General features: G+C 43.4%; 1 protein-coding gene across 11 annotated transcripts; it reads right to left on the reverse strand.

The window, feature by feature from the left end:
* Positions 1-10,068: 10,068 nt before the first annotated feature.
* Positions 10,069-104,839, reverse strand: EXOC7 (exocyst complex component 7). 11 transcript variants are annotated; one of them, XM_073606153.1, is made up of 22 exons: positions 104,648-104,839; positions 102,300-102,365; positions 102,034-102,218; positions 89,033-89,138; positions 88,584-88,806; positions 83,650-83,817; positions 68,916-68,927; positions 66,795-66,887; positions 65,470-65,538; positions 63,517-63,662; positions 63,270-63,422; positions 60,355-60,453; positions 59,027-59,089; positions 58,769-58,835; positions 56,271-56,309; positions 34,563-34,628; positions 25,475-25,595; positions 25,302-25,397; positions 17,853-17,913; positions 17,723-17,764; positions 14,028-14,161; positions 10,069-10,299 (listed from the first exon to the last, which is right to left on the reverse strand). In XM_073606153.1, the coding sequence occupies exons 1-22, from the start codon at positions 104,705-104,707 to the stop codon at positions 10,194-10,196; spliced, it is 2,175 nt and encodes a 724-aa protein (XP_073462254.1). In that variant the 5' UTR covers positions 104,708-104,839; the 3' UTR covers positions 10,069-10,193. The 11 variants fall into 11 exon arrangements, with proteins under 11 accessions (XP_073462254.1, XP_073462255.1, XP_073462248.1 ...); XM_073606154.1 differs by lacking the exon at positions 68,916-68,927; XM_073606147.1 differs by lacking the exon at positions 66,795-66,887.
* Between the last annotated feature and the right edge of the window lie 39,340 nt (positions 104,840-144,179).

A 144,179-nucleotide genomic window follows, 5' to 3' on the forward strand; every position in this document is an offset into this window, starting at 1 on the left:
TCATATTGCCATCAAAACTGCCCCATCATATTGCCACCATCAAAACTGCCCCATCAGAATTGCCCTATCAAAACTGCCCCGTCATATTCCTCTATTATAAATCAGTACATGGTGTGTCTGTCCCCTCCCCCGGGCTCTGAAATCAGAGCTGAGATGCTCCAGCCACCTCCCCCCCTGTGTATAACAGAAGCTTTGGTAACCATGGCAACAAAACAAACACAGTACACTCTGATTAATGGCTAAAATTTCCTGAAATGACCTCTAAACAAAAAGCTTTTTCTCAAAAACTGTAAAAGATATCAAACTGAAAAGATATAGCCAGATAGCTGAATATTTTGTGAACATTTTAAAGTTTGTTTGGCGTCTGTAGGGGAAAGTATGAAGGAGCTGAAACTTTTGGGAGCGGAAGAAGATTTTAAGTTTCTGAAGCATGCTCCCATTGACTTCAATGTTAAAAAAGTGTTAAAAAGCTTAATATTTTAAAAAGTATAAATGGTAGAATAAGAGTTGAAAAAGAGCACACATCAGCTAAAAGAGACGAACATTTTAATAGTTGAATGGTTTTAATAGCTGAAAGTATGCAGAAGTTACGCAGAGCCAAAAAACGTACGGAATAAAATTATTAAAGATAAATAAAATCGAATAACAATAGTGGGACTCTCACTAAATATATATGTGAGATAACATTAAGTGGTCTTGCTATGCAAGAACACTTAACTAGAAAAGCTACAATTTCTGGGAAAATTGTGAAAAGTGTTCTTGCCTCTACAACTGGAGTGGGCAGAGTAACTGGGTGGAGTGCCTTGAGTAACTGTGAAAAGTGTTAAAAAGCTTAATATTTTAAAAAGTATAAATAGTAGTAAAAAAGTTGACGAAGTCCCATCATTAGCTGAAAGAGCTGAACATTTTTTTTCAAAAATTATGAATTGTTTTTTCAAAAATTATGAATTGTTTTTTCAAAAATGTTTTTTTTTTCAAAAATGTTTTTCTTTTCAAAAGTGATTTTTCTTTTTTTCAAAAATTTTATTTTTTTCTTTCAAAAATGATTTTTTTTTTTTCAAAAATGAATTATTTTATTTCTTTCAAAAATGATTTTTTTTTCAAAAATGAATTATTTTTTTCTTTCAAAAATGATTTTTTTTTTCAAAAGTGATTTTTCTTTTTTTCAAAAATTGTATTTTTTTCTTTCAAAAATGATTTTTTTTTTTTCAAAAATGAATTATTTTATTTCTTTCAAAAATGATTTTTTTTTCAAAAATGATTTTTTTTTCAAAAATGATTTTTTTTTCATAGGGCGGTCATAATGTTTTGGATGATCATGGGGTGGTCATAATGTTTTGGCTGATCATGGGGTTTTCAGCTTTTGTCACCTCCCACTCTAGTTTTGAACATTTCGCCATTCATTCCTATGGGACCAATTTTCCGCAAAAACTACGATATTTCGTGAAAAACTTGGCGAAACGTTCCACAAAGTAATAGCACACCAATCGTGAACAACCCGCACGTTTCGGTATATTTACTGTCTATGTAGTGTAAAAGCTGTGGGAGGAGTTAGGGTGGTATGATAATGGGGTTGTCAGCTTTTGTCACCTCCCACTCTAGTTTTGAACATTTCACCATTCATTCCTATGGGACCAATTTCACCGCAAAAACGACGATATTTCGTGAACCATTCGGCGAAAAGTTCCACAAAGTAATAGCACACCAATTAAGTGACATTGATTCCGGATTCACACTGGTATTTTTCAGCTTTTCACAAAGTAATAGCACACCAATTAAATTACAATTTTGCCGCAAAAACTACAATATTTTGTGAAAAATTCGGCGAAATGTTCCACAAAGTAATAGCACACCAATTGGGAACAATCCGCACATTTCGGTATATTACTTGTAGTGTAAACTGTGGGAGGGGTTAGGGTGGTAAATTTGGCTATAATAATAATAATAATATATATGTGAGAGAACATTAAGTCTTCATGCACACGGACGTTTTTACAGCTGCTTTTTTGAGCTTTTTTTGCAGCTTAAAAAGGCCTGTCTATGTTAGTCTATGGCTTCATGCCCACCTAGGCGTTTTTGAGCTGCAAGTGGCATAGGTGTTTTTAAGCTGTAAAAAAAACCCAGGACCAGTGGGTTCTGAGAGATGTTTTTCAGCTGTAAAAACACTCTAACGCTGAAAAACGCTCAAAAACGTCATTCACCAACGTTTAACGTTTTTGATCCATTGAAAAAAAAACGCTAAAAAACGCTAACGCGGAAAAACGCTCGAAAACGCTATTGCAAAAATGCTGAAAAAAGTTTTAAAAAATCACCGCAAAGATACTAGCGTTTTCATAACGTTATTTTAACAGCCTGTGTGCATGAGGGCTAAGTGGTCTTGCTATGCAAGAACACTTAACTAGAAAAGCTACAATTTCTGGGGAAATTGTGTGAAGTGTTGTTGCCTCCACCAGTAGTCTACAAGCATTATCAAGCCTAGCAGATGAAGGTATGACCACATGCATTTGGGGGGTCTCAGCATCTTGACGTAGAATGGAGGTGAAGGTGTGCTGTTTGATGATATAATCAGTGTTTACATTCACTGTTTCCTAGCAACGCTCATGTCCTGTTTATGCTTCACAACCACTGCTCAATACACAATACACAGGATCATGATAGCTGTAATAACTGTGCAGTACTTCAAACGGTCGTATTTTAAAAGCTATAAATCCTACAGCGAAGATCTTTATATTGTGAGAATCACAAGACCCAGACCTAGATTTTGATGCATAGTATGCCTCTATATATTAAATATTAAAATATTAAAAATGAAGGCACGGTCGCAGTTTAGATATTGCCCTTCAAATTTGAAGGGGCTAGAGTGTAGTTTCAATGAATGTCAATGGACGGCGTGAGATGCAAACAAATGGTCATATTATGAAAACTATCAGGACTATGGCTTAGCCGTGGACATGTTTAGTGGCAGCAGGGATAGCTGAACGTTTTGATATAAGATTTGTGTAGGTGGGCTTGAAAATGAGGGAGTGGTGGCAGTTTAGAAATCATGTCCTGATTTTTCAGCTTTTGTCACCTCCCACTCTAGTTTTGAACATTTCCCCATTCATTCCTATGGGACCAATTTCGCCGCAAAAACGACGATATTTCGTGAACCATTCGGCGAAACGCTCCACAAAGTAATAGCACACCAATCGGCAACAATCCACACGTTTCGTTATATTACTTGTCTATGTAGTGTAAAAACTGTGGGAGGAGTTAGGGTGGTAAATTTGGCTATAATAATAATATATATGTGAGATAACAGTAAGTGGTCTTGCTATGCAAGAACACTTAATAATATATATGTGAGATAACAGTAAGTGGTCTTGCTATGCAAGAACACTTAATAATATATATGTGAGATAACAGTAAGTGGTCTTGCTATGCAAGAACACTTAATTAGAAAATGCATTTCCTGGGGAAAATGCGTGGGAATGCTGAATAGCTGAATTGCTAAAACGGCCGCCATCAATACTGCCCCATCATACTGCCATCAAAACTGCCCCATCAGAATTGCCCCATCAAAACTGCCGCATCAGAATTGCCCCATCAAAATTGCCAAATTGCCCCATCATATTGCCACCATCAGAACTGCCCCATCAGAATTGCCCCATCATATTGCCACCATCAAAATTGCCCCATCATATTGCCGCCATCAAAATTGTCCCCATCAAAACTGCCCCATCATATTGCCACCAACAAAACTGCCCAATCATATTGCCACCATCAAAACTGCCCCATCAAAATTGTCCCATCAGAACTGCCCCATCATATTGCCACCATCAAAACTGCCCCATCAGAATTGCCCCATCATATTGCCACCATCAAAACTGCCCCATCATATTGCCACCATCATATTGCTACCATCAAAACTGCCCCCATCAAAACTGCCCCATCAGAATTGCCCCATCAAAACTGCCCCATCATATTTCTCTATTATAAATCAGTACATGGTGTGTTTGACCCCTTCCCCGGGCTCTGTAATCAGAGCTGAGATGTTCCAGCCACCTCCCCCCTGTGTATAACAGAAGCTTTGGTAACCATGGCAACACAGTACACTCTGATTAATGGCTAAAATTTCCTGAAATGACCACTAACACAAACAGCTTTTTCACAAAAACTGTAAAAGATATCAATCTGAAAAGATATAGCCAGATAGCTGAATATTTTCTGAACATTTTAAAGTTTGTTTGGCGTCTGTAGGTGAAAGTATGAAGGAGCTGAAACTTTTGGGAGCGGACGAAGATTTTAAGGATTTCAAGCATGCTCCCATTGACTTCAATGTTAAAAAAAAAGTGTTAAAAAGCTTAATATTTTAAAGAGTATAAATAGTAGAAAAAAAGTTGAAAAAGGTCCCATGGTCCCATCATCAGCTGAAAGAGACGAACATTTTAATAGTTGAATGGTTTTAATAGCTGAAAGTATGCAGAAGTTACGCAGAGCCAAAAAACGTACGGAATAAAATAAAAAAAAAACTAGAAAATGCATTTCCTGGGGAAAATGCGTGGGAATGCTGAATAGCTGAATTGCTAAAACGGCCCCCAGCAAAACTGCCCCCATCATATTGCCATCAAAACTGCCCCATAAAAATTGTCCCCATCAAAACTGCCCCATCATATTGTCACCATCAAAACTGCCCCATCAGAATTGCCTCATCAAAACTGCCCCATCAGATTGCCCCCATCAGACTTGCCCTATCAAAACTGCCCCATCATTATGCCACCATCAAAACTTCCCCATCAAAACTGCCCCATAATATTCCTCTATTATAAATCAGTACATGGTGTGCCTGTCCCCTCCCCCGGGCTCTGTAATCAGAGCAGAGATGCTCCAGCCACCTCCCCCTTGTGTATAACAGAAGCTTTGGTAACCATAGCAACAAAAGCAACACAGTACACTCTGATTAATGGCTAAAATTTCCTGAAATGACCTCTAAACAAAAAGCTTTTTCACAAAAACTGTAAAAGATATCAAACTGAAAAGATATAGCCAGATAGCCGAATATTTTGTGAACATTTTAAAATTTGTTTGGCATCTGTAGGTGAAAGTATGAAGGAGCTAAAACTTTTGGGAGCGGAAGAAGATTTTAAGGATCTGAAGCATGCTCCCATTGACTTCAATGTTAAAAAAAAGTGATAAAAAGCTTAATATTTTAAAAAGTGTAAATGGTAGAAAAAAAGTTGAAAAAGTCCCATCATCAGCTGAAAGAGATGAACATTTTAATAGTTGAATGGTTTTAATAGCTAAAAGTATGCAGAAGTTACACAGAGCCAAAAAACATACGGAATAATAAACTAGAAAATGCATTTCCTGGGGAAAATGCGTGGGAATGCTGAATAGCTGAATTGCTAAAATGGCCCCCATCAAAACTGCCCCATCATATTGCCACCATCAAAACTGCCACCATCATATTGCCATCAACACTGCCCCATCAAAATTGTCCCCCTCAAAACTGCCCCATCAAAATTGTCCCCATCAAAACTGCCCCATCATATTGTCACCATCAAAACTGCCCCATCATATTGCCACCATTAAAACTGCCCCATAAGAATTGTCCCATCAAAACTGCCCCATCATATTGCCACCATCAAAACTGCTACCATCATATTGCCACCTTTAAAACTGCTCCATTAAAATTGTCCCCATCAAAACTGCCCCATCATATTGCCACCATCAAAACTGCCCCATCAGAATTGCCCCATCAAAACTGCCCCATCATATTGCCACCATCAAAACTGCCCCATCAGAATTTCCCCATCAGAATTGCCCCGTCAAAACTTCCCCATCAGAATTGCCCCGTCAAAACTGCCCCATCAGAATTGCCCTATCAAAATTGCCCCATCATATTGCCACCATCAAAACTGCCCCATCATATTGCCACCATCAAAACTGCCCCATCAGAATTGCCCCATCAGAATTGCCCCATCAAAACTTCCCCATCAGAATTGCCCCGTCAAAACTTCCCCATCAAAACTGCCCCATCATATTGCCACCATCAAAACTGCCCCATCAGAATTGCCCCGTCAAAACTGCCCCATCAGAATTGCCCCGTCAAAACTGCCCCATCAGAATTGCCCCGTCAAAACTGCCCCATCAGAATTGCCCCGTCAAAACTGCCCCATCAGAATTGCCCCGTCAAAACTGCCCCATCAGAATTGCCCCGTCAAAACTGCCCCATCAGAATTGCCCTATCAAAACTGCCCCATCATATTGCCACCATCAAAACTGCCACATCAGAATTGTCCCATCAAAACAACTCCATCATATTGCCACCATCAAAACTGTCCCATCATAATTGCCCCATCAAATTCCTCTATTATAAATCAGCACATGGTGTGTCTGTCTCTTCCCCTGGGCTCTGTAATCAGAGCTGAGATGCTCCAGCCACCTCCCCCCCTGTATATAACAGAAGCTTTGGTAACCATGGCAACAAAAGCAACACAGTACACTCTGATTAATGGCTAAAATTTCCTGAAATGACCTCTAAACAAAAAGCTTTTTCACAAAAACTGTAAAAGATATCAAACTGAAAAGATATAGCCAGGTAGGTGAATACTTTGTGAACATTTTAAAGTTTGTTTGGCATCTGTAGGTGAAAGTATGAAGGAGCTGAAACTTTTGGGAGCGGAAGAAGATTTTAAGGATCTGAAGCATGCTCCCATTGACTTCAATGTTAAAAAAAAAGTGATAAAAAGCTTAATATTTTAAAAAGTATAAATGGTAGAAAAAAAGTTGAAAAAGTCCCATCATCAGCTGAAAGATACAAACATTTTAATAGTTGAATGGTTTTAATAGCTAAAAGTATGCAGAAGTTACGCAGAGCCAAAAAACGTACGGAATAATAAATAAAGAAATAAAAATAAATAAAATCGAATAACAATAGTGGGACTGCTAAAGCATTCCCACTAATAAATAATAAAAATAAATAAAATCGAATAACAATAGTGGGACTGCTAAAGCATTCTCACTAATAAAGAAATAATAAAAACTAGAAAATGCATTTCCTGGGGAAAATGCGTGGGAATGCTGAATAGCTGAATTGCTAAAACGGCCGCCATGAAAACTGCCCCTTCATGCTGCCATCAAAACTGCCCCATCAGAATTGCCCCATCAAAATTGTCCCCATCAAAACTGCCCCATCATATTGCCACCATCAAAACTGCCCCATCATATTGCCACCATCAAAACTGCCACATCATAATTGCCCCATCAAAACTGCCCCATCATATTCCTCTATTATAAATCTGTGTCTGTCCCCTCCCCCGGGCTCTGTAATCAGAGCTGAGATGTTCCAGCCACCTCCCCCCCATGTGTAAAACAGAAGCTTTGGTAACCATGGCAACAAAAGCAACACAGTACACTGATTAATGGCTAAAATTTCCTGAAATGACCTCTAAACAAAAAGCTTTTTCACAAAAACTGTAAAAGATATCAAACTGAAAAGATATAGCCAGATAGCTGAATACTTTGTGAACATTTTAAAGTTTGTTTGGCGTCTGTAGGTAAAAGTATGAAGGAGCTGAAACTTTTGGGAGCGGAAGAAGAATTTAAGGATCTGAAGCATGCTCTCATTGCCCCATCAAAACTGCCCCTTCATATTGACACCATCAAAACTGCCCCATCAGAATTGCCCCATCAAAACTGCACCATTAGAATTGCCCCATCAAAACTGCCTCCATCATATTGCCATCAAAACTGCCCCATCAGAATTGCCCCATCAAAATTGTCCCCATCAAAACTGCCCCATCATATTGCCACCATCAAAACTGCCCCATCATATTGCCAACATCAAAACTGCCCCATCATATTGCCAACATCAAAACTGCCCCATCAGAATTGTCCCATCAAAACTGCCCCATCATATTGCCACCATCAAAACTGCCCCATCATATTGCCACCATCAAAACTGCCCCATCATTTTCCTCTATTACAAATCAGTACATGGTGTGTCTGTCCCCTCCCCGGGGCTCTGTAATCAGAGCTGAGATGCTCCAGTCACCTTCCCCCCTGTGTATAACAGAAGCTTTGGTAACCATGGCAACAAATGCAACACAGTACACTCTGATTAATGGCTAAAATTTCCTGAAATTACCTCTAAACAAAAAGCTTTTTCACAAAAACTGTAAAAGATATCAAACTGAAAAGATATAGCCAGATAGCTGAATATTTTGTGAACATTTTAAAGTTTGTTTGGCGTCTGTAGGTGAAAGTATGAAGGAGCTGAAACTTTTGGGAGCGGAAGAAGATTTTAAAGGAACTGAAGCATGCTCCCATTGACTTCAATGTTAAAAAAAAGTGATAAAAAGCTTAATATTTTAAAAAGTATAAATGGTAGAAAAAAAGTTGAAAAAGTCCCATCATCAGCTGAAAGAGATGGACATTTTAATAGTTGAATGGTTTTAATAGCTAAAAGTATGCAGAAGTTACGCAGAGCCAAAAAACATACGGAATAATAAAAATAAACTAGAAAATGCATTTCCTGGGGAAAATGCGTGGGAATGCTGAATAGCTGAATTACTAAAATGGCCCCCATCAAAACTGCCCCCATCATACTGCCATCAAAACTGCCCCATCAGAATTGCCCCATCAAAATTGTCCCCATCAAAACTGCCCCATCATATTGCCGCCATCAGAATTGCCCCATCAAAACTGCCACATCAGAATTGCACCATGAAAACTTCCCCATCAGAATTGCCACCATGAAAACTGCCCCATCATATTGCCACCATGAAAACTGTCCCATCATATTGCCACCATGAAAACTGTCCCATCATATTGCCACCATGAAAACTGCCCCATCATATTGCCACCATGAAAACTGCCCCCATCATATTGCCATCAAAACTGCCCCCATCATATTGCCATCAAAACTGCCCCATCAGAATTGCCCCATCAAAATTGTCCCCATCAAAACTGCCCCATCATATTGCCACCATCAAAACTGCCTCATCAGAATTGCCCCATCAAAACTGCCCCATCATATTGCCACCATCAAAACTGCCCCATCAAAACTGCCCCATCATATTCCTCTATTATAAATCAGTACATGGGGTGTCTGTCCCCTCCCCCGGGCTCTGTAATCAGAGCTGAGATGCTCCAGCCACTTCCCCCCCTGTGTATAACAGAAGCTTTGGTAACCATGGCAACAAAAGCAACACAGTACATTCTGATTAATGGCTAAAATTTCCTGAAATTACCTCTAAACAAAAAGCTTTTTCACAAAAACTGTAAAAGATATCAAACTGAAAAGATATAGCCAGATAGCTGAATATTTTGTGAACATTTTAAAGTTTGTTTGGCGTCTGTAGGTGAAAGTATGAAGGAGCTGAAACTTTTGGGAGCGGAAGAAGATTTTAAGGATTTCAAGCATGCTCCCATTGACTTCAATGTTAAAAAAAAGTGTTAAAAAGCTTAATATTTTAAAAAGTATAAATAGTAGAAAAAAGTTGAAAAAGTCCCATCATCAGCTGAAAGAGACAAACATTTTAATAGTTGAATGGTTTTAATAGCTGAAAGTATGCAGAAGTTACGCAGAGCCAAAAAACGTACGGAATAAAAATAAATAACATCGAATAACAATAGTGGGACTGCTAAAACATTCCCACTAATAAAATCGAATAACAATAGCAGTCCCACTAATAATAAAGAAATAAAAAATAAAATCGAATAACAATAGTGGGACTGCTAAACCATTCCCACTAATAAATAAAATCGAATAACAATAGTGGGACTGCTAAAGCAGTCCCACTAATTAAAATTAAAAATAAATAAAATCGAATAACAATAGTGGGACTGCTAAAGCAGACTGATAAAGCATTCCCACTAATAAAATCGAATAATAGTGGGACTGCTAAAGCATTCCCACTAATAACAATAGTGGGACTGCTAAAGCATTCCCACTAATAATATATATGTGAGATAACAGTAAGTGGTCTTGCTATGCAAGAACACTTAATTACAATAGGGACACACATGCAGACCACACTACTCCACAACTAAAACCAAGTCCAGTTATCTTTTATTAGGGCAAGTTTTTATATATATATATATATATATATATATATATATATATATATATATATATATATATGTATATGTACAGTCATGTGACATTCGTGTATAACTATATACATCGTCTTCAATAGGAACAGAGTCCTTTATGCTGAAGTGTCAAAGAGCCTTTCGATCATCTCACCAACATGTTCCACTGAATATTTGATATATTTATCTGGGTTCTTAGTAAAGCTGACACCTGTTCCATATCTGCAGGAAAAAAAAAGTGAAAAAAGTATTAAGAGATTTTAGCTTCTAGGCGTGTAGGGAAGACTGATAATACTGTATAAAAAACGATAACTGATATTACGCTGAAAGGAATGGATGGATGGCACTGAAACCCTGAATATTTATTATTATCATACAATAGTGTGAAGATGTATTGGGATATAGTTCATACACAGGTGTATTCTAATGTAAAATCAAAGACTACAAACAGACTGACCAATTATCTTGGTCATCAATGAAATTAAGTTTTCAGCATTGCATACAATAACCTTGACATGTGAGTATAGGTGGAAACATTAAAAAGCTGGCAATTCATGGATCAAAAATTAGTTCGGTTCAGCAGAAATTGGCCAAATTTCGATCCATGTATGCCCGTTCCTGTTCATGAGAAAATGATCTATCAATGGATTTTTCATGAATGGGATTGTTGGTATAATATTTTCACTCAATCAGCTCTGATCAGTATATTTTGATGGAGGGGTTAGCAATGACACAGCAAGGAGGATTTCCCCATCCACCTCAAATGTGTGGATTGGGAAATTAGTTACGTTTTTTCCAGCTGAAAAAAAAAAAACTGTAATGCACCGCCAGCTTTAGAAGTTCCCAGATCTTCTAGCTTGAAAAACAATTGCTGAATCTCCTGTTGTAGGAGATGAAAGCTCTAACCAAATATAAGCAGTATAATAATGATGGTTCTTGTGGGAGATGCCGTATAGCAATGGAAAGAGCAGCACAAACAAAAATTACCAAATCTTGTATGGATTAAAGGGAACAAGTTCAAAACTGTGAGCAAATGCTTAAAGAGGAATTCCAGGTATGGATATTTGGTCAAGCCTGGATCAATGTAACTATGTATAAACCATACTTGTGTGATCAGTCTAGAAGCTGAATAATCACTGAAAGTGGTTGTAAAGGCGCAAGGTCTTTTACCTTCATGGAGATTCTACGCATGAAGGTAAAAAACCTCTTGTGTGCAGCAGTCCCCCCAGCCTCCCCTAATGCTACCTGAGCCCCCTCTCGATCCAGCCACTGGGCCAATCAGGAGACAGAGGGGGCCGGGCTGCGCCACAGCTCCGTGTGTGAATGAACACACAGATCCACTGATCGGGAGCGGGCCTGCGCGGTGCCTCCATTGCAAGCTGTATGCTGTGGGGGCACCCGGCCGGAGGGAGGAGTTAGGAGTGCCGCAGAGGGACCTGTGAAGAGGAGTATCTGGGCTGCTCTGTCCAAAATCACTGCACAGTGCAGGTAGGTATAACAGGTTTGTTATTAAAAACAAAAAAAATAATAATTACTTTACAATCACTTTAAAGGGTAATTCATTTACTGCATTAAGGTAAAAAAAAAAAAACTTTCACCAGTTGTTCTCCCCCATCCCCCTCAAATACTTATCGGAGTTCCCTCTCAATCCAGTGCTGTGTCCGCCTGTAGCAGTGCTGGTCTGTCTTCTTGCCGTCAGCCAAATCCGTTGGGGAGGGGGCATGTCTATGGACACACACAGCCCAGCTAAGAAGCATGCCCGCACTTGTGCCCCAATAGCACAGGGGTTGCTATAAAGGCACTCAGAATAGTGGAGGCGCAAACAGCGCCAGCAGGGGACTCCAGATGAATAGGTAAGGGGCTGCTCTGTGCAATGCCCTTTCACAGAGTAGGCAAGAATATACCTCTATTTTATTTTAGGGAAAAAAATAGAAGCCTTTAATATTACTTTAATTAGACACCGCTACTCCAGTGATCTCCACTTGCTTCTGGGTCTCGTGCTGAGGGGCTTGTTTTATGCATTATAAATGCTGTGCATTTTCTTAATGAATGCAGCACGTTCCCCGACTGGAAAAGGTGAGGTGGTGATGTCACGCTCTCTTCTTCTTCCAATCAGAGAAAGCATTGCATTCATTCAGTAAAAGCAATCTCTGAATGCCACCTGTGCTCAGAGGCCAACCTCCTATATTTACCATGCATCAGGCCAGCCGCTCAGCACAGAACCCAGAAGTAATAGTATATACATAATTACATAGGTCAAAGCTTGACCAATGTAACCATGTATAAAAAAATGTATACCTGGAATTCAGATTTAAGACAGTGGAGGAATCTGCAAAGGCAGACACAGTAAATGAGTATGAGTAAATCTATTATGGCATGAAGTAAATACGACTGCCCTATATACAAATTATAATGTGGAGATGGGCTTTAACATATTCTTTAAAGTTTTTCTAAATTCATGATGTGGTGGCTGCATTAGATTTCTTTTATAAGGCTTGTATCTGATGATTGTGTCAGCAACACGCTTCCTGTGCTAGAGTGACAATGCATACTCACTGTTCTGCATCTATGAAGAAGCAGCATTGTCACCCTAGGAGCTCTGGGAACAGTGTTATTCATAAGAGTGCAGCACAGGTAAAGCACACAGGAAGTTATGAACTCACTGGACTTCTGGCAGGATTAACAGGCATTTGTTTGACTTACCCAAAAGATATAACAAAATGCTTTCAATGGTATACTTAACTTTAAGACAGATTGGGGACATTTATTTTACAGCAAGCTGTAAACCTTTATCTAACATTTTTTTGAAAGTTGTAGATTTATTTTTAGGCATCATTTCACATGAGCGTACTAACAGCATACACCTGTGTGAGGGCCATGTTTGCATGCAGGGGGATGCTCGTGTTCTGTGCATCCCCGTGCAGGCAGTCCCAATCATGTCAATTGGGACGCAGTGGCTGCCCGGACACATCCATGCCAGTGCGAGTCCCCAAACTCACACTGTTTGTTTTTGAGATTGTGTATCCACACAGCTGTCAAATTGGGAGCAGTGCTTGTGTCCTTACAACTGCTACGTCCTGACTGACATCAATGGGAGTGTCTGCACAGGGATGCATGGAACACCTGTGAATCCCTGTGTGGGCAAACATGGGCCAATTCTGACATTTCTCACGTTAAAATCATCTGTTTTTTTTGGCTAGAAAATTATTTAAAATTCCCCAAACATATTTTTTGAAAGGAGATCCTGGAAAATAAAATGGTGGTTGTTGCAGCTTTTTTTTATTTATGCCGCACGATATTTGAGCAGCCATTTTAAAAAGCAAATTTTGCCTAGACTCTATGCCTCTACCCTTTTTAGAGCTCACATCCCCACCAAACATGCAGATGGCACAGAGGGCCCACTGTCCAGTTTGCCTGTGACAGAAGTAATATCATTCAAACACCTTCTGTTTTAAATAAGCACAGAAATATTTTACAATAGTGTATCATATGGCCTTCTGGTGACTCCATGTCTCATCACAATATCCTTGCTCTCTATTTTTCTTCATTTTGTCTACTTCACAGAAATCTTGGTTACATATCTTGCATTCACAAGTTTGAAACAGCTGAATGCAAGTTGGTTTGGTGGCTCTATATATCCTTGGTCTAGATGCACAGTTGGTCACTGTCACTGGGGATTAATTAGAAAATTTCAACCCATTCCTAAAGGAGGAATAAGCTCATTGCCTTTTGTATTTGTGAAGTGAAAGATTAAATTAATTTTGTTGCTGTTTTATAAATGGTTAAATAAAAGGGGAGATTCCAGTGTTAGAAATTCAAACATGTTTATAAACTGAGTATCATAGATACTGTGTGTTAAAGATATACAAAAAATAAGCCATACAAATATAAAAAACAACAAAAAATGAAAACAAGTTAATCAAAAGGCCCATTATAAGCACCTAACTCACTTGTGTAGGAAGGCCCCATACACTTCCTGCACGATGGTCTTCTGAGCCTGGCGTATCCGTTCACGCTGTCTCTTGTCTGGAATAGCCCAAGACTTTTGGATCTTGCAGATCTCCTCCAGACCTTCATTAAACCCCTTAAAGATTTTAAGAGAAAAAAAATAAAGCCACATACTGCTGAAATAGATCCTTTAACGTAAAGGAACTCTGTTATGAGAGATTATGGAGGTTGTCATTGATGAACTCTCTTTTGGAGAATGCTAGTTCCCTGAAGCCAAAGCATCAGCATGACAGCCAATGTTGTCTGCGCAGCTGACCTAGAACAGGTAGCAATAAGGAGCTCTGACACTTTTCTGACACTCATTTACAGCATGCTTATTCCAGGTATCAAAATTACTTAAAGCATACCTTCACCCTTTTTTACCATTCTTACTCTAATGTTAATTACCTCCCTTTCCTTTAACAAAATGGATAGTTTTTTTTTTTAAACCCTTCCACCCACTTCTGCCTTTTTTGCCTAGATAAAAATAATGCAGTAGGTACCACCCGCTGACGCCTGGGATATCAGCATCAAATATTCCATGAGTCTTTGGGCATTTTTGTTTATCATAACTTGTTAACAAAGGGTTCCCGCTCTGAGTGTGCACAGGTGTGAGCTTGCTGCGCCTATAGTATAGTATAGTAGGCGAGATTGAAAAAAGACACGAGTCCAACCTATGTGTGTGATTTTATGTCAGTATTACATCTACTAGGACCCCCAGGTCCTTTTCCATCCTAGATTCCCCCAGAGGATCTCCCCCTAGTGAGTAGATTACATTCATATTTTTGCCACCCAAATGCATTATTTTACATTTTTCCACATTAAACCTCATTTGCCATGTAGTTGCCCACCCCATTAATTTGTTCAGATCTTCTTGCAAGGTTTCCACATCCTGCAGAGAAGTTATTGCCCTGCTTAGCTTAGTATAGTCCGCAAATAGAGATTGAACTGTTTATCCCATTCTCCAGGTCGTTTATGAATAAATAAAATAGGATTGGTCCCAGGACAGAACCCTGGGGGACCCCACTTTCCGCCCCGAACCATTCCGAGTACTCCCCATTTATTATTACCCTCTGAACTTGCCCCTGTAGCCAGTTTTCAATCCATGTACTCACCCTATGGTCCATGCCAACGGACCTTATTTTGTACAGTAAACGTTTATGGGGAACTGTATCAAATGCTATTGCAAAATCCAGATACACCACGTCTACGTCTTCCTTTATCCAGATGATAGCTCACCTCCTCATAGAAGGTTATTAGATTGGTTTGGCATGAACGATTCTTCATCAATCCATGCTGATTACTGCTAATGATACAGTTGTCATTGGTAAAATCTTGTATATAGTCCCTTATCATTCCCTCCAAGAGCTTGCATACTATTGAGGTTAGGCTAACTGGTCTGTAATTCCCAGGGATGTATCTTGGTCCTTTTGTAAATATTGGTGCTACATTGGCTTTTCTCCAATCAGCTGGTACGTACCATTCCAGTCAGTAGACTGTTTTTAAAAATTAGGAACAATGGTCTGGCAATTACGTGACCGAGTTCCTCAAGGATCCTTGGGTGCAAGCCAATCTGGTCCCAGTGACTTAATAATGTTAGGTTTTTCAAGTCTATTTCTAATTCTGTCCCGTAAGCCATGAGGGTGCTTCCTGTGACGTGTCATGAGGATAAACATTACAATTTTGGTTACTGAAGCCCCCCAATTACCTTGTGAAGACTGAGGAGAAGAATAAATTCAATACCTTCGCCATCCCTCCATCCTTAGTAACCAGATTCCCTTCATCATTCTTTATGGGACAATAAGATCTGACCTCCCTTTCTTACTATTTATGTACTTAAAGAATTTCTTTGGACTTTTCTTACTCTCCTCCGCTATGTGGCTTTCGTATTCTATCTTAGCCACCGTGATTGCACCCTTACATTTCTTGTTGTATTCTTTGTAAAGTTGGAATGCTGGCGATGATCCCTCAGTCTTGTATTTTTTGAAGGCCTTCTTCCTTTGCTTTTATATGCTTTTTTTACCTTGAAGTTAAGCCACCCAGGACTTTTATTAGCTCTTTTAAATGGATTTCCCATGAGAATTAGCCAGTGCATTCCAATATTTAATATGCTCTTAAAGCTTACAGATTTCTCCTCTGTGTTCTTTGTTCCTAAGATTTTTTTTCCCAATTTGTAACTTCTAGCAAGGCTCGTAGTTTAGGGAAGTTGGCCCTTTTGAAATTCAGTGTCTTTGTATTCCCCTTATGTTTCCTATTAGTTTGATTTATACTGAAACTAATTGATCTGTGATCGCGGTTTCCTAAATTTCCCCGTATTTCCACATCTGTGATCAGGTCTGTATTGTTGGTAATCAGTAAGTCTGGTAATGCTTTGTTTCTAGTTGGTGCATTTACCATCTGACCCATGAAATTGTCCTGCAAGACATTTTGGAACTGGCGAGCCTTAGATAAATGCGCAGTTCCTTTCCCTTAGCCATGAGTACCAAGCCAGGAGCTCCAGGAACTTGATGGGAGCTGGCTTCAGTTGCCCTTAATACAAATGGCTGCTGCCATACAAGGGGTGAGTGATCACAACATGAGGGACAGAAAAATAATAAAGGTGCAAGTGCAGAATTGATAGCATAGGTTAAACTACCATTAGACAGCGATAGTAAAGAAAGTGCCTTAATTGTAAATTTGGCTCTCGGGGTAAAGTTCCTGTTTAAGTCAGACAAGGCAAGGAATATGGGACTTTCAGAAGGCAGCCCCATACTTCGCTCAGGACAGGACCACTTTAAAATCCAACTGAAATCACATAAACAAATATTCAGATAGATATTGTCAAGACAGATTCAAATAAAAAGAATTAAAGTGATTCTAAAGAATCACTAAAGAAATGTTTTAAAGCGGACCTTCAGTCATTTTTTCATCTTTCTATTTATCAAATCTTCTGCCCTTGTTTTAACTTTGGATAGTAAAACATTTTTTTTCTGCCAGTAAATACCTTATACAGCCCACTTCCTCTTTCTTGTCTGGTAATAAGCATATGCTTATAACATCATGCACAGCTCTCTCTCTAACTCTCGTGAGAGTTTGTCAGGAAGGGGGGGGGGATCATAAAAGGGCCAATGAGACCTGCAGAGCTGGAGGTGTGCCTCTGTGTGTGTGTGTAAATCCAGGAAGTGAACAGGCAGCAGCTTCAGCTGCCCACAGTTAAAATGGTTGCAGCCAGACTCAGTGAAAGGAGATTTCTGCAGCATATTTGTCAAGTACAGAGAATCACAGTATATATAAAATAATATGCAAAGTGGTTGGAGGGAAGCCTCAGAATGGCAAAGATGTTTTTATTACAAATTATGTGAGCAGACTGCAGTTCCTCTTTAATGCATTCCATGTATTAAGGTAAAAAACCTTCCACTAAATCTTCCTCTCACCCTCACCATTGGCTCCTACTGCTGTGAGGAGGAAGCCAGGGGTGGGTCTGAGCTGCGCTGTGTGTGTTACCAGATGCACACAGCCCACCACAGGAAGCAGCAAGAAAAGGGGAAGGGACCCCAGAAGAGGAGGTTCGGGGACACTCTATGCAATGGTATTGCAGCAGGCAAGTATAACATGGACAGTATAACATGTTTGTTATGTAAAAAAAAATATATAAGCCTTTACAACTGCTTTAATTTACCTTAAAACGTTCTTTTATGATCTGCCGCTCCTTGTCTTTTAGCTACAATAGGTAAGAAAGTAGAGTAATACTTTCAGAATTTTACAGGTACAAAGAATCAAATGAGATGCATCTTTTGGTAAGCAGTCACCTTGGTTCCCTGAAGTGCTGGCATGTTCTTGTCACTGACATAGTCAATTACTTTTAACCAACTAAAAAGAAGGAAAAAATTAACACGTTAGTACTGGCCAAAACAGCTGGGCCAAATTTACATTACAATCAGTCACCATATTGGGAGATGCACTACATGGCCAAAAGTAAGTGAACACCTCCAAACTACTGAGTTCAGTTATTCGTAGTATAGGGTACTCTTAATGCTACAGCATGCATTTTCTACAATTGTGCACTTTTAATCTTCTGACAACAGTTTAGGGTAGGCCCTTTTGTCTTCCAGCATAAATGTGCCCTTTTGCAGAAAGCCAGCTTCGTAAAGACATGTTCACTTACAGTTTATATACCACTCCAAACCCTCCATGTCACAGGTGCAGGTGCCTCCAGGATCCATTACTTGCCTCTAGACTCAGTAGCACATGTACTTCAGGCTAAATATAGGATTTTTATAACAGCTTACCTGTAAAATCCTTTTCTTGGAGTACATCACGGGACACAGAGCCATAGTAGTTACTATGTGGGTTATAGGCCACCTTCAGATGATGGACACTGGCACACCCTAAGACAGGAAGTCCACTCCCTATATAACCCCTCCCACTACTGGGAGTACCTCAGTTTTGTAGCAAAGCAATATAGGTGTATTAAAAGAGGGGAGGGACCCCTGTGTCCCGTGATGTACTCCATGAAATGGATATTACATGTAAGCTGTTATAAAAATCCTATTTTCTTTATCGTACATCACAGGACACAGAGCCATAGTAGTTACTATGTGGGATGTCCCAGAGCAATGCCAACTGAGGGGAGGGAGACACAACAAAAGTAGGGCACCATGAGATCAGAGGACTTATACTGCTGCCTGCAGCACACTACGCCCAAAGGAAATATCCTTACGCCTTCTTACATCCACCTGATAGAATCTGGTAACTGTATGGACTGAAGACCAAGCTGCGGCCTTGCAGATTTGAGCCTTGTAAGATAGGTGATGCACTGCCCACGAAGCACTAACAGCCCTAATGGAGTGCGCTTTTATTTGAGAGGGTGGATTTTCCTCTTCAAACCATAAGCTTGAACAATTACTTGCCGAATCCATTTAGAAATGGTAGATTTCGATGCTGCCTGTCTTTTAGGACCTTCAGGCAACACAAACAAAACATCCATTTTTCAAATCTGAGCAGTCGCCTTCAAGTAGACTTTGACTGCTCTCACCACATCCAGAGAACGTAGTGACTTCTCTCCCGTATAACAGGGTTCTGGAAAAAACGAAGGTAAAACAATATCCTGGTTTAGATGAAAACCTGATACTACCTTCGGTAGAAAGTTAGGATGAGGACGCAATACCGCCTTATCCTTCTGAATAATTTAATATGGCTCTTTACAAGAAAGAGCAGCCAACTCTGATACCCTTCTTGCAGAAGATACGGCTATCAGAAAAATGAGTTTCCTTGTCAAAAGGACCAAGGGAATATGCCGTATCGGCTCAAAAGGCTGTTTTTGTAATGCCAACAGAACTAAATGCAAGTCCCAAGGGTTCAGGGGTGACCGAACTGGAGGATTAAGCCGCGTTACTCCCTGAATAAAGCTACGGACCAAAGAATGCGAAGCAAGTGGTCGTTGAAATAATACCGATAAGGCCGAGACCTGGCCTTTGATAGTAACCCCATCTGCAGAAAGTCAAGGATTCTACCTATGACATACTTCCTGGGGTGCCAACCCCTGGATTCACACCAGGAGACATATGCGCTCCAGAATCATAATATATGATTCTGGAGGCCGGCTTCCTTGCATTAATCAAGGTAGATACCACTGAACCTGAAAGCCCACGCTTCTTCAGAATATGGGTCTCCATAGCCAAACTATTAAATTTAGCGTTTGTAAGGTAGGATGGAATACCGGACCCCGAGAGAGAAGGTCTAGAGGTGGTGGTAGGGTCCATGGGTCCCCTACCGCCATCCTTATGCTCTCTGCATACCAGGATCTTCTGGGCCACGCTGGGGTCACAAGAATCACCGACTTCCCTTCCTGCTTGATCCTGCGCAGAAGTCGTGGAAGCAGCAGAATAGGAGGGAATGCATAAATCAGCGTGAACTGATTCCACGGGAACACCAAGGCATCTGTTCTGCACGCTAGCAGATCCCTTGTTCTTGACACAAAGTTATCAATCTTTTTGTTGAACCTGGACGCAAACAGACCCACGTCTGGGATGCCCCATCTTCGGCATATTGTCAGGAAGATATCGGGGTGAAGGGACCATTCTCTTGGGAACAACTGCTGGCGACTCAAGCAGTCTGCCTGCCAATTTTCTATTTCTGGAATGAAGTGGCCAATAGGCAAGGTACATTGTTTTCTGCCCAAGCTAGTATGCGATTCACCTCTCTCTGGGCCACATGACTTCTCGTGCCCCCTCGGTGATTAATACAGGCCACTGCTGTGGTATTGTCAGATTTGATCTTGACAGGACAATTCTGTAACCTGAATGCCCAGGCCCACAGGGCCAAGCGCGCTGAATGAATCTCTAGAATGTTGATGGGTAAGGTCATTTCTGATCTGCACCATTTCCCTTGGACAGTCGCCTCTTCCAGGACTGCTCCCCAACCTGAAAGGCTGGCATCTGTTGTTACCACCTTCCAGGTAACTGGTAGGAAGGATTTTCCCTTATGCAGATTCTTGGTTATCAACCACCAACTGAGACCCTTGGAGACAGACACATTGGGAAATCTAGAGCTTGGACCTTCCTGTTCCAAGCAGATAGGATACTGTTTTCCAGCAGCCTCGAATGAAACTGAGCATAAGGAACGGCCTCGAATGAAGCCACCATCTTTCCCAACAACCTCATGCAAAGTCGAATAGAAGGATTCCTCTTTGCCTTGATCACCTGAATCAGTTCCTTTATGGCACTGATCTTTGCCTGGGGCAAGAATACCTTTTTCTGGGCTGTATCTATGATCTAAGACCCAAGTATTCTAATCTCCCCGATGGTTTTAAGGAGGATTTCTCTAGGTTGAGAACCCAACCTAAGTATTCCAGGTAGTTGACTGTGGTGATCCTACTTTGGTCTAAGCGGGCTACCAACTGGTCTATCAAGAGCAGATCGCCTAGGTAAGCTATAATGGTTATACCCTAGGCCCTTAATCTGGCTAAGAGGGGCCAAGACCTTTGTAAACACTTGAGGTGCAGTAGCTAGACCGAAAGGCAGAGCTACAAACTAAAAATGAAGATTTTCTATCTCGAAACGTAGATATTTCTGGCGAGTGGGGAAAATAGGCACATGGAGGTATGCATCCTTGATGTCGATTGACGCCAGAAGTTCTCCCCCTTGTAGGATGGAGACTACTGATCGGATTGACTCCATGCGAAAAGAGCGGATTCAAAAACCGGTTTAGATCTTTAAATCTAGAATGGGTCTGACATCCTCATTTGGTTTTGGTACCGTGAAAAGGTTTGAATAAAACCCCAATCCCTGCTCTTCCATGGGGACCATGGAGATCACTTTTTGAGACAAAAGATGGTCCAGTGCTTGAAAGAGAGACTTTTTTCCCTGGATCCCTGGGAACGTTTGATCTGAGAAAACGAGGAGATGGGAACTTTCGGAACTCAAGTTTGTACCCTAGAGTTATTGAGGAAGTCACCCATCTGTCTCGACACTCTTCCTGCCAGACCCTTAAGAACTGCAGAAGTCTTCCCCCACTTGAGCGAGCAGGGGCGCCCCTTCATAAGGAGGCTTTAGTATTTTGTCTCGTAGGTTTCCTCCCCCAGGACTTCTTTTGTCCCTGGGGTTGACCCTGAGGTTTACCTTTTAAACTTGATGGCGGAGGCCGTCGTGACTGCCTGGAGGCAGACGCCCCTGGCACTGGAGAAGGAGCTTGTTTAAATGAAATACATTTACTCCTCTTTCTAACTGGCAAAAGCATACTTTTTCCACTAGAAATTTTTTGGATGTATTTATCCAAATCATCCCCGAACAACCGTTCACCGTGAAAAGGAAAACTAGCCAGGAGCTTTTTGCATGGCGCTTCGGCTGACCAATTTTTTCAGCCATAAGATTCTATGCATATGTACCAGCCCAAGCATAAGGCGTGAGGCCTGGAGAACAGAAGCTCTCATAGTGCTTTTGCATAAAGTCCCTGGTAGCTCGGCTAAATCCTAGGCCTGCTGATCAGGAATAACCTTGAGCACCTGTTTAAACTGGTCTCTCAAGGATTGACATACACCAATTGCTGCCAGCGCAGGTTGAGTCACTGAACCTGCCAGAGAAGAAGTGTATTTTAATAGGAATTCCAACTTCTTATCCATTGGATCCCTAAGCATTTGAGCATTGTCTACCGGACAAGTCAAACTTTTATTCACAGAGGATGTAGCAGCGTCAATTGCTGGTATCTCCCACTTCTTAGTGAATTTTTCCTCCATAGGATAAAGTTTTGAAAACTTTTTAGGAGAAAAAAAAATGCTTATCTGGGTGATCCCACTCAGAATACATAAGCTTTTCCAACAATGAATGGACAGGAAAGGTATACACAGTGTGAGGAGGCTTTAGTGAACCCAAACAAGAAGTGGGCTTATCAACCGGCTCAGTTAAGGATAGCATAAATGTGGAATGGACCATCTCAGTAAGAGATTGCACCATCAATCTTTCAGATTGTGAAGCTGAAGGAGGTCCTTCCGCATTTGACCACTCAGAAGAGGAGTCATCAGCCCCTTCACGGTCCCCTGAGAGAAATTAGTCTAGCCCGATGCACAAATGCAGAGGTACTACTAGAAGAATTTGCACCCACTGCTTGAGCAAATAGTCCAGCAACTGCCACTGCTATTAGCGCTCAGCCTGGTGTTTTAGTAAATGTGCCAAGGGAATGCCTGTGTCACCACTTACATGCCCCCTTTTTGCTCGTGTCCCCCCGACAGCTTGCAGTCAGCAAAATGGAGCTTTTTAAGTGTACTCCTGCGCTGCGCCCTCACGCCGCGCTAAGCCACGCCCCCTCCGTATTTCCACCGCAACCCCCCTCCTCCTCTTTTCAAAAAAGGCGTTTTTCACGCACGGACGCGGGCCTCTGATCCGACGGGATTGGCCTGTGTGGGTGTGTGTGTGTGTGTGTGTGTGTGTGTGTGGGGGGGGTAGCGAGGAGGAGAGCTGACAAAACCGCCGTGCAGAGGTGGTGGGGAACGGAGCGGCATCCGCCGATTGTTCTGGCTCCCCCCTCAATCCAGGGAGAAGGGGGGAGAGCTTCTGCCTAGGTGGGGGGTGTCTTTGGAAAAAAATCCCCCCCCCAACATCTTACTGGAGGCATGGGACTGCTAGCCGAAGGGAAGTCTGCCATTTCTGCTGAGACAGGGTGATCGGAGGAAAGCATGACAAGGTATGTGCTCTACACAGCCCCCAGTGGTGACTTTTAGGCATGACAACATTTACTTTTAAAGGAGACAATTCATAAGAGAATTTAAAATTCCTTTGAAATCTCGACTTACCTTTCCCGCCGCAGGGATTCTGTGGTAAAACCAATCAGACCCAATCTTCACCCTTCATGGTGGGCTCCGTTAAAAAATCTTCAGGAATAGGCGCTCCTGGCAACCCGCTAATTCCTGATCCAGGGAGGGACAATTCTTATGATGTGAACTACTAATATATCCAGAATGACCCCTCCCTGGGTCCCCTCCCACCTTGATTCCTATTTACACTTTTCTCCTATGATTTATATACTTGTCATTTTGTTAACCTGTGACACTGGTATTACTGTAATCTTGCTCTGGAAAAATTTCCGTTTTATACTTTTTGAATGATTGTACTCATTTTGTACTGTCAATTGTTTGACGTTAACTCTTTGTTGTATTTCCTTTGAAATCCTTAAATAAAAATCCAATTTAAAAAAAAAAAAATCTTCAGGAACCGGGGCCCCTTTTTATCGGGGGAGCCGCACTCCTGGACCCGTAAAGCACCCCGCCAGGAAACCTTTATGGCTGAAAAAACCAAAGTACTGGATCCCGGGGTCCAGCTCTCTAAAAAGAGAAGCGTTATGGGCTAAACCCTAAACCTCGTTTCTTCCTTCACGAGGCCCGGGTACCATTCAATTCGGCCTAAAAAGACACTTTGAATGGATCCGGTCGCATAGCTTGCCCCAGCAAGGAATATACCAGTGGAGCTCAGCATAGCACATCTTTACTCGTGACCAACACCTAAGACACTGTCGAAAAAACTGAAGTACTCCCAGTAGTGGGAGGGGTTATATAGTACTCCCTGTCTTAGGGTATGCCGGTGTCCATCACCTGAAGGTGGCCTATAACCCACATAGTAACTATTATGGCTCTGTGTCCCATGATGCACGATAAAGAAAACAACTTTACTGCTAAAGTTCCAATGTTCCAGCATGAACACAGTTACTCCAAATCCGATGCGTTTCACCCCTTAGTGGAGCTTAATGAGAAAGCTCTATGAATAAACTGCACTAGGGGGGAAACACATCAGTGGAAGGAGTGGGTTGGAGTGTCATGCTGTTCATGCTGCAACTTGAACAATAAAGTTTTTAGTCTTAAGGTGAACAGGGTGTGTCCTTGCATGCGCTACATGTCCACAAAGATATGGTTTGAGGAGTTTAGTCTGGCCTGTACAGAGAACTGACCTCAACCCTACTAAACACTTCTGTTATGAATTGGAATGCTGACTGCGAGCTAGGCCTTCTCACTCAAGATCTGTACCTGACCTTAAATGTTGTTTAGGTTAAAATGAGGACCCAAATTCCAACATGCACAGTCCAACCCCTCCCTTACTTAGTACACCCTTAACCAATATATTTCAGGTAACAAAACACACTTCGCATACCCTGGATATTATTAAAGCCTGCGTCAATGGGCTTTGATGAGTAAATGCAACATGTCTTAGACATCAAACCAATATATTTCTGAGATCATCTCAGAAGAGTTCACTGCAGGTGACTGGACCTGCTTTAAGCTGCTTTTGCATTCCCATAGACTTGCAATGGGGGAGAAGCAGTTCTTAAGTGAACATAAATATGCCCACTGACATAGGCCCTTATTTTGATCTGAGACATGTTGGTGCTGGAAGAGTGCAGGCATGCACCCCTCCTTCTCCATTACAGTATAGATATCTTATACACTTGGGTGATCTGAGCTATCCTATTATATGCTGTTATTTTAGGCCGTCAAAATGGATTTATTTATGAATTTATACTTTAGAGTTAATAAAATAATTATATTTTAGAATTGATGAATATTGTACTTATTTAATGGTCAGAATATTAATTAGGAACATCTGCTATGGTTGCTATTTGTTTTGCTTATACATGCAGCATTGGGTTGGCTAGGCTCCAGGATTTTTGTGCCCTGAGAATCATTTATTGCATTTCTCTTTTTCCACTGTGGAAATGATCTGTTTAAAGAATGGTTTATAGAGTGGGACTGTATTATTGGATCTGTGATAAACAACCTTCTTTGGTATGTCTGGATCTGCTGTTCTATGTGTTCACGGTACAAACTGTCAGGGTTCTTCTGAGTCACAGACACCAACTGCATGAGCTCCGACCTAGAAAACAGAGACATGAAAGCGTCAACCTGCAGACAGAATATTCTCAGTTTTCACAGCTATAGTCATTCCCTTACTTCTCCAGAGACTTGAGGATGTAGTTATAGTTGTTGTGCAGGAAGATGGCTCCCAGGGCCAGATCCTCGTACATCTTGGATTTAGACAGTAGTTTGAGCTGAAGGTTTCCTAGGACTTTACCTGAGAGCAAAAATGCCAAGGGTACAACACAAATTTAGCAGTCACTAATATCATGTATGGAGCACTGTATGAGCTGATCATCGTAGGAGCGCCAATTTCAAATCTACAGGTCACAGGACAGCCTTCTTAGCTTGCTGCACAATGCCAGAAAATGTAGAAGGAATTAACATGAACCTTTGCTTTGCCTATGGCAGGACAAATCAGCAGGTTCACTTTAATGCAGACCTCCCCAGCAGCTTATACAGCATTTACCTTACTTAAAACAGAACTAAAGCCTCTGATCCTTTACAGGCAAGGAAGTTGCCTCTGTCCTGCAGTTGCAGTGTGATCATTTATCACACCTGTCATTTGATGGCTTGACAGTTCGGCTAAGAGCACATACAACTGGGACAGTTATCATTCACGGCATGCCTTGAATGTAACGGTTTTGAGAAACAGTTAAATTGATGGGTTTGGTTCAGTTTTAAATCAGAAATTAAAAATAAATATAAAAAAACTGCAAACAGGTAGGTTTATTATTGCAGAAGAAACATGCACGATCTCTTCTGCAATAAAATACACTTACCTGGCTGTTTGCAATCCTCTGTTGAATGTACACTGAATTGTGCATGCGTGGAAGTGATGTCATCCTGCGCTGATTAATTGCAACAGTCAGAGACCAGCACCCGGAAGAACCCAGGGAGAAGATGCTGGAACCAATGAGTGAGCTCACAGGCGCTGGACCATTGGAACTTGGGCAAGTAAACAATTATGTGCCTTTAGCACCAAGTTTTCAAGGTGTTCCTTGAACCAAGGAAAAGACCTTTGAAAGATATCGGTTACTGTAGTCATAAATTACACAGGGCTATAAACCTTGCATGTGACAGCACTGATTGGTACATGCGTTTGCCATTTTCCTCGTGGCTCTTAACTGTCAAATGGAGTTAGTTATGTGCTCCTTCATAACTGGAAGCCTGGGGTGTTTTCCTAAGCCCCCAACACTAAATAGAGCTGCAGAGGTGCAAAGAAAATAGGATTTTTCCTACAGCTTACCTGTAAAATTATTTTCTTGGAGTACATCACGGGACACAGAGCAGCCATTACTATCTGGGTTATACGCCACCTACTGGTGAATGGACACTGGCAGATCAAACATGAAGTCCTTCCCTATATAATTCCTCCTACACAGGAAGTAACTCAGTTTTGTAGAAAGCAATAAACCTCCCAGACAAGAGGGGAGGGACCTCTGTGTCTCGGGATGTACTCCAAGAAAAGGATTTTACAGGTAAACTGTAGAAAACATCCTATTTTCTTTATCGTACATCACGGGACACAGAGCAGCCATTACTATCTGGAATGTCCCAAAACAATGCCCTTGAGAGGAGGGAGACACCATTGCAGAAACTGCCACTATTACTCTTTGTAATACGCTGAGGCCAAAGGCAGTATCCTCCATTTTCTTGACATCCACCTGGTAAAAACCCTGTGGATGTAAAAACCAAAGACCAAACAGTGGTCTTGCACACCTGGGCCACTGACAACTGATGACGGATGGCCCAAAATACTCCCCCACACCTGGTAGAGAATCTCTCCCCAGAAAAAGAAAATGGAATTTTGCTCTTTAAACCATAGGCATCATTGATAAACTGGCAGATCCACTTCTAAATAGTCAACCTGGATGCCGCCTGCCCTTCCTGGGCTCTTCTGGCAGCACAAACCAGGATTCCTGATCTGTGCCGACAACTCAAGTAGATCCTGAGTGCCTGAACTACCTCTAGAGTATGTAGCGATCTTTCTCCTGCTGACTGTGGATTAGGAGAAAAATAAAAAAGGCAAGACACTGTCCTGATTCAAGTGAAAACTAGAAAACACTCTAGGCAATAAAGATGGATGAGGTTGCAACCTCACCCTATCCTGATGCGAGACCAAGAACGGCTCCTTGCATGAAAGAGCCGCCAGCTCTGACACTCTACTTAGTAAAGTGATAGCAACCAAGGAAGCCATCTTCCTAGATAAAGGACTAACAGAGTCTCCCAACTGGTTAAAAAAAATTGCCTCTGCAAAGACAGTCAAGAGCCAATTCCAGTCCCAAGTACACAAGAGTGGCTTGACATGCGGGACTATCTACGTTACAGGCTGTATAAAGTATGCACCAAGGAGTGAGAAACAATAGCCTCTGGAAAAAATGGATAGGGAAGAACTCTAACCCTTAACGGTACTTAAGGCCAATCTCCTTTCCCCTACTGATTGGAGAAAGAAAAGAAAATTTCCCACCCACATATTTCTGTGGGTGCCACTTCCTGGCTTCCCCCCAGGCAAAAAATATTTCCAAGTCCTGTAACTGAAGTTCCCTGAAGCTGGCTTCCAGGGCTCAACAGTGCTAAGATACAGGACTCAAGACTATTAAGTCCCGCTGGACTGGGAGTGACCAAAGCGACCCCCACAAATCTCGCTATGTCAGTGTACCAAGCCCTCTTGGGCTAATTTGGCTAACACTATTATCAGTGTTACCTCCTCCCGGATTCTTTGCAAAAGATGTGGGAGAAGTCGAAACAGAGGGAAAGCATCAAATAAGGGAGAACTGGACCCTTAGGTGTTACCAGTGCATCTGCCCCTATTGCCGGTGGGACTTTTGTCCCGGACACAACCTGTTCCCACTTTTTGTAGAACTTGGAATCTAGTAGATCCACCTGCAGAGTTCCCCCGTCATTATTCTATACCTGGAATATGTACTAGTGAGAGAGACAGCACTTGTAATGTGGTTCACATTCCTGAGCCGCATGACTGGTGCTGCCCTGATGCTAGACATATATGCCTCTGCAGAGGCATTTCCGGATTAAACTTACAACTGGTTTGTCCCCACATCCAGAGCAAGGCATACTAGCCCAAAGTTCCAAGATATTGATGGGCAATATTTTCTCCTGTGGAGACCAAGTCCACTGAACTATAGCCCGCTTCAAACCAACTGGAGAAGCTGGCATCAGTGGTTATTATCTTCCCAATCCCTTCCCTAGATTTTGAACCATCAACCACCAATTTCAGCTCTGCAATACCCCGGGAACAGAGCCCTCCAGCAATCCAATGCCTGGATCTTTATGTTCCAGACAGAGAATGATCCTCTACAAAAGACGTGGAGTAGGACTACATAGGGAAAGTGCCTTGACCTAGATACAACTTCCTCCTGCAGAAATGTATCAAAGGAAAATCTGGAACAGACTGCTTCCTGAACAAAGATTATTGAGGTATACTGAGACTGGCACCCCCGGGGTTTTCAGAAAGTCCAGCACTGGGGCTGGGAGCTTTGTGAACCCTCGGAGCTGTGGCCAGCCTGAAGAGCAGTCTCACAAAAATAAAAAAAGCCGACTTTGCACTGCAAATGCAAAAACCCTTGATGAGCCTGGAAAAAAGCGACACATGAAGATATACGTCAATGATGACTATGTACCCCAAAATCTACCTTAACACTAAATGGACAGAGCCTAAAAACAGATGGATGTCCAGCGGCTTAAGATCTAAGCCAGACCTTATGTCCCCATTTGGTTTTGGGACTGCTACCGGTAGAGTTTTTTTTTTTTTTTTTTTAGAAAGTTTTATTTTGAAAAAAAACAAGTACAGAAATCTCAAATATCATGTGAACATGAACAGGTGTTGGCATAACAATACTATAGTATAGAAGCAAATATTGACAGAGCAACAAAAGCCTTTTCGTGCTGTCGCAGGGACTTTTAGTTTCTTAAACTCTACATGGCGGTTCAACTTGTTTTGTTAGGCTCTGTCTGGTAATAGGACCTGTATAGTGTTTAACTATCCTTCTGGTTCTCAGGCTGTCTGCCCAAAGACGAGAACTGTTAGAGGTGGTTAGGAAAGTTACTTTTGGGCTCGGTTAGTAGGGGTTGTAAGTGTCCATGAGGACTGGTATGTTGTGTCTCAGATCCGACCGAGGATCTAATTGAGTTTGGTAGGGGAATAAGTGAGGTGAGATGTAGTTACAAAGAGAATCTGTATGTGATCTAGTTGAGATTTTCACTGTTGAGATGGGGGGGATAATAAGTAGGGAGGGAGAGGAAGGGGAGGTGACAGCGGGATGGATGGACGAAAGCAAAGCGGGGGGGCGGGGGGGCAGGGAGAGAGAGGAGAAGGGGGAGAGAGGGAGAAGAAAAAAAAAAAAAAAGGGGGAGTGGTTCCGTCTCTGACTCCTCTTCCCAGGTCACGGAGGAGAGTAGGGGTTTCCGTTTCTACTTACCAAGTAAGTTTAGGGGGTCAAGGGGTAATCAGGAGTGTGTATTATAATTTGTGCATTGTTTTAGATGTGGTCCCCCCGCCCCATTCTCTGTTTCCAATGTTGTCCTCTCCTCTCCCTTCTCAGTCCCTCACTTGTGTATGGGATTAAATTAGATTGTCAAGATACTCCCTGTTACTTTATGGTAGTGGTTTGAGAGCTCTGGAGTATGCAGGTGTTGTCTGGAAATGCATCCAGCATGCCCATTTTGTACTGAATTTCGAGGGTGTGTCTTGCGAGATGTGAATTAGCTCTTCCATCTCAGCAGTTTTACGTATTCTGTGGAACCATTCTTTGGTTGTGGGTACTTAGGAGGAGCCCCAGTGTATTGGGATACATTGCCGTGCAGCATTGATCATATGCACTGTCAGGGATTTGTGGTATGCGCTATGTGATCGGGGGAGTGATGAAGGAAAAACTGGGCTGGGGCTAAGTCTAGTTGATAAGAGGTTACTTGGGAGGTGATTCAACATACCTCTTTCCAGAAAGTTTGTAATGGGGTGCAAGACCACCAGATGTGTAAAAAGAGTTTCTTTGTCTTTGTGGCATCTCCAGCATTTATCTAGTGTGGAAGGGTAGAGTCTGTTTAGCAGAGCTGGTGTGCGGTACCATCTAGATTGAATCTTGTAGCCGTTTTCTTGTGTGCTAACGTTCAGTGAGCCTTTATGAATGTTTAAAAAAATGCGTTCCCATTGTTCATCCGTGAGTGAAAAGGATAGGTCTTCTTCCCAGCGCGTACAAGCGTTGCTTGTGTTGGGGCGTAAGTTCTCAAAGAGAAGGTTGTCTGTGTAGGCTATTAGGTGCCGCTGGGGGGAGTTTTGGATACAAAGTTTTTCAAAAGGTGTTAGTTGTCTCGAGCACTGTAGATCTTTGTCTAATGACTTGAGAAAATGGGAAATCATTAGATATATCCAGGGTGGGATGGGCGGTCTATTCATTTGGTCAGCTAAATTAGAGGTCGAAAGGAGTTTCCCTGTGTTAAAGAATTGGTGTGGTCGGGTTTGATTCTGTGACCAGTTGTCTGCGAGGAAGTGGTGGGACATTCCGGGAGGTAAGTCAGGATTTAGTTTAACTGAAGTTAGTGGTCCTGGTATGGAGGATATATCTGTGTAGGTGCACAGTTTTCTGAAGCTTTTTTTTTTTTTTTTTTTTTTTAATAATAAGCCCTTACCTTTGCTCCACAAGTCAAATGCAAGGTAAAAGACTGATGACTCTGTGGCAGACCCTGAAGGCCCAAAGAGGCTTACCTAATCTACCAAGCTTCTGCCGGCTAAAGATGGAGCAAAACCCCTTCAGAGACTGCCCCAAGATCTTCTGGCCTGAGATACTCTCAAAACACAGCAGCCCCAGATGCCTCCCTCACACAGGTGGGGAAAAGCTCACTGCATCTGGTATTCCCGGGCAGTCTCCCATCCATATACTAACCCGGCTTGATCCTGCTTAGGCTTAGATCAACAGATCAGGCATTATCAAGGTGATGTGGCCGCAGTCTAGCTGACAAAAAATGAATGCGTCAGGAAACACTGCAATGCCAAACAGCACAGTAGCTCAGATTCACCTGACACTACTGTCCATCGGGAGATGTGGACGCCGCCAGATCACTGAACCTGAGAGTGGTGCACCTGCCTCCCCCAGCTGCCTCTCTTTTCTGGAACCATTTAACTGGTATAACAGGTAAATAACGTAGCAACTATATTAGCCAACCTAATACACAGTCCCCCAAGGATGCAGGTCCAAAACAATGTTGGTTTACCGCTATGCAACCCGTTACATATGCAAGTATGCAGGTACCCAGGTACCGCGTTATGTAGGTACCTAGGTATGCAAACATGCAGGTATACAGGTATTCTTGCCATTCATACATTTATGTATGAAGTTCAAGGCAAATAAGCACATATGTATGTTTCCCAAGGCAAATAAGCACATATGTGTGTATTCCTAGGTAAATAAGCACATACATATGTATCCCTATGCAAATAAGCACACATGTAAGTAGTCCTAGGCAAATAAGCACATATGTATACAGTTTAATGTAATTAAGCACATATGTATGCAGTACAAAATGAAAACATGCTAGCCTGTGTTTAGGCAATATCCATTTATGGAAGCATGCGTTTACGGAAGCATGTATGTTCTTATGCAAACATGCATTTAGGCAAAACACGAAAGTGTGCGTCTATGCAAACACGCATTTATGCAATACGTGCCCATGGAAACATGCATTTACGCAATAAGCAAGCATGCGTTTATGAAACATATTTATGCAACATATATTACGCAAACGTGTCTATGCAAACATGCATCTATGCAACACGTATCTATGTCCATGTATAGGTGCGTTTACAAACATGTAGCTATGCAAATATGCGTTTATGCAAACATGCATCCACATAAACACATATCTATGCAACATGCATATACATTTATGCATACACATCTACACAACACGTGCCTATGAAAACCTGCATCTACGCAACACGCTTCCACACAGTCTAGGACAGCCTTGGGGGGCTGCATGCGGGAGACACTCGATTGTCGGGCACACAGGGGCCACGGGGCGGGCAGGCTGGGGCCATCTGCAAACATTTGCCTATGCAAGCTTGTGTTATTCAAGGAAGCGTCTATGCAAATATGTGCCTATGCAAGTAAGCATTATGAATCATGTATACTATGCTGCACCTGCTCAACTGCACCTGGGCTCATACTAGTCAGGATTAGCCAAGTTCATAGGCATCAAATGCAGCCTCTATGCTGCTTTAACTAAAACTAAAGCGGGATTCCGGCCAGCTAAAAAAACTGTTTAAAGTCAGCAGCTACAAACACTGTAGCTGCTGACTTTAAATAAGTAGACTTACCTGTCCTGGGTGCCCGCGATGTCGGCCGCCCGAGGCCGACCCGTCCCTCGGCTCTCGGGTCCCGGCACCGCCATTCTAGGTAAGGGAAACAGGCAGTGGAGCCTTGCGGCTTTACAGCCAGTTTACTACTGCGATCTGTGAATGGCCCCGTGGTGTTCTGGGAACACACACAGTTCCCAGAAGACAACGGGCCGCTCACCGAGGAGCAGAACACGCTGCGGAATAGGAAGAGGAAGATTAGGAAGACTGCCTAGCAACAAGGGTTTAGGTAAGTATAAAAAAAACATTTTTTTCCCAAATGTTTTTTTTTTTTTATTTTTTTTAGGATTTTTGGTGGAATTTTTTTTCAGGGTGGCCCTCCACTTAAGCTCCTGCAGACCAAATGCATGCTATTCTGGAGCCACAACTACTTAAAGTACACCGATTGTATCTATGGAACATCTATGCAAAACATGTTTATTCAAACATTCATTTAGGCAACAAGTTTGCAAGCATGTATACTATACTGCACCTGTCCAACTGCACTTGGCCCCATGCTAGTTTTGGGAGGATTAACCAAGCACATATGCATCCCATGTAGCCTTTTTTCTGCTTCAGAGCAGCCTAAAAATAAGCTCCTGCAGACCAGATGCACATTATTCTGGAGACACAACACCTTACAGTGCATTGATACCTGTATAGGGGTGTATCGACTTACAGTTGTACAGGCCCCCCACCGGATTAAGCAGCAAGTATGCACTATATAATCATGACTTATCTGGCCCACAGTCATAAAAAGACCTGGATCCCTCTAATCTAGGGTCCACTCCTCTGGACCTGTATAGCACACTGCAAGAAAGCACCTTGGTCAGAACACTGCACAGGGTTCCATTACGTAGGGTCCAGCACCGTAAGGCTGCATTACAGGCAAACCTAGAGGAATCTTTTCTCCTTCCCATGAGGCTCGGGTACCATCCATTTTGGCTGACAGCTTTGTTCAAATGTATCCGATTGAAGGCCATGATTCTTAATAGAACTGTCCAGCCCTTCAAGTATGCTCTAAGAGCACATGTATCCCATCAGTGACCACCACCTTACAGACACTGGCAAAAAAACAGAGGTACTTACTGTGTAGGAGGGGTTATATATGGAAGGTCTTCTTGTTTGATTGATCTGCCAGTCTCCATTCACCAGTAGGTGGCGTATAACCCAGATAGTAATGGCTGCTCTGTGTCCCGTGATGTACGATAAAGAAAGCGTCAGTATATGCTACTGGGTAGGGGTGGGGTTAAAACATACATACTCTACATTACTCTGAAGATTTGCATTAAGAGCCATGGGAAAAATGGCAAATGCATGTACTGTCACTTGGCATAGAGTAGATGACATTCAGATTTACTAAGTAATGTGACTTGGGGTTTATATACATAGGCTGAAGAAGCAAGTGAATGAGGTACATTTTCACAGGATTTTATGGGTTTTTTGTATTACTTTGACTTGCTCCTGAGCTGCTCATGGTTAATTTACAAGTCATGCATAACCATGACACTACCTGCCTGGAGTTTGCATGTTCTCCCTGTGCCTGCATGGGTTTCCTCCGGGTACTCCGGTTTCCTCCCACACTCCAAAGAAATGCTGGTAGGTTAATTGGATCCTGTCTAAATTAGCCCTAGTATATGAATGTGAGTTAGGGACCTGTAAGCTCCTTGAGGGTAGGGACCGATGTGAATGTACAATGTATATGTAAAGCGCTGCGTAAATTGACGGCGCTATATAAAGTACCTTAAATAATAATAACAATAATAATAATAATAATGAGGACCAACAAGAAACCCACAGAGCATGTCTGATGAGCAGGACAGGCTGAATACTCACAGATATAAGTACTGAGGAGACGTCGGCTAAATTCAGTGCTGTAGCTGCTGGCAGTGGAACTACTCTCTGAAAAACATACAGCAGACAGAGTATATAATGGCAATATTTGATTGGCTCCTAATTGTGTGTGCAATATATTCAGTATGGAGAAAACTATGGTAACCAAACAAATTCCGCCCCTCTTGGGTTCCCACCACTGCGCTTATAGAACAATTAATGTGATGAAGCTGCCACTTTAAACAAAAATCTGAGAAATAGTATATTAATTTGCAATAGTGTCAAAGAAAACTAATATAAGCGGCGCTATAGTGACACTTCAAATGTGATGCAGTGAATGTCTGTTTGCACAGACTTACAACATAAAAAATTGCAATAATATCACATCAATCACCCTGTGCCAATAGTGAAAAAGACTATATATATATATATATATATATATATATATATATATATATATATATATATATATATATATATATATATATATATAATATATGTGCAAAAGACAAAGTCCATGAAACTTGATGAGAACGTCGATTCTGTGCAGGATTCCTTAAATAATCCACTACCCCCAGATGTCAGTGATCCCTCTCCAGTCACATGAAACACTCACCAACTAGATATGCCTCACACTCTCGTGTTCGGCAGACAAGCGTGATAAACCTCCCAGGAAGGTTTAATCGAATATTCCAAATTCCATCCGTGTTATTACACGATCATTCCACATGTAAATAAAAAATTGCACTAATAGTGTGATAACGTAAAAATAAATGTAATAACCACTGTGTACTTCAATCATTGCACTCACATGAATCTCTTAAAAAAAACGAGCAGTAAAACCACAGCAATGTCACATCAAAACTTCCAGTGTGTGCCCTAAACCAGTGCAATATGGTCACGGTGGACCCGAGGTGTGCTTATGAATTCTCACCACCACTCGTACACAGTGGTTATTAAATTTATTTTTACGTTATCACACTATTAGTGCAATTTTTTATTTACATGTGGAATGATCGTGTAATAACACGGATGGAATTTGGAATATTCGTTTAAACCTTCCTGGGAGGTTTATCACGCTTGTCTGCCGAGCACGAGAGTGTGAGGCATATCTAGTTGGTAAGTGTTTCATCTGACGGGAGAGGAATCACTGACACCTGGGGTGGTGGATTATTTAAGGAATCCTGCACAGAATCAACGTTCTCATCAAGTTTCATGGACATTGTCTTTTGCACATAAATATATATAAGCTTTTCTTTTTCACTATTGGCACAGGGTGATTTATGTGATATTATTGCAATTTTTTATGTTGTAAGTCTGTGCAAACAGACATTCACTGCATCACATTTGAAGTGTCACTATGGCGCCGCTTATATGAATATCTTCAGTATACCAACAACTCTAAAGGAAGAAATTACACTGTTTTGTTTCTGTAATCCAATCATAGAAAAGTTCACCATATACCGCATTCATTCACAAGGTTCTTTATTTTAATTAAGAATGAAGGTAAAAGGTTAACAGATTCATACGTTTGTGCTTATGCATGGCATATGTACAAATGTATAGAAATACTCTACATAATATACTGCCAATATTTGTCTTGATAGCCAACTTATGCAACAAATGGAATAACAGTAACAATAAATTATGTACACCAAATTGATGGGTGAGAAAAACAGTCACCTTAGACACAAGGGGACGTTTGTGCAGGTCTGATGTATAGCATCCCCTCAATAAAGATGCTGTACAGCATTAGAGAGGATCAGAAAACTGGGTTCATTGTGGGAAGTAACATTACAAAATCTAAGAATTGAGGAGGGGGGCGGAAAGGGTGTGGATGGATGTACCCCTGACTACAGATCTTGAACTTGTTTGTCTTATCAAAAGTATTAAATAATGGCAGATAAAATATGCAAGGCATACCTAACCGGCCTATAAAAGCCTTATTTATCTTTTTGGTAAAGGGCCTATTCACATTCTGTGCGGTGACCTGCAGTTTTCTGCAATGGATAAATGTAGGTCACCATGAGGGCACACAGAAAACAAGTTCCCTATGTTCTCTATTCACACCACAATACTGTTATTCTCAAGTTTGCATTTTACCGCACATAATGGCATTGCAAGTCACTGCACAGCAGCACTAAGCTGCTTTTTTTTGATAATGCTATTTGTCTGGCTATTATGCTGACCCAAAGGCCTCAATTTCTTAGTCACTGACTCGAAACAAGTATGCAGATCCAGAGTTCTAACTTTCTTCGGGTTACACTAGCTGCGTGCTTGTTCTGGCTCAAAAGGTACTAAGGCTACAGCAGACAATGGAACATTTAGAATGAGGACAGCAATGGCAATAGCCACACTTACAAAATAAAGTAGGTATAGAGGTTCTCTTAAGAGCAGGGCTTTTTTTTCCCCTCAGAGAATAGATATAGTAACTCAACCATGCCCCAAACTTTCCCCCAGATAGGGGGGCAGGATAGTGTGCCACAGCAAATAGTGGGTGTGGCCAAATTGCACTAAGAGTAGGAGGGTCTTAAAGTGACATTAAATACCACTAATGTATTTTGTACAGAGTGCAGGGTTTAGTAATGCACTATGTACAGAGTTCAGGAGTGCATTACGTAGAAAGTGCTAGGTTTAGGAGTGCACTATGCACAAAGTGCAGAATTCAGAAGTGCACTACATACAGAGTGCTAAGTTCAGGAGTGTGTTATATACAGAGTGCAAAGTTCAGGAGTGCACTATTTACAGAGTGCAGGGTTCGGGAGTGCGCTAGGTACAGAGTGCAATACAGAGTGCAGAGTTCAGGAGTGCACATGTACACAGTGAAAGGTTCAGGACTGTGTTACGTACAGAGTGCAGGTTTCAGGAGTGAAGAAGTGTACAGAGTGCAGAGTTCAGAAGTGAAGCAGTGTGCAGAGTCAAGGGGTGTGAAGTGTACAGAGGGCAGAGTTCAGGAGTGCGCTATATACAGAATACAGGAGTGCACGTGCACAGAGTGCAGGGTTCTGGACTGCGCTACCTACAGAGTGCAGGGTTCAGGAGTGCACTACATACAGAGTGCAGGGTTCAGGAGTGCACTACATACAGAGTGCAGGGTTCAGGAGTGCGCTACATATAGAGTGCGGGATTCAGGAGTGCGCTACATAGAGCGTGCAGGGTTCATGAGTGCGCTACAGAGTGCAGGGTTCAGGAGTGCGCTACAGAGTGCAGGGTTCAGGAGTGCGCTACAGAGTGCAGGGTTCAGGAGTGCGCTACAGAGTGCAGGGTTCAGGAGTGCGCTACAGAGTGCAGGGTTCAGGAGTGCGCTACAGAGTGCAGGGTTCAGGAGTGCGCTACAGAGTGCAGGGTTCAGGAGTGCGCTACAGAGTGCAGGGTTCAGGAGTGCGCTACATACAGAGTGCAGGGTTCAGGAGTGCGCTACATACAGAGTGCAGGGTTCAGGAGTGCGCTACATACAGAGTGCAGGGTTCAGGAGTGCGCTACATACAGAGTGCAGGGTTCAGGAGTGCGCTACAGAGTGCAGGGTTCAGGAGTGCGCTACAGAGTGCAGGGTTCAGGAGTGCGCTACAGAGTGCAGGGTTCAGGAGTGCGCTACGTACAGAGTGCAGGGTTCAGGAGTGCGCTACGTACAGAGTGCAGGGTTCAGGAGTGCGCTACATACAGAGTGCAGGGTTCAGGAGTGCGCTACATACAGAGTGCAGGGTTCAGGAGTGCGCTACATACAGAGTGCAGGGTTCAGGAGTGCGCTACATACAGAGTGCAGGGTTCAGGAGTGCGCTACATACAGAGTGCAGGGTTCAGAAGTACACTACAGATTACAGGGTTCAGAAGTACGCTACATACAGAGGAGTGTAGGGTACAGAAGTACGCTACATACAGAATGCAGGGTTCAGGAGTGCTCTACATACAGAGTGCAGAGATCAGGGGTGTACCATGGATAGAGTGCAGAGTTAAGGACTGCATAGCTCATTGGCGACATAAAACCAAAAAGGACACCCTGTTTCCTCCCCAAATCACCACCCTTGACAGGACTGACCCTTCATCCCCCCTCCCAGTATAAATCCTCTTCCCGTCAGAACACCTCCCAATCCCCATGGCCCCCATAGCAAGCAGCTTGCTATGAGAGACACTCAGCAGGGGATGGGAGCCAGGAGCACCAGCGAGGGACCCAAGAAGAGGAGGATCGGGACTGCTCTGTGCAAAACCATTGCACAGAGCAGGCAAGTATAACATTTTTTTTTTTTTTAATTTAGCATAACAAAACAACGAACATTTAGTTTTGTGTTAAGCCACATTTGCCACATAGCGTCCCAATTAAACAGTGCATTGAGGTTTGCTTGTACGTTGGAGACATCCTGTATAGACATTATTCTACTGCAAAGTTTGGTGTTATTATACACATGACTTCCAGGTTCTTTGCAACTAGGGAGATGAGCGAACAAAGGATCTTCCACCCAGAAAAAACCCACCATGTGGGTTCTGAGCCTAGGAAGGGTTGAGGGGGGGGGACACAATTCCAGGGGTCAGAGAAAGCAACCAGCCAGCTTTAGAGTGAGAGGAAAAATGTTGCTGTGTCGGTTTCAGTGGGATGGAAAAAATGGAAGCCTTTTTAGTGTCCAGCGTTGCAGTTGACCATATGCTAGGTGTACAAAGGAGATCAGCTTAGCATGCGACAAGCGACATTATACAAATAAACTTTTGGGGTACCTGTCTGTTCTAAGCAAAAAGGGATCATCTGAACTATATTTTTTTTTGTTACATCATATACAAAGTATATAAGTGAAGTTTTGAACAAGTATTCTCTATAGTAATCTGGAAGAAGCCAAGAAACTTATGAAACACATCAATATTTTAAAGGGAATACTAAATGTAGTATTTGGAGTAATGTAATGGTCCTTAAAAATTACTATATTTAAAAATTGTTAATATTTGCTTAAAATTTTCTGTAATATTAAAAGAAAATAATTTGTTTTTGTATAAACCAATCTGCTTGTGTAAAAGCGAAATGTATTCAAAAGAAGGAAGCGCTTAAGGGCGCGCAACATGTAGAGTTTTCGTCACTATGTCTCTACCCCCAACCAGCTGCTCCTTCCATTTGATATCATCTCATTTTGAATCATTATTGATCAATCTGTTCCACTGTGGTAATAGTTGGTTGTTTTAGGTGGTGTAGCATTGTTTAGACCAGTGGTTCTCAACCTTTCTAGTGCCATGACCCCTTGATAAAATTTCCCAAGTTGTGGGGACCCCTAATGCCCCGTACACATGGTCAGAGTTTCCTACGGAAAATGTTTGATGGGACCTTGTTGTCGGAAATTCTGACCGTGTGTAGGCTCCATTGGACATTTTCCATAGGAATTTCCGTCACACAAAATTTGAGATCTGGATCTCAAATTTTCCGTCAACAAAATCCGTCGCCGGAAATTCCGATCCTGTGTAGACAATTCCGACGCTATTGAACTTTTTCTCGGCTCGTCGTACGTGTTGTATGTCACCGCGTCCTTGATGTTCGGAATTTCAGACAAGATATGTGTGACCGTGTGTATGCAAGACAAGTTTGAGCCAACATCCATCGGAAAAAAAAACATGGATTTTGTTGTCGGAAAATCCTATCGTGTGTACAGGGAATAACAACAGTAAAATTATTTTTGTAGCGTGGGTTGTCAGCACCCAAGACAAGACAAGTAATTTGCGCCTCTAACCCACGGACATTTAGCACTCCCTTTCACTCGTACAGTATTAAAACCCCTTATGGTACATTTTAGGATGTACCACTCTTTCTCTTTATTCTCCTTTCTTTCCCTTTTATCTCTCTCTATCCTATTTTCTTGTTTTTTCCCCCCACCGCTCTCTCTAGCTCTCTTTCTTGTTCTTTCTCTTATTCTTTCTTCTCAATTTTTCTTTGTTCCTCCCCCTCTTTTCCTCTCCCTTCCATGTATTCTCTATTTTTATTTCTTCTCTTACTCCTGGGGGGGTCAGTGGCAGTGCTGGGGGGAGTTCTGATCAGCCAACTTAGGTGCTCTTGATCAAGGTCATCTGCTGATCTGAGAACTGTAGTGGGGACTTTTATTTGCAACTATAATCACAGGAAGTGTTACTCACTGTGTCTCCGACTTTTTTGTTTTTCGTAGCAGTGACACATATGTCGAAATCTCCTCCAGCCCCTCCCACTTCACATTCCTCCCCAGTCAGCTGACCTCTCTGCCCCCCAATCATGGCGTGAACTGAATGGGTGGCTGCGAAGAGGCTGAGTGGGTGGCCACAAGCTCCAAGCTCCTGCTGGGCAGCCACAAAAAAGCTGAGAGAGCAGTGTGGACTTCAGTAACATCCCAGGATTCGGTGACCCCTGGCAAATCATCTTTTGACCCCCGAGGGGGTCCCGACCCCCAGTTTGAGAACCACTGGTTTAGACTAAACACCATGTTTTGTTTTAACATGTCATGTCAATAATGTGAATTTTAAAGATTAATAAAAGTTCATTTTGTATTTCAACACTACAGATGTGCCTCTAAAGTCCATGTTTCCTTCTTTTGAATACATTTTGCAATATATTTAGGATGTGGGCACACTCATACCTATCTGTATCCACAACGCCATCTTGTGGTGATACATTTAAATTTAAATTTTGCTTGTGTAAAAGACCATTCTTGGGTGCGATAAAGTCCCTTTTTCTCCCCCCCCCCCCACCCCCTGAGAGTTATAACATGTTTAGGGATGATAGCAACTGAATTGAAATACTGACCTGGCTGCATTTACACAGCCTCTATCACCCTCTGAAAAACAATTTACAGTGTATCACCATTTGTAGGATAGTAGAGCTGCAGCTGCAAGCCTTCAGGAGGCTATACACCTCTTGAACATTCCTTTTTTTTTTTTTTTTAATGGGAATTTGGTATTGAAAATCCAATACACAATCACAATCCAAACAACTGGTGGAACAGTCCCATAAACGTCAATAGGCGGTTGACAGATGATATCGCAAACCGTAAGGTTAAATTTGCCATGGCTTCAAAACAAAGCCTCTTATGTGTACTAAGAATGGCAGGAGTTAGATGGGCAGTAAAATCACAAATAAACTACCTGTTTTTACCCCTCTTTGCCATGCATGTTAAATGGCCCTAAAGCAGTAATACATTGCCCATTATTAACATCCACTGGTTATGCCAAGTGTGCCAAGACACTTAACAAGACTTCAACCATTGCCAGGAAAAACTGCAATTATTCTTATTCTGTAAAGGTATTTGGGGAAACTCGTGGAAAGCCTACAGAAATATGAAAGTGAGCAATCAGTAAATATTTTATGGAAATTACACTTAAGTCGGTCATAGATGGATCAAAATTTGGCTGGTTCACCAGGGACCAGCCAATTTTCCGGTGGGCCATACTGGTTCAACAGAAGTCGTTCTAATAATCAACTTCTGTTGAACATGAATATTGAAACATTTTCTCAATCAGTGGCTACATCGGAGTCCAGCAGAGAAGTCCTGCTGTTAGAATACAAAGGCACATTGGTGAGGGTTCCTCCATCCACTTTGCTTGGGTGGATGAGGGAATCCATTTGTTTCTTTTAATGAGTCCGCTTGGCTGATCGATAGAAAAAGAGTCATCTATGGAGAGCTTAAAGCAGAACTTTACCCATAACAACGACCGTATGCAGAACTTTCACCAATATAAACATATCTTTTATATAAAAAAAAAAAAAACAAAAAAAAAAAACAAAAAAAAACAAAATACACACTTTAATGGATTTAAATGGCCACGCGCCTTAACCAAAATAAAACCATATCCTTTTTTATATATATATACCATAAACTTTCACACTTAAATATTTAGCCATACATAACATAATTAACTCAGCCTTAACAGCTCGAGTTAATATAAAAGATGTTTAAATATATACAGAACTGTCCCCTTTCACCTGAAAGGGACAAAACCACATAATAAGGACCGCGACATGAGAGGGAGGGGTGGGATGCTCCTTCTTTCTTGATCCACCGCCAAATGTAGCTCCTACACACTTGTAATTCTTTATATAATGGTTAGCTCGTGCCACCCTAGCATATGACCTGCTTTTAAACCAATAAAATTGATTTATTTTTAAAACTACCACTACTTTAACTGCTATATTTATTATTGGTCTGCAACGGTCCCATAGTTGGGCGGAGCAAATGTCTTTGCCCCTCCCTTTCCCTTCCACATTAATAATTATGCTACCAAAATTAGCGTGTGCTGTAAATTTCCTCTTTTCTTCCTGCTGGAGGCTGCCGTTTTGCTGAAGCCCAGAGCCCCTTGAACAGCAGTAAATCATAAAGTGGAACTAAACCCATGGATTTAATGGTTTCAATAAACTCACATTCCTGGAATGCCAGGATTGCTAGTGATCACATCTGCTTGTCTTCTCAACTAAACTGTCAAACCATCATATGGCTGGTGTCAGAACTGATCACATGTGCAGCACCATGGCAGTTGCAGATCAAACAAAAGCAGTTTCCTTGACTGTAAAGTTGCATTCACACATGATCGCGGGTGGCAGAGGCGGCTCTAGGCTTTGAGAGGCCTTAGGCAAAACTTGGACACGAGGCCCCACTCACACCCATAATGGGAAAAATACTAAAAATGAACTGGGGTATGGGTAAGGCAATCATTGGGAGTTCAGGAGTGGGGCTAACAATTTAGGTGTGCTGTAACCTGTAGTGTTCAGATCTACAGCTCACGGAACATTGGCATGATCAGCGAGCTGTGATATAAAAACATTTTAAAAAATAGCATTAAAAGGGGTTGTAAACCCTTGTTTTAAAAAAAAAAAAAAAACAACAAACATATACTTACCTCCACTGTGCAGTTCGTTTTTGAACAAATATCCTTTTCTGGGGTCCCCCAATGGCGTTCGCGGCTCCTCCCCACATTGGGAAACCACCTAGGAGAAGTGCTCTCCCTGGGGGTTACCTTGTGGGCACGCTCCCTTTTCCAGCATTTGCATCCATAGACACAGAATTCCGGACTCAGCCCCGCCCCCCGCATCATTGGATTTGATTGACAGCAGCAGAAGCCAATGGCGGGGCTGCTATCAATCTTTCCAGTCAAGAGCCCAGAATCCCCGGCCAGAGAGGTAGAGCGTGTCTCCGGCGTGGGGACGAACGGGCTCAGGTGAGTAAAATGGGGGGCTGCTGAGTGACAGAATTTTTTTTTACACTAATGCATAGGATGCACTAAGGTGAAAAAAGATGAGGGTTTACAACCCCTTTAAATAATAGAAACAAATCTTAGAGCTTACCTATATTATGTGAAACTTGTGCTTTTTTTTTCCCACAGAAGCTCAGTTCTGGGTTTAACTTGAGCTAACCAGTGTACAGGAGGGGACAGCAGGGTAGAGCACAGGAGGTCAGGAGACAATACGGGGGGGGGGGGGGCAGCAAGGGACATTATGGGGCACACAGCAGAACATTGGGCACATCATGGGGCACACAGCAGAACATGGGGCACACAGCAGAACATTGGGCACATCATGGGGCACACAGCAGAACATGGGGCACACAGCAGAACATTGGGCACATCATGGGGCACACAGCAGAACATGGGGCACACAGCAGAACATTGGGCACATTATGGGGCACACAGAACATGGGGCACACAGCAGCACATTGGGCACATCATGGGGCACACAGCAGAACATGGGGCATGTCATGGGGCACACAGCAGAATATTGGGCACATCATGGGGCACACAGCAGAACATGGGGCACACAGCAGAACATGGGGCACATCATGGGGCACACAGCAGGGCATAGGACACACAGCAGGGCATGGGACACATCACAGGGCACACAGAAAAACATGAGTTACATCATGGGGCTCACAGCAGAACATGGGGCACTTTAAGGGGCTCACGTCTGGGCATGGGGCAAGCAGCATAACATGGGTACACAGCAAGGCTTATCAGAAGGCACACAGCAGGGCATGGGGCACACAGCAGGGTACAGGGCACACAGCACAGCGTGGTACAGGGCACACAGTAGGGTACAGGGCACAGCAGGGTACATGGTACAGCAGGGTACAGGACACATAAGGGTACAGGGCACAGTAGAGTGCATGGTACAGGGCACAGCAGGGTACTGGGCACATCAGGATACAGGACACAGGGTATGGGGCACAGCAGGGCATGGGCACAGGGTATGGGGCACAGCAGGGCACAGGGTACGGGCACAGCAGGGAATGGGGCACATCAGGGAATGGGGCACAGGGTATGGGGCACAGCAGCGTGCAGGGTATTGGTCACATCAGGGTATGGGTCACAGCAGGGCACATCAGGGTAGGGGCACAGGGTATGTGGCACTGGGCACAGCAGAGCACATCAGGGTACTGGGCACAGGGTATGGGGCACATTAGGGTACTGGAAATGGCAGGGTACAGGGCACATCAGGGTACTGGGCACAGGGTATGGGGCACATCAGGGTACTGGACATGGCAGGGCACAGGGCACATCAGGGTACTGGGCATAGGGTATGGTGTACGTCAGAATACTGGGCACAGCAGGGTACACTTTCCTTTCAGTTTCCTTTAAATGCAGAGTAGCGCGGGAAGCGGCTGTATTATAATAAGTCCTTACTGTCCTCTCTCATGACGCGCTGCTCCCAGGCGGCCCCTCCCCTCCTCTCCTCGTATGCTTGTGACATCACCTGGAATGGACAAGAGGAGAGGAGGGGAGGGGCCGCCAGGGAGCAGCATGACATGAGAGAGGACAGTAAGGACTTATTACAGCCGCTTCCTGCGCTACTCTGCATGTCGGCCGATACTCGATCTGCCCGTCAGCTGCCTGTGATTGATGGGTAGATCGCCGCAGAGCTGGTGACTTTGCGGCATAGCAGACTGGGAAACCACCACTGTTAAACACTGCAATAGGCAAATTAGGTGGCTGTGAGGCCCCTGTGAGGGCGAGGCCTTAGGCGACCGCCTAACTTGCCTAATTATAGAGCCGCCTCTGGCGGGTGGAATCGCCGCAATTCTGCCCCGAGATTTCAAACTGGCTGTAAATCATGGGACGTGTTTACGATGCCATTACTTCTAATGGCACTCCAATCGTGCCGCAATTTTGCCAAGATTGTCGCTCAGTAAAGCGTGCTGCAAACACAATGCGTGAAGCTTGTCGCTCAAAAAGGAACACTTCTTTTGGGCGACAGCATCGCGTGTTGCGATTTGCCATTAGAAGTAATGGCATTGCAAACGCGTCCCATGTTTTGCAGCCAATTAAAATCCGATTTGCGTCCCGCATTTTTGCAGTATTCACACATGATCCACCTGCGATCATGTGTAAATGCAGCCTAAAGGATAGGAGAGTTTAATTCCACTAAGGCTGTCAGCAGATCGGTCTCTACAAATTCGGCAGTGCCAAAAAAAAAAAGAGAGCAACTGAGCATGTTCAGAGCAGGATGAGACAGTGTATTACTGGATTTTAAATTGTATAGGCACTTATTTTTAATGTTTTACATAGCTATACCTGCAAAAGGGGCCAGCCTGAAGTGATCTAGCAGGACAAAGTGGAACTTTGGTCAGAAAATTAAGTAAATATAAATGTAGAGACAACAGGAGGATGCAAACCCAGGGCAGAGTGCACAAGCCTTTGTTTAATAAGTGTAGGAGGTAAAAAAAAAAATGGTCATTGCACACAACCTTATTAAACAAAAGCCTCAATGGCATAATTAATAAAACTATCATATAAGATACAAGTACTCCTCAAATAGAAAAAATAACCGGATACATATAGAATGGGTTTATTTTATACACATTATGATAAATGTCAGGAGGTTGTCTGGCATTCATTATCCCCATCTATAAAACATGCCAAGTATAACAATAAAATAATTTATAGAGCGTCCTGTCCTATGTAGTGTAAGAGCGTCACCAATAATTGTCAAAGCTGTTCCTATGACAACTACACTGACGTCTTTTTCTAACAGCTGTCAAGGTTCTATTCTTGGTAGATTTGAAGACACACCTCAAATGTTGTTTCTCACCTCCGGTGAAATAAATGTTAAAAAAGAAACAAATGGTGGAAAGCTGGCAACTTGCAGATTTCTCTTTAATCTCCTAAACCCAGAAAATTGCAGCAAAAACTGAGTTATAAATAGAAGTGTTCTACTACGCAAGGTGCAGCACTGCCCTTTAGTGTCTATGTTGTGCATTTACAGCCGCAGGTCCAGTCTAAGCCAGAAGAATATAAACATTCATATACGGAAGCCTTCAACGTTTTCTATCACATTGCATGATTTACAGTGCTTTGAAAAAGTAATCATACCCCTTGAAATGTTCCACATTTTGTCATGTTACAACCAAAAAATTGGGATTTTATGTGATAGACCAAAACAAAGTGGCACATAATTGTGAAGTGGAAGGAAAATGATAAATGGTTTTCAATTTTTTTTACAAATAAATATCTGAAAAGTGTGGCGTACATTTGTATGTAGCCCCCTTTACTCTGATACCCCTAACTAAAATCTAATGGAACCAATTGCCTTCAGAAGTCACCTAATTAGTAAATAGAGTCCACCTGTGTGTAATGTAATCTCAGTATAAATACAGCTGTTCTGTGAAGCCCTCAGAGGTTTGTTAGAGAACCTTAGTGAACAAACAGCATCATGAAGGCCAAGGAACACACCGGATAGGTCAGGGATAAAGTTCTAGAGAAGTTTAAAGCAGGGCTAGGTTATAAAAAAATATCCCAAGCTTTGAAGATCTCACAGAGCACTGTTTAATCCATCATCCGAAAATCGAAAGAGTATGGCACAACTGCAAACCTACCAAGACATGGCCGCCCACCTAAACTGACAGGCCATCAAGGAGAGCATTAATCAGAGAAGCAGCCAAGAGGCCCATGGTAACAAGAGGAGTTGCAGAGATCCACAGCTCTGGTAGAAGAATCTGTCCACAGGACAACTATTAGCCGTGCACTCCACAAATCTGGCCTCTATGTAAGAGTGGCAGGAAGAAAGCCATTGTTGAAAGAAAGCCATAAGAAGTCCTGTTCGCGAGAAGCCATGTGGGGGTCATAGCAAACACAAAGAAGAAGGTGCTCTGGTCATATGAGACCAAAATTTAACTTTTTGGCCTAAAAGCAAATCGCTAAAGAATGCAAAAGACTTGAGACTGGGGGGGGGGGGGTTCACCTTCCAGCACGACAATGACCCTAAACATACAGCCAGAGCTACAATGGAATGGTTTAGATCAATGCATATTCATGTGTTCGAATGGTCCAGTCAAAGTCCAGACCTTAATCTACTTGAGAATCTGTTGCAAGACTTGAAAAATTACTGTTCACAGACGCTCTCCATCCAATCTGACAGAGCTTGAGCTATTTTGCAAAGAAGAATGGGCAAAAATTTTACTCTCTAGATATGCAATGCTGGTAGAGACATCCCCAAAAAGACTTTCAGCGGTAATTGCAGTGAAAGGAGGTTCTATAAAGTATTGACTCAGGGGGGCTGAATACAAATGCACGCCACACTTTTCACATAGTAAAAAATTCTGAAAACCATTTATCATTTTCCTTCCACTTCACAATTATGTGCCACTTTGTGTTGGTCTATCACATAAAATCCCAACAAAATACATTTAGGCCCCTTTCACACGGGCGAATAGAAGAAGTTATCTACCGCACCTAAACTCAGACAATGCTTTCCTATGGCCCCATTCACACACAGCATTTAGCGACGGTTTACATGGGGTTTTGTGCGGTTAGAAAAAATAAATTTGACTGCGTCCAGGTCCGATTTATCGCAGCTATCTGTACATATCCGCAGGTAATTGCAGTGTACTATTTCACTTGCGGATAGCAGCGACAACAAGGAAAGAAAAGCAGGAAGCAAATCAGAAATGGCAAGAATGTTCCACCGCAGCTAAACACAACTGCAGCTGCATGTAATCGCAATGTACAACTGCAAGTGATCGCTGTGCCATGCTTTTAAAAGTGGAGGACAGCCGCCCCTGTGAAAGGGGCCTTAAGTTTTTGGTTGTAACATGACAAAATGTGGAAAATTTCAAGGGGTATAAATACTTTTTCAAGGCACTGTACCTCCTCCCCATGTTACACAACTAAATACTAAACATCTTTTGCGATGCTTAAGTACCTTTTTTGCAGGACCCAGACTCATATTTTCATCTTTCTCATGAGAAAGATGTCCCACCCAAAGCTTTCTGGGATATTGATGTCACACATCCCAGGAAGCTTTGGGGCAATCAATCTCTACTGTATTGTGCATGCGCTGGGTGAACTGCACTGAGCATGCACCACAGCCTGCCATCAGGGAGCCGACTGCAAAAAACCTAGAAGAAACAGCCAGCCCCCTAGCTAATGTGATATGAGAAGATGGTGGCGCACTACCTGGAGTGCTGAATCGGAGAGGCAGCCCACAGGGCAGGCCACACTGGATTTGCTGAAAAAAAGGTGAAAATATGGGTCGAATTTCGAAAGAATTTTCTTTAGAAAATCTTATCTAAGAATTTTCGTTCGGCTTTCGCACCATTAGTGGGCTGCAGCAACAGCTGATTTTCGTGCAGCAATCAAATTTGAGTAATCGGACATGTTGGAAATTTTTTGAAAAACGAATGATTTTCCAATCAATGATGGGAGAATCGTGCGAGAAAATAGGAGTTTTATAACAGCTTACCTGTAAAATCCTTTTCTTTTGAAGTACATCACGGGACACAGAGCCATAGTAATTACTATGTGGGTTATAGTCCACCTTCAGGTGCTGGACACTGGCACACGCTAAACAGGAAGTTGCCTCCCTATATAACCCCTCCCATACCAGGAGCATCTCAGTTTTGTAGCAAAGCAATACACGTGTATACTAGAAAGAGGGGCGGGACCCTCTGTGTCCCGTGAGGTACTTCAAAAGAAAAGGATTTTTACAGGTAAGCTGTTATAAAAATCCTATTTTCTTTAATCGTACATCACGGGACACAGAGCCATAGTAATTACTATGTGGGATGTCCCAGAGCAATGCCAACTGAGGGGAGGGAGACACAACCAAAGTAGGGCACCATGAGATCAGAGGACTTATACTGCTGCCTGCAGTACACTGCGCCCAAAGGCGACATCCTCATGTCTTCTTACATCCACCAGATAGAATCTGGTAAATGTATGGACTGAAGACCAAGTTGCAGCCTTGCAGATTTGAGCCATGGAGGCTTGGTGATGCACTGCCCATGAAGCACTAACAGACCTAGAGGAGTGCGTTTTGATTTGAGAGGGTAGAAACTACCTCTTTAAACCATAAGCTAGAAAGATTACTTGTCGAATCCATTTAGAATAGTAGATTTCCATGCTGCCTGTCCTCTTTTAGGACCTTCAGGCAATACGAACAAAACATCTGTTTTCCGAATCTGAGCAGTCGTCTTGAAGTAGACTGCTCTCACCACATCAAGAGAATGTAGTGATTTTTCTTCCATAGAACAGGGTTCTGTAAAAAATGAAGATAGAATAATATCCTGGTTTAGATAAAAACGTGATACTACCTTCGGTAAAAAGTTGAGGACACCATACTACCTTATCCCTGTGAACAATAATAATATGGCTCGTTACAAGAAAAAGCAGCCAATTCTAATACCCTTCTTGCAGCAGATGTGGTTACCAGAAAAAATAGTTTCCTTGTCAAAAAAGGACCAAGAGAATATGTTGTATCGGTCCAAAAAAAGGCTGTTTTGTAATGCTGCCAAAAACTAAATTCAAGTCCCAAGAGTTCAGGGGTGACCTAACCGGGGATTAAGCCGTGTTACCCCCTGAATAAAGTTAGGAACCAAAGAAAGCAAAGCAGTTGGTCGTTGAAATAATACCGATAAGGCCGAGACCTGTCCTTAGAAAGCACTCAAGGCCAGCTTTATTTCTTACCCTATCTGCAGAAAGTCAAGGATTCTACCTTTGACCTATTTCCTGGGGTGCAATACCTGGTTTCACAACAGGAGATATATGCTTCCCAGACTCCATAATATATAAATTATGGAGGCCGGCTCCCTTGCATTAATCAAGATAGAAACCACTGAACTTGACAGCACACGTTTCTTCAGAGTGTGGGTCTCAATAGCCAAACCGTTAAATTCAGCATTTGTAAAGTAGGATGGAATACCGGACCTTGCGAAAGAAGGTCTGGCTGTGGCGGTAGGGCCCATGGGTCCCCTACTGTCATCTTTACGATCCCTGCATACCAAGATTTCCTGGGCCCCGCTGGAGGCCACAGGAATCACAGTCTTCCCTTATTGCTTGATCCTGCGAAGAAGTCGTGGACGCAGGCAGAATAGGAGGGAATGCATAAATCAGTGAGAACCAATTCCACAGGAATAGCAAGGCATCTGTTCAACATGCTAGCGGATCCTTTCTTTTTGACACAAAGTTGTTGATTTCTTTGTTGAACCTGGACTTAACAGATCTACTGTATGTCTGGGATCCCCCCATCTTTGACATATTGACAGGAAGATATTGGGGTGAAGGAACCATTTTCCCGTGAACTGCTGGCGACTCAAGTAGTCCGCCTGCCAATTTTCTAATCCTAGAATGAAGCCCGCCGATAGGCAAAGTACATTGTTTTCTGCCCAAGATAGGATAATAATTTCTGATCTGGGCCACTTCCGTGGTAACTGAAGGAAGTATTTTCCCCTTTGCAGATTTTTGGATACTAACCATAAACTGAAGCTCCGCCGTACCCAGCCTACAGTACCTGGTATTTCCAGGTGGTCCATCCGGGTGCTAACCAGGCCCAATCCTGCTTAGCCTCCAAGATCAGAAGAGATCGGGCGCTTTCAGGGTTATGTGGCCGTAGGCTTTGGAGTCAGACACATTGGGAATCTAGAGCTTGAACCCTTTGTTCCAAGCCGATAGGATAATGTTTTGCAGCAGTCTCGAATGAAACTGAGCATAAGGAACGGCCTCGAATGAAGCCACTATCTTTCCCAACAACCTCATGCAAAGTTGAATAGAAAAATTCATCTTGCTTCGAACACCTAAATCAGTTCCTTTATGGCGCTGATCTTTGCCTGGGGCAAGAATACCCTTTTCTGGGTGTACCTATGATCAGACCCAAGTATCTTAGCCCTTTTCATGGTTTTAAAGAGGATTTCTCCTAGGCTGAGAAACTGACCTAGATATTCCAGGTAGTTGAATGTGGTGACCATACTTTGGTCTAAGCGGGCTACCAACTGGACTATCAAGAATAGATCGTCCAGATAAACCATAATCGTTATACCTTGGGCCCTTAATCTGGCTAGAAGAGGGGCCAGAAGCTTTGTAAACTCTGAAGGTGCAGTAGCTAGACCGGAAAGCAGAGCTACACACTGAAAATGAAGATTTTCCACCTTGAAAAGTAGATATTACTATCTACATAGGCATATAGGCATATGAAGGTATGCATCTTTGAAGTCGACTGACGCCAGAAGTTCTCCTCCTTGTAGGATGGAGATAACTGATTGGATTGACTCTATGCGAAAAAAAGAGTGGTTATATTCAGGAATTGAATTTAGATTTTTGAGATCCAGAATGTCCATTTGGATTTAACCAAACCCCAACCTCTGCTCTTACATGGGGGCCACCATGATCACTTTTTGCCAAAAGATGGTCCAATGCTTGAGAGAAAGACTTCTTTTTCTCTGGATCCTTAGGAAGGTTTGATCTGAGAAAACGAGGAGACGGGTACTCTTGGAACTTCAGTTTGTACCTTGGAGCTATTGAGGAAGTTCCCCATTCGTCTTGACACTCTTCCTGCCAGATCCTTGAGAACTGCAGAAGAATTCCCACTATTGAGCGAGCAAGGGCGCCTCCTCAAAAGGAGGCTTCAGTATCTTGTAGGTTTCCTCCCCCAAGACCTCTTTTGTCCCTGGGGTTAACCCTGAGGATTACCTTTTGAACCTGACAGCGCATGCCGTCGTGACTGCCTGAAAGCTGATGCCCCTGGCACAGAAGGAGCTTTAAAAACGAAAATACATTTACTCCTTTTCTTAAATGGCAAAAGGGGTACTTTTTCCACTAGAATTTCTTGGATGTATTATCCAAAACACTGCAAAAGGGAGACTAGCCAGGAGCTTCTGCATGGTGCTTAGCAAAAGGCGCAAGGCCTGAAGGACAGAATCTCTCAAAGAAACTATTGCAAACATAAAACTGCCAATTCCTGGGCCTGCTGAGCACGATAACCTTGAACACCTGTTTAAACTTGTCTCTCGACAAATAAGCAATTACTGTCAGCGCAGGCTGAGACACTCAATCTGCCAGAGAAAAAAGCGTTTTTTTTGTTGTTGTTTTTTTTGTTTTTTTTTAATAGGAATTCCAACTTTTTATCCGTTGGACCCCTAAGCATTTGAGCATTGTCTGCCGGACAAGTCAAACTCTTTTTCACAGAGGATATAACAGCGTTAATTGCTAGTATACCCTACTTAGTGCATTTCCTCCACCATAGGATAAAGTGTGAAAACTTTTTAGGAGGGAAAATAATGCTTATCTGGGTGATCCTCTCAGATACAAAAAAGCTTTTCCAACAATGAATGGACAGAAAAAGGCATGCACAGCTTGAGGAGGCTTTAGCGAACCCAAACACTTAGTTAAGGGTACATAAATATGGAGCAGACCATTCAGCAAGAAATTTTACCATCAATCTTAAGATTGAAACAGCCGATTCTCCTGCATTTGACACCTCAGAAGAGGAGTCATCAGCCTCACCACGGTCCCCTGAGGGAAGTTGTCTTCTCCCGCCCCTAGTTCCTCAGTTTGATGGTCCTGGGCAATGGAAGAGAACCTACTGCATTTTGACTCATACTGGGATGCAATTAAAGTCGCTAAACTTTTTTTTTTTAAAAAACCTATCATGGCTGAGGAAAAAAAGATCTTTTTAGTAAAATAAACAGGGGCTGCAGTGTTGAAAACAGTTGCAAACATTTCATGGCCCCTATGTTCACTCTGACCAGCCACCCCCTCTCAGGGGAGGATGCCATTTGTAGAAATGAGTAGGCTTTCCAGAGCTTGAGGGAGACCCTTTTAGCTCCTTTTTTGGGGGTGTCTCAACCCCTCCTTCTGACCTTAGACTGATGCACAAAGCAGAGGTACTACCAGAAGAAATCGCATCCACTGCTTGAGCAATAGTCAGCCACTGCCACTGCTATTATTGCCCAACCTGATGCAAATAGTAAATGTGTCAAATTGGTTGGGCATTAACAGCAGTAGCAGTGAGAGTGAAGGGCATTGTGCACACTGGGTGTTTGCTTTTCTCCTCTGAACTCCAAATTGTCTGCCAGGAATGAAGCACGTAGCTTCTTTTGGTTGTTAAAACGACACTCAAAGGCAATCATGAGAAATATGCAAGTGGCCATTGTTGACCTCCTTCTGAAGATGCTAGCTTCCCTGACTGTTATGGTGACCTGGCTCAAACAATCTAAGTAAGTTATAACAAAAAAAATTATACATAATCAGAAAAGTCAGAGTTAAAGTGGAAGTCCATTCTAAAACTAAAATCCCATTATCTATAGCCACCTACTTTCTAATACTAACCTATCTAGCCCTGAAAAGAAAAAAAATCAGTAATCATACCTTTTCTGCAGGCGATTCGACTCGATCTCCAGCAGCTCTGATTCACGCTGAGCTGTCAGCCGCGGCTTCGCTATGTGGGCGGGTGCAGAGGACACTTCTGTCAATGGAAGCCCTATAGTAACTCTATCGGTGACATCACTTCCCATTCATTTCACAGCCATTGTCGGCCATGTCCTCTGCAGAGCTTCGGCCCGCTGGAGATGGGGTCAGATCGCCTGCAGAAAAGGTACGTATACAGATTTTTTCTTTTCAGGGCTAGATAGGTTAGTGTTAGAATGTTGATGGCTATAGATGCAGGGATTTTAGTTTTAGCCTGGACTTACACTTTAAGTCAGACGTTCTTCTCTAGAAACTTTTTTTCTGAGTTAGAGACTCAAAGTATTAAATCAACAGGATTGGCATAAGAATCAGGCAACTAGTATTGATAGAATGAGATACCAGTGGTTCCACAAGAATCTTGATTCAAGACATCAAGTAAAAACATCATGAAAACAGAACACTAGCAATGAAATTAGTTATAATTTTCTTAGCAGAGTTGAAGAAAAGGTGTCCAACCTCCTGGGACACTAGCAAAAAACTGAGACATGTTGGGTAGAGGAGGAGTCATTTGGGGGCTGGTTTACAACTTTTTTTCTTTCCCAGTGTGCCAACCTCCTGTCGGCAGCAGTACAGCAATATAATTCAACAATTTCTGAATTCCTGTGTCCCTCAATGTTTTTTTTTTAAGTTTTGGATAAAGTAGAGAAGGTTAAAAACACCAGCCAGGTTTGTTTGTTTTTTTGCTATCATGTATCATTAAGGAAATTTGCCTATACTTCTTGTCCCAGAGATGCAAAAGGAAGTTCCCCTCTTGGATAGCTGACCCTCACCTCCTGTTCTGGGGACAAAGCTAAAACTTTTAAACAAAGGTTACCGGTACAAAGAGAGGGGTATAGCTCCCCACTGTTATAGACACAGACAAAGATACAAAAACTGACAAATTTAACCCTTCTCTACTTTACCCAAAGCTAAAAAAAAAAAAAAAAAAAGTTTGGGCTACAGATGAACTTTAATGTATATAGTACTGATGCACTTTACTTTACAGTGATTCATAGAGAACACTTACACTAGTCCCTATCTAGTAAAATGTACTCTCTCTACGACATACTGTACACTAAAGACATACAAATAGGAGCCTATAGAAAAGAAGACTTGCAGATCAAAGATGTTCAAAATTCTAAAAAAAAAAATGTCTTTAATTTTTCTGAAACACCCACAGGACCCTTAGGCATTCTTCTGCCTACATTGGGGAAGATTTACTAAAACTGGTGCAGCTGTGCATCGTAAGCAATCATATTCTAGGTTTTATCGTCAAAGCTTAAATAAACAAGCTGAAGTTAGAAGTGGATTGGTTACTATGCACAGCGTCACCAGATTCTGGGTGCACCAGTTTTAGCAAATCTCCACCATTGTCTCTCTACACAGGCTCTCCCCTTGAGCTACTGCTCAGCTCTAACCAGGGGTGGAGGTGCAGTTTTGGATCTTCGCCTGGTCACTAAATGACCTTGTCCTGGCACTCTGTCACACCTTTCTTAGTCTTCTATTGCATATACTACCCACGCTTCTTTGGCATTGTTTGTAATATCCCCAACCTTGTCTGTTTCTAGAACAGGCACAGGCTACTTTGTGCAATGATGGATGTTATAGTATTGGGAGACGAACCAGTCAATGCACTTCACATCTTCGGTCTCCAAACCAACATATGCAGATGTGGTCAAGAAGAGGGAATATTTAGTGCTGCACATTCCTAAAAAACTGTCTTGAATTAATTAAAGCACAGTTTATTTTACCAATGACATGGAAAAGTGGAAAGCTGCATTCGGAAAATGTGTACATGATATAAAAGCAATTGTAACTGAAACCACAGAAGGTTGTATTTATTCCTAGAAAGTAAGTATATTGTGCTCATTTGAAGCCATACTTCATGGGTGAAGTTATGAAAAATAAAGACACTGGTTTAAAAGCAGAGAAGCTGGTTTTAAAAAATGGAAATGATATTTTATGCTGATGAAAGTTACTTGACTTTGTGATGATGAGATTGGAGTATCATGCTGTAACTAAACACACATTGAAAACTATGATAAGGGGAACACCTAGAAGTATTACGCTGCTTACCTCTGGGATCAATAGGAATATTGTAAGTGTCCCCAAGAACTATTGGCAGTGTAAGAGAGCAAGAAAAGAAAGAGGAGCAGGAGGGAGACAAAGGGCCAAAACAACAAGAGGAGGAACAGAATATCAGTTTACTTCAGTTAAAGAAGAATATTAAAGATACAAAGCAAAAATTACAAAAATAGATAAAGTCAGTAGACTTTAAAAGGGAAGTGAGTGGAGGAAAGCACAAGAAATGTAGTAGAAAGTGATTACAAAAAAAAAAAAAAAAAAAAAAAAAGAAGAACAAAACAGAAATGAAGATAAGACAGAACAGACACTGATAATAAAGTTTAAGAGCTGCCACAGATAGGCAGATGCCTCCTTTAAGAATATAAGATGTGAGGACCTCTGCCTATTCCCTGTAGTAGTGCTGGGACATACTGCCCTCTCTCCTGTGACACACTCAACAGGCTGAAGTGCAATACAGGCAGCACAGAGATTACCCAGAAAAATGGGGAATCACTGTTCCTGATCAAAAACGCTTCTAACACCTGGATGAAACTGCTTTCTTCTGGCCCGTGTGGTAGTTCTAATAGACCTATCTTCATTTGAGCGTTAAAGGTGTACCTGTGCCCAGACTATGAACACTAAAGTATTTACAGACTCCAAACAAGTAATAAATGCACTTGGACGGGCCCCTTTCATCTCTGTAACTACAGACATTTGGAGGAATTTGTCTTCAACGTTTACAACAGAGGCACGGAAATCGAAGCTTGTTTTCTATTACTTTTCTGTTCTACCTGTATCAGATGGTCCCCTGAGAGCTGGCCATGCTATCTGTATTTAAGATGCCTCTTTCCCCTTGCAGGGCCCTTCTGAGCCATCTAGAAGTTCATGCTTCCAGCTCTCACCTTCAGACGCTGAATGCTTCCATGAAAAGATAGCCAGGCAGCAAGCCACTCTCCTGTTTCCTGTTCCTCCTGCACTGTTCCTTAAGAATAGTCCATAATAGATGCTCAGAACATGTCCCCCTGCTCAGAAGTTCAGAGAAGTGGCATTCTGAGATCTAGAGCCGGAAGCAGTGTGCAGTTAGCTCAGAAAGTGTTTGTACAGGTGTATTCTAAGCTATCTATGTACACAGAAATGTTTAATAGGGTGCCATAAGTGTAATAATTAAAAAATCTGAGAATTTAGTACTATTTTAACATCTTTAGTCTCGGTACAGATGCACTTGACCCATGCTTTCCATTGTAAGTATGTACTATAATACTTGACCCATGCCATGTTCAGAAAGGCTGTCAAGTATAATGTTCAGGCACCAAGAGGTGCCAACATTAACTGCACAAGCTTCTAAACCCTGCTGTTACACCTGAATGCTAGGCTGTTTTGAACTTCAGCACTCCTTGATAGTGTCAAAGCTTGCCTTGCTCCTTCCCTCTCTCACACATTCCAGTTGGCCTATCACTTTGACAGGCTGCCTTACTGGCACAAAAGGAATATGCAATGCCTCTACTTTATACTTTTAAATATATCAATTTATTTTCCTGTATTACACCAGTGTATCTGGACATAAAAAAAAGACGTTAAAGAGGGATACAAAAAAGTAATAAAAGAATAAAACAGTAATGGACAATTTAAAGCAATTTATGCACCTATATCGGAGGCTGGCACTATGGGTTCAAAGCTTAATGCAGATTTAAAATTTAGACTTAAAGTGCATGTCTATCATGCACACCTCCCCATGTTTTATTCCTTTAAAAATGTTGCAATTATAGAAAAATACCTGGGGAACCTGCCAGAAATCTAGTAAGCTGCCAAGTTTATGCAGCAGTCTAAAATGCTGCAGAGAAATCCCAAGCAGTGTTGTCAGCCGTGCTTGTATTTTATCTGCTGGACTACAGAACTCCACCTATCCCCCACCTCTCTCTGTCCCTCTCCACATGCATACATTGACATCTTACCTAGCAAAACAATGCTGCTGTCTTGACTCCTATGAGCCTGCCCACACACTGTGTGTAGGAATATAGCTCTTGGGAGATGTAGTTCGGGGGGGGGGGGGGGGGGGGGGCATGTCCACATAAATAGGAACGGACCTTGGGCACCCTACTAATCCATTCTATCAGCAGCAGCCCCTGCTAGAATTATACAAGCTAGGAGATGGCATTATACAGAGTAATAAAAGTCATTTCTTGCTACAGGAACAACATAAAAAGACAAAAATATAGCTGAATATACTTTAGAAAGTGAAAAAGAGAGGTATTGGGGTAAGTTTGAGTTATGCCTATACAAATTTTTTTAAATGGTGCATACCACCACAAGACAGAGTAAAATATAACTGTAGTACCAGGTTTAAATTATAATTAATTACATTAAAAATGTGACAAGAAAACAGATAACGCACAAAAGAAGACATCTGTATGGGGAATGGTCTTGCACCAAAACGGACATCCATGTGTGGAATTGCTATTGCTAGTGGAATTTTGGAAGTTGCATAAATAAAGGATAGTAGAAGAGATTACCTTGTGAGGCCAGCATGGCTCCTGCTGTCTCCTGAAACTCAAGCAACTGTTGTAGGAAAAGGATGGCCTGTGTGAGAAACACAATTGCTGGATCATTACAGTTTTAAAATAGCACAATTAAACATGCCAATGGAAAGCAAAAAGCAGCCAGCCCATCATTTACATGAAAAAAATAAATAAAATAAGCATAGTTGTACAAGAGCACACAGCATCATTAACTGGCAAAAATATCTATTGCAAATCATAGAGGATACTTACATTACTGGTCAATTCATGCACTGTTCCATCTTTGGACATGCTATTCTCCTTATCAGGATCGTTCTGTGGGCAGAAAATTAGGCTTTAAGCCACTTGTACCTCCAAGACCACATCATACCGTACTGGTGACCCCACAATAGGGATGACACTTTTCCGCGGAAGGGAGTTTAACAAGACACATGGCCACTCATTAAAATTAGAAGAAAAGAGGTTTAACCTTAATCTATGCAGAGGGTTCTTTACTGTAAGAACGGCAAGGATGTGGAATTCCCTTCCACAGGCGGTGGTCTCAGCGGGGAGCATTGATAGTTTGAAAAAACGATTAAATAAGCACCTGAACGACCACAACATACAGAGATATACAATGTAATACTGACATATAATCACACACATAGGTACGACTTGTGTCTTTTTTCAACTTCACCTACTATGTAACTACGGTATGTACTATAATCTCTTGGTAGTGCTGCTTTCCAGGCTGACATTAGTTGTGTGAACATACAGCCTGATCTAAACATTAGATGTGTACTTGCAGACTACTGCTATGGAGCCCACAGGTTAAAGTTCCTCCAGTGGTCTCCAATCCCTTTTTTTTTTTTTTTTAAACTGTGCTGAACTCTTTTACTGTCATTGTCTAATACACTGATAGCACAGCTGCAGGAGCAGCGAGGGAGGGTAATCAATAGAAACTTCACATCAGGTCAAGGACTAAATACATATTTATATACAGGATGTCCTAGTCCACTTTTACCCTAAATATTAAAGAGGTTTTTCACTTTCATCTAAAAAGTGACCAGTCATTGAGCAGACATTTTGCTGGTTACTAGCGAATGCCTCCACCAACCATTCACCTGTTTGCAATGAGCCACTCAGCAGTTCAAAGCTGCTTGCATTTCTTTCCAGTGCAATGTATTCTGACCTCAAATGCCTTCACCTGGTATGTTAGTCAGCAGAAAGGGAAATGCACACAATTTGTTTACTTACAGCTAGAATGTGAAATACCTCTTTAAAATATTATGCCTCATGCACACTGGGTGTTTAGCCCCCATGCATGAGGCTCTGGTATTTAGCTGCGACTGGAAGGCACAGGCGCACTGTTCAGCCCCACTGCCAGCAGTCCAATCTGACAGTTGCTGTGACTGGTTGAGGCTGGATGGTGTGCCTGTGCCCTCCAGCTGCAGCTAAACACCAAAGCCAAATGCAACTGGGCTAAACGGCCAGTGTGCAAGAAGTCTTAGCAGTCTTAACTGGTGGTCTGCAGGTAATAATCTGATAGGTGTATCTTGAATCAAGAGTTTTTACTCACATGGAACCATACCCAATCTTACCTTAATACTGTCCGCAAAATCTTCCAGAGCTTTGGCTCCTGTTGTCTCTATAGAGTTTATAAGATTTGGAAGTTTGTTCTTGGTGCTAGCAGCAGTACCCTAAACGGTAAAAATAAACATGAATAATATTTAAAATGTATGTTTAGGAATCATAAGTAAATAGCGGTTTATAGTATTATTTACAGTGGGGACGGAAAGTATCAGACCCCCTTAAATTTTTCACTCTTTACTATATTGCAGCCATTTGCTAAAATCATTTAAGATAATTTTTTTCCTCATTAATGTACACACAGCACCCCATATTGACAGAAAAACACAGAATTGTTGACATTTTTGCAGATTTATTAAAAAAGAAAAACTGAAATATCACATGGTCCTAAGTATTCAGACCCTTTGCTGTGACACTCATATATTTAACTCAGGTGCTGTCCATTTTTCTTCTGATCATCCTTGAGATGGTTCTACACCGTCATTTGAGTCCAGCTGTGTTTGATTATACTGATTGGACTTGATTAGGAAAGCCACACACCTGTTTATTTAAGACCTTACAGCTCACAGTGCATGTCAGAGCAAATGAGAATCATGAGGTCAAAGGAACTGCCTGAAGAACTCAGAGACAGAATTGTGGCAAGACACAGATCTGGCCAAGGTTACAAAAAAATTTCTGCTGCACTTAAGGTTCCTAAGAGCACAGTGGCCTCCATAATGCTTAAATGGAAGATGTTTGGGACGACCAGAACCCTTCCTAGAGCTAGCCGCCTGGCCAAACTGAGCTGTCGGGAGAGAAGAGCCTTGGTGAGAGAGGTAAAGAAGAACCCAAAGATCACTGTGGCTGAGCCCCATAGATGCAGTCGGGAGATGGGAGAAAGTTCTAGAAAGTCAACCATCACTGCAGCCCTGCACCAGTCGGGGCTTTATGGCAGAGTGGCCCGACGGAAGCCTCTGCTCAGTGCAAGACGCATGAAAGCCCGCATGGAGTTTGCTAAAAAACACCTGAAGGACTCCAAGATGGTGAGAAATAAGATTCTTTGGTCTGATGAGACCAAGATAGAACTTTTTGGCTTAAATTCTAAGCGGTATGTGTGGAGAAAACCAGGCACTGCTCATCATCTGTCCAATACAGTCCCAACAGTGAAGCATGGTGGTGGCAGCATCATGCTGTGGGGGTGTTTTTGAGCTGAAGGGACAGGACGACTGGTTGCAATCGAGGGAAAGATGAATGCGGCCAAGTACAGGGATATCCTGGATGAAAACCTTCTCCAGAGTGCTCAGGACCTCAGACTGGGCCAAAGGTTCACCTTCCAACAAGACAATGACCCTAAGCACACAGCTAAAATAACGAAGGAGTGGCTTCATAACAACTCTGTGACTGTTCTTGAATAACCCAGCCAGAGCCCTGACTTAAACCCAATTGAGCATCTCTGGAGAGACCTAAAAATGGCTGTCCATCAACATTTACCATCCAACCTGACAGAACTGGAGAGGATCTGCAAGGAGGAATGGCAGAGGATCCCCACTTGTTGCATCTTTCCCAAAAAGACTCATGGCTGTATTAGATCAAAAGGGTGCTTCTAATAAATACTGAGCAAAGGATCTGAATACTTTCGACCATGTGATATTTCAGTTTTTCTTTTTAATAAATCTGCAAAAATGTCAACAATTCTGTGTTTTTCTGTCAATATGGGTTGCTGTGTGTACATTAATGGGGAAAAAAATTGAACTTAAATGATTTTAGCAAATGGCTGCAATATAACAATAAGTGAAAAATTTAAAGGGGTCTGAATACTTTCCATCCCCACTGTATGTACATTCATTTTGAATTCTAAATCACATTAAAGCCCAAATGAAATCATAGAAATAGTCATTCGGACATTGCACTAACAACCTCTACATTATTTTACTTCCACTTTCCTCTTACAGTGGTAGGACAGGGTGTCCAAATGTGACTGTGCAGTCCAACAGGCAGTGAGCACCAAAGTTAGACCCAGTGCACACAGCAATCAGTACTCAGTAAACCTGGCTGTAAACAGGTAGTTTCCCCCCCACCCCCGGACATAGTATTTTGACAGTGGTTCCTAGCGTTGTCGGAATACACTGATCAGTGGCTGAAAGCAATCGACTTCTGTTAAGCAGGGACAGCCACACACTGATCGAAATTTGGCTGGTCCCTGCTGAATCAGCAAGATTTTGATCCATCAATGGCCACCTTTCATATCTGATCAGACACAGGCCCCCTTTTCTGCAACAGGATTCTGTGTGGAGAAACTTGTAATGAGGGGTGTAATTGTTACTTCTGTTTTTTATTGTTGTATTGCTGGGGACATTCACCCTGTATTTTTGTCCCATCCCATTGGACAGAATGTCATAGGAAATATATAATTTTACCAATTTACAACAGGACAGGTGATGAGGAGAAATCTTACCATAGGGACATCTGCTACAATAACAACTATTTTAGAAAGATTGGAAAGATTTGCTCTCATGTTCTGTTGTATCTTCAGGACAGGAAATAGTGTAAATTATCCCCAGTGGGCCACAGATGTTTTTTATTTTGGTTTATAATCCTCAGTTTTTATGCCATCCATTTCCCATTTGGAAGATTTCCCTTCATATTCACAACAGTAAATGAGAGGAAATTCCTCCAAAGTTCCTCGTCAACAAAACTAGTGTCCCCATTGGAAGATTTCCCTTCTGTTTCTGTTCTGGTGACACCTCAAAATGTTTGATTTTCTTTCATTTTCACACTCGGTGACATAGATCACTGGGACAAATATAGTGAATCTTCCTATTGGGGACATAGGTGACAATAAAAACCTGACAGGTGTTCTAATCCCTCTCCACGCCATCTAAAAAGTTTTGGCTTTAGTTCTACTTTAATACTACAGGCCCATATGTTCAAAAGAGCATGACCGCACCTGCAGAACCTTGTCGAACTCGGGCTTGAGAAGTTTCAGGTGCCTTAATATGGGGAAGATGCTCAAAACAGAAGTGAAGTCATGCCTAGAGTTGGCTTTCTTTGCAGCTAAGACAATGTTTTCTCCCTCGAGCATGAGGTTATCCAGGGTCTCCTGATAGAAAATAAAAGTAGAATCAATTATATTCTATCCGTAAGATGAACAGAACTGAAATGCTGTTAGTCGTCATTCTACAGTATTAACCAACCTGGATGAGAGAATCAAAAGTCTTCTTTTGATGATGTTCAGGGATGATGTCCATAAGTAGTTGATATTCGCACTGTGCAAGTCGCACAAAAGCACTGATACAGTACACGTAAGTATCAATCTCAAGATCAAGTACATCTTCCTTCCCTAGAACAACAAGAAATGATATCTCACAGAAAAGGTTACATTATGAGCATCTACTCCCTAGATCTGCCCTTCTTAACCAGGGTTTCATGAAACCCTTTGGTTCCTCCAGAAGTAGCTAGGGGCTTCTTGAGCAATTAGGAGTGACTGCTTCCCAGTTAAAGAGGAGCTCCAGTCTCCTGTGAAAAAAAATTTAAGTCAGCAGCTACAAAAACTGTAGCTGCTGACTTTAAGAAAAAAAAAAAAAAAAAAAAACACACACACTCACCTGTCCCATTATCCAGCGGTGTACTCACCACAGCCTGGTTTCATTGGTCTCTTCTTTTCTTGGCTCCGGCATCTTAACTATGGGCACCCAGCTGTGACAACTTAAGGCTTCATAGCCGGGTGCCTACTGCGCATGCACGAGCGGCGCTATGCATCGCGAATGGTCAAGCAGTCTTCTGGGATCTGTCATGTGCCCCGGAAGACTGCAGAGGGGGAGGGAGGGAGGAGAACTTCCGATCACCTAGGTTGGAGCGGAAGTTGGAGTGGGTACCTGTCAAAATCGGGTACCTGCTCCCACCCTCCTCCCCAAAAGCTCAATTTCACAAACAGGAGTGGGGAATGAGTCCTTAAAGTGAGCTTATTCTTTTAGGTGGAGCTCCGCTGCAAGTAACCAATGACAAAAATGATCTTTTTAGCTATCTGTAAAAAGGAAATCTTCATAATGACCAAAAATATAAGGATAATAAGAATATTCTTCCTGGTGACCATCACTCTAAAGTACACAGAGTTGTAGCTATAGCAATATTAACATGGGGTTCCCTGAGACTGGAAATGCTATTTAAAAGATTCCACCATGTAAAAAGTTGAGAAAGGATGCCCTAGATCAGGGATATGCAATTAGTAGACCTCCAGCTGTTGCAGAACTACAAGTCCCATGAGGCATAGCAAGACTCTGACAGCCACAAGCATGACACCCAGAGGCAGAGGCATGATGGGACTTGTAGACTAGATGATATCCACAAAGTAACATGGCGGGGCATCATGGTGGCAATGGAGTTGGCACTTTTGTGTGGAGATACTAAGGTTCTGGATTTAATTTCCACCATAAATTCTGTAGTCAGGTGGAGCATCACGATGGCAAGGGGGTTAGGACTCTTGTCTCACAGTTCTGGGTTCTAGATTTCACTTTTACTAAAAACACCATCTGTGTTCACAGGTTCCTAATTTGTGTGTGTTAAATACTCTAGGATCAGTGGTTCTCAACCATCGGGCCATGACCCACTGCAGGACTGCAGCCTCCCTCGTTTCAGGCCTCAGGAACCAGAGAAAAATTTAAGCAGATTAAACTTAAATTTGATATCTGCATCAAGTCTATCTTTTAATGTGTTGTTTATATCCTTCTCCCATTTGGTAACATAAGAGAGGGTATTCCTGAAGAAAAAAGTTGAGGGAGGAATTATTATTAAAGAAAATAACCCCAGAGGAATGCAGACTCCCAAAGCACACACCTACTTTGCCCGTCATCTGTCAAATGCCTGAGCCTCTAACTTTCCACAAGGATTCTGGCACTGATAGGCAAAGGGTGGGCTTAATGACAGGTGAAGGTAGAACTTAACCTTGAACTGGAAATATGCCAGGCCCTCTTGTACAGACTGAGCCTGGAATCCTAGCCTGGAATCCTAGGGCAGACAGGTAGTAGCAGTTAGCACTTCAGCAGTTTTCAGTCCAGGTCAGGTTCACTTTAAGAAGACCCAACTGATAGAGTACATTGTAGTGTGCTCATTTACAAGATATCCCCACAATCTGATGAACTAGAACTCACCTAAAGGTGTCCCGTGTTTTTCTCCCATTGTCTCTCCATGGTGCCTGCTACGTGAATCTTGTTCATGACCTGATCAGTGTGGAGGGTAGGTATACTGTTATCCAATAAACTACACAGAGGCCTGGGCCACGCAGAGTAGCAATCCGGTGTCCAAAGAAAAAGGAGAGACGTGGCATGGGAGTAATAAAGGTCCCTTCACAGATAGTTACAGAGTACAATGCAGGCTATAGTCTTCCGTATGACCTTCCTATTGTTTTTATATACGGCTTTTTATGTTATTTTTCACACTGTCTAAGACATATGTCATACTATTAAAGCTGAACTCCTGGCAAATAAATAAATGTCAGAAATGCATCGCTCTGCTGAACAGGACAGCCAGGCTTGTGACCTTACTTTTTTCCTCACTCCGTTAAACAGTAAAGCTGGGTTACCTCCCTGTCCCTAGGCTGTGAATCGACAGTGAGTGACATTAAGCATCAGCATTATCATTCTGTCCCATTCCTCCTGTCAACATATTTCTGGTCAGGACATTTGCATGCTGCACACTGACTGTCCCCTGGTGCTGTCCCTCCCTCTCTGAATTCTGCTGTAGGGCATTACAAGAGGTGGATAGCAAGTCAAATTTACGTACTGATAATTGCTACATTTGAAAATACGATAAAAATGATATTCTTATTCTCCAAAAACAACCCATACAAATCCACTTCTTAATGGACCTGTATTATATATTTTTCATGAAAACATTTCTTACTGTATTTTTCTGCCTCCTTATAATGTCCTTTGTGTGCTTCTGAATCTCTCATTTTCTATCCCACTTCCATTTGTTTGGAGTAAGCAGTACAGGTTAGTTGCAGTCATATGCACTGCTCTATGCACACTAAAAATCCCATAATTCCTAGTCAATTTCGAGAGCGAGGAAGGGGGGGGGGGCTGTTGTTGTCTTATGTTCCTACATACGGTGGGAATACAGTAGAGAAAAAAAATTCATTTGTAGTTTTGAAAGGGGGCTGAGAAAAATTGAAGAAACTTTTTTAGTTAAGATTACTTACTGGAAATATTTTTACAACCAGAGTTTAATATCACTGTAACAAATACATGACTCCAGTGTTTGGTGTTTTTATACATTTGTCAGGAGTTCAGCTTTAAATCTAACTGAATTTTATTGAGCATCTTTCTTGCAAATAGAAGTGCAACTTCCTGCTTGCCAATTAACATTTTCAGAAGAGTGTAGCCTGCTTTTAAAGTCCCGCCACAAGATTCTGACCTCAGATTCAGCAAGTCACATCCCTGAAACCCCAATCAGCAATAAAGAGTTGAGCAATTACCTTCAAGGACTCCAAGATTGGCCCCTCCCTTTTTCCCATCAAGCCCGTGCTGTGAGTACTGTTTGAGAAGATTCTGAGCTTTGCGGATAGTTCCTGTCACCAAAAAGGAGAGCGAAAAAAAAAGAAGAGGGCAAGGGAAGGAAAAATATCTTGGAGAATGAGCAGGAAGACACCAAACACCAAAATGCAGGTCACCAGGTAAGTGCAGAGAAGACTGACTAACACTGTGTATTAAGGATTCCTTAGAAAAGTATTAGATAAGCATTTGAATGCCACCACGCCACAAAGAATGCTGACAAACCATCTGCAAGAATATGTTGGCATGAAAAAATAAAAACTGTGATTAACCAACTTCACAATATATAGCAAGCGTTCATATTGGAACAACAGATAATCCAGAATTGGGGACAATGTCTGTAAAAAAACTATGGTATGCACCAATGGATTACCACCGCTCCACAGTCCTGTGGACTGTACGTGTAAACTATAGCACATACAAAATTTCATTTTTATCTATTTCCAGCCAGTAGGTGGTAAAGTAGGCTTTTTTTTTTTTACAAGTTTTTAGGCATATTTTTAGCTGCTCTGTTGAAAAAAAAAAGCTGCTTACAGATCTTGAAGTCTATCTCTACCTAATTTTTTTTTAGGTTAAGATAGTTGGATAGAATAGAGAAAGATTAGGCCTTCTGTCAGATTTTACAGTTGTCTGAGGCTCTGCTGGAGATTTTCTTTCACTTTCTATTTAATAAAAAGGCTGTCCCCATGACAAAGTGAGGGGAACTCGAACAGTAACCCAATAGGTAGGTTAATGCTAGAACCTCTGTCAGCTTTTTATAGTTGCCCGTTTCCCTTGTGGCGATTTTATCTCACTTCCTCTCTGGTAGAGGTTGTCCCCAAAACAGAAAGTGAGAAAAATCCCACATAGCAATAAAACCTTACAGGTGTTTTAGCCTTTCCCCATTCTACCCAAAAGGAACTCAGCGTTATGTCTGCACTGTGTGTGTGTGTGTGTGTGTGTGTGTGTGTGTGTGTGTGTGTGTGTGTGTGTGTGTGTGTATATTTTTTTGACTTACAGAATAGTAAGTAACAAAGATGTGCATTATGGTTTCTCATGAATCCTTATTTTATCTATAAATAATAATTTTTTGCTTAATTGCACACCAACAAGTGATCCACTGCAGATTGGATTTCAGAGTGTGCTGCGGTAAGCCTATCCATAATATATAGGTATGGGGCGTGTGGGACCCAAAAATGTAAGCCCTTAGGATTCTACAGTAAAACAACAGATCCCTCATCACAGAACAACTAAAAACTTCTAGCCAGTCCCAGAAACGGTTACATACCTGAATTAATGGTATGCTTGTTAGATTGACAAGATCAAACCAGATATCTGGAGGTTCCAATATTTTGACTTGCATGTCATCTTAAAAAATTATATTGTAAATTACATTTTTAGTACGTTTATTAAATTAACAGTTTAAAATTTTCACTTGGCAGCCAAGTACAGCTGTTTCATGGGCATCTTGGAGGGTGACAGCATACTTTGTACACAGAATACACCCGAAAAGTTATTTCGATTGACAGAGGAGACCCAGGCCAACCACCTGCTAGGGTAGGGAAGAAAGAGAGAAGTTAGTCTCCCACCCACTAGCCTGGACACGCGGAGAGGCCTTAACTCTGGAAGGCTGCAGGCTGACAAAACAAGGATTATCAGGTTACGTGAATTTTTATTAAATAGCACAGTAAAGTACACCAAACAATGACATGTAAGAATATAAAAAGCATTTCTGTAGTCAGTGAGCAACAAGACACGCTGTTGGGCCCTTATGGGGCACATATTCTGCATCCAAACAAGTCAGTATGCTGTGATACTTAGCCTGTGTGGGAAATAGGTGCTAATACTTCACAACGCCTGATGCATTGCTAATATTAATATTCAGGTTAAAGAACAGATACGAAAGCAGCAATACTCAGTTTACTTAGACAAGGAAGCTGGCTTAAAGCAGCATTACACGTCTCTAGCGTGTTACAATAGACTGTGCACAGCTTCAAACATATGTGATGCATGTTTAGGGTTAATGCCAGCGCTGCTTTTAAGAAAGAAATTACTTTTTTGTTTACCTGGTATGAAGACTGCATGTCATCAGGATATACAAAAGAGGAAACAGCAAAATCAATATCTCCTGGACAATGGAACACAAAGTTCTTCCTAAATATATTGCTATGCTGGAAGTGTGGCCACTGAACATAGGGAAGTACTGCTATTATGACAGCCAATCCAAAATTAGAATGCATCAAACTACTTTAATGTGGCTGTTACAGCAAAAGCTTTGTACTAATTTAATTTAACCATAGTATGGGGAAAAGGAAAACTGCTTCTGCCTAAGCAAATCAACTAAACTTCAAACACTTACCGTAATGTACTTTTTTAAAATAACTCATATTTATTTGATTGTAATAAAAAGCCAAATACAGCTTCCTAATAACTAATAACTACCTAAAACTTTCTGGAGATACAAACATAGGTCATCAGTAACACTGCCAAATGGTAAACTAAAATGTGAAACTTTTATCGGGACATATACCTTAGGGCCAAAAGTTTGTGGACGCCTGACCATAACACCTATATAAGATTGTCGGGCATCGTGTTCCAAAACGATGCGCAATATTATGGATCTGACCCACGTTTACTGCTAGAACAGCCTCTGCTCTGGGTAAAATTTCCACAAGACTTTGGAGTGTCTGTGAAAATTTTTTAATAGGTACTGATTTTGGGAGAGAAGATCTGGCTTGCAATCAGCATTTCAGTTCATTCCAATGGTGTGAAAGAAAGATGAAAGTTGAGGTCAGGACCCTTAAAATTCTTCAAACCATATGTTGATAGAGATTTTATATATATATATATATATATATATATATATATATATATATATATATATATATATACACATACATACATACACACACACACACACATACATACACACAAGTGCACTTGGAAGTGCAGTCATTGTAGATCTGAGGGGAAGATCTGAAATAAGGGGAAGCTCTGCTGATTTTGTCATCCAATCATGTACAAGCAAAAAGTAGGATTTTTTAAAACAGCTTACCTGTAAAATCCTTTTCTTTCGAAGGACATCACGGGACACAGAGCCACAGTAATTACTGATGGGTTATATAGGTATCCCTGGTGATTGGACACTGGCACACCCTATCAGGAAGTTCAACCCCCTATATAATCCCTCCCCCTTGCAGGGATACCTCAGTTTTGTAGCCAAGCAATATAGTGTATTAGAAGAGGGGCGGGACCTCTGTGTCCCGTGATGTCCTTCGAAAGAAAAGGATTTTACAGGTAAGCTGTTTTAAAAAATCCTATTTTCTTTCTTGAACATCACGGGACACAGAGCCACAGTAATTACTGATGGGATGTCCCAGAGCAATGCTATCTGAGGGGGGGGAACCACGACCAAGTAGGGTGCAATCAGACCTGAGGACCCTGTACCGCTGCCTGCAGCACACTACGCCCAAAGGCGATATCCTCATGCCTTCTCAAATCCACCTGATAGAATCTGGTGAATGTATGAACTGAAGACCAGGTTGCGGCCTTGCAGATTTGAGCCATAGAGGCCCGGTGATGCACTGCCCAAGAAGCACCAATAGCCCTTGTGGAATGTGCCCTGATCTGAAACGGAGGAATCTTCTGTTTCAAACCGTAAGCTTGAATGATCAACTGTGGAATCCATTTAGAAATGGTAGCTTTTGACGCTGCCTGTCCTCTATTGGGACCCTCTGGCAGCACAAACAAAACATCCGTCTTGCGGATCTGAGTAGTTGCCCCTAGATAGGCCTTAACTGCTCTTACTACATCCAACGAATGTAGAGAACTCTCTTCCGGAGAACAGGGATCTGGAAAGAAGGAAGGTAGAACAATGTCTTGGTTTAAATGAAAATCAGAAACCACCTTCGGTAAAAAACTAGGATGAGGGCGTAGTACCACTCTATCCTTGTGTATAATCAAATAAGGCTCCTTACAGGAAAGAGCTGCTAATTCTGATACTCTTCTAGCAGAAGAGATGGCCACCAGAAAAATTAATTTCCTTGTCAACAAGACCAAAGGAATCTGACTTATTGGTTCAAAAGGCTGTTTCTGTAACACAGCCAGGACCAAATTCAAGTCCCAGGGGTTTAGGGGCGCTTTAACCGGAGGATTAAGACGCATCACCCCCTGCATAAAGTTTCGGACCAAAGAATGCGAAGCAAGTGGCCGCTGAAATAATACTGATAAAGCAGAAACCTGGCCCTTGATGGTACTCAAGGCCAGCTTCATCTCTAATCCCATCTGTAGAAAATCAAGGATTCTACCTATGACATATTTCCTGGGATGCCAACCTCTGGATTCACACCAGGTTATATAAGCCTTCCAGACTCTATGATAAATCATCCTGGAAGCTGGCTTCCTTGCATTAATCAAGGTAGATATGACAGGACCTGAGAGCCCACGACTCTTCAGAACGTGGGTCTCAATAGCCAAACCGTCAAATTTAGCGTTTGTAAGGCAGGATGGAACACTGGACCTTGAGATAACAGGTCTGGGCGTACCGGTAGGGTCCACGGGGAACCCACCGTCATCCTTACTATTTCTGCATACCAAGTCCTTCTGGGCCAAGCGGGGGCCACCAGAAGTACCGACTTCCTTTCCTGCCTGATCCTGCGAAGGAGTCGTGGTAGTAGCAGAATAGGCGGGAATGCGTAAATCAGTGAGAACCGATGCCACAGAATCACCAACGCATCCGTCCCGCATGCAAGAGGATCTTTTGTCCTTGCCATAAATCTGTCTATCTTTTTGTTGAATCGGGATGCAAAGAGATCTACATCTGGAACCCCCCATCTTTGGCATATGGCCCAAAAGACGTCGGGATGCAGAGACCATTCCCCTGGAAGTAACTGCTGGCGACTTAGATAGTCCGCCTGCCAATTCTCTATTCCCGGGATGAAAACTGCCGATATGCATGGCACATGCATCTCTGCCCAGACTAAGATCTGGTTCACCTCTTTTTGAGCAGCTCGGCTCCGGGTGCCTCCCTGATGATTGACATAAGCCACTGCTGTGGCATTGTCGGACTGGATCCTGACCGGACAACCCTGTAGCCTGATAGTCCAGGCTTTTAGAGCTAGATGTATCGCCCGGATCTCCAGAATGTTGATGGGTAAGGTCCTCTCTGTCTTGGACCATACCCCTTGGACCGCAGCCTGTTCCAGAACTGCTCCCCAACCTGACAGACTGGCATCTGTTGTTACCACCGTCCAGGTAACCGGTAGAAAGGATTTCCCCTTCTGCAGGTTTTCGGGTATGAGCCACCAATTGAGGCTCTGACGCACCGCATGCGACAGGTGCATCGGAAAGTCTAATGCCTGGTAGTAGCAGAATAGGCGGGAATGCGTAAATCAGTGAGAACCGATGCCACAGAATCACCAACGCATCCGTCCCGCATGCAAGAGGATCTTTTGTCCTTGCCACAAATCTGTCTATCTTTTTGTTGAATCGGGATGCAAAGAGATCTACATCTGGAACCCCCCATCTTTGGCATATGGCCCAAAAGACGTCGGGATGCAGAGACCATTCCCATGAGCCACCAATTGAGGCTCTGACGCACCGCATGCGACAGGTGCATCGGAAAGTCTAATGCCTGAACCTTCTTGTTCCAGGTCGACAGAATACTGTGTTGCAGCATTCTTGAGTGAAACTGAGCATAGGGAACTGCTTCGAATGAAGACACCATCTTCCCTAGTAGCCTCATACAAAGGCGGACTGAGGGACCCTTCTTGGTCCTTACTGTCAGAATCAGCTCTCTCAAAGCAGTGATCTTTGCCTGGGGTAGAAATATTTTCTCCTGGCTTGTATCTATAATCAGACCTAAATACTCCAGTCTTCTTACTGGTTTTAGGAAAGACTTTTCTAAGTTGAGGATCCAACCCAGGTGTTCTAGATACCTGACCGTGGTCCTCAAGTTTCCATTCAAAGAGGCTACCGACCGGTCTATCAAGAGCAGGTCGTCTAGGTATGCTATGACAGCTATACCCTGAGCCCTTAATCTGGCCAGAGGAGGAGCCAAGATCTTTGTGAACACTCGAGGTGCAGTGGCTATCCCGAAAGGCAGAGCCACAAACTGGAAATGGCGCCCTCCTACCTCGAAGCGCAGAAACTTCTGATGAGCAGGAAAAATGGGCACATGCAGATATGCATCTCTGATGTCTATTGATGCCAGAAATTCTCCTCCCTACAGGGTGGGAACTACTGTTCGAATTGATTCCATGCGGAAGGATCCTTAGGAATCAGTTCAGATCCCTTAAGTCCAAAATGGGCCTGACATCCCCATTTGGCTTTTGGACCGTAAAAAGGTTGGAATAGAAGCCCAATCCCTGGTCCTTTGCGGGAACTATCATAATGACCTCCTGCGACAAAAGTCGCTCTAACGCTAGAAGGAGCGACTGCTTCTTCTCTGGGTCTCTGGGAACATTTGATCTGAGGAACCGAGGAGAAGGGAATTCCTGAAACTCCAGCTTGTACCCTAAGGTTACCGTGGAGACTACCCATCTGTCCTGGAAGTCCTCGTGCCAGAGCTCTGAGAACTGTCGCAGTCTTCCCCCCACTCGAGTGAGCGGGGGCGCCCCCTCATGCAGAGGTCTTAGTGTTTTGCCTAGTAGGCTTCTTTCCCCAGGACTTCTTTTGTCCCTGGGGTTGACTCTTGTCTCTGGACCCCGATGGAGGCGGCCGTCGAGACTGCCTGGAGGCTGAAGCCCCCGGCGCTGGGGAAAGAGTCCGTTTGAAAGAGGGACGCTTACTCTTCTTCTTGACAGGTAAGAGAGTGCTTTTCCCACAAGAGATTCTCTTGATATAGTTATCCAAGTCCTCTCCAAACAACCTTGCACCACGAAATGGAAACCCAGCCAGTAGCTTCTTACATGGTGCTTCGGCTGACCAATTTTTCAACCATAGGATTCTACGTATATGCACCAACCCCAGTGAAAGACGGGAGGTTTGCACGATAGAATCTCTAATGGCGTCAACCACAAAGCATAAGGCCGCTGGAAGGTTAGCAAACCCCTGGGCCTGCTGTTCAGGTAATACTTTGATGACCTGCTTAACATGGTCTCTTAAGTATTGACAGACTCCAATCGCTGCTACTGCAGGTTGGGCCACTGATCCTGCTAAGGAGAAAACATCCTTCAATAGGGATTCCATCCTTTTATCTACAGGATCCCTGAGCATCTGAGCATTGTCTACAGGACAAGTCAGGCTATTATTTACGGAGGAAATGGCGGCATCAATAGCCGGTATTCCCCACATTTTAATAAACTTTTCTTCCATCGGATAAAGTGTTGAAAACTTTCTCGGCGGAAAAAAACGTTTGTCTGGGTGATCCCACTCAGAATAAATAAGCTTTTCAAGTAAAGTATGAACAGGAAAAGCATGTGCTGCTTGGAAAGGTTTCAGTGACCCCAAAGCAGAAGAGGATTCTTTAGCAGTTTCAGGTATGGGCAACTTAAATGTGGAGCGGACCAATCCAGTGAGGATCTGCACTAAGACTTTCTCCTCTTGGGAAGACGCAGAGGGTCCCTCTCCACCTGAATCCTCCGAAGAGGAATCATCCATCCCATCCCGATCCTCTGAAAGGGATTCATCTCCTTTATCCCAGAGCTCCTCTGTCTGAGGGTCTTGGGGAACAGAGGAAAGCCTAGTGCGTTTTCTTCCACTGAGTGAAGACGTAATCACGGCCATTAATCTTTCCTCTAGACCATTAATGGTTGAGGAAAAAACCTCTTGTGTAATATATACAGGGGCTGAAGTGCCAGAAGCAGGTGTAGCCCCTGACCCCGATGGCCCTCCCTGGCTAGCCGTCCCTGGCCCATCTTTAGGGGGGGAGGATGCTGCCGACAGGGGGCCCTCAGAACCTGAACGAGATCCCCTAGTGTCTCTGGTTCCTGGGGTGCTTGAACCTCTTCTACCCATAGTGCAAAGCAACAAGGTGTGAGGTATACAAATGAACACTGCCCACTGAGCGATGTAGTCTGGCTAAAAGCCTTGCTACCCAATGCTCAGTCTGGTGTTACTTCAGTAAATGCTGCCTAGGAGAATGCCTGTGTCCCACCTTACATGCGACCGTCAGCTCTGTGTCTCTCAGAAGGCTGTGTGCACCTGTACAGAGTGCCTCTAATAGCCTGCAGCTGGCCTGAGTGGGAGTCTAAGCACCTGTGCTGACGTCCCGCCCCCTCCTCTACCGCCCCCCCCCCCCTCGAGTTTTGAAAAAAACGAGCGCTTCCCGCGCTGCCGACTCTCCTGTCATGCTTCCGGAGAAAGGCTGGGGATGGGGGGGGGGGGGGGGAGGCTGGTAACAAGATCTGCCTGAACGGCTATCTTGAGAGATGGTGGCCATTAGGCCGCAGAGCCCGGGTGGTATAACCACTTTCTAGACCCCTGTGGCCACTCTCTAGCCTGGGGGGGAACATTCAAACATGAGAAATCCCCCTTTCCACCTTACCTGTTTGCAGCCTGCTTGATACGCTGGGACATAAACAGCGATTACAACACCTGAGACAGAGTCAGCATGTGTAGGTTTGTGCTCTTGGCAGCCCCCGGTGGTCACAATAGGCATAGCATGCATTTACCTTAAAGGAGAAAAGCCACTAGAACTCAAAAATTCTGTGGAATCTCCTCTTACCTTATCCAGCCGCAGGGTGCTGTTTACACAGACCCAATCTTCACCTCTCACGGTGGGCTCCGTTTGAAAAAACCGTCAGAGACTGGGGCCCCCCATCAGTAGGGGGATCCAACAGTTCTGGGACCGTAAAGCACCTCGCCAGAAATTAGGAAGTTTAAAGCCATTTTCTGATCTGCGGGGTCCAGCTCTCTAAAAAGAGAAGCATTACAGGTAAAACCTCGTTTCTTCGGACACGAGGCCCGGGTACCATTCAATTCGGCCATGAAAAGACACTTTGAATGGATTCGGTTCGCCTGGCTTGCCCCAGTATAGGATATCAGGATATTCCCTTTGGAGCTCAGCACAGGACATCTTTACACGTCCATCACCTAAGACACTGGCGTAAAAACTGAGGTATCCCTGCAAGGGGGAGGGATTATATAGGGGGTTGAACTTCCTGATAGGGTGTGCCAGTGTCCAATCACCAGTGATACCTATATAACCCATCAGTAATTACTGTGGCTCTGTGTCCTGTGATGTTCGAGAAAGAAATGCTGTTTTTTAATTTCCTTGCATGTTTCCCTCAGATCTGCAGTGACTGCACTTCCAAGTGCACTTGTAGTGCAAAGTGGATTTGCCTTTAGTAAATCAACCCCATAGAGTCCATTTAGTTCAACCAATAAACGTGGGGAAAAAAAAAAAATATACAATCCTTTTCTTTTACCATTTTCTTCCTTTCTTTTACCATATATCCTATATACACAATCCTATACCTACAGTTGATCAAGAGGAAGGAAAATAAACCCAGCAAAGCATGATCCAATTACCTTCAGCAGGGGAAAAAATTCTTGCAGTTCCCCCGAGAGGCAAATCGGATATTCCCAGAATCAACTTTTTTTTATAAAACTCTTTTTATTGAAAGAGGTACAGGACAATGACAGTTATAAAATGCGCTCAACATGAGCGAACAAAACAGTGCGGTACATCTTACAGTGCAAAAATGTCAATGTCTTTACAAGTACACTGCATTTCTCAGCATATTGATCTCGATACACATGTTATAGAAAACACCATAGAAACACTAAAGTACAATAGCCATTTCTCAAGTCTTTTATTGATATAGTTACGTGTCGGTTACAGTAAGGGCAGAAGAACACCAAGCATCCCACACTTTATTATACTTAGTTGGGCAACCCCTGTGTTCAAATATGAGTTTTTCATAGGGTAATACCCGATTCACCAACCAAAGCCATGTATGTATGTACGGAGGTGTGAGCTGGACCCATTAAAGTGGTACAGCTTTACGGGCCATAAATAAATGTCTCCAGTAGCATGGTCCTAATATGTCTTGGCCATTGCTCCTCATCGAGGACCCCCCAGCAGACACACCAGTGGGGAAATTCGTGCGCGGACAGGTGCACCTAGTGCAGGCAGGTATACTGTGCATTGCGTGCAGTCTGCCTGGGGTCAGGTATGTTTGATGTAGCATATAAAAGGTGGATATATTTATTGTTGACTGCGGGAGATACAGATAGATGGGCAGAGCATGCCTCCTCCCAATCCTCATGAGACAAATCGGGGGACAAGTTGTTGCCACTTGATGCGCACCTCCAGTGGAGCCCCACTAGTCGTGGCAGAGAGCAATAGTAGATACAGAATTGAGATAAGTCCCCTGGGGCCCTGAGATCGAAGCACTCCTATCAGTGGGTATTCAGAGAAGTCAGTGTCACGATTACAAAATTGAGTATGTAGCACATGTCGAAGTTGTAAATACCTATGAAAGGTAGATTGGGGCAATTCATATTTCCTTTGCAATCCCTCAAAAGAAGCCAATACATTTCCATCATAAATGTTGTCCAGAGAAACCATTCCCCTACGCTCCCAGAATCCAGAGTCCACAAATTGCATTAAATGGGGGAACATTGGATTGTGCCAGAGGTAGCGCCTTGTTAGTACCCTGAAAATTAGTAATTTTCTTGGTCTCCCTCAACACCGTATGGGCCAATGTCAATATTGGTATATGTCTTTCCCCCAGGGCAGCCATAGGTGCCACCAGTGCTATCAACAGATGTTTGATTTTAAGGACATAGGCGAGATATGACTCAATCACCGCCGGCTTAGCCGGTCCCAACCAGTCTGTCAGATGGCATAGCTGCCCAGCCCAATAATAATAGTATAAGTTAGGCAATGCCATGCCAGCATCAGCCTTAGGGCACTGCAGAGTGGAGAATTTAAGTTTCCGCCTATAGGTGGCCCAAATAAAAGGTGATAAGTAGCGTGTCCAGGGCTTTAAAAATAGGATTTTTTTAAAACAGCTTACCTGTAAAATCCTTTTCTTTCGATGGACATCACGGGACACAGAGCCACAGTAATTACTGAGGGGTTATATAGGTATCACTGGTGATTGGACACCGGCACACCCTATCAGAAAGTTCAACCCCCTATATAATCCCTCCCCTTGCAGGGATACCTCAGTTTTGTAGCCAAGCAATATAGTGTATTAGAAGAGGGGCGGGACCTCTGTGTCCCGTGATGTCCATCGAAAGAAAACGATTTTACAGGTAAGCTGTTTTAAAAAATCCTATTTTCTTTCTTGAACATCACGGGACACAGAGCCACAGTAATTACTGATGGGATGTCCCAGAGCAATGCTATCTGAGGGGGGGGGGGGGGGGGGAACCACGACCAAGTAGGGTGCAATCAGACCTGAGGAACCTGTACCGCTGCCTGCAGCATACTACGCCCAAATGAGATATCCTCATGCCTTCTCACATCCACCTGATAGAATCTGGTGAATGTATGGACTGAAGACCAGGTTGCGGCCTTGCAGATCTGAGCCATAGAGGACCGGTGATGCACTGCCCAAGAAGCACCAATAGCCCTTGTGGAATGTGCCCTGATCTGAAATGGAGGAATCTTCTGTTTCAAACCGTAATCCTGAATAATCAACTGTCGAATCCATTTAGAAATGGTAGCTTTTGACGCTGCCTGTACTCTATTGGGAACCTCTGGCAGCACGAACAAAACATCCATTTTGCGAATCTGAGCAGTTGCCTCGAGATAGGCCTTGACTGCTCTTACTACATCCATGTAGTGATCTCTCTTCCGGAGAACAGGGATCTGGAAAAAAGGAAGGCAGAACAATGTCTTGGTTTAAATGAAAATCAGAAACCACCTTTGGTAAAAAACTAGGATGAGGGCGCAGTACCACTCTATCCTTGTGTAAAATCAAATAAGGCTCCTTACAGGAAAGGGCTGCTAATTCTGATACTCTTCTAGCAGAAGAAACGGCTACCAGAAAAATTAACTTCCTTGTCAACAAGACCAAAGGAATCTGACTTATTGGTTCAAAAGGCTGTTTCTGTAACACAGACAGAACCAAGTTCAAGTCCCAGGGGTTTAGGGGCACCTTAACCGGAGGATTAAGACGCATCACCCCCTGTATAAATTTTCGGACCAAAGAATGCAAAGCAAGTGGCCGTTGAAATAATACTGATGAGGCCGAGACCTGGCCCTTCATGGTACTCAAAGCCAACTTCATCTCTAAACCCAATTGTAGAAAATCAAGAATTCTACCTATCACATATTTTCTGGGATGCCAACCCCTGGATTCACACCAGGATACATAAGCTTTCCAGACTCTAAGATAAATCATCCTGGAAGCTGGCTTCCTTGCATTGATCAAGGTAGCTATCACAGAACCTGAAATCTCACGACTCTTCAGAACGTGGGTCTCAATAGCCAAACCGTCAAATTTAGCGTTTGTAAGGCAGGATGGAACACTGGACCTTGAGATAACAGGTCTGGGCGTACCGGTAGTGTCCACGGGGAACCCACCGTCATCCTTACTATTTCCGCATACCATGTCCTTCTGGGCCAAGCGGGGGCCACCAGAATTACTGACTTCCTTTCCTGCCTGATCCTGCAAAGGAGTCGTGGCAGTAGCAGAATAGGCGGGAATGCATAAATCAGTGAGAACCGATGCCACGGAATCACCAATGCATCCGTCTTGCATGCAAGAGGATCTCTTGTTCTTGCCACAAATCTGTCTGTCTATCTTTTTGTTGAATCGGGATGCAAAAAGATCTACATCTGGGACCCCCCATCTTTGGCATATGTTCCAAAAGACGTCGGGATGTAGAGACCATTCCCCTGGAAGTAACCTCTGGCGACTTAAATAGTCCGCCTGCCAGTTCTCTATCCCTGGAATGAAAACTGACGATATGCATGGCACATGCCTCTCTGCCCAGACTAAGATCTGGTTCACCTCTTTTTGAGCAGCTCGGCTCCTGGTGCCTCCCTGATGATTGACATAGGCCACTGCTGTGGCATTGTTGGACTGGATCCTGACCGGGCAACCCTGTAGCCTGATAGTCCAGGCCTTTAGGGCTAGACATACCGCACGGATTTCCAGAATGTTGATGGGTAAGGTCCTCTCTGTCTTGGACCATACCCCCTGAACCGCAGACTGTTCCAGAACTGCTCCCCAACCTGACAGACTGGCATCTGTTGTTACCACCGTCCAGGTAACCGGCAGAAAGGATTTCCCCTTCTGCAGGTTTTCGGGAATGAGCCACCAATTGAGGCTCTGGCGCACCGCATGAGACAGGTGCATCGGAAAGTCTAATGCCTGAACCTTCTTGTTCCAGGCCGACAGAATACTGTGTTGCAGCAGTCTTGAATGAAACTGAGCATAAGGAACTGCTTCGAATGAAGACACCATCTTCTCTAGCAGCCTCATACAAAGTCGGACAGAAGGACTCTTCTTGGTCCTGACTGCCAGAATCAGCTCCCTTAAAGCAGTTATCTTTGCCTGAGATAGAAATATTTTCTCCTGGCTTGTATCTATGATCAGACCTAAATACTCCAGTCTTCTTACTGGTTTTAGGAAAGATTTTTCTAGGTTGAGGATCCAACCTAGGTGTTCCAGATACTTGACTGTGGTTCACAAGTTCCCGTACAAGGAGGCTACCGACCGGTCTATCAGTAGCAGGTCGTCTAGGTATGCTATGACAGCTATACCCTAAGCCCTTAATCTGGCCAGAGGAGGGGCCAAGACCTTTGTGAACACTCGAGGTGCAGTGGCTATCCCAAAAGGCAGAGCCACAAACTGGAAATGGCGCCCTCCTATCTCGAAGCGCAGAAACTTCTGATGAGCAGGAAAAATGGGCACATGCAGATATGCATCTCTGATGTCTATCGATGCCAGAAATTCTCCTCCCCGCAGGGTGGAGACTACTGTCCGAATTGATTCCATGCGGAAGGACTGAATGCTTAGAAATCGGTTCAGATCCCTTAAATCCAGAATGGGTCTGACATCCCCATTCGGTTTTTGGACCATAAAAAGGTTGGAATAGCAGCCCAATCCCTGGTCCTTTGCGGGAACCATCATAATGACCTCCTGCGACAAAAGTCGCTCTAACGCTAGAAGGAGCGACTGCTTCTTCTCTGGGGACGCTTGATCTGAGGAACCGAGGAGAGGGAAATTTCTGAAACTCCAGCTTGTACCCTAAGGTTACTGTGGAGATTACCCATCTGTCCTGTAAGTCCTCCTGCCAGAGCTCTGAGAACTGTCGCAGTCTTCCCCCCATTCGAGCGAGCGGGGGCACCCATTCATGAAGAGGTCTTAGTGTTTTGCCTAGTAGGCTTCTTCCCCCAGGACTTCTTTTGTTCCTGGGGTTGACTCTTGTTTCTGAACCCAGACGGAGGAGGCCGTCGAGACTGCCTGGAGGCTGAAGCCCCTAGCGCTGGAGAAAGAGTCTGTTTGAAAGAGGGACGCTTACTCTTCTTGACAGGTAAGAGGAGTACTTTTCCCACCAGAGATTCTCTTGATATGGTCATCCAAGTCTTCTCCAAACAACCTTGCACCACGAAATGGAAACCCAGCCAGCAGCTTCTTACATGGTGCTTTGGCTGACCAATTTTTCAACCATAGGATTCTACGTATATGCACCAACCCCAGTGAAAGACGAGAGGTTTGCACAATAGAATCTCTGATGGCGTCAACAACGTAACATAAGGCCGCAGGAAGGTTAGCCAACCCCTGGGCCTGCTGCTCAGGTAAAACTTTGATAACCTGCTTAACATGGTCTCTTAAGTACTGACAGACTCCAATCGCTGCAACTGCAGGTTGAGCCACTGAACCTGCCAAGGAGAAAACATCCTTCAATAGGGATTCCATCTTTTTATCTACAGGATCCCTGAGCATCTGAGCATTGTCTACAGGACAAGTCAGACTATTATTTACGGAGGAAATGGCGGCATCAATGGCCGGTATTCCCCACATTTTAATAAACTTTTCTTCCATCGGATAAAGTGTTGAAAACTTTTTCGGCGGAAAAAAACGTTTGTCTGGGTGATCCCACTCAGAATAAATGAGCTTTTCAAGTAAATTATAAACAGGAAAAGCATGTGTTGTTTGAGGAGGTTTCAGTGACCTTAAAGAAGAAGAGGGTTCTTTAACTGATTCAGATATGGGCAACTTAAATGTGGAGCGGACCAATCCAGTAAGGATCTGCACTAAGACTTTCTCCTCCTGGGAAGTCGCAGAGGGTCCCTCGTCACCTGATTCCTCCGAAGAGGAATCATCCATCCCATCCCGATCCTCTGAAAGGGATTCCTCTCCTTTTTCCCAGGGCTCCTCTTCCTGAGGGTCTTGGGAAACAGAGGAAGGCCTAGTGCGTTTTCTTCCACCGAGTGAAGATGTAATCACGGCCATTAATCTTTCCTCTAAACCACTAGTGGTTGAGGAAAAAACCTCCTGTGTAATGTATACAGGGGCTGAAGTGCAGGAGACAGATATAGCCCCTGACCCCAATGGCTCCCTCTGGCTAGCCGTCCCTGGCCCCTCAGGGGGGGAGGATGCTGCAGAAAGGGGGTCCTCAGAACCCGAACGAGATCCCCTAGAGTCTCTGGTTCTTGGGGTGTTTGAACCTCTTCTACCCATAGTGCAAAGCAACAAGGAGGAGGTATCACAAAATGAACACTGACTGCTGAGCGATGTAGTCCGGCAAAAAGCCTTTTTTTTTTTTTCCAGTTTTTGCTGCCTGTGGCGAGGAGACTTGGATGCTGCATGGAAGCCTCCATCCTTTGACCTGCTAGCAATAAAAATCCCCCTGTTTTTACCTGCACCATGCAGAAGCGGTGATTTTTTCGCTTACATAATCTTTGGACAAGAGTATCTTCCTTCTGGATGACTAGTGCTGTTTTGCCACTCTACACCTGGAAATATCCATCCTTGGTACCCATCGTATGTTCCTTGGTGTTCCTACTGCCGGAAGTTTATCCTGCCTGTTTCAAAATTCAGGATTTCCTTTTCCAGCCGATGGGGCTCATTGCCTGATTGACTCCATGTCGCTAACAGGGGAGTCCACCTCTTTCGGTAAGAGTACCCATCTTTTTTACTTATTTGATGTCTAACACCATTCATGCTAGCCCAGCCCTACGGATCTACACTATACTCACCAGTTCTTTGGGTTTCCAACCATCCATTTCCGTCCTGCCTCCAGTGTATGGACATGAGTTAACACTCTATTCACCCACTATTTTTTCATTTTGGACTTATGTTTTTTTATCACATTTTTCTATTAATACCCTATACATGGACTTATGTATGTTTTAGTTTTCTCATAGTTACAACATTGTTTAGCGCTGCATTTTTTTATTTTAACCTTAGTTGTTTTTCACAACGTATGCTGCTGCTTATTCACTTTTGTTTTTTATAGAGCCCAGTGTTCTTTACTTATTTCCTAAACAAGTCTATAGTTACTTGGTAAAGACTTGGATCCTTTTTTAATCATAGGCACCACATTGGCCTTACGGCAATTCAGTGGTACTATTCCAGTCATTAAAGAGTACCTAAGAATTAGATACAGCAGGCTTTGTGCACAGGGGCATAGTTAGGCTAAAACAGGAAAGGACCTTCTCCAAATTGGAAGAGCACAATTGTTTAAACTGTCTTTGTATGCTGTAGCACTAACAATACCCTTCACTGGAAACACCTGAACTTAATAATTTGAAGGGGTACCCACAACCTTCTAAACATGCAGAAAGGTGATAGTCCGGTGTCCACAAACTTTTGACCACATAGTGTAGGCAAGTATACAGAGGGTGGGATGCTTGAGAAGATAAGAGTTACAGTGCATATTAAATCTGACCTGGCCTCTTGGCTGGTTTCTTGGTGGGGGTATCCTTCTTCTTGTTAGGCACAATGGGAGAATAGGGGACCCCAGGAGTTGCACTGTTCTTTCGGAAATGTTCTTTCAGTCCCTTTATTGAACGATCCAGTTGGCTGGAGCGAATCTGGTAGTATACATTCATAAAGTCTGCAAGGAGAAGCAGATTAATGAATGAATCATCTTCAATGAGGACAAGAGTAAACAGAATGCAAATAGGTCAGATTGCAACAATGCAGAAAAAAAAGAGATAATTATAAAGTCAGAAAGCAATACAATAAAGCTGGACATTAAAAATTATAGAAACTACTTCTAATAGTAAAGCAGGCAATAAGGAAGACTTAAAGCTACATCAAATCTAATATTGTAATTCTATTTGATAAGATTAAATGCACTTTAAGGGAAAACTCCACTTTGAGAGAACATATAACTGTCACAAGACATTCGGCAAGGTAACCACTGACTTACCATAGTAGGTCTATCAATGGGGGATCAATAGCCCTTTATTTAACCAGTGCACTGGATAAGCAGCCATCAAACCGCCGATCCACCAGTTGAGTGCTGTGTTCCGAGCTGTCATTAAACAGTTCGAAGCACTGAGACACCATACCCAGTTGAGCCAAGGGGGCTGGGCACTGTGTTATCACTGTGATTGGTCATCATAGCGATCACAAGGTACTATTTACAGTGCTGGTCCCTCCCCTTACAACAGGGGAAGTAAGTAGAGCTTATGAATAGGCACAGAATAAATGGATCAGCAGCTGCAGCTGCTGATTCATTCAGTTTTTTTAACTGCCTGTGGCATCATCGCACATGCTCGATGCCAGCCAGTGGCGCCATGTTTTGAGCTGAGAGATTGTTGTCTACTCTTGTGAGTATATTTGCTTAAAATAAAACTCATGTCATTTTTGATACTGGGCCGTGGAGTATTCGGTTTACTTTCTCTAAGCATTACTGGTCAGATGATTGTGGAGGTGGTCCACTCAAGCTCTTTGAGAGGGGTTTGAGACATTTGGCTGGATTAATTCCAAGCTGCTGTTAATTGTCCTTTTCATACATCTGCGCCAGACCAATCTCCTATAATTTGAGATCTGATCACTCCATAAGGAGTGTGCATATCGGTGGTAGGGCAAACCATAGGAACATTTTGGCTGAATCCGTCACCACATCAACTTTGGAGTAGATTACATATTTAGGACTTCTCATTGTTTGCTATGGCACTTTCAATTTGATAAACTCTATTGAATGTTGCAATTTGTTTATGGCACATACTCTAAGTTGTTCGAATTCTATTTTAAATTGCATTATATGTTAATTTATAATTTGAAGAATTTGATATAGGTTTTATAATTATTCATAAATTATGTTTATTACGATAACTTATTTGATTGCACATAAGACACTAATGATTTTAAGAGACAGCGCACTCATCTTAGATGCGTTTTGGGGTATTTCAAATGTTTAAACTAAGAAAATGCACTATTTTAAGAAAAAAATAAGATCATTTTGAAATAGATGGCAGCAACACATCTTTAAAAAGTTTTAACAGGACAACACAAAGCTGGCAAGGTAAGTGGTACTAACAAGGAAGAGCTGGAAGAACATTTTGCAGCTAATTCGGTTAATTGGCAACAGGTCAGTAGCATGACTGAGTATAAAATGGGCATCTTAGAGAGTCAGAGTGTCTCAGAAGTAAAGATGGGAAGAGGTTCACCAAATCTGTGAAATGCTGCATCTAAAAATTGTTCAACAAATTCAGAATAATCTGCAATGTAATATTGCAAAGACTTTAAATATATCATCATTGACAGTATATAATATCATTGAAAGATTCAGAGAATCTGAAGAAAACTCTGTGAGCAAGGGACAAGACCAAAACACAATACTGGATGACCATGATCTTCAGGCCCTCAGACAGCATTGCATTAAAAACAGGCATGACTCTGTGATGAGCACAGTAATACTTTAAAAAAAAAAAAATCACTGTCTGTAAACACAATTTGCCATGCCATCCAAAAATGCAAAGTAAAGCTCTATCATAAAGAAGCCATATCTGAACATGATCCAAAGACACCACCATCTTCTCTCAGCCAAAGCTCATTAATATGGTCTGTTGCAAAGTGGAAAACTGTTCTGTGGTCTGACAAATTGAAATTACATTTTTGGCAACCATGGGTGCCACATCCTCCGGACTAAAGAGGAGAGAGACATTCCAGCTTAACAGCGCTCAGTTCAAAAGTCTGCATCTCTAGTGGTATAGGGGTACATTAGTGAGTATTGAATGGGCAGCTTGCACATCTGGAAAAGCACCATCAATGTTGAAAGATATAGCCAGGTTTTAGGTACTCCCCCCAAAACTCTAGCAACTGGTCTCCACAGTTTACAGAGTGTGGCCCTGTGCCAACGTTGAGACTTACTGCTGCCATTAATTTCAAAATCACCTTATTTTCTTAAAATGGTGCATTTTCTCAGTTTAAACATTTTATATATTTTCTATTGTGAAAAAAATATTGGTTTATGAGACTTGCTAATCATTGCATTATATTTTTATGTAGATTTTACACAGTGTCCCAACTTTTTTGGAATGGGGGTGGTACTATTCTGGCATTTATATTTTAACACAAAATAGGGGGAAACAGTTTTTTTGAAAATCTGTGGTCTTTTTTCCCCTTTTTATAGTAAAAAAAACCAGCACTTATTAACCGCTTGCCGACCGCCTCACGCAGATATACTGCGGCAGAAAGACACGTACAGGCAGAATCACGTACCCGTACGTTGCCCTTTAAGAGGCGGTAGGGCTGGGCGATTTTGTCAAAAAAAAAAAAAATCTGCGATTTAGAAAAAAAAAAAAAAAAACTCGATTCACGATTCGAATCGAGTTTTTTATTTTTCTGGACACCGTGCCGGTCCTCAGGAGCTGCGGGCAGGAGTTTTTAGGCGAGGCCGCGACTTCAGCTTAGTCCGCGGCGTCCGGCCTAGCGGACTAGGCCGAAGCCGCGGCCTCGCCTAAAAACTCCTGCCCGCAGCTCCTCAGGACCGGCGCGGTGAAAAAAAAAAAAATCTAAAAAAAAAAAAAAAAAAAAAAAAAAAAAATCTAAAAAAAAAAAAAAATCTAAAAAAAAAAAAAATCTAAAAAAAAAAAAATCGATTTGCTTAAATTTTTAATTGATTTGACCTCTCAACTCGACTCAAGATTTAAATCAATTTTTTCCCCAGCCCTAAGAGGCGGCCTGCGGGCGCGCGTGCGCCAAGCTCCGTGAGTCGGGTTGCGGGTCCCGCGGACTAGATGTCTGCGGGGATACCTGCGATCATCTCACGGAGAGAAGGAACGGGGAGATGCTAATGTAAACAAGCATCTCCCCGTTCTGCCTAGTGACAGTGTCACTGATCTCTGCTCCCTGTGATCGGAAGCAGAGATCAGTGACGTGCCACACGCAGCCCCTCCCCCCAGTTAGAAACACTCCCCAGGACACACTTAACCCCTACGCTGCCATCTAGTGGTTAACCCCTTCACTGCCAGTGTCATTTACACAGGAATCGGTGAATTTGTATAGCACTGATTGCTGTATAAATGATAATGGTCCCCAAAATGTGTAGAAAATGTCTGATATGTCCGCCATAATGTCGCAGCCCCGATATATATAAGGTCCCACAGTTAACAGTGATGTCAGAGCACAAACCAAGCCATGAAGTCCAAGGACTTGTCTGTAGACCTCTGAGACAGGATTGTATCAAGGCACAGATCTGGGGAAGGCTACAGAAAAATTTCTGCAGCATTGAAGGTCCCAATGAGCACAATGGCCTCTATCATCTGTAAATGTAAGAAGTTTGGAACCACCAGGACTCTTCCTAGAGTGGGTCGCCCAGTCAACTGATCGATCGGGGGAGAAGGGCCTTAGTCAGGGAGGTGACCAAGAACCCGATGGTCACTCTGACAGAGCTCCAGCGTTTCTCTGTGGAGAAAGGAGAACCTTCCAGAAGAACAACCATCTCTGCAGCACTCCACCAATCAGGCCTGTATGGTAGGGTGGCCACAAGGAAGCCACTCCTCAGTAAAGACACATGGCAGCCTGCCTGGAGTTTGCCAGAAGGCACCTTATGGACTGTCAGACCAGGAGGAACTAAATTCTCTGGTCTGATGAAACAAAGATTGAACTCTTTAGCCTGAATGGCAAGTGTTATGTCTGGAGGAAACCAGGCACCACTCATCACCTGGCCAATACCATCTCTACAGTAAAGCATGGTGGTGGCAGCATCATGCTGTGAGGATGATTTTCAGTGGCAGGAACTGGGAGACTAGTCAGGATCAAGAGATAGATGAATGCAGCAATGTACAGAGACATCCTTGATGAATACCTGCTCCACAGGGCTCTGGACCTCAGACTGGGGTGAAGGTTCATCTTCACCAAGATAACAAAGGAGTGGCTAAGGGACAAATATGTGAATGTCCTTTATTGTTCCAGCCAGAGCCCAGACTTGAACCCGGTTGAACATTTCTGGATAGATCTAAAAATGGCTGTGCACCGACGCTCCCCATCCAACCTGATGAAGCTTGAGAGGTCCTGCAAAGAAGAATGTGAGAAACTGCCCAAAATATAGGTGTGCCAAGCTTGTAGCATCATACTCATGTACATGTGATTTTTTTTTTCGTTTTTTATTTTTAATAAAATTTGCACAGATTTCAAACAAACTTCTTTCACGTTGTCATTATGGGGTATTGTTTGTAGAATTTTGAGGAAAATAAATGAATTTAATCCATTTTGGAATAAGGCTATAACAAACAAAACGTGGAAAAAGTGCAGCACTGTGAATACTTTCTGGATGCACTATATATAAAATACACATTGAGAAAAGAACTATGGTCTATTGTAAAATAATCTTGTACTATTTATAGAACCTCAGCGATATGCACTCACCTTGGTTTCTGCCATACTCTATCAACCATTGAGAGATGCGTATGATGTCTTGTAAGATTCCTTCTGGAAGATGCTCTAGAATTCCCTCCTCTTGTCCTTCTATCTCTTCATCTGTACCAATGAGGTCCAAGATGAGAATAGGAGGGACTGGTTTGCTGTGCCTCTGAAGGAGGTTACGAAACTCAGCATCCAAGGATTCCTTTCCTCTTTCAAACAGCGACTTCTGCAAAATAAGGGTGATGACTATAGAAAATGTCCAAGAATTACCTTTGTTATAAGATAGAGAACATAACCTTTGAATTAGGAGCAAAAACCTCTGAAAAAATTCAGTATAACAGTACAAGATTGATTTATTATCTCCATTAGCATGTCTAGTTAATTTACGCTCTGAATTTTTATTTTCTAAACAAATTAATTGTTTCTTAGCAAGCGTATGAATGGTAACGTACCACTCTGTTTAATTCAGGGCTGTCGGGATTGTTATCCTGAAAATACTCCACTGCTTTCTGAATCTTAGCAATGCAGCTTAGGTATTCTTCTAGTCGTCCCGATGGTCTAAAAGATATAAAGAATGAAAAGTGATTTCCATACATAAAACAAATAAAATTAAGAACCTACCACAAAATTGAGAGTTACACTTCTTTAAATTACCGACAGATTTAAGGTGCATACATAGCCAAACCCTGTTAAGTTTTTTACTGCCTTTGAGATTCATCCTGGTCACCATGGCCATTGAGACTGAAAATGATGGTGAATTCAAACCTTTACAGCCCTCATCAGAGCAAGAGGTGAAGGTGAATCTATTATCTAGAACCCAAAACCCCCATTATGGTGAAAATCCTCGCTTCTAAAGCTTTCCTCTAACTTCCTGTTACGTCTCTGATAGAGTGGCTATACATGCACTTTAAAAATCATAAAAATAGTCCATTGCAACACCATGGCAAGTGCAGATCAAATTGAGGCTAGGAAGGCAGCCTCCTTGGCTGTAAAGGGTAGAAGGGTTTAATTCCACTTTAAGAATAAGAGTAATTATCTTCCATCATACAACACATTAAACCAAGGGCTACTGTATATTAAATATGTAAAAGGTCAGCAACACAAACTGAACTGAATATGGCAAAGCTTGTCATTCAAGGAAACCACTTAGAAATTTCTCAGGGGGTACTTTGTATGTAAAAGTCAGTTCAGAAAAAATAACGCATGGCCGTTGAGATTTTAAAAGCTATCTGTTGGAGAGAGCAGAATATAGAGCAAATCCAGGTGGAGATTATTAAAAACAGAGGCTTGCAGTGGCCAAATAACCAATGCCACATGCCTGCAAAATTTTGGCATGTTAACAGAATGATCTGAAAAGAAAATGATCAAACACAGTTAAAACCCAATTGAACTCTCAGGTCAAACCTGGTATACACTATCAGTTTTTTTTTTGTTCAACCCAGCGGGAGCTGAATGAAAAAAACTGAAGAGCTTGAGAGGAGATCCTGTAACAATTCGATGTTAGTACAGCACTCTCATCGCTGATCTATTGTGTTCTGACAGGGGGACAACCCCCTGCCACAACACACCAGTATGATCAGATGCCAATTGGCAGACCTTTTTTGGTCATGTCCCATTGACAGAAGGCTGGCTTCTGACTAAGTGGCTGTCATACACACAGTCCGAATTTCGGCTAGTTTCTAGTGAACTGGCTGATAGTGCCCGATATTTTGCCCATTTGTTCGACCCTGTAGTCAGCTAAATACATTCCAGGTGCATCAAACAAAAAGGTCAATGTCTTGTTGTTTAGCCCTGCTGTATGAGATCCCAGCTTTTTGGTGCAGGGGAAAGCACAGGCACACTGCCCAGTCCCACTGCTAGCAGCCCTCTAAACTCTATGATAGGCTCAAAGCTGATGCGGCTGAATGGTGCAGTGCACCGAGTGGTACTAATGTTTAGGGCAGTATGAGGCCATGGATGAATGCCTAGAACACGGACTGCTTGCCTTCCAGGCATTTACCCTGGGTGCATACTGCCCTAAATGTCAGTACCACTTGGTGCACCATCTGGCCCCAGCAGCTTTTAGCCTCTCATAGTGTTTTACAGGCTGCAGAGGTGTGCATAATACCTTACAGTTCATTTTCTTTCCAAAGCAGCCACAGCCTGAGAAGAAAAACCTGCCCACTGCCAGAATACTGAAGAGAAGGACTCTTGCTCTCCAATGAAGCAGTGGTCTCACTGCAGAGGGCCAACACACCCCCTACTAAATCATAACCAGAGCTCCCATCGCTTTATGATGGCAGGATCCAAACCACCCCCCCTTTCATCCCATTGTGGCTCAACAGGGTTGAGGACATCAACAAGTTGGAAGCTTTGGTACTCACTGCCCAGAACGAGGGCGGGGGGCAATATATAAAAATGTGGTTCTACTGGAACATGTTTATCTATTCTGATGGGGGCAGGGCCCTTCTAGAAACCTGTTCTGGGAACTGAACTCTTTCGCCCCCTATCTTCTCCATGCACACCCCAGCATGACATTACCCTCCTTTTTCTTTTTCTCTCCTCTCCCTCTACACCCTTTTCTGTACTCCTCTATTTCTCCCGTTCTCTTGACTCTCTCTTCTCCTCCCCCAAAAAATTGGGTACTATGACTGGTAACCGACAGTACTGGAGCTTGGAGACGTCTCTGCTCACGTCAGCCTCTAGGGGTGCTTTCATCCCAATGACCAACGTAGCTTATAACCAATACTTAGGATATTGTCCCCGCCCCTAGGTTTATTATTTTCATTTGCTGGACCTCTTCATATTCAAAGACACTTTTGGTGTTCTTGCACTTTGTATTCCATGTATGTCCTCTTCTTGTATGGCATTTAACCTGTTATGAAACGTCGCTGCAGTTTTGTCTTGCATTGTTTTGTTGGATATTTTATTGAAAAAGAAAAAAAAAAAAAAGAGCTCTCCAATTAGCAAGGAGCACAAGCTTTGCCGACTGCAGGGCTTTAGGTATGACCAAGCAAGGTGTGTTTTGGACCTCTGCAGAGACCACTGCTTTCACACAGAGAGCAAAGAGTCCTTCTCTACATCATGCTGGCAGTGGACAGGTCTTTCTGTTCAAGTTATAGCTCCTTAAGAAAATACTGAACAACTTTTTGTTTGGATGCATCTGTTTTTGTGGGCAGACCCTGTCTGTACACTCATAGGCCTTGTTCAAGACGTACAAAACTGTGTGCCAGTGGTGGGACAGATGAGCGGGGGGGGGGGGGTTTCAGTGTTGGGGCAGAGGAGAAAGGAGGTACATTGGTGGGACAGATGATCAGTGGGGTACAGAGATGGGGCAGATGTGCAGAGGGGTGCAGAGGAGAAAGGAGGTACATCGGTGGAACACATGAGCAGGGGGTTACAGTGGTGGTGCAAAAGAGCAGGGGGTACAGTGGTGGGATGTGTAGGAGGTACAGTGGTGGGGCAGATGAGAAAGGGGGTTACAGTGGTGGGGCAGATGAGAAAGGGGGTTACAGTGGTGGGGCAGATGAGCAGATAAATTCAATGTTAGGACAGATAAGAAGATGGTTCAGCGGTGAAACAGAAGAGCATGGGGGTACAGTGGTGGGGCAGATGAGAAAGGGGGAACATTGGTGGGGCAGATGAGCAGGGGGTTACAGTGGTGGGACAGAAGAGCAGGGGGTTACAGTGGTGGGACAGAAGAGCAGGGGGTTACAGTGGTGGGACAGAAGAGCAGGGGGTTACAGTGGTGGGACAGAAGAGCAGGGGGTTACAGTGGTGGGACAGAAGAGCAGGGGGTTACAGTGGTGGGACAGAAGAGCAGGGGGTTACAGTGGTGGGACAGAAGAGCAGGGGGTTACAGTGGTGGGACAGAAGAGCAGGGGGTTACAGTGGTGGGACAGAAGAGCAGGGGGTTACAGTGGTGGGACAGAAGAGCAGGGGGTTACAGTGGTGGGACAGAAGAGCAGGGGGTTACAGTGGTGGGACAGAAGAGCAGGGGGTTACAGTGGTGGGACAGAAGAGCAGGGGGTTACAGTGGTGGGACAGAAGAGCAGGGGGTTACAGTGGTGGGACAGAAGAGCAGGGGGTTGCAGTGGTGGGACAGAAGAGCAGGGGGTTACAGTGGTGGGACAGAAGAGCAGGGGGGTGCAGTGGTGGGACAGAAGAGCAAGGGGGTGCAGTGGTGGGACAGAAGAGCAAGGGGGTGCAGTGGTGGGACAGAAGAGCAGAGGGGTGCAGTGGTGGGGCAGAAGACCAGAGGGGGGCAGTGGTGGGGCAGAAGAGCAGAGGGGGGCAGTGGTGGGACAGAAGAGCAGGGGGTTACAGTGGTTTGGGCAGATGTGCAGGGGGTTACAGTGGTGGGGCAGATGTGCAGGGGGTTACAGTGGTGGGGCAGATGTGCAGGGGGTTACAGTGGTGGGGCAATGTGCAGGGGGTTACAGTGGTTGGGCAGATGTGCAGGGGGGTTACAGTGGTGGGGCAGATGTGCAGGGGGATGCAGTGGTGGGGCAGATGTGCAGGGGGTTGCAGTGGTGGGGCAGATGTGCAGGGGGTTGCAGTGGTGGGGCAGATGTGCAGGGGGTTGCAGTGGTGGGGCAGATGTGCAGGGGGTTGCAGTGGTGGGGCAGATGTGCAGGGGGTTGCAGTGGTGGGGCAGATGTGCAGGGGGTTGCAGTGGTGGGGCAGATGTGCAGGGGGTTGCAGTGGTGGGGCAGATGTGCAGGGGGTTGCAGTGGTGGGGCAGATGTGCAGGGGGTTACAGTGGTGGGGCAGATTTGCAGGGGGGGACAGTGATCTGAGGTGTGAAGGTGCACGAAGTGGGGCTGATCTGAAGTGTGGAGTTGCCGGAATTTGGGCGGATCTGAGGTGTGAGACTGTAGAATGTTAATTTCTCACTACTAAAGTAGTTTACAGCATTTACTTTATAAAAAAATCATTTTTGTGATCGAGAGTGTGAAGTTGACATTTATTTGTTATAATATTGGCACGCTCAAAACATTTTTCGGCACACTGTGCTCAAAAGGTTGCCTACCCCTGTTTTAGTGGCACCCTGTGAACTGAAGTTCCTACATATAAACATGGTACGTTCCAACATGTTTTGGTAGACTTTTAGACATTATTTATAAACAAACACAGTTTTACTATTAAAAGGTTGCTTTGCAACAATTTGCACATGTACTTTTGTTTATAAACGTATCTAATTTTTATTGTTACTATTTCATGTTTTCATGCATTTCCCCCATATTATACATGGTGATGGTTTACTATCTCTTTATTATCATATTTTTGTTTTTTGTTTGTTTTTTTTTTTTTATCTCTTCCTCCTCCACCCCCTCTTTTTTGGCCACATGTGTTGGCAATTTAACCACTTGACAACTGGGCACTTAAACCCCCCTCGTGACCAGACCAATTTTCAGCTTTCAGCGCTCTCACACTTTGAATGACAATTACTCAGTCATGTAATACTGTACCCAAATGAATTTTTTGTCCTTTTTTTCATACAAATAGAGCTTTCTTTTGGTGGTATTTGATCACCTCTGGGTTTTTTATTTTTTGCGCTATAAATGAAAAAAGACCGCAAATTTTGAAAAAAAACGCATTTTTCTTAGTTTCTGTGATAAAATTTTGCAAATTTGTAATTTTGCTTCATAAATCTTGGCCACAATTTATACTGCTACATATCTTTGGTAAAAATAACCCAAATTAGTGGATATTATTTGGTCTTTGTGAAAGTTAGAGAGTCTACAAGTTATGGTGCAAATCATAAAAAATTGATCACACCTGATGTACTGACGGCCTATCTCATTTCTTGCGACCCGAACAAGTCAGGAAAGTACAAATACCCCCCAAATGACCCCTTTTTTGAAAGTAGACAATCCAAGGTATTTAGTAAGATGCATGGTGAGGTTTTTGATGTTGTCATTTTTTCCCACAATTCTTTGCAAAATGAAGATTTTTTTTTTTTTTTTTTTCCCCCCCCACAAAATTGTCATTGTAATGGTTATTTCTCTCACATGCCATGTATATACCACAAATGACGCCCCAAAATACATTCTGCTACTCCTCCTGAGTATTACGATACCACATGTGTGGGACTTTTTCGCAGCCTGGCCACATAGAGAGCCCCAACATGCAGGGAGCGCCATCAGGTGTTCTAGGAGCATAAATTACACATCTAATTTGTTGACTACCTATTACACTTTTGAAGGCCCTGGAGAACCAGGACAATGACACGTGACACTGACGTGGCACTGATGACAAATGGCACTGATACGTGGCACTGATACGTGGCACTGATGACAGATGGCACTGATACCTGGCACTGACACTGATGTGGCACTGATGACAGATGGCACTGATGACAGATGGCACTAATGACAGATGGCACTAATACGTGGCACTGACAGATGGCACTAATACGTGGCACTGACAGATGGCACTAATACGTGGCACTGACAGATGGCACTAATATGTGGCGCTGATGACAAATGGCACTGATATGTGGCACTGATGACACGTGGCACTGATGAAAGATGGCACTAATACATGGCACTAATACGTGGCCCTGATGACAGATGGCACTAATACGTGGCACTGATGACACTGATGACAGATGGCACTGATACGTGGCACTGATGACAGATGGCACGTGACACTGACAGATGGCACTGATGACAGATGGCACTGATGACAGATGGCACTATGTGGCACTGATGACAGATGGCACTGATGACAGATGGCACTATGTGGCACTGATGACAGATGGCACTTATACGTGGCACTGACAGATGGCACTAATACGTGGCACTGACAGATGGCACTAATATGTGGCACTGATGACATGTGGCGCTGATGACAAATGGCACTGATATGTGGCACTGATGACACGTGGCACTGATGAAAGATGGCACTAATACATGGCACTAATACGTGGCCCTGATGACAGATGGCACTAATACGTGGCACTGATGACACTGATGACAGGTGGCACTGATGACAGATGGCACGTGACACTGACAGATGGCACTGATGACAGATGGCACTATGTGGCACTGATGACAGATGGCACTGATGACAGATGGCACTTATACGTGGCAGTGGGGACAGATGGCACCGGGGACAGATGGCACTGGGGACAGATGGCAGGGGCAGATGGCAGGGCAGGGCAGATGGCAGGGCAGATGGCAGGGGCAGATGGCAGGGCAGGGCAGATGGCAGGGGCAGATGGCAGGGCAGGGCAGATGGCAGGGGCAGATGGCAGGGGCAGATGGCAGGGCAGATGGCAGGGGCAGATGGCAGGGCAGGGCAGATGGCAGGGGCAGATGGCAGGGCAGATAGCAGGGCAGATGGCAGGGACCGTTAACAGCGGGACACCTTTTTTTTTTTTCTTTTACACTTACCGCCGCAGCGGTTCCGTTCTCCCTCCTCACACGCTGTCTCTGTGTGAGGAGGGAGAGCCGGCGATGAGAGATGATCTCATATGTTTACATATGAGATCCTCTCTCATTGGCACCGCCGATCGCACTGTAAACGGCCGCTGTCATTGGCCGTTTACGGTGATCTGTGACTGGCTGTGTCCGAGGGACACGGCCAGCACAAAACTTCCGCGATGCGCGCCCGCGGGAGCGCGCAATGCGGAAGTAAACAGGAGGACGTCCAGGGACGCCCTCCCGGCAATTGAAGTCCGCGCTGTAGCCGTCTTTCGGCTATAGCGCGGACGCCTAGTGGTTAAAATCATTGAATGCATCATGTGACATGTTTGAATCTGGTATATATTTGTCAAACAATATGTGGTCATTTTGTTATGACTAAGCAACAATGATGTTGTGAAACGTGTCAGTTGTTTGTCCTGTTTCTATTGTCACATGGACGTTGACCATTCGTTACAATAAAGGCTTTTATTGGAGTGCGGCTGTCCAGAATCCATTTTTTCAATACCTAAATTTCCATAGGCGAAGCTTTAAAAAATTGTAACAGTTACCAGTTTAGAGTTACAAAGGAGGTCCAGTGCTAGAATTATTGCTCTCACGCTAACTATCATGGCGATACCTCACATGTGTTGTTTGAACACTGTTTGTATTTGCGGGCGCGACTTTTGTATGCGTTCACTTTTGCGCACGAGCATTGAGGGATAGGCACTTTTTTTTTTTTTAAATCGTATTTATTTTATTTTATTTTTTATTTTTTTGTATTTTTGATCACTTTTATTGCTGTCACAAGGAATGTAAACATCCCTTGTGACAGCAACAGTCAAGTGTCAGGCATTCTTTTGGAGAGATCTGGGGTCAATAAAGGCCCCAAATCCCTCCTTTGCACTTAAAAGCATTCAAAATGCCAAGTGTTGCTGTTTTGAATAGACATTTTTTTTTTAATCTGATGCCTTTACGGCTCCAGTAAATCGGAAGTGATGTCATAACATTGCTTCCAGGTTACTAGATTCCGGCTTTGTTGGGGTCTCCAGCCAGCCGGCGAACGTGCCAGCTGGTCACTAGGGCCTCTCGGTGGGACGGGTGAGCCGGGCGAGCCACGGAAGGCTTTGGGGGCGCATCGGTTGTTATTACAAGAAAGTCAACCATCTTTGCTAAAAAAAAAACAATACCAGGGTAATCCTGGTACAACTACTTGAAGTAGAAGGCCACATATATGCGTTACGTCAGCGTGAAGGGGTAGAGTAAACAAAGTGCTGAAGTGCTCCGAGAAACCTCATGCTGTGAAGTGTTGCACACACCCCTTTTGTGCCCTTACTCACCAGAGAGAATGGGCCCCCTGCTGGTGGGCATGACGGTCTAACCCACTTAGTTCTGGTGAGGGGGTGCTTAGTAGATCTTCTCCATCTTCCTAGGATGACCGGTGATGCGAAGTGTCTAGCTGCCAATATTGGCGTCAAGGCACAGATGGAGAACACTAGTATGCTCTGTACACACAATAGGGTTTTTCCGACAACAAAATCCATGTTTTTTTTCCGACGGATGTTGGCTCAAACGGTCACACAAAGTTGGTCGGAAATTCCAAACTTCAAGAACGCGGTGACGTAGAACACGTACGACGAGCCAAGAAAAATGAAGTTCAATAGCCAGTGCTGCTCTTCTGCTTGATTCCAAGCATGTGTGGAACTTTGTGTGTCGGAATTGTGTACACACAATCAGAATTTCCGACAACAGATTTTGTTATTGGAAAATTTGAGAACCAGCTCTCAAATTTTGTGTGATGGAAATTCTGATGGAAAATGTCCGATGGAGCCTACACACGGTCGGAATTTCCGACAACAAGCTCCTATCAAACATTTTCTGTCGGAAAATCCTATCGTGTGTACGGGGCATAAGAGTTCTCTCTTTCTGCTGTGGTTCTTGCACAGTGAATTTTCAAACACAATTTTTTCGCAAAAAAAAAAAAAAATCATAATAAAAACCCCAATTTTTTTGTATAATATGAAATATGATGTTACGCTGAGTAAATAATTGCCTAACATGTCATGCTTTAAACTTGCACCCGTTCGTGGAATGGCACAAAACTACGGTACTTAAACATCTCCATAGGTGAAGTTTTAAAAATTTCTACAGGTTACCAGTTTAGAGTTATAGAGGAGGTCTAGTGCTAGAATTATTGCTCTCGCTCAGACATTCGATACCTCATATGAGTGGTGCAAACTAGGGATCAACTGATTATCGGTGCGGCCGATATTCACTTTTTTTGGAAGTATCATTCAAAAAACTGGTACCGTTCTTTAGAGCGGACGGTCGGCTTTATTGTAATAACCACCGATGCGGATCAGCAGCCACTCGGCTGTTATTACAAGCAGTAGAAGGGGACGTTCCCTCCCACCGCCTTCCGCCGCTCGGCCGGACTCTCCTGTCCCACTGGGAGGCCCGAGCAACCAGCCGGCACGTCCGCCGGCTGGCCGAAGACTCGGATCAGGTAATCCGGAAGCAATGTCATGACTACTGGCATCTTAAAGGCGCCAGTTTTACAAAATAAAGTATTCAAAAACGCCGATCTTAACGTTTTGAATACTTTGAAGTGCAGAGGAGGGGTTTGGGGTCTTATATACCCATGATCTCTCCATAAAGAGTACCTCTCACAGCGATTAAAAAAAAAAGAAAAAAATTGTAAAATGACAGTATAACATTTTTTTTTTTTTTTTTAAATTTACAAGCTATCGGCAAAAAGTATTGGCTATCGGCAGGAGAGGTGGCCGAAATATCGGTATTGTATGGGCCCTGAAAAAACAATATCGGTGCGTTCACTACTGCTCGCGAGGATGCAGGGACGGGAGCGCTTTAAAAATAAAATCAAAATTGTATTATTTATTTTATTGTATATCTTTCAATTTTTACACTGTCCCTTTATAAAAAAAATTGATTACTTTTATTGCTATCGCAAGGATGTAAGCATCCCTAGTGATAATAATACAGCATGACAGGTCCTCTTTATGGAGAGATCTGGGGTCTAAAAGACCCCAAATGTCTCCCCTACCCAAAAAGCAAAAGATCAAAAAAAATAAAAAAATTATCTTTTGCGCTACGAAAAAAAAAAAAAGGAGGACATGTGTACATGGCTGGAGAACCAGACGTATAGTGGGGACGTAAAGTACTCAGACCCACTTACATTTTTCACTCTTTGTTATATTACAGCCATTTGCTAAAATCATTTAAGTTCATTTTTTTCCTCATTAATGTACACACAGCACCCCATATTAACAGAAAAACAGAATTGTTGACATTTTTGCAGATTTATTAAAAAGAAAAACTGAAATATCACATGGTCCTAAGTATTCAGACCCTTTGCTGTGACACTCATATATTTAACTCAGGTGCTGTCCACTTCTTCTGATCATCCTTGAGATGGTTCTACACCTTCATTTGAGTCCAGCTGTGTTTGATTATACTGATTGGACTTGATTAGGAAAGCCACACACCTGTCTATATAAGACCTTACAGCTCACAGTGCATGTCAGAGCAAATGAGAACCATGAGGTCAAAGGAACTGCCTGAAGAGCTCAGAGACAGAATTGTGGCAAAGCACAGATCTGGCCAAGGTTACAAAAAAATTTCTGCTGCACTTAAGGTTCATAAGAGCACAGTGGCCTCCATAATCCTTAAATGGAAGACGTTTGGGACGACCAGAACCCTTCCTAGAGTTGGCCGTCCGGCCAAACTGAGCTATCGGGGGAGAAGAGCCTTGGTGAGAGAGGAAAAGAAGAACCCAAAGATCACTGTGGCTGAGCTCCACAGATGCAGTCGGGAGATGGGAGAAAGTTGTAGATCACCTGTAGATCACCTGTCTAATACAGTTCCAACTGTGAAGCATGGTGCTGGCAGCATCATGCTGCGGGGGTGTTTTTCAGCTGCAGGGACAGGACGACTGGTTGCAATCGAGGGAAAAATTAATGCGGCCAAGTACAGGGATATCCTGGACGAAAACCTTCTCCAGAGTGCTCAGGACCTCAGACTGGGCCGAAGGTTTACCTTCCAACAAGACAATGACCCTAAGCACACAGCTAAAATAACGAAGGAGTGGCTTCACAACAACTCTGTGACTGTTCTTGAATGGCCCAGCCAGAGCCCTGACTTAAATCCAATTGAGCATCTCTGAAGAGACCTAAAAATGGCTGTCCACCAACATTTACCATCCAACCTGACAGAACTGGAGAGGATCTGCAAGGAGGAAAGGCAGAGGATCCCCAAATCCAGGTGTTAAAACTTGTTGCATCTTTCCCAAAAAGACTCTTGGCTGTATTAGATCAAAAGGGTGCTTCTACTAAATACTGAGCAAAAGGGTCTGAATACTTAGGACCATGTGATATTTCAGTTTTTTTTTTTTTTTTTAATGAATCTGCAAAAATGTCAACAATTCTGTGTTATTCTGTCAATATGGGGTGCTGTGTGTACATTAATGATGAAAAAAAATTTACTTAAATGATTTTAGCAAATGGCTGCAATATAACAAAGAGTGAAAAATTTAAGGGGGTCTTAATACTTTCCGTCCCCACTGTAAGTCCAGGAACCACTGGGAAGCGGGCAGATCCGCAGCTGGGATCACTTGTAATACAAAAAGCGTAGCTGCAGACTTTTAATAAACAGACACTCACCTGTCCCACTATACAGCTATGCGGCTGCCCGAAGCCTCGTTCCTCGCCCCCTCCTCTCTGCGGCGCCAGCAATGCAAGTGTGGGCGAGCCACGCTGCACGTTGTGAATGGAATGGTGGGGCAATGTTATGGGACCTGTGACGTGTCCCAGAAGATTGCAGGGGGGGGGGTAGAGGTCAACTTCCGCTCGACACCGCGGTGCCAGGAGAGGAAGTGGGAGCTGGGTACCTGTGAAAACTAGGTACCCACCCCACCCCCCAAAAAAAAACAACATGCCAAATGTGGCATGTCAGGGGGTCACAAGTACTTAAAGCAGAAGTTCAATTTTTGGGTGGAACTCAGTTTTAAGCTTGCTCAGGAATCTTCAGCGAGTTAGATGCCTGGTTTCCAAATGTGCCATGTGGCACCTTCCACTGTTCTATATCTCACTACAGTATGACATAGGAACCAGGGCGTGGAACCACTGCGCATAGAGGGGGACCACTAGGTATCCAATACTCATGGTATGCTTTAAATTCTTTGCAGGCAGAGCATTTTTTTTATTAAATTAGCGACAGTCATGTTAAGAAGAACACAAGAATCTTCTAATATTTCCAATTAGGTGCCAAAACCCTATAAATATGTAATTATGAATTAATAAGGACTATGATATGTATGTACACAATGCTTAATAATAAACAAAAACCAAGCGCTATAATGGACACACCGTGATGTATGAAACTAGATGGATGTAAATCTAAATAAGTGAATAGACGTGAAAAATAAATATATAAAAAAAAACTGAATATGTGAATATTCGTAAGGTGTTTGATTGAACAATACGAAATTAAGCTGCTATCAATTAAACAGTGATCAGAATCCCATAGAAATTAGAATATATATATACACAATATAAATTGATGCGCTCTAATAAACCGTTCAATCAATGTGGATCTATAAAAATCGTGCTTAAAGCCAAATGTAATAGGGTATATATAAAAATGCAAAGTCGCTAAAATGAATAAGTTATAGGAAAAATGTGTGTAACTCCATAGAAAAAATGCACTGGAAAGATGTGCAAATCCACTGAAAAAATGTGCTGAGATTTGTGCAGGATCTCCAAAATAAAAAATGCAAAAGTCAATAAAATAAATTATAGGGGAATGTGTGCAAATACGCTGAAAAAAATGCAGTAAAAAATTGTAGATAAGCTGAAAAAATATACTGAAATTAGTGCCAACACTCCAAAATAAATACTAGTCAGTATGGGTATGTGTTCAAGTTCCTGAATAAATAATAAATAATTTTTAAATGCAAATATTCCCCGTGCTTACCATCTGTTTTTCATCATGTGTATTGAATAAAAATGCACTGCACATTCAAGAAACCCCATTCCTTTCTTTCTTACCCCTCTCGGATAACCCTCTCAGTCTCCGTGGCTACATGGTAGTAGCTAATGACGTGGTCCAGACAGGAAAGGGTACGCTCCACATTTTCCTGTAGGCGCTGCAGTGTCTCTGTCTGCTTGTGTACTGGGATGATAGAATTCTCCAATTTCATTAATCGGCTCTCAAAGGAAGAAAGGATGGACACCTGGAAGATAGACACAAGAGGCTATAGCAAAGCCCATATCATTCACTATGAACCACCTCCCATTCCTTGTCTCATACTCACCATGTTATTGGTTAGCTGATCACTCTTATCTAGACTCTCTTTGATGAATGTCAACATTTCTTCCTCCTGATAGAAAAAATAAATCCGTGGTCACCAACCTTATAGACATATTGTATCGCCTGCCGCCCTTTAAAGTAACATGAAAGCTGTCAATGCTGACCCCAAAAACTAGAACATTATTAACTGAAGTGTCAACTATTATCTTTTAGGGCTCATTCACACTTGCGTTTGGGATGGAGGGTGGGCGATGGTAAAATACCCATGGGTGAGCCACATTTTTGCAGACTCCCCTTCAAAGTGCTCCCTTTTCAGCTGCAGAGGCAGGGGCGAGGGGAGTACACAGGAAATATACCCCCTGTTGAACATGACCCATTTAAATGAATAGGGCTGCTTTGCAAGTGCACTGCAACTGTGTGCACACTACTTCGGGGATTAGAAGGTTAAAGCAGGCGGTGAAGAGACAATGCAAAGCCTCTTCACCACTTTTCGAATGCTCTCTGAGGAGCAATCTTAACACTGAGGCACAGTGCAACTTAACAGAGGCATTTGACAAGGAAAGCCGGTGTTCTGCTGAGAAAGTTCCTCTCGGCGGATAAGGACCCCCTTCTACTGCGGAGGTGCTGCACCTGCGCAGTAGGAGCCGGAGGAAATAGCCGAAGCCGAATAGTTGTAAATCAGCTGTACACAGTGCCTGCAAGAGGGCCGCTCGCCACGCTTCAGGCACGGCCTTGCTTCGCTCGGCACTTTTTTATTCTCCCTCTAGGTCCACTTGGATAATGGGGCTTGAACCTGGACCCAGGGCGCAGGCACCGTGTACAGCTGATTGAAGACGTTTTTCATGTTCGGCTATTTTCGGCGGCTCCTTAGTCGTTCGTACTGCGCAAGCGCTGCGCCTGCGCAGTAGAGGGGGGTCCTTATCCGCCGGGGAAACTTTCTCGGCAAGGCACCGGCTCTCCCTGCCGGGGGGGGGGGGGGTGTACGCCCTAATAATCAGCACACTGATTATCAGCGCAGCCCCCATGAGAGGTGCCCATCAGCTGTCAATCAGTGCCCATCAGCTGCCAGTCTGTGCCCATCAGTAACGCCTGTCAGTGCCCAAAGTGCCAATCAGTGCCCCATCAATAATGCCTGTCAGTGCCCTTTAGCTGTCAATCAGTAATGCCTGTCAGTAGCTCCTCATCAGTGCTGCCTAACCAGTGCCTCCTATCAGTGCCACCATTAGTGCCCATCAGTGCCACATATCAGTGTAGCCTATCGGTGCCCATCAGTGCAGCATATCAGTGTAGCCTATCACTGCCCATCAATTCTACATATCAGTGCCGCCTCATCAGTCCCCGTCAGTGAAGGAGAAAACAACATTTTATAACAGAAAAAAAGAAAACTTTTTTTCAAACGTTTCGGTCTTTTTTAGTTTGTTTAGCAACAAATAAAAACCCCAGTGATGATCAAATACCACCAAAAGAAAGCTCTATTTGTGGGAAGAAAATTTTAAAAATATAGTTTGGGTACAGTGTTGTATGACTGCGCAATTGTCATTCAAAATCACACAGCGCTGAAAGCTGAAAATTGTCCTGGGCAGGAAGGAGGGAAAGTGCCCGGTATTGAAGTGGTTAAAAAAGAAGGTTGTATTGCACTTACATCAAAGAAGACAAGGATCAGCATGTATTGTATAGGAATCGCCGGTTTGCGCTCCACCTGCATTCTAGCTGACAGGAAGTGACATATATCAAATACTACCCTCTTTGGTCATCTTTTGAGGATGTTTTTCACGTGTTTGATCTATACATGGACGTCACAATTTTTATGTATTTTTTATAATTTAAAAAATAAATGCAGCAACGGGGCAGGGAATACCATGACCAGAGATCAGGGGTATGCAACCTGGGGCCCTTCAGCTGGTGCAGAACTACAAGTCCCATAATGCCTCTGGGAGTAATTGTAACCGCCAGCCTTGCAATGCCTCATGGGAAATGTAGTTCCACAACAGCTGGAGGGCCCCAGGTTGCCTACCCCTGCCGTAGATGATTGGCCCATACAGGTAACGGCTTCCCGGTAGGATCTCACATGTGGGGTTAGATCCTGGGTCCAAACACATCCCAGATCATTCCTTGTCTGTGCTCCAAATCTGTAGACTGATTTCAGGTCAGACAGTAAAGAAGCCCTGGGATCAGCATGACATTCAGACAATTCAGAAGGAGAGTCCAGCTATAGCAGCACTCAGGATTTACTAATGACATGTATTCATTCCAGGAGAAATATTCCAACCATGTTTGCCTGGTACACCGCCCTGTCCACAGGCTTCCTCCAGCCCTCCCCCTTCTCCCTCAGGGATAAACATGACACACAACCTGCTTCAGCTTCCCTTCTATCTCCTTCTTCCGGCCCGAGGCCTCCTCGTTCGGGATCATTCTTCTGATAAATCGTGCAGACAATAATACCGGTAATGAAATGGATCCCTCTCCACCCTTCCTGGCAGCTTCAGCAGCAGATGTCAACAAGCTTCACTTCCGCCCAAAGGTCACCCTCACTTCCGTCTGCAGAAGGTCCTCCATGTTGGTGGTGGCGGAGGCTGGGAGCGGCCGCCATATTTGTGGAGGCGGTATAGGTGTAATGTGGGGGACACTTCGTGTAGATGACAGTGGACACCGCTAGGGGCAGTATTATAAAACGAATATACAGACAGATATACTTTATATGAGGGAGCGCTCTCCTCATGGGGCAGGCACGTTTATTATATATGAGGACAGAGCTCTGAATACATCTGAGGGGAATGAAAAGTTGTAATTGCTGGAGATATACAGTTTCCTTGAATTCTAGTGAAATTCATTAGATTTCAGTGATATTTTGTTAGTTCTGACATTTTTCTGAGTCAGTAGGGAAGGCGAACTTAAAGTGGAGTTCCACCCTAAAAAAAAAAAAAATTCATGAATGTCCATGAAAAAAAAAAAAATTTGGAAAAAAAATTTTTTTTTTTACTTACCTTATAATGCCTGTGGTCCCTCGAAATCTGCCTCTTTCAGCGCCTGGGCTCCTGACGTCACTTCCCTCGGTGCAGGAAGGGAGATAAGGAGATCACCTCTCCCCCCTCCCTCTAAGCAATCATCTGGGACACATGACAGGTCCCAGATGATTGCGCGGCCAGTACGGCGCATGGCGTGGCTCGCGCATGCGCAGTGGGTGCAGGTGCCCACAGTTAAAATGCTGGCGCCGCCGAGCGGAGGGGGAGACAAGCGGGGCTTCGATCCCCCGCATCGCTGGACCCTGGGACAGGTAAGTATCCGATTATTAAAAGTCAGCAGCTGCAGTATTTGTAGCTGCTGACTTTTATTTATTTTATTTTTTAAGCGGAACTCTGATTTAAAGTAGAACTAAAGGCTACTTTTTCATTTTGGATAGAATCATTGAGTTTTTAGTTTTTATAAACACTCTCAGATTTTGTATGCAATCTGTTCCCTATTGGGGAGATTTCCCTTCCTGTCCCACAGCCAAAACAGTAAGGGAATAACTGGTTGTCACGAGAACTAGTGTCCCCATTGGAAGGTTTCCCCTCAGTTCCTCTGGGAACATCTCAAAACAGCTGGTAAACATAGACAGTTGAGCAGCAGTTTTACTGCCCCCTAAACACCTACCTTATGCTAACATGGTGGCTGCAGGGGTTGATACACATGCCACAGCAAAAATGATACCTGCTGTCGTGTTCAGCGGGCATTACCACTTTTTCAAGTGAGAGCTAGTTTAGACTTGCTTCAAAACATCGTTTCGGCCAGGCTTTGTTAAAGCTCTCTGAACGCTAGTCAAAGCCCCTGTCACCTAATAAAATGGTTAGCTTACATTCCTGTTTACACCCTGCTTTTGCTTTGCTTTGCTTCGGCTTCGTTTCAAAAATCATACCCCATGTAGCTTTAGTGGTGCTTCAAAGCATCTTTTGCAGCTTTTGAGAGGCTTTAAAGGGGTTGTAAAGGTAAAAGTTTTTTTCACCATAATGCATTCTATGCGTTAAGGTGAAAAAACTTCCGACAATACCGCCGCCCCCAGCCCCCCCGTTTTACTTACCTGAACCCTCGAAAGTCCCGCGCTCGCTCCCGACATCGATTTCGCCGCTCAGCCTGGCCGCTGATTGGCTACAGTGGATGGATTGAAAGCAGCGCAGCCATTGGCTCGCGCTGCTGTCAATCACATCCAATGACGCGGCACGCCGGGGGCGGGGCCGAGTGATACAGTGAGCGGCTATAGCCGCTGGCTGTATCACGGGAGCGCCCCGCAAGAACTAACCACCATGCGAGGGAGCTCGCATTAAGGTGGTGAGTCCTTGCAGGGAGGAACTGAAACAGACGCCGAGGGACCTCAGAAGACCAGGTTCGGGGCCACTCTGTGCAAAACGAGCTGCACAGTGAAGGTAAGTATAACATGTTTGTTATTTAAAAAAAAAAAAAAATTACCTTTACAACCCCTTTAATTCAGCATTAGTTTTGCTTTTGTAGCACCCTCTACCATAGGTAGGTGCTAGAGTGAGGATTTTGTAAGGGAAACTGTCAGTGCAGGTAAATTTGGGCAGGCCTATGCTTCAGGCTAGGTCTGCTTGTTTTGATCTGAGGGCCAGGGAGTGGTTAGTGCAGCAGTGGGTGTGACCACCTGTGCTTTAGTTCTGAGGCACCTCCTCTGCTTCCAGGAAGAATGATCTGGAAGAGGGGCAGAGCCTAGGACTGGAGTGGCAGGCAGCTCATGTGAGGAGCTCTGACCAATCCCCAACTGGAATTGGCAGGGGGCAGGCCTCCCATATAAGCTGGGGTAACAGCACACTGGGGAGGAGTTGTCGGCCGGGAGACGTGGAGAATGGAGTACTAGGTAGCAGCATGGGTCCCATCCCTATCTGGGTGGGGTGCGAGGCCTAGCGGAGGAGCCCGGGAGAGCTGTGAGGGAGCTTCATCTCTACACGGTCATGTATGAAGTGTTCTGCAACAGAGGGGCTGGAGAAGCTGCCAGAATGTATGTCCGGTTAAAGTTCTCCATCATGGACTCGGGGCAGAAGAAGTTCGATGAGTGGACCACAGTGGAGTTCTGGATGAGGCATGCCAGGGGAGCTGGGTGTGAGGCCCGAGGAGAGACTGTGGGGAGAGTGTCAAGTCGCTGCAGCCTGAGGGCGCAGGATTTGCAGGCCGGACTAGCTGGGAGCAGTAGTCCACCAATCAGAACATGTTACTAAATTACTAGGCCACCGGGGAGAGGTACTGCACACCTCTGGCCTAGTAACAGTGCAACCAATTCTAGCCAGCAACTGAGACTGTTCAGAGTGGTCTCTTTTGTCAAAAGAGGATGATGTGACAGGAAGAATTATGATCTACAGTGGAAGTTTGTGCAGGAGGGTGAAAGTCCTGAGAGCAACAGTCTGCAGGAGATACGCAGAGGAGGAGAAATAGTCTGCATGGTGTTATGCAGGGGAAGTGCCTGTAGATATTATGTGTACATCAGTACTTCACAGCTCAACCTTTCGTTCTAATTCTTAAATATGATGGCAAAGAAATTGTTCTATGGGCATCCTATATTTCCTTTCCCCCAAGCAAGTTATATTCCCCAATGAATAAAACAAAACAACGCAAATGACTGTTCATTGTCTCAGAAGTGATAGATGGAGGTCTGGCAGCAGGGTGACATGGTGGATGTTGGTTATTAGTAGCCACCAAGCGCTACACTTTGTTTTGAAGAAATTGCAGGTATGAGATATATACACACACACACACACACACACACAGGGCATCTGCCAAGCTTCAAAAGAGCATCACGGAAGCATCACCAAAGCTTCATTAAAGCACCCCTGAAGCATCAAAAAAAACATCATAAAAGCATGTTGAAGCGGTAGGCGCTTTATTGTGTGTTGAAGCCAAAGCAAGTGTAAATGAGCCCTGACTAGGGTTGTGCCACAACTGCTGTGCAAGCACATGTATTGTATGTGGTTGTGCTGCAGGCTTTCAAAAGGTGAAAAGCAATCTACCATGGACACCTCTCTGTTTGACATGGTGACCATTATCATCAAAAGTGAAAGAAAATTCCAAATTCTGAGTTGTCACCAGAACAGGAATAGAGGGTATATCTTCCAATGGGGACACTAGGTTTGGTGACAACCAGGGATTCCCTCACTTTGGTGGTATTTCCTTTACATTTCCTAAGAGGATCTGACAGGAAGTGAAGGGAAATCTCTCCAATGAGACACAGATGCCAAAAAAAAACCCTCCCTTACTCTGTCCAAAAATTTTAAAAAATACCTACACTTCTATTTTAAAGCAGACCCCCCACTACAATTAAGGTCTGCTTATTTATAGAGAGCCTCCCCCCATGATGAAACACTGAGCTAATAGAGTAAAGTTGACATCCTTAACACATCCAACCCTCAGTACACAGAAGCAGGCTGTTGTCCCATGTGTGTGTGGTGGGGGGCCACAGAGATATTTAAGCTGGCCATAGACCGTTCTAGATTCGAACCCTGTATATGCAGACTGAATGTTGATCGATCAATCAACTTGGGTACAACTAGCCTGCCAGATTTTACATGTGATTATCGCTAGCGGGTGTTATAGCCGCTAGCAATAGTCAATGTGTTCTCCAGACGGGGGGGGGGGGGGGGAATCACAATGGCTCTGTGGGTGATTTCCCTGTCAACACTATCTGTGTTGATAGGGGGGGGGGCTGTAGCGATTTCTTTGCTGCAACCCGCAGGAAAGAAAATTGCTCCATCTATAGCGGGCCTTAACACATCAGTATGGGGAAGACTGCATATGTAGTGCTGTGCTCCCTGTGTTTCTGCACTTGGCACACACACTAGACATCAAAAGGCCACAATATTTCCTAAACTGGTTACACAAGAAACTGCCTGTATGTATCTTCAGAGAAAAAAAATATCCGCGGCACGCTTTACCTGGACTTCTTAGAACTTCAACTGTCATAATCTCCATCAGGGCTTCTAGAACTCCAATTGTCTAAATCTCCACCAGGACATCCAGTACTCCAACTGTCAGAATTTCCACCAGGACTTCTGGAACTCCAATTGTCTGAATCTCCACCAGGACTTCAAAAACTACTACTGTCAGAATCTCCTCTCTAATGCCGCATACACATGATCAGAATTTCCGACCACAAATGGGAGCTCGTTGTCGGAAGTTCCGACCGTGTGTAGACTCCATCGGACATTTTGTGTCGGAATTTCCGACAACAGATGTTTGAGATCTGGATCTCAAATTTTCAGACAACAAAATCCGTTATCGTAACTTCCAAGCATGTGTAGACAATTCTTACACACAAAATTCCACCTATGCTCTGAATCAAATACGAGATGGAAGCTCTCGGTCTGGTAAAACTAGCGTCCGTAATGGAGATAGCACATTCGTCACGCTGCAAATTTTTAAATCTTTTAAAGAGGAAGTAAACCCCGGGCGAGTTTTCTTATTTTTTCTTCATATAAATACTATAACAAATTACAAATGTTAATACATTTAAATCGGCATAAAACAAGGCTGGGAAATACCTTATTTATCCTCTTTATTATATCTCCACTTCCAGGTATTGGCCGCGCCATTACTTGTACTTTTTAGTGAATCTATTCTGGACGTCACTTCCGCCCTTACCCTTTGGAAATTTCGCACATGCGCCGTAGCGCCGTCACAAGGGGGAAAAGCAGGAGATGATCACAGCAGCATCGCAAGACTTCCCTCTGTGCCGTTCAGAGAGGAAGCTCGTCAATACTAAAGGGGAGATAGAAACGGCACACGTAGTGTGCCGTTAATGAAAATACCTAGTGCGCAATCGTGCCTGACATCACTCAAACTTGCAGGACGATTTCTATGAAAATGAATACAGTAAGTACACTTTCACAGGCAGCGATTAGCTGCCTGTGCTATCTAGATTACAGAGAGATAAAGTTGTATTGGAGGGTTTACAACCACTTTAATGTAGCGCATTCTCTTCTTCCTTAGAATGCTAGAATCATGAAGTTGTTTTGCTGCTCATATTCACACAGAGTTCTCACAAACAGATTTCTTTATTATTTCTCGTGATCTCCTGAATAATCTTTATTTTTTATTTCGCCAGATCTCCAGAATAATGTTTCTATTTTTTTTTTAAAGCGATCTCCTTTTTTTTTATCAAGATCTCCTGATTTTTTTTTTATTTAATGTTTTTTTTCTAGTGATCTCCATAATATTTTTTGTCGTTTTGTGTGTCAAGTTACCACAACACCATTATTTTCTTGTTTTTTTTAACCTCAAGGAGATTGGTTGGTGTTTGTGTCCCTTGTTAATTTGACATTGTATTTTTGAAATGTACCTGCCTACTCACAAACAAACTATCCTTTTTGAACTAAAACACATAGCCAAGGATTTGTGAAAAAAATAGACATTTATTAGGGGTCATAACAAAATAAAGAGGAAGGCAACGCTGGATAAACTGTTGAAATTGGCGAAGCCTTTGTACCCCAGGGCAGACATCAATTATTTGACATGCCAAATTGGTAGCCTGAGGAATCCATTTAATACGGAGCACAATCCGGTCCAGGACTTCAGAGATCTCAAGACTTCCTTGCAGGCTTCCTTCCAGGCTGGGGCTGTGGTGTAGGAGTTGTGGCAGGAGGTGGAGGAGGAGTATGGTCCAACTCACACATGTGACTTTTTTTGTGAGTTTGCCCATCACCCCCTTATTTAGGGCCTGATAGATGACTTCCTCACAAATGAGGCATTGGCCCACCTCTGTTTCCTGCATTTTGCTGGCTGCCATGCAGGCATAGGCCTCTTGAAGATTGGGGGTGGTTCGGAGGGCCGCAGTAGCCTGCCGAATCAAAGAAAGCGCTGACTCCTCTATGTTACTCCCGTTCCTGGGCTTTTTTGTTGGAAAGCGGAGGGGAGGAACCTGCAATTCGGTCAGGCTACTGGGCACGGCCACCTCCTGGCTGCCACCTTTCACGGCCACCTCCTGGCTGCCACTTTCCCCCGCCTCCTCCTGGCTGAGACTTTCCACACCCTCCTCCTGGCTGAGACTTTCCTGTGTATGAAAATGGGACATAGTTTTAGTTTTTTGGTCATCAATCACACACAATTTTGAGCTCATGACTGTTGCAAATTGAATGTTAACAAATAGAAAAGACTATCATTCTGACCCCAGCATTTGTCATTCTTGTCCCAATCATTTTTGGCTACTACTGTATATTGATATGTAAACCACTTTGTTAAATCATAAATTAGTGATCAGTAATAACATCTAGTTAACATAATTGATTTTTGACAAGAAATATGTTGAACAATGCTATACCTGGCTCAAGCTGGGCTCCTCCACTTCTTCGTGGGTGGAAGGCCCAGGTTGGACTGAAGCCTCATCTGAGGTGGAAGGAAGAGTGGAAGGAAGGGTTGAGAGTGATGGCCTGATTTCAGTCTGGTCTGACAAAAAACGCAGTCTGTCATAGTACCAGAGCCTGGGGAGATAAACGTCATCTGCTGCTGCTCCTGATCTCATGGAATCCTGGACCTTTTTGCGCTCCCTATTATATGTGCTCCTCAGGCCACCAATTTTGCACTTCAAATAGGGAATGGTTGCCGTGGGAATCACCGGCTTTACCAAGCCCAGCAATTGATCCTGCCTTCCTCTTTATTTTATTATTATAAAAAGGGTGTTTCACCTACCACAGACAGGGCAGCTCCCTGTATTTATCAATGAAGTTGGGGAGGAAGTCATGATCATTAAATCTATCCATTTTATCTGCAAGACACAACATTAATGTCAGGCTAAACTCTCCTAATCTTGTCCCAATATAGGCCTCAATCTATAAGCAGTATAGACCACTGATGCCCCAAGTTAAGTGTCTGAGACCACAGCTTCAGGTAATAGATGTATGCCTGCATATTTATAATACATGGTGTGTTTTATTCTTTTTAGGTGATGTGGATGTTGTGGAAGAAGAAACTCATTTCACCAAGTGCAAGTGCACACGTCCTCATCTGGGAGATAATGGTGTGCAATCTTAATTTAGAAAAGATAAAGGAAAATATCAATGATGTTCAACAAAAAATTAAGAACATCATTGACGTTTTAGGCAGAATCTAAAACACACAAAAATTGTACTGATTTGTCGAGGACTAGCACATGTTGACATTAGGCATGGGATTAGGAGTGAAATCCACATTTGACTCCCAATTTGTGTGCATCTTCAAAATTTGGCTTTTACAGGGGTGACATCACCCCATCTGATGAAGGTAACATCAACACAGTTTTAACATACTAATGTCTGATGTTGCCTTCATTTTTTCAATGTTGAACTTTGTAAGTTCCCGAGTTGTGTATGTTATGGTTTTAAACACGCTTGTTTAACCAAAAAAAGGATACTTATGATGTCAAACATTAAAATGTTATACACCAAAGATGTTGGTTTGTTCAAAAACCCTTTTCTATCGCACATATAAATGTGCACAGTGTAAAATGTTTTATACTCAACAATGTGTGGCGTCTTTCAATGCTCAATACAGGTTTTTGTAGTTTGTGTTTACAGTGACAATGGGAATTATTTACTAAAGGCAAATCCACTTTACACTACAAGTGCACTGCAAGTGCACTTGCAGTGCACTTGTAGTGCAAAGTGGATTTGCCTTTAGTAAATAACCCACACAGTACTCTAAAATTGGCCCCAATCAGGCCATTTTAGGGACTCCAAACAATTAATTCATGGTGATGAAAAGGATGATTATTTTTTATCATTAATGCATTACATACATTAACAAAAAAAACAATGTATGTGTGTAGCATACCCAAAACAAAATAGTTAGCTGAAGAAGAGATTGTCACCTCATGTATCAAATAAATTACGTTTGCACTATTGAAGAAAATGGCCAAAAAGAAAAGCCCATTGGAGAACCTAGGAGACAGCTAAAATAAACACAAGCAATAAATCAAATGAAATATTAGTTCATTTTAAAATAAAAATTTATTTTAAAAAATGTTTTATACATTTGCTGGCATATCAATGGCCCCCCTACCCGCAAAGTACTCCAGATATTTTTGTCTGACTTCGCGGGCGATTTGGCGGGGCAAGCCAGGACGGCCAGCTTCAAGTGCCATCAGGGTTGCTTGATCTGGAAATCCGGCCTCAGGCCCAACTGAGGCCACGTAGTTGATAGCATTTTTACGTAGGAAATTGTGCAAAATGCAGCAGGCAAGCACTATATGGTTGAGTTTATATTCCGCCATGTGAATGGCTGTTAGAAATAGGCGGAACCGGCTGGCCATTATGCCGAAAGCAGTAAAAAACCCGCTGGTCCGGGGTGAGGGTCCTCATGGGGAACAGCCGCATCAGATGGTCTCCCAGCCCAAACGCTTCATCAGCGACGAACACAAATGGAAGACTAGCCACGTTGTCTTCCGCAGGTGGCAAGCCCAAGCTACCATTCTGGAGCCGTCTGTAAAACTCTGTCTGGGCGATGACTCCACTATCCGACATCCGGCCATTCTTCCCAACGTCCACATACAGGAACTCGTATGTCGCCGACACCACCGCCAACATCACTATACTATTAAACCCCTTTTAATTATAATAGTATGACATCGAGTTGGGGGGTGGGACGATGTGCACGTCTTTCCCATCGATTGCTCCTCCGCAATTAGGCAAGTCCCACCGCTGGGTAAAGTGGGATGTCACAGTCTGCCATTCCTGTGGGGTTGAAGGAAACTGTGGAGTCAAACAAGAAAAAAAAATTAGTAATTTTGCACATAAACATTGCAAACAGATTAGACACAAACATTTATTGAAATGAGTATTTAAAGACAAAAGTATAAAGTCCACTTATCAGATTCCTCATACCCTCTGATGACCCATTGTAACAATTTTATGGTGGGGGGGAGATGTTTTGGACAAGTAACCCTCTCCACTTCATTGAGAGCTGAATGCATAAATAATGTGTGTTACTTTGGCCAGCCCCTCCTTACTTACACTATTGGGAGCCCACTGGACAGGTAAGAAGTGTCATAGTACAAAAATATTAATACACACTGTCCAAATTGAAGCACAATTTTACATTCTGCAATTACCTATCAAGATAATATTAGAACAAAACTTTAAACAGTACCATTTGAAAGTATTCAGGCAGGCCCTTGCACTACATGCTTTGGTGAATTCATCCATAAAACTGACCACAAAAGAGGTAGGTATAGTGTGTATGGGTTTGGCAAAGTCAACAGATAGAGGATTGGTATCGGTTGACTTAGCGGTTGGAGGGGAGGGAGAGTTCCAAATGAGTTTGGGCCCCCCCCAAAAAAGCCTCTTGCACTATGCATGAATTTAAGGACAAAAATAACATTTGTACGCATTTTAGGGGGTGTTTAGGGTAAAATACTACAATGGAGCTGACAAAATACATTGTTAAGTGACTAGGCTAGGTGTGTATGGGCCCAGGATAGCATGCTGGGGAGATTAGTGAAGGCAAATATGCATGAAGGAAAAAAAGGAGCATTAAAAACTTCTAGCATGCATGAGGACAAAGAGGACATTCACAGCATATTACAATCATGGTAACTAGGGCATAAGGAAATCCTTCTGCAGGACTATATTAAGTAAGAACCCCAACACCAAAGTAAGAACCCCCAACACCAAGCCCCTGCATAGCACGAACTCTATGACAAGTACGTAAACGCAACATGGCTTCAAAACGGTCGGCTGGTCAGAACGAACTAACAGAACACACTGAAAATCAGAAAGGCCTGAGAAGAGCGAGCTGAAAATCAGAAACGAGCGGACAAGAACGCACTGAAAAAATAGATACGAACTGACTACACACACTGAAAAACAGATACGAACCCACAAGCACAAACTGAAGAGCAGTAACGAACTGAAAAGCACGAGGCTGAAAAGCGCGAATCGTCTCTCACCAAACTTCTACTAACACGAGATTAGCAGAAGGAGCCCAAAGGGTGGCACACTGGCTATTGAACTTCCTTTTTCTAGTGCCGTTGTACGTGTTGTACGTCAGCGCGTTCTTGCCGATCTGAATTTCCAACAACATTTGTGTGACCGTGTGTATGCAAGACAAATTTCAGCCAACATCTGTCAGAAAAAAATCCACGGTTTAGTTGTCGGAAATTCCGTGGGTACTCGGCATAAAACATTGTTAGCGTCCCACAACATCAATGCTTTTGCCAACTTGCCAACAGGGGGCGCTGTCCACCTTCCTTTTTGTACTTGCTAGTAACACTCATGTCACAATAGTGATTCTGCTGCTGTTCCTCTTTAAGTAGCTGTAAACAATGTGCCATTTCAAATAAATGAGAACTATTTATCCATATCAATTGCTGTACTCTCAGAATCCCCACCAGGACTTTCAGAACTCCTACCGTCACAATCCCTACCAGGACTTCCAGAACTCCTACTGTCAGAATCAGGACATCCAGAACTGAACTGAAGTGTCAGAATCTCCACATAGACTTCCAGAGCTCCAACTGTCAGAATCTCCAACAAGACTTCCAAAACTACTGCTTTCGGAATCTCCACCAGGACTTGTAGAACTCCGCCTATCAGGATCTCCATCAGGATTTCCAGAACTACTAGTGTAAAAATCTCCACTAGAACTACTACTGTCAGAATCTGGACCATGGCTCTCAGAACTCCAATTCCAAAAAGTCAGAATCTACCACAGGATATCCAGAACTCTGAAGCCCCGTACACATGATCAGACTTTCTGACGGGAAATGTTCGATGACAGGCTGTTGTCGGTAAATCCGACCGTGTGTATGCTCCATCAGACAATTGTTGTTGGACTTTCCGCCAACAAATGTTGGCTAGCAGGTTTTCAAATTTTCCGCGGACAAATGTGTGTTGTCGGATTTTCCGAGCGTGTGTAGACAAGTCCGTCGCACAAAAGTCCAAAATACAAACACGCATGCTCGGAAGCAAGGACGAGCAAGAAGTGGTCGGTCTTGTAAACTAGCGTTCGTAATGGAGAATTAACATTCGTGACGTGGCAAATTATGAAATCTCCAAATGCAGCACACAATTCTCTTCTTCTTAAATGGGATAATAATGAAGCTGCTTTGCTGGTGATACTGAAGGAGTTATTGCAAACAAATTTTCAAAGGCTTTTTTTTTTTTTTTTTGGGCAAGTTACCACAACAACATTATCTTGTAGTTTTAAGATCAAAGATACAACTATGTTGGTGTCCCTTGTCAATTTTACATTGTATTTTTTAAAATGTAACTGCCTACTCCCAAAATGTCATTTGAAGTAAAACACATTTATTGTGCATTAAAAAAGTAAAACAAATAAAACTAGACATTCTATCTGACAATAGAACTTAACCAAAAAGTGCATTCCATGCATCTAAAAATATAGAAAATATACCAAATCAAATCATTATTCAACCAAAAAAATAATGTCAAAGCATTAACTTCAAGGCCAATAAAAAAAAAAAAAATTTTATCCTGCAACATGTCTGGTTGACGAAACGACCTTTCAGAAACAAGCTGAAAATCGCGAACTGAAAAATGCGAAATTAAAAGTGCGAAATCAAAAGTGCGAAATTAAAAGCGTGAATCAACACTCACCAAACTTCTACTAACACAAAATTAGCAGAAGGAGCCCAAAGGGTGGCGCTAAGGAGCTGAAAAATTACGTAGTACGTCTAGTACGTCACTACGTTCGTAGTTGTTGGCCAACAATTGTGTGACCGTGTGTATGCAAGACAAGTTTGGGCCAATGCCCCTCGGACAAAATTCCACGATTTTGTTGGCGGAAAGTCAGATCGTGTGTACGAGGCATAACTGTCAGCATCTCCAACAGGACTTCTAGGACTCCAGCTGTCAGAAGCTCCACCAGAACATTTAGAACTCCAACTGTCAGAATCTCCATCAGGATTTTCAGAACTCCAACTGTCAGAATCTCCAACAGGACTTCTAGAACTGCAGCTGTCAGAAACTCCACCAGAACATTTAGAACTCCAACTGTCAGAATCTCCACCAGGATTTCCAGAACTCCAACTGTCAGAATCCTCACTAGGACATCCAGAACTCCAGCTGTCAGAAACTCCACCAGGACATCCAAAACTACTATTGTCAGAATCCCCACCAGGACTTCCAGAACTCCAACTGCCAGATTCTCCACCAGGACTGTAAGACCCCTTTCACACTGGGGCGGTTTGCAGGCGGTATTGCGCTAAAAATACCGCCTGCAAACCGCCCCTAAACAGCCTCCGCTGTTTGTTCAGTGTGAAAGCGCGAGGGCTTTCACACTGAAGCGGTGCGCAGGCAGGGCGGTGAAAAAAGTCCTGCAAACCGCTTTTTTGGAGCGGTGAAGGAGCGGTGTATTCACCGCTCCTTCACCGCTCCTGCCCATTGAAATCAATGGGACAGCGCGGCTATACCGCGGCAATACCGCGGCTATAGCCGCGCTGTACGAGGGATTTTAACCCTTTTTTGGCCGCCAGCGGGGGTTAAAACCGCACCGCTAGCGGCCGAATACCGCTGCAAGAACGACGGTACAGCAGTGCTAAAAATAGCGCTGTTGTACCGCCGACGCCCCCACCGCCCCAGTGTGAAAGGGGCCTAAGAGAACTATTAGTTCCCGTCCGGTGCGCACTTGTGCTCATGCGCACGCGCACAGGCATTTGCAGATGCCTGGGCACATCAATGCGTGTGTGCGGCGGACTGCATGCATGCGCAGGAGCGCGCCCATAGAGCCAATTGGCGTCAGACGGCCTATTTAAGGAAGTGCTCTAACCTCAGACTGTTGCTGACTGGTCTTCAGCTGTGTTCCTGTTACCCTGAAACCTGTCTTGCCTGATACCGTTGCTGACCTTGGCTCCTGTTGACCCGGCTCTGAACTCTGCTATACCTGACCTCTGGTTCCTGATCCCGACTCCCCATCTGACCCGTCTCTGCCTGATGTTCCGGTATCCTGCTGCCCGCCTGTTGACGAACCCGGCTATCCCAGTGACCTGGTGCCTGATGTACCAGTACCCTGCTGCCCATCTATTGACGAACCCGGCTTCCCATCTGACCCGTCTCTGTCTGATGTTCCGGTATTCTGCTGCCCGCCTGTTGACGAACCCGGCTATCCCAGTGACCTTGCCCTGGTGCCCAGCTCAGCCCAGCACAACTACCCGAGTGTCTGTGACTACAGCCCTGCGACCAGCTGCGACTTCCTGCTCTGCAACCACAGTTCTGCGACCAGCTGCAACTTCCTGCTCAGCAACCACAGTCCTGTGACCAGCTGCGACTTCCTGCTACAGGTTTCCAGGTCTCCATCTGCAGGCACTCGTGTGCCTCCTGTTCCTTGGCTCCTTCTGTTCCACTCTTAGCGGGACCTGGACTGGAGAAACAAGGGAGGCTGACCTCGTCATTTCAGTCTCCCTTCAGGTACGTGACGAGGACATTCAGAACTCCAATTGTCAGAATCTCCAACAGGACTCCCAGAACTCCTACTGTCAGAATTTCCAACAGGACTTACAGAACTTCTACTGTCAGAATCTCCAGCAGGATTATCAGAACTCCTACTGTCAGAATCTTCATCAGGACTTCCAGAATTACTGCAGTCAGAATTTTCACCAGGACATTCAAAACTCCAACTGTCAAAATCTCCATCAGGATTTCCAGAACTCCAAATGTCAGAATCTCCACCAGGACTTCTAAAACTCCGCGGGTCAGAATCTCCACCAGGACTTCCAGAACTACTAGTGTCAGAGTCTCCACCAGGGCTTCCAGAACTCCTACTGTCAGATTCTCCACCAGGACATCTAGAACTTTAACTGGTAAAATCTCCTTCAGAACACCTAGAATTCCTATTCTGAGAATCTCCTCCAAGACATCCACATCTACAACTGTCAGAATCTCCATTAGCACTTCCAGTTCAGAACTCCTACTGTCAAAATCCCTGCCAGGACATCTAGAACACCTACTGTCAGAATCCCTGCCAGCTCCAGTGGTATTGCCAGGCAGATATATAGCCTGTTGCCTGTCTAGACATGTCAGCTAGCAAAAAGAAAACCAGGACTACTAGGGTCCCATTCCCATTTTCCCTCGTCAGGAGCTCTGGTGACGATCAAGCTAACACAAAAGGGGTTTGCATTGTAAATGTGTCAATAATTTGCACAGGCACAACAAATTTTCATTGTAATTTGCTTAATACCTTTATTTCCTTGGCTCTTCAGTGCCATCTTATGGCAATAATGCAATATTTTCCCAGAAATACCTCAGTTAAACATAAAATACTGCATTATTGCCACTAGATAGTATTAACAATCCTAGCAAATGAAGGCATTGAAGCACAACTAAATTGTATCTGAGCACCACAAACTAAAAATAATATTTAATTCATTTTTTATATTCACAGCAAACTCACCGTGTCCATGTCCCCATGCTTTTTTTTTTTTTGAGAAATCATTTTGAATCATACCTTTCTAACTATTTACTAATGTTGGCAGCATAATGATTTAATATAGTCGCAGGCTCGCCTTCTTATGTACAATCAATATGGGGTTGATAGCCCTGCACTACAGGTGCATCTCAAAAAATTAGAATATCATCAAAAAGTTAATTTATTTCAGTAATTCAATTTAAAAAGTGAAACTCATATATTATATAGATTCACTACACACTGAGGGGGGTCTGCACTAATAGAGGGGGGCTGCACTAATAGAGGGGGCTGCACTGAGGGGGGGCTGCACTAATAGAGGGGGGGCTGCACTGAGGGGGGTCTGCACTAATAGAGGGGGGGCTGCAATAATAGAGGGGTGGCTGCACTGAGGGGGGGTCTGCACTAATAGAGGGGGGGTCTGCACTGATGGAGGGGGTCTGCACTGATGGAGGGGGTCTGCACTGATGGAGGGGATCTGCACTGATGGAGGGGGTCTGCACTGAGGGGGTCTATACAGACTCTGGCGGGGCACCTGATGCAAGGACAGACTCTGGCGGGGGCACCTGATGCAAGGACAGACTCTGCTGGTGGCAGGCGACGTGGCTAGTGACACGCTCAGGGATCCCACTGATTCGCCATTATGGTGAGTTGAATGATTTAATTTTATATTACAATGTAATAATAGAAATAATGTGCTTCAATCATCCTGACACCATAACAACCATGGTGCCGGGATGATTGAAGCATTAACACCAGGCGTTTGGAGTATCTTTATCTGCTGATTGTTAAACTTTCTAGAATACACATATTTCTATTGTGTAGGATCTGGGGCTGCTGTCCCGTCATTCCCCTCTCCCCCTTTCCTTCTCCCCCTTTCCCTCTCCATCCCTCATTCATCTCAGACTCTAACCACACCCTCTTGAGCCACGCCCATTTAAGACACTACCACTTTAACATAAGCCATGCCCACTTTCACGCAAGCCACGCCCACTTTTCCAAACAAGCCACGCCCACTTTTCACCACGCCGCACGTATAATTTTTGCTAAGCCACGCCTACAAACGAATGCCCCACCCCCTAATTATTGTACGGCTCCGCCTACAGCCAAAAAAGTGTCCCACATATTTTTTTTTCAATGTTGGCAACTATGCGATCTCAGCCCGTATATTTAAATGGACTGAAATTGTGCCGGACCGCACCAAAAGTAGTGCATGCACTACTTTAAAAAACACACAGCAACCGGATTGCATGGCATTACTGTATCATGCGATCTGGTGCAGGCAAACTCACTTTGTTTGCAACCTGCATTTCGGGAGTCGTTAAGTTAACTTTTAGACCAGCTGCAGATTGCAACTGCAGTGCATTTTGAATGCGGTGCAGGAAACGCGAACAGAACGCGGGTTTCCCACACTGCGTTCTGGTGTGAACTGGCCCCCTCAGATCATATAAATACTTGCATAAATATGATCTCACCACGAGGAAGGGCATCATTCACGCTATATTGACACCATAGAACTGGGTGCATGTTAAGTGTGCACATACATCACCCTCCGGGACTGTGTCATGGCTGGTCGGGTCCATTCCATGGCTTATACCCCCCTGGTCTTTATTCCATTTTATGAGGAGTCTCCCTCCTCAACCCCAGGTGAGACAGCTCATCCTAGGCTACTGCCTAATCCCATTATAGAAGCTGGGCATAGCCTGTGGGCCTTTTTTTATAATCATGCATCTTACTCCTGATGATTGGCTGTAAGCCATGAAACGCGTGAGTTTCCAAATCAAGGGTGCCAAGACAAGCTCGCCCAAATTATGAATTTCAATACCATTATTACCTATTGTTTGTATACTCATCATGTGAATCATTTTTATTATATATATCTGCATTCTGTATTATCGATGTATTATATATTCTGTATTGATTGTACCAATCATGTTCATAGATCATTCGTAATAAATACGTTAATATTATTATATATTTGATATGTTAATCCTTTATGATTACAGTATATTTCATTATTATTATTCATTGATACAATATGTTTCATATATCCATGGACTAACCTTTGAGATTGTGACATCAAATCAATTTACAGTTAGATACATTATTATATATTATATATGTAGCACTGGTAGATTTATGATCTACCAACTGATAGGTAAATTTAGTAAATTGCTCGTTAGGGGAGTTAGATTTGCCTCTGTTCCAGCTTGGCTGACGTTGCATGTGGTTCCACACTGAGCCGGTGGGTGTCACTGTTACCATTGGCTAGTGTTGGAAAGGCAACGTGTCGATGCGTATGGGTGCTCCTCTGTCCCGGAGACAACTCGGTGGAGGTGGTCTTCCGAGTTGCATTCTGGGAGAGGGTATTTATTGGACAGACGCCATGTTTTGGGGTTCGTTTTACAGCCACCTGCTGGCCCTCCTGGCCGACAGGTATGCGTTAGAGTGCTACCTCGTGGTCCTCCGTACCGGAGGCCCGCCTCGCTGCGGCGCGTGGGTGGGCCCAGAATCATGTCTGGGGCCTACCACAGCAGCCGAGGAATGGTCCTGAGCTGTCTATACAGAGTGAAGAAGCTGGACAACCGAGAAGATCCCAGGGGAGGACCCGTCATGGAAGGATCATGCAGAGTGCTGGTCTGGAGAGGGGCCTGGTGACTCGGTTGGAGGACGTATTCTAAAGTAGTTCTACAGAATCCTAAAGAAAGGTATTTGAGCTTCCCTGTAGCTTCCCTCCTGCCTCTTTCCTCCTACTTCCTTCGTTACTTGGTTCAATAAAGCATTGAAAACGTACTCAAGTGTTGGTGCTTTTATCGTCCAGAGGTAAACTCAACGGAACCCTAGACCCGGTGACGGTGAAGCAGGGGTGTCGAGAGTGAAGGTAACAAGCCCGCTTAAACCAGCAGCTCCGCCGAGAGTTATTGCTACATGTGGAGGCGTTGTCCGGGATTTGTTGACCGTCAATTCTCGCAACCCAGAGAGGTGTTTCACCGGGAGTTTACAGTGAAAGCTGGACTTTGTCATTTTTTCAGGAAGAGAAGAGGTTAAAAGTTGCAGGACTTTATTTCTGAATGCGTAGGCGGCAGGCGCCAGTAAAAGCCCAGGAGCTACGTGATCAGAAGAACAAGTGGGAGGAGCCTACCCTACTTGATACCACGTGGAACGCGTGTATGTGTTTGGCGCCAGAGAAGAAGAGAGGCCTCGTGATCGTGCCGAGAAGATCAGAGTGTGGCCATGTCTTTTTCAGCGATGCAGTCTATTATGGGACCGAGAATGTTCCCTGCAAGCACCGCGTTGAATACTGTGCTGACAGGAACCCTGCTTACAGATACCGGTGTTCGTCTGAAGCCGCAGAGGAGGTTTGTTCTGTAATCCTCAAGAGATATTGAGGGACTGGGCATGATTTGCCATAGATGTGAAAGACTGGCCGTACATCTCCGTCCATTTAGCCGATGTCCTCAATGTGGAGAGTATTTGTTTGTGGTGGAGCAGCCTACCATGTCGTCCCGTGCTTATCGGATGGATTGGGCAACAGGCATTGCCACAGTAGAAGCTGCTATTACTACAGAGAGAGAGCGGCAGGCCGTCACTTTGCCTGTTGTTGCCGAGAATGTTCCTGAGAGAGACACTGCTGTTGCCGTCTCATCAGTGGACATTGCTTTGAATTCTGAGTCTACCATGCCTGTCTCTGTTATACCTGTACAGAGGAAGGTAGGATATGTGAAGGCTTCCCGGCGGCCGTGGCCAAGGCCTGCCCCGGGGTTACCCAAACCGGATCCAGAAAAGTCCACGACAGGAACGGGTAAGCAGCTGATGGGGAATGTATCTGGGACTGTAAATAAATATCTGCCAGCGGATGAGTTGCGAGATTCGGAAATAGAATCCATGCCGGATCTTTCCGGTGATGATGACCTATTTGAGACTATGTCATAAGAACTGTTATGGTCACAAGGCGAGGATGTCACCTCTGCTATGACTTTCCCTGAATGGACAGCCCTGAGTTCTGGGAAGACATCACCCTGTGTGGAGTCACACAGCACTGTAGGTGAGACTTTGTCGAAAGTTGTTAATTCACTACAGACACCGGCTGGGTATATGGTGAGCAAATCATTGGATTCCTGTGTGCCTCCTGGCATGGGAAAGAACAGATCTTTGCCCAAGCTAGCACGTTTGCAGAGAATGTTAAACAAGCGTGTAGCTACAGAGTATGGCTTGGAGTTCCCCTATGTCCCCCAGGATGTAATGCAAGTGATTGAAGTTAACCGGGAACTTTGGTACAGTGAAGCTGTTTGGAACTACTTGTCTGTGCCTAAGCCTTTCCGAAAGACTGGATGTTCTGTTAAAATGGATGAACGTTTTAGTGGATGTTTTATGCACTGGAACTTTGGTCGGAACATCCATGCTGACAAAGTGGTCACCTGCAGGCCCAGAAAAGATGACGTTGTATATTTCATTACCACAGTGGATAAACTGGGAAAGGCACTGACCTAGCCAGATCCCCGGTTTTATTGGTAACTATGGACAACAGAACTTTGAAGTTAGTTAGTTAGTGTCAGTATAAAGAGATCTTCGTGGTCAAGGTCTGGATATTCATCTCAGTGTTTTGAATCCAAGGACTTCTTTTTGCTAGCCGGATTTCTTTCAAGTGAAAAAAAAAAATTTATACAGGGATGGACTCCTAAAGATTATTTTTGATGATAGATTATGGGAAGAGAGTCTCATTTTTAAATTAGGCTTTGCTCCTGAAGTTGTACAGTATATATGTGTGTGTTTAACATGTTTTCCTTTTCAGCTAGATAGATAGTGAGGTTGTGTACAGTCATAGGATGGTTTTGTTTATGGACGTGAACATATTGTTTTATAGATGTTAATCTCATAATGTCTTTCCACTGTCTTTCCTTCTTCTTTATCTAATTTAAGTTTTAAGCTCAAATACCTACTCCCAGGCGTGGACAACGTCTATTGTAGTGGGGGGAGTATGTAGCGCTGGTAGATTTATGATCTACCAACTGATAGGTAAATTTAGTAAATTGCTTGTTAGATTTGCCTCTGTTCCAGCTTGGCTGACGTTGCGTGTGGTTCCACACTGAGCCGGTGGGTGTCGCTGTTACCATTGGCTAGTGTTGGAAAGGCAACGTGTCGAATCGTATGGGTGCTCCTCTGTCCCGGAGACAACTCGGTGGAGGTGGTCCTCCGAGTTGCATTCTGGGAGAGGGTATTTATGGGACAGACGCCATGTTTTGGGGTTCGTTTTACAGCCACCTGCTGGCCCTCCTGGCCGACAGGTATGTGTTAGAGTGCTACCTCGTGGTCCTCCGTTCCGGAGGCCCGCATCGCTGAGGCGCGTGGGTGGGCCCAGAAGCATGTCTGGGGCCTACCACAGCAGCCGAGGAATGGTTCTGAGCTGTCTATCCAGAGTAAAGAAGCTGGACAACCGAGAACATCCCAGGGGAGGACCCATCATGGAAGGATCACGCAGAGTGCTGGTCTGGAGAGGGGCCTGGTGACTCGGTTGGAGGACGTATCCTAAAGTAGTTCTACAACATAGTACTGCCGGGTTGGCTTAGAGATCCAAGTACTGTGTCTGACATTCACCGCAAAATGTAATACATCCTGTGGCAGAGGATTGTACGCATTTATTTCAAGCAAGTCTGTGGCAGAGACTTTTGTTCGTGCTACGTACTGGCTGCTAGGCTAGTGAGAGAGGCCTATCCAGGGGGGCAAAGATTGTGTCCCACAAGGGGATTGCATCCGATTACAATATTCAACTTTAAAGGACGTTCTCAAGAATCCTAAAGAAAGGTATTTTAGCTTCCCTGTAGCTTCCCTCCTGCCTCTTTCCTGCTACTTCCTTCGTTACTTGGTTCAATAAAGCATTGAAAACGTACTCAAGTGTTGTTGCTTTTATCGTCCAGAGGTAAACTCAACGGAACCCTTGACCCGGTGCCAGTGAAGCAGGGGTGTAGAGAGTGAAGGTAACAAGCCCGCTTAAACCAGCAGCTTCGCCGAAAGTTATTGCTACATATATATTAGCATACACAATGACATGCCTCATGCAAAGTCCCAGCTCTATTTCTTTTTTTTTTCTACAATATATTAAGGGATGGAGGCATGTCATTGTTATATTAGAGTTAAGGCAGGTCACATCTACTTTTACTTCTATAAACATCTCTTCTGATCTAGTATTAGTAGCATTGACAGTACATGCGGCTGAGACCTTCTCTCTCTCCACTTCCTCCTTCCAGGAACTTTCCTAACAACCCCCTGAGTCAGGAAATGATATACATCATTTTACATTACAGTGTGACACTAGCAGCTGACAATAGAGGACAGAGGAACCCTACACAAGAACCTAACCCATGTGGGGGCCCACTGCAAAGACAGATTTATTCTCATTCCCAGAGTTCAGCTTTAAAGGGGAACTAAAGTCTAAAAAGCAGGCAGGCTCTTTATTGCAGAAGAGGCACGCAATGTCTCATCTGCAATAAAATATACCTACCTGCCTGCTCGCAGTCTTCTGCAGAATATACACTGAGCTGCGCATACGCAGTCCAGTCTGCATACTGCATGGTGCCTGTTATGATTGCAATCCTGCACAGGCACATGAGTGTTGTCATCTCTCACCAACCAATCTAGATAGCTTAAGACCAGCGCCCAGAATAAGCCAGGGAGAAGATGCTGGCGCTGGTGAGGGACTGTTGAAGCAGAGGTAAGTATTTCAGGTTTTAGTTCCACTTTATGTATACAGTATACTCAAGATAATACAAACAGATTAAATATAAAATTTCGAAAAGCAAGGATTTTATTGACATTAAGGGGGAGATTTACTAAAACTGGTAAACTCTGAATTTGGTGCAACTGTGCATGGTAGCCAATTAGCTTCTAACTTCAGCTTCTTCAATTAAGCTTTGACAATAAAACCTGGAAGCTGATTCGTTTCTATGCAGAGCTGCACCAGATTTTGCACTCTTCAGTTTTAGTAACTCTCCCCCAATGAGTTCAAGGCATGACATTTATAAGACAAAGATAATTACAATGTGCTGTACATGGATTACCACTAGGTGGTGCAGTAGGCCTTCTTGTGTTTTGTACTATTGTCCATTCACCTGTTTTATTATCGCTGATGGCTAAATTCTGACCTAACACTTGCAAAATGAAATATGATTGCTGTGGGCAACGGCACTTTACATATTGCCTATGTTCCTTGAACTTCTTTACTGAAAATTGTTAGCTTGGTTGGTTGCTTGGAAAAGAGCTGGATGCATTCCTAAATGCACAAGATATAACTGGATATTAAAGTGTATAGGTAATAACAGCGATTGCTGATCCAGGGAATATCCAATTGCCATAGCCGAGAGATCAGGAAGCATTTTATCTGTTGGAGCAAATTGGATCATACTTTATAGGGGTTTTATTTTCTATTGGTTGAGCTCAATAAGCTTTTTCAACCCAGCTACGTAGTTAGGTAGCTTTGAAATGGGTATGAAGGGTTACCATCTGTGCCAGTTTTTTATTACCGTTTGTAACCCCAACAGGAAGATTCCCCCTTCCTATTTGTTGTCCTGGTGTCTATCATCACTGGGATTGAAAATGAAGGAAATTCCAAACTTTTGGGTGGTCACTGGAACCAGGATAGGCAGTGTGAACCTTCCAGTGAGAAGACTATCTAAGACTGGAGTTTCACTCACTTTGGACAGATATCCTCACTTCCTGTTGTGTCTCTGAGACAGGACGTTCAGGAAGTAAGGGAAAATCTCATCAACAGGACACAGACAGCAAAACACAGTGAGAGAACTCAGCATTTATAAAATGTGATCCAGTTTGGACCTATGTATATAACGATGTATATACCATACCTGCGGTATCCCACTGGAAATGACTGTAGTAGACACCTATACTTCAGTGATCTCCACTACCTTCTGGGTCCCATGCCAAGCAGGGGAAGCTCGCTCAACAGCCTCCCCCCCCCTTTCCTGGTTTACTGGGCTGCATGCTCAGATAAGGGTCTGGTATGGATTTTTGGAAGAACCCCTATGCCATTTTTAAAAAAAACAATTGACGTAGGGTCTTCCTTAAAATCCATACCAGACGAGAAGGGCCTGGTATGGATTGGGGGGACCCTTGTGCAGTTTAATTTTTTTTTTTTATGCAGGCTCTTCTTTTGTTTACATTCTGCTGTCAGCAGGGAATCCTTCTGACAGCAGAAGAGTCATAGTTGTTAAGGATGTGGTGGGTGCCAACCCCTTAACAACCAGTTATTCACTGGTTGTTAAAGACGCTGTCGGCCCCTTAGCAACAAGCTATTTCCTGTTTGTTAAGGATGCTGGCGAGTGCTGGCTCCTTGACAACCAACTAAAATTAACTAGATTCTTTACCTATTGCATGCCTGGCTGGACCACCACTTATTTAACACGCAGAAAAAAAGAGCAGCGCCGCTCTAAGGGTAGTGGTGTGTATAAAAGGCTTTAATAATGCTTAAAATATGCACTCACATTTAGGCTGATAAAAACAGGCATGTAGTGTTACTCTTTAACATAATGAGATCACATCCGGTGGACCACTGGGCTGTGGAGGAGTCATTCCCCGGCCGTTTCCGGGGCATCCGAAGCCTCGAGGTATGTAGTTCCATCAGACAGTGCATCAGCTGGTCCGTGGGTGGAGATGTCAGATGCTGGAGAGCCGGGGGCATGGCTGTAGCGCTCGCGTTCGGAGCATGCGTGCTCCTTCATCAGGCGTGTGTAACGGCCATGACAAGTTCTGATTATATAGGGAGAAGGGAAGGGGGAAGGGGCGGGGTGCAGAGTTGGATTGATCTGTCCAGCGGCGTTGGTGTGTGTGTCAGACACACACAGGCTGGTGCAATCGTAGTAAGGCAAAGGGAGTTGTAATGAGGTAGAGAAATGGAATAATCATGTGGCTCGCAAGGGAGTGTAAAAGCGGATTGTATGGCTGGGTGGGAGAAAAGAGGTGAAGGGGGGGGGGGAGTAATGATGAGAATGGAAAAATTAATATGAATGGAAAAAATAATAATGAAAGAAAGAAAAATAATGTGGAATAGGAGAGAAAAATGGAGGATAAGGGATGGTTGTGCAAATAAATAAAACATTTAAAAATTATGAAAAAAAATATATAAAAAATATATAAGAAAAATAAAAAAATTTTAATTAAAAATATATTAGAATATATGAAAAAAATATATAGAAAAATAGGATTAAAAAAGTATTAAAAAGTAAAAAATGAAAACATAAAAAATGAAAAAATAATAAAAAATAAAAATAAAAAATAATAAAAACAGAGGTATATATATATATATATATATATATATATATATATATATATATATATATATATATATATATATATATATATACATATTTATATATATACACACACACACACATATATATATATATATATATATATATATATATATATATATATATATATAAAAAAGATGTACAAAATGTAAAAAAATTATGTGCAGTGGGAGATAATGGAAAAAATGAAATAGTTAATAGATTATAGGTGACAGATGGGTAAAAAATAATGAAGAATGAGTGGAAGGAATAAACGATAAATGCGTGGATGCATTTATTTATTTATTTCCTTTGGTGAATTGTCTATTTTATGCGGTATTTACAAAGCATTTTTGCTTTTTGAGATAGAAAATGGACATTTTCAGTGTCGCATGCAATATTTGGGAAAAATGTGTTACGTGACCCAAATTCTGCATGCAATATGCTTTAGTGAATGGAGCCCCAAATCCTGGTGCTAATCCTTCTTCTCTTTATCCAAAATGAAATAAAACATTTTGGATTGAATTGGTGGAGTATTGTGATGAATTTTCTCCTAAGGATCACCATACATGGTACAAACTGACCATATAATGTTCGTACAATCAACATTTGATTTACTAAATCTAATGAGGGCCTACCTAACCTATCCAATCACTTTCTATTCAATCGTAGCTGATAGTAGATATAACGGTGACCATACATACTTCAATAAATGGTCAACTTCTTTTCTGTTCAGTTTCTCTGAATAGGAATAATCGATCTTTAATCAAAAACCCATTTGAATGACACACACAGGGAAAAAGATTTCAATCAATAGTTAGATGATACAATTGTAAGTTATCGATCACATCTGTGTTCTCCCCATGTAATCTCATAATCTAAGCGAGTGAGCTCCTATGTTCAGAATCCAGCACCCCCCCCCGAACCATACCAGGCCACATGTCCTCAACATGGGGGATGAGGACAAGGGCCTCTGCCCCACAACCCTGGCCTGGTGGTTGTGGGAGTGCGGGAGGGGGGTGATTTATCAGAATCTGGAAGGCCCCCTCATATGTGAATGATTATCGTGTAGTACCCCTACTCATTCACTAAAAAAAAATTGGCAAAGAAAAAGAAAACAGAGAACATTTTTGCCAATTGCTTTATTTAAAAAGGCACCCCCCCAAAAAAAAATGTTCCCCAAAGTAATTCCAGTGTCAATCACGATGACCACCAGCCGCCAACCTGCAAGAAAAAAAAAAGCCTGGTCCGCATCTGATGCTTGGCTCCTGTCGACTGACAGCTCCACTGCGCACCCACTGCTAAATTAACTAAGGGGCGGGGTTACCCCGTAACATCACCAGGTGACCCTGCCCCCTTGTGATGTCATCGACCCAGCATGTCCTAGTCAATGATGTCACAAGGGGCAGAGTGACTTGGTGGGGTTGAGAGCCGCTCAACTGCTCTCCCTTAAGCTGTATGGCAATAGACAGGGGGTGTAAGCTGTGGCAAGAATTAAACCCCCCTGTCGAGTTCCACGGGCAGTACTGCCCATCAATTGGGACCCATTTTAGTGGATTGGGCCACATGGCAACCGCCTCACAACTTTGTGCAATACGCACATGGTGGTATGGGCCTTTAGGAGTTAAAACATGTGGTAGCACCTCCTCACCGCCTGTCAAATGCCCTCTGAAAAGCGATTTATCTCAGATCTTAGAGGACCAACCATAGTGTCAATGAGCCTTTAATCTGTTAACTCAAGCTGGGTCAGGGCATATTCATACAAGCAAGAGGTTTACAGTAACACAGATTTACTTACGTTGGTGGGCTGTGATGTGCTTATTTATTATTAATTTATTATTATAATTAATAGGCTACCATAGCACCATACACATTAATGTGGGTGTTAAATGCATCACAGCATATCAACCTTGTGGCAAATGCGCCCTTAAGCCACCCATACATGGATGGAAATTCAGCAGGGACCAGACAAATTTCAATCCATGTATTGCCTAGCTAGTTGTACATAAGTTGACCTATCGATCGCCTTGTGTACAACCAGCCTGTTGGGTTTTTTCCCCGAACGATCAGTGCCACTAGTTATACCGGGCAACACTGATCATTGTATTTCCCCTCAGGCATAAAACAATAATGCTGCGAGAAGGATTCCCCCATCAGCACTGAGTGTGTTGATGGGGGAATCTGCACATTTGATTTTCAATCGACCTGCTGGTTAAACAAGAATTGTTTTTTATAATGTATGGCCTGCCTCACAGTGCCACATCCTATTAATTAAAAAAAAAGCAGAATATGAAAATATATATATTTTTTGCCACAGTGAAAAACTCAAAAAAGCATATTGACAATACAGACATGTTCATTGTAGAATAAACTTCCTCTGGGATGAAATGATGAGGTTGCTCAGCGGTGGGCATTACACATTCTGAGCTTCATTCTTGCGCTAGGTTTTACAGATTAACAATTCGCTGTGATGTGAAACTCCATTACCTGTATACACAAAAATTCAGGTTGGTGCACTCATGTCACTTTGTGGAATTTAAAGTAGAAATCCTTCACACCTAATGAAAGGCAGGTGATCTGTCCCATTATTAGTATACTGCCAGCCCATTTGCACTCAATGCTCTGTCATTCCGACAACAAAGGAAATTTAATGAAACAAAAGCAATTCTGGAATTCAGTAGCTGGGTGCATGTTCTACTTTGTGAGATTGTAATTACAAAGTGAGCCTTTCGGCACCTCCAACCTCTCTAAGTAAATTCTGGATTGTGTTTAACGAACTTATTTCCTCATTACTAACATCAATGTCAAACATCATCACTTCCATGTATGCTCCTGGTATAACATATCCCCTTATTTTTATGTCTAGATTTTTGTAACTCCCCTAGGCCAGTGGTTCTCAACCTCAGTCCTCAAGTACCCTTAACAGGCCATGTTTGCAGGGTTTCCTTTATCTTGCACAGGTGCTTTAAAGGCTTTAGAGGCAATGGCTTGGTATTTTGGGCAGCTATTTTATCTAATGCCGCGTCTGACTTTTCGTCTACAAAAGTCCGACGGACGCCGACGGACTAAAGCTGGCTGACAATCCGATCGTGTGTGGGCTTCCCCGGTCTTTCAGCGGACTTTTCCAGCCGCAAATCTGACGGACTTTAGATTTGAAACATGCTTCAAATCTTTACGTCGTAACTCCGCCAGACCCAGAAATCTGCTCGTCTGTGTGCTAGTCCGACGGACAAAGACCCACGCTAGGGCAGCTATTGGCTACTGGCTATCAACTTCCTTATTTTAGTCCGGTGTATGTCATCACGTACGAATCCATCGGACTTTTGTGTGATCGTATGTAGGCAAGTCCGTTCCTTAGAAAGTCTGCCGCAAGTCCGCCAAAAGTCCGTCGAAAGTCTGTCGGACTTTTGTAGCGAAAAGTCCGACCGTGTGTACGCAGCATAAGAGAAATTCCCAAAACATGGCCTGTTGAGGGTACTTGAGGACTGAGGTTGAGAACCACTGCCCTAGGCTTTATTTTTTTGGGGGGGGGGCATGTAATTTATACCAGAGAATTTAAGAAAAAACAGAACAAAGTGAAAGTAAAAGTAATCTGATTTTCTACTCCTAAATGCAATCTACTTAATGTTGCATAGTTACATAGTTAGTCAGGTTGAAAAAAAGACACAGGTCCATCTAGTTCAACCTATACAAGGAAAAAAATATATATATAGATATATCTATCTATATATTTATATATTTATCTATATATATACACAATCCCATATATAATCCTATACCCAGAGTTGATCGAGAGGAACGATTTTTATAAAGAATTTAAAAAATGCAGCGCTGAGAGAATATAGCACCCTGAAGGTGGGGTGGATATTCACTGGTGAATAGTGAAAGTGCTCAGTGCATAAATAACAATAAAAGTGCTAGGTGCATAAATAGAGACACAGGGTAAGCTCATATATGCATGGCACAATCATATAGAATGCATATAGCCCATATAATGATTACACACAGGGCTTTTTTTCAGCGGGAACGCGGTGGAAAGCAGTTCCGGCACCTCCAGCACTGAATGTATGTAATAGCATGGGGTGTGGGGTGTGCTGGAGGGTCTATTGATGTTGTCTGCTGGGGGATCTATTGTCACTGGTGGGGATCTGATTTTGTGTGAGGGTCTATTGTTGCTGATGGGGAATCTATTGTTGCTGGGGGGGGGGGTCTTATGTTGCTGGCTGCTGGGAGATCTGTTGTTGCTGTTGGGGGGGTCTAATGTTGCTTAGGTGGATATTTTGTTCACTGTTGCTGCAGGGAATCTATTGTTGTTGGGGTGGAGTCCATTGTTGCTGGGGGAATCTATTGTTGTGTGGGGATCTATTGTTGGGATTCTATTGTTGCTGGCTGCAGGGGATTTATTTTACTGCTTTTCTTTTTATCATTACCATGTTCCATACAAATGATTTAGCACCACAAAATGATACTTGGTTCTGTATTCTCTAAAATGGGCAGTACTGGTAGGTGGGTAGGGGGTGGAATCAAGGGACGGTGGTCAGAGGTGGGTAGGGGGCAGAGACAAGGGGTGACTCAGACGGGGGGAGTTCCTGCAACTATTCTATAAGAAAAAACACATGAATGTTAATCAGTATCACAATATGTCTATGATGAACATAGAAAAAGTCCATGGAGACATCTAATGCAAAAATGCAATTGTTCTTATGAAAAGAGATGGTAAATATGCATTGTAGGGAGTGAGTTCCACACACGACAATCTGAGATGTGCATCCAACACCGGGGGGGTGGGGGGTACTCCTACCCCAAAACGTGGACACACTCGCCACCGGCAGCGGGTCAGTCGAGCATGAAACGATCTTCCAAAACGAACTCTCCACCCAGGACTCCTGCAGATAAGATGATGTATACCCGCATCCAAGAGGGTCAGTGATAAATTGTCACAGTAAGGGCCCCAGCAAGTGAATGTTTGTTGTCATCCAAATGACCTTATGAGTCATGGGAAAAAGATAAAACAAAAGAGCCTCCATGTAGTGCAGATGATGCCGAGATAAAAATTGAATCAGATAAAATAGGTAAAAAAGGTACAAAACATCATTCAAGATGTGTACATAGCGTGATCACAAAATCAAATAAAAGAAGCGTGGTATATGGAGCCAAGCAGGCTATGTACCCGACATGTTTCATACTAAATGTACTTCTACTGGGGCATGGGGCAATGATTTTTATATCAAACTAAAAGAATAAAGCCCGCCAAAGGGATCTGAGTTATCCCGAAAGCTTGTGTAGCACTAACTCTCGGTGGAGCTGCTGGTTTATAGCGGGCTGTTACCTTCAGAGCCGGTTCATACGGGGGCGACTTGTCAGGCGACCTAGCCGCCTGACAAGTCGCCTCCCGTTCTGTACAATGGAACCGTTCTAATCGGAGCGACTTAGAAGAAAGGTTCCTGTACTACTTTGGGGGCGACTTGCATAGACTTCTATACAGAAGTCGTCTTGCAAGTCGCCCTGGCAGTCGTGTGCAGGTCGCCTCGGTGAGGCGACCTGCAAGTCGTGCCGCTTCTAGTGTGAACCGGCTCTCACTCTCGATACCTCTGTTTCACCGCCACCGGGTCTATGGTCCCGTTGAGTTTACCTAAGGACGATGTAAGCACCAAACACTTGAGTATATTTTCCAATGCTTTAATGAACAAGTAATAAAGGAAGTAGCAGGAAAGAGGCAGAAGGAAAGTTGCAGGGAAGCTCAAATACCTTTCCTTAGTATTCTTTAGAACATTCTTTGGAATTGAACACTTGTAGTTGAATGCACTCCCCTTGTGGGATTCAATCTTTGCCCGCCTGGATAGGCCTCTCTCACTTGCCTAGCAGCCAGTACGTAGCACGAACAAAAGTCTCTGCCACAGACTTGTTTGGAATAAAACCCGTACGATCCTCTGCCACAGGATGTATTGGTTTGCGATGAATGTCAGACACAGTACTTGAACCTTTAAGCCAACCCGGCAGTACTATGCAGTAAGATTACTTCAGGATACGTCCTCCAACCGAGTCACCAGGCCCCTCTCCAGACCAGCACTCTGCATGATCCTTCCATGACGGGTCCTCCCCTGGGATCTCCTCGGTTGACCAGCTTCTTCACTCAGGATAGACAGCTCAGGACCATTCCTCTGCTGCTGTGGTAGGCCCCAGACAGGCTTCTGGGCCCACCCACACGCCACAGCGTAGTGGGCCTCCGGAACGGAGGACCACGAGGTGGTACTCTTAATGCATACCTGTCGGCCAGGAGGGCCAGCAGGTGGCTGAAAAGGAACCCCTAAACACGGCGTCTGTCCCATAAATACCCTCTCCCAGAATGCAACTCGGAGGACCACCTCCACCGAGTTGTCTCTGGGACAGAGGAGCACTCATACGCTTCAACACGTTGCCCTTCCAACACCAGCCCATGGTGACAACAACACCCACCGGCACAGTGTGGAACTACACGCAACTCAGCCAAGCTGGAACAGAGGCAAATCTAACTTCACCTAACAAGTAACCCACAAAATGTACCTATCAGCGGTAGATTAAAAATATACCAGCGCTACACTTGCATATTTAATAACTTAAAGAGGAACTTCACCCCCATTTATGCTTTTTTTTTATCTTGCTCTTGTACTTGTACCTCTGGTTGTCCTAAAAAAAAACTTACATATCCAGCGTTGTCTGCTGCAACCTTCCCCTCCAGGTCCCATGCTGGCACCATGGCTGGTTGAATCTCCCACTACAGCTATTGTATTGGATGCAGGCACTGTAGGGCCAATAATTTTCCACCCAGGTCATACAATTTTTCAAGGTTGCCAGGAGGGAGGGTGCCATCAGAGCCACCAACTGATTGAATTCCAGCTGGTTCATCAGCAACTGGATGAAATTTGCTCAATGTATGGCCAGCTTTGCAATCTGGATGGGTAATGCCTACTCAATATCATTTAGTTCTCCCAAACCTTTGTGGTAGAAAAGTTGGCTGGCCATAGATTATGCAATTTTCTTTGCTTCAGCCACAGATTGAAGGAATGAAGATTGCTCAATTCCCCCATCAACACAGTGTTGATGGGGGAATGCCTCCCGCTGTGCTATTGCATTCTGACACTGGGAGATTTCCCCACCATCAACATACAATGTCGAAGTGATCACATGAAAAATAAACCCGGCAGACTGGTTTTTCTGAAGTCGATCCATAGATTGACTTCAGCACAAGCAGCCTGGTCATAGATGGATCGAAATTCAGCTGGTTCCTGCTGAACTGGCCAAATTTTGACCTGTCTATGGCCAGCTTAAGCAATCCATTCTATTTGTAGGTAGTCAGATAGGCTCCTACTATATAATTGTTGATAGATCCATAGAAGTTTTTTTTAAATTTACAGTAAGGTGTAGGACCAGCTTTACCTATATGCACAAATTAAGTCATCTTAGACTTCCCAATGACTAGGTTCATCACCTGTTCTTTTATTTGAATGTTTGTGAAGGCGTTCGTGTAAGAAAAGACAATGGGGGCCACATGATTTATTCCCTGTGCTCTAGGCAGTTATGTAACTTATCCCTAAGCCCACTGACAGCGGGAATGAAATCGTGCAAGTTCAGCTGAACTCACACAATTTCATTCCCGCATTTCAGTCCGATTTCGGGGGCGATTTCAGAGACATCTGTGCAAGTTGCTGCACAGATGTCTATGGAAATCGGCAAAAGTTGTACAGAAACGACTTTTGGGTATTGATGTGGCGTTGAAACCAATTCTGACAGTGCCTTTGCTGGCAATTGCCGCCGATTTGGCATGCGATTTGACATGTCAAAACCCATGCAAAAATTGCTCCAATGTGAACCTGGGCTTAATCCTCGTACACAAAATGAAAATATTGGACGAATGATCGTTCATTTTTTATTGCATGTTAGTCTAGTATTGAAAATAAAGCAGTTCTTCAACTTACAAAAAATCTCTTAATAACTCTTTGATCGCACTAGATGTTTAACCCCTTCCCAGTCCGTGTCACCAGTACAGTGATGGTGCATATTTTTATCACTGATCACTGTATTAGAGTCAAAAGTGTCAGTAATGCCCCGTACACACGGTTGGACTTTCCAACAGAAAATGTTTGATGGGAGCTTGTTGTCGGAAATTTCAACCATGTGTAGGCTCCATTGGACATTTTCTATCGGAATTTCCAGCACACAAAATTTGAGATCTGGATCTCAAATTTTCCGACAACAAAATCCGTTGTCGTAAATTCCGATCGTGTGTACACAATTCCAACGCACAAAGTTCCACGCATGCTCGGAATCAAGCAGAAGAGCCACACTGGCTATTGAACTTCATCTTTCTCGGCTCGTTGTACGTGTTGTACGTCACCGCGTTCTTGACGTTCAGAATTTCCAACAAGATTTGTGTGACTGTGTGTATACAAGACAAGTTTGAGCCAACATCCGTCTGAAAAAATCCATGGATTTTGTTGTCGGAATGTCCGATTGTGTGTACGGGGCATTAGTGTCCGATTGTCAAGACTGCAATATCGCAGTCTTGCTACAAGTCACTGTTCGCCGCCAAGTATAAAAATTAAACAAATAAATAAAAATTCCAGTACAGGCTGTCCCCGGGTTACAAACAAGATCGGGTCTGTTTGTTCTAAAGTTGAATCTGTTTGTAAGTCGGATCAGGTAAATTTTTTAAGTTTAGCTTCAGCCAAAAAAAACTATTTTTAAGCTTTTTGGATTGCACAGGGAAGGGTTAACGTCCCTGTAAAGTTTGTTTTGCTGTCTGTGCCCCTGTTCAAAAGATTTCATTTCACTTTCTGTCCCAATGACAATTGAATTTTGAAAATTTTGGGTTGTTGTGGAAACAAGCCTTGGTGATAAAGCTTCAGTGGAGGTAACTTTTTCCCATAATAACTCTTACAGGAGTGAATTTCCCTTCCTAGGGGTAGATTTCCTCTCACTTCCTGTTGTCTCCTTCCGTTTGTAAGTAGGAGTCTTTGTAAGTCGGATGTTTGTAACTAGGGGACCGCCTGTATATATCCCATAGTTTGTAGACGCTATAACTTTTGCACAAACAAATCAATATACGCTTATTGGGATTTTTTTTACTAAAAATATGTAGCAGAATACATATTGGCCCAAATTTATAAAGAAATTATATTTTTTACATTTTGTTTATTGGATATGTTTCATAGCAGAAAAAAAGGTAAAAAATATTGTTTTTTTTTCAAAATTGACTTTTTTCTTTTTATAGCACAAAAATAAAAATGCAGTGGTGATCAAATATCACCAAAGGAAAACTCTATTTCAAAATAATCTTCCTGAGGTCAAGTGGTTAAACGGAAATCATATGATCTGGTATTGCACGAGAAGAATTTTCGTTTGTCCCTTCGGATAATTTCGGAAGAACTGTCGTGATCGGCTCTCGAAAGCTGTGTACTAACGATCAGTACGATCGCTTAGAAAGTGGTATTTTTTCGGATGATTTTCGGATGATTTTCTGATTGTGTGTTCTAGGCTGGACCGATCCTATTTAGTAATTCTATGCACTCTGAAATTAGTGGGGGGGGGGGACACACTTCTTTTACCGGCTGCAACATTCAATATATCTATAGTTGGCATAGACCATAGATTAGTGCTTTAAAGAAATTTAACCCTACAGCTGAGTGCAGCTGACTGCAGCATGTACAGTGAGCTCATGGTGAGCTGTGCACAGGTAAAGTAGGAATGTGGACAATGACAGGGCTAGGGGTTGGTAATTAGCTGGCCTGAGCTGTTATCTGTCAATCACCCATGCTTGTAATTACAGACTCTGAGAAAGCTGCATCAGGTCAGTAGGAAGTGCCTTTGTCTGAAGGAATGTGAGCTACATGGAGAATGTGGTGCATGTCTAGCTGGACGTACAGTGTGTGAGGGACATGCAAAACATGAATTTATCTGGGGATCCACTCATCATGGGTCTTGCAGGACAGGTATCACTACAGTAATAGGGCGTACACACGGTCGGACTTTGTTCGGACATTCCGACAACAAAATCCTAGGATTTTTTCCGACGGATGTTGGCTCAAACTTGTTTTGTCTACACACGGTCGCACAAAGTTGTCGGAAAATCCGATCATTCTAAACGCGGTGACGTAAAACGTACGTCGGGACTTTAAACGGGGCAGTGGCCAATAGCTTTCATCTCTTTATTTATTCTGAGCATGCGTGGCACTTTGTCCGTCGGATTTGTGTACACACGATCGGAATTTCCGACAACAGATTTTGTTGTCGGAAAATTTTATCTCCTGCTCTCCAACTTTGTGTGTCGGAAAATCCGATGGAAAATGTCCGATGGAGCCCACACACGGTCGGAATTTCCGACAACACGCTCCGATCGGACATTGTCCATCGGAAAATCCGACCGTGTGTACGGGGCATTAGTCTGGGACGCAGAAGGGAGTTTAACAAGACTGGTGGCCACTCATTAAAATTAGAAGAAAAGAGGTTTAACCTTAAACTACGTAGAGGGTTCTTTACTGTAAGAGCGGCAAGGATGTGGAATTCCCTTCCACAGGCGGTGGTCTCAGCGGGGAGCATCGATAATTTCAAGAAACTATTATATAAGCACTTGAACGACATACAGGGATATACAATGTAATACTGAAATTTTTTTGTAACATTGTTTTTACTGCGATTTTACTGCGATTCTGCAGCGTTTTTGCGTTTTTTTTTACACTATATATAGCTGGTTGCTAAGAAGGGGGCCGGGAAGCCGGCTGCTGTGTCCTTAACAACCGATGAGTCATCAATATAAAAAAAAAGAATTGCCTGATAACAAAAAAGTCTAGAGAAAAAACAGTGTGGGGTCCCCCCAGGTCCCCACACACCAATTTTTTTTTTTAAATGGCGTGGGGGTCCCCCCAAAATTCATACCAGAGCCCTATCCGAGCATGCAGCCCGGCAGGTCAGGAAAGGGAGGGGACGAGCAAGTGCCCCCCCCTTCCTGAACCATACCAGGCTGCATGCCCTCTACATGGGGAGGATGGGTGCTTTGGGGCAGGGGGGGCTTTGCGCCCCCCCACCCCAAAGCACCTTGCCCCCATGTTGATGGGGACAAGGGCCTCTTCCCGACAACCCTTGCCAGGTGGTTTTTGGGGTTTGCGGGCGGGGGGCTTATCGGAATCTGGAAGCCCCCTTTAACAAGGGGGCCTCCAGATCCCGCCCCCCCATGTGAATGAGTATGGGGTACATTGTACCCCTACCCATTCACTAAAAAAAAAGTAGTGTAGTGTTAAAAAATACAGTAGACAGTTTTTGACAAGTCTTTTATTAAAAATCTTCTCTTCTTCTCCGCTTCTTCCTCCGGTCTTCCTCCATCTTTTCCCGCATCTTCATCCTCCGGTCTTCTCCTTCTCCCCCTGCATCTTCTTCCGCTCTTCTTCTGTCTTTTTTGTCCTGTGTTCTTCTGCCTATGCCGCTGCTCCAGCCGATGACCCTCCTCCGATGCCACGTCCCGCTGATCTGTCGGCGCCGATGTCCTACATTTCTTAAATAACGATGGGGGTGTGGCAATCGGATTGCCCCTTGTGATGTCACTGCCTGGGGCATGCTTTGTCCATGACATCACAAAGGGGCGTGGCCTCCGAATGATGTAATCCAATTGCCATGCCTGCAAATTAAGAGAATGCCTTGGGACCCCCCAGGTCACCAGAACCAGTGTCCTCGTTTGAAGATTTCCTTGCTATTACTATGGACAACTCACGATTTAGGATTTTCTTTTTACTTTCCCTTTCGGTGATTATAGTAAAAAAGGACAAATAGAGAGGGTGAATCCCCTAATGGGGGGCACAGACAGCAGTAAAAACCTGACAGGTATTCTAATCCATCTCTCTCCACTCTAAAAAAAAAAGTTTGCCTTTAGTTATACTTTAAAACCCAACTCTGGGAAACCTAAAAATGATCCCTTGCGGTAGAGCTGTGCCTGCAATGCAAGATTTTATTGCTCATTTAGGTCTAGGCGCATAGAAAAGAAGATTTACTTAACCGATCCTCAGCTCCTCCACCCTGCTTCTCCCCTATGGTCCAGGGGTGTAAGGTCCTGACGTCATCAAGTACAATGCAGGGTCCATAGCCCTATACTGAACGTGATGACACCTTGGAACACCAGATAAGGGGAAGCGCCATTTGCTGAGAGAGCAGAGGATCAGATAAATAAAAATGCTTCTTTCACTCTCAGCAGTAATGGTCAGCAGGCCAAATAGAGAGGGTGAATCTCCCTAACAGTGACACAGATAGCAATAAACACCTGACATGTGTTCTAATTCCTCTCCACTCTTTCCAAAACTAAAAAATGTTTACATTTATGCCTCGTTTCCACTGAGCGGATCGGTTTGGTACAGTACGCTATTTTGGGTGTTTCCATTATAAAAGCGGCCCATACAACCGAACCGAACCGTTCCATTCAGGGTCCTGCTTCAGATGTGGGGCCATAGAAAATGGAACGGTTCGGTTAGGGCGGAGCTACGATACATTCCACTGATTGGCTGACAGAAAACCCTCTGCTGTGCTATGCTGAGGCATTTTTTCTAAACCCTGTATGGCCCCTTGTGTTCCCACTTGCAGTGGAAACGCTCACCAGAATAGACCGGACCATTCTAGGCCATTCAAACTGTACCAACCCGAACCGATGCGCTCAGTGGAAACGAGGCATTAGTTATACTTTAACCACTTGACTTCTGGAAGATTTCCCCCCTTCATGACCAGGCCTTTTTTTTTTTTTGCGATACGGCACTGCGTTCGTTTAACTGATAATTGCGGTGTCACACAACGCCGTGCCCAAATACCATTTATGTAATTTTTTCCCCACAAATAGAGCTTGTGCTGGTATTTGATCACCTCTGTGTTTTTTGCACTATAAATGAAAAAAAGATCAACAATTTTGAAAAAAACAAACTATATTTTTAACTTTCTGCTATAAAACATAGCCAATAACAAAAAAAAATCAACATTTCTTCATCAATTTAGGCCAATGTGTATTCTGCTAAATATTTTTGGTAAAAAATCCCAATAAGCGTATATCAATTAGTATGTGCAAAAGTTATAGGGGGAGATTTACTAAAGCTGGTCCACAGAGAGTCTGGTGCAGCTGTGCATAGTAACCAATCAGCTTCTAACTTCAGCTTGTTCAATTAAGCTTTGACAATTAAACCTGGAAGCTGATTGGTTTCTATGCAGAGCTGCACCAGATTCTGTGTGCACCAGTTTTAGTAACTCTCCCCCATAGTGTCTACAAACTATGGGATATATATTTTTTTTATTTGTAATAGGTAGCGATCAACGACTTATAGCAGGACTTATTTTGGCGGACATTGACACTTTTTGGGAACCAGTGACATGAATACAGTGATTAGTGCTAAAAATATGCACTGTAACTATACTAATGACACTGGCTGGGAAGGGGTTAACATCAGGGCCAATCAAAGGGTTAACTGTATGCCTAGCCAGTGTTTTACTATACTGGTTGAGGTGCTAGGAGAAGACATGAAATTTATTCCCTGCTTTGCAGGGACACAACCTCTATCCTTTCCCCCCTGTCAGAACGGCGATCTGCCTTGTTTACATAGGCAGACTGCAGTTCTGTCCCGATGCTCGACGATCGTCGGGTTTTGGCAGACCGAGTACCCAGTACCCGCCAATCGACTCCTGCTGTGTGTAATCACAGCAGGAGCGAGCCGGCGGCAGCATGCATTCAAGCCCACTATCTGGAAGTGCAGAATCACATTATATATATATATATATATATATATATATATATATATATATATACACACACAGTGCTCAGCATAAATGAGTACACCCTATTTGAAAAGTACGATTTTAATCAATAGCTCAAGGGACGCAAGAACAATTTCCAAAATTTTGACAAAACGGAGTTTTATAGAACATTTGTTTAGCTCACTACATAAAAATAAGGTTAATAATATAACTTAGATTACAAAATCTTCACTCAAGTAAGTCGATGCAAAAATTAATACACCCCACAACAAGATCTACTACATCTAGTATTTTGTATGACCTCCACGATTTGTAAGGACAGCATTAAGTCTTCTAGACATGGAATGAACAAGTTGGCAACATTGCAACTAACTTTTTCCATTCTTCAAGAATGACCTAAGAGCCTGGATGCTGGATGGAGAGTGATGCTCAACTTGTCTCTTCAGAATTCCCCATAGGTGTTCGATTGGGTTCAGATCAGGAGACATACTTGGCTACTGAATCACTTTCACCCTGTTCTTCTTCAGAAATGCAACAGTGGCCTTAGATGTGTGTGTTTTGGATCAGTGTCATGTTGGAAAAGTGCACGACGACCAAGGGCACAGAGTCATAGTAGCATCTTCTCTTTCAGTACAGAACAGTACATCTGTGAATTCATGATACTATCAATGAAATGCAGCTCCCAGACACCAGAAGCACTCATGCAGCCCCGCAGAAGGACAATGCCACCACCATGTTTCACTGTGGGCATCATGCATTTTTCTTTGTACTCATCACCTTTGCGACGCTATGCAGTTTTTAATCCATTAGTTCCAAAAACATTTATCTTGGTCTCATCACTGCAGAGTACAGAGTCCCAGTAGTCTTCTTTTTCAGCATGGGTCCTAGCCAATTCTAGGCAGGTTCTGATCTTTGGACAGGATCCGATCCTATCCGCAAAATCCAGATGGATGGAGACCCTAATTTCCATCTGTCTGGCAGATCGGATGAAAACGGACAGGCAGACCTGTCATCCGCCTGCTCAGCGGGGATCAGAGGATCGATCTCCCTGCTGAGCAAAGCAGAGTTCGTCGGGTGGACCACCCATGTAAAAGAGCTCTAAGGCCTAGTTCACACCTATGCATTTTTTAGTGCATTTTCAGTTTTGCAGAAACACGCTACAGTCCATTTAACATGGTTTCCTATGGATGTAGTTCACATCTGTGTATTTTGGAAAGGACCAGGGTTTTTTTTTTCTGTTTTTTAGTTCCATAGATTTTAATGGTTTAAAGATGTGTATTGAAAAACGCAAAATGCACCTGCAATATGCAAACTGCAGCCTGCACAAGTGTGAATCAGGCCTTAGGCTCGATTCACTCCTATGTTTTTTTTTTTTACAGTGTTTTTTTTTTATACTGTATACAGTGTAAGAAAAAAGAAATAAAAAAAAAACGCAAAATGCAAAACACGGCAAAAACGTGGTACTTGCG

This window comes from Aquarana catesbeiana, linkage group LG12 (genome assembly GCF_042186555.1).
Source record: "Aquarana catesbeiana isolate 2022-GZ linkage group LG12, ASM4218655v1, whole genome shotgun sequence".
In the NCBI taxonomy this organism is placed as follows: domain Eukaryota; kingdom Metazoa; phylum Chordata; class Amphibia; order Anura; family Ranidae; genus Aquarana; species Aquarana catesbeiana.

What these genes read in the sequence shown, in the direction of transcription:
- EXOC7 (XM_073606153.1), bottom strand. Translation starts at nt 104,707, where the DNA reads ATGATCCCGAACGAGGAGGCCTCGGGCCGGAAGAAGGAGATAGAAGGG. An exon ending in GCCCTGAATTAAACAGAGTG is followed by an intron (nt 88,807 to 89,032) that starts GTACGTTACCAT and finishes CTTATTTTGCAG; the next exon opens with AAGTCGCTGTTTGAAAGAGG. An exon ending in ATCCAGACATACCAAAGAAG is followed by an intron (nt 17,914 to 25,301) that starts GTTGTTTATCAC and finishes CCTTCTTTTTAG; the next exon opens with TTGGTTAAAAGTAATTGACT.